The sequence below is a fragment of the Lissotriton vulgaris genome, chromosome 6, assembly GCF_964263255.1.
Source record: "Lissotriton vulgaris chromosome 6, aLisVul1.2, whole genome shotgun sequence".
Classification (NCBI taxonomy): Eukaryota; Metazoa; Chordata; class Amphibia; order Caudata; family Salamandridae; genus Lissotriton; species Lissotriton vulgaris.
The window spans coordinates 1,672,689,114-1,672,833,292 of record NC_141694.1 but is presented as its reverse complement, the minus strand read 5'-3'; positions in this window follow the sequence as shown (position 1 = coordinate 1,672,833,292).

The window sequence follows — 144,179 nt, the reverse complement described above, 5'->3', positions numbered from 1 at the left end:
AAACACTATAACTACCATTTTTGCCGAATTCAATTTAAGGCAATTTCCGGCCATCCAGTTTCCCACTGCCAACATACAGTCCTGAAATGTATTTGCTACACCTTTCTCTTTGCCCAGTAACAGTGACACCACTATCTGTGTGTCATCGGCGTAAGAGGTAAGTTCAAAGCTGAATGCTCGAATTACTGGGGCTAGTGAGGTAACGTAAACATTGAACAGGGTGGGGCTCAGAGACGAGCCCTGAGGCACCCCACAAGGTAAAACAAAAGGTTTAGAATCGTAGTCACCAAGTGCCACCCTCTGAACTCTGTTGGAAAGGAAAGCTTGCAAGATGTTAAGTGCTTTCCCTTGTACCCCACATGCCTTCAAACGGTCCAACAATATCGCATGGTGGATCGTATCGAAGGCCGCAAAGAGGTCCAAAAGGACCAACGCTGCTCTCCCACCAGCATCTGTTACTGCTCTGATTTCCTCAGTAGCTTTAATTAGTGCTGATTCAGTGCTATGGCTGGGTCTGAAGCCTTGTTGCAATGGATCTAACGCCGGAGTGGCCATTAAGAACGCACTCAGTTGGACATTCATCACCTTTTCTATAATTTTTGCTGGGAGGGGGGAGTCTTGTGATACCCAACCAATGAGGACATTAACCCTAATCCAATAGAAACACCAGATACAACCACCAATCAGTGTACACATGTACCAACCACTAGCAGACCATATAATGTCCCAGACACGGTTTGCTGGCCAGGGAGTTGGAAGCTGCTTTTCCTGTTCAGAATATCCTAGGAGACAGATATGCTCAATCCAAACTTTGGACTACTGCAGGTTATTCAAACAGTATTGGTAGATTTCAAGTTGAAATCTAACTTGAAATCTACCAATACTGTTTGAATAACACTGTACTCCCTCTGCTGGCCAAAAAACGAAGTGCACAGGCCCTAGTAAAAACAGTTTAAACAGCTCACAGAGGCACCCTCTGATGTAGAATATCCCTGTTGCTGGGGGCGGGGGGAGGGGTGGCTGGGAGTGGGAGGCAGGGGGGCTGGTTTTACTGGCTTGTGAACACAAAATGGTGGCTGGGGGTGCACTGTTTTAACATACAGCTCTTAGCACAGAGCAAAGGAGTAAACCAACCACTAGCAGACCATATAATGTCCCAGACACCTCAGACCAGGTTTGCTGGCCAGGGAGTTGGAAGCTGCTTTTCCTGTTCAGAATCTCCTAGGAGTCAGACAGGCTCAATCCACACTTTGGACTACTGCATGTAAAGGCCTCACTAACTTGAAATCTAACAATACTGTTTGAATAACACTTTACTTCCTCTGCTGGCCAAAAAAACTAAGTGCACAGGCCCTAGTAAACACAGTTTAAACAGCTCACAGAAGCACCCTCTGATGTAGAGATGTAGAATATCCCTGTTGCTGTGGGAGGGGAGGCAGGTGGGCTGGTTTCACTGGCTTTTGAACATAAAATGGTGGATGGAGGTGCACTGTTTTAACATACAGGTCTTAGCACAGAGCAAAGCCCTTGTCCTCTCAGCCCTTAGCTGAGATGCCCTAAGCCAGGCCTCTTATAGCCATAGTAATCAGGTGACCCCGTCAGCCAATGGGAACCCTAGCCCTAACACTATCCAATCACAACATTTGCCCTTAAATCTAGAACCAATAGGAGACCTGGACCTTACAGCCAATCTTAGCCCTAGTCCAAGCACCCAATCAGTTCAAAAACCCTGATCTCTACATCCAATAAAGGTACTAGCCCTACCAGTAGTCCCAACCCAAGTCCAAACAACCAATGGCACAGGTAGCCCTAGTCCCTATTTCCAATAGAAAGCCTAACCCTACTCTTAGTCCCAAAAGTAGCAGAGCAACCAATCACACCAGAAGCTATAGTCGCAACTTCCAATTAAAGGTCTAACCCTAGCCCTAGTCCCACCCTACTCCCAACAACCAATAACATAGGAAGCGCTAGTCCCTACTTCCAATAGAAATCCTAACCCTAGCCATAGTCCCAACCCTACAATGATTGAATCACAGACCCAGAAACCAATAGGAACCCTCAAATACCCAACCAATGAGGACATTAACCCTAATCCAATAGAAACACCAGATACAACCACCAATCAGTGTACACATGTACCAACCACTAGCAGACCATATAATGTCCCAGACACGGTTTGCTGGCCAGGGAGTTGGAAGCTGCTTTTCCTGTTCAGAATATCCTAGGAGACAGATATGCTCAATCCAAACTTTGGACTACTGCAGGTTATTCAAACAGTATTGGTAGATTTCAAGTTGAAATCTAACTTGAAATCTACCAATACTGTTTGAATAACACTTTAAAAACAGTTTAAACAGCTCACAGAGGCACCCTCTGATTTAGAATATCCTTGTTGCTGGGGGCGGGGGGAGGGGAGGCTGGGAGTGGGAGGCAGGGGGGCTGGTTTTACTGGCTTGTGAACACAAAATGGTGGCTGGGGGTGCACTGTTTTAACATACAGCTCTTAGCACAGAGAAAAGGAGTAATTTGGAGGGAAAACAGATTTGTCACCAAGGATTGAGAAGGATAAACTACAGAGGTTGGACTTCACATCCCACAATTCAACACGTTAAAATGGAGCAATCATGGGCAGGGAAAAACCACAAGTTTAAAACACAAAACAGGTGATAAAATAGGCAATCACAGGCAGGTCAAACCTACAATTTTAAACTGTAACAACCACAGGTAATCACAGAAATGGAAAATCGTTTTTTAAACAACTTTTGTTTTGGGAAGAGACAGCACTAGTCTGTCGCCTTACCACTTCATGGACTCTGCTCACTGCAGTCTGGGGCACAGGTAGGCTGCAACTCACAAGATGGATAAGAATGATTTGGGGTGCACCCAGCAAGGCCTTAAGGGGCCTGGGCAGGTGTGAGAGGAGGGCTCAGACTTGCCTGGTAGCTGAATAGCCAATGGTCTGCTGGCCTGGGAGTGGGGGCTGGGGAGCTGATTTTCTTGTTCAGAATCTCCTAGGAGACAGACAGGCTCAATCCACAGTTTGGAGTACTGCAGGTAAAGGCCTCGCTAACTTGAAATCTTACAATACTGTTTGAATAACACTTTACTCCCTCTGCTGGCCATAAAATGAAGTGCACAGGCCCTAGTAAACACCGTTTAAACAGCTCACAGAATCACCCTCTGATGTAGAATATCCCTGTTGATTGAGTCCAAGAGCCGCCGAGGCGGGAATTGACCCTGGTCCCAGGCCAGACCTCAGCATCAGGGTCTGCCACTCTAACCATTGAGCCACACTTCTCCACTTAGGTACGTTCTTACGCTGGGTCTGCCTTTTGTCTGTCCCTGATTGCCACTTCAAGAAGCCAGTTGCACAGTCATCACATCTCATTTTTCGCCATGTGTAGGATACTCCTGCTTGGAGCCAGCATCATCATTGCAGACTGTGAGAGGCATCACCCTGTAAAAGGCTCTGCAGCCAGACAATGACATTTGAAAGTGAACCACCTCAAACTGGTTCAAGGACTTTGAGCTGTGGATCCACATCTACTCTCTGGAAAGGAGTATAAAAGTGGGACCCAAACCACCACACTTTGTTACAAGTTCTTCTTTACCAAGGAAGGAAGTGTACCATAGAGTATTCGAAGAACCGCTGGGAGACCAGGGCTATGACTGCTAGTCTCACAGAAGCGAGGGACCATTATCTGAAGTCTTGAACTTGCTGAAGATGCTGTGGATCTGCCTAGTGCCTTGGCGTGTGCCTGTTCAGAGAAGAAAGCAAAGTGCTTAGCACTGCAGGAAGAGAAGCACAATTTTACCCACATTGTGTGGGACACCCAGAAGAAGAGGTCTATCCAGTGAGAATGTCATTGGGATTAACCTGGGCTGCAAGAGGTCATCTGGATTCCCCTAACGTGGCTGTAGATGTGAACAGGGTGAAGAAGCGTAACTGCAGAGCCCCGTGCCAACCCGCACTCAGACAGATTGTCAGCATGCAATGCAATCATAAGGGATCAATTGCCACCAAAATATAAAGTCTGACCCGGCTTGGAAGACACACCTGCCCCAGATGGCCGATACTGAGGCCACATCTGTGACAAATGCTCACCCAAAAGGTGGAGCATCGTCCAAAGGCCAGCCCTCACCAGACCCACCTGCGAAACTGAAGCCTCAAACAGTTCACGAGAGAGAGAAAGAGAAGCGGGTCTGCGCTGTTGGTGAAGAGACGCCACTGGAGACGCCAACCCGTGTAAGCTGATGTGCATACCAGCTAGCATCCACCAGGCCGAATGCATTGCAGAACAGTTAACAGCCAAGCATGGCATCCGAGAGACTGAGAGACTGTAAAGGCGAGTATCAGTAAAGACTATGTCTCTCTGTGGCTAAAGAACTATGTGAACTGATCCACCTGTTGCCCAAGGGGAACTACTTAGTCAAACTTTCACTTCTGCTTAATTTTTCTTAACCTCAAATTGCAGGTGGGGGCAACCCTAGGCCTGGCGAGACAGCATAGAGCAAGAAGGAGGGCATTGGGGCCGGCAAAGCATTTAAATATAAGGAGTGAGATCCTTTAACCTCCAATCTTATACCTGATTGTGTAGTATTTCATACTGCTGTGATATTAAGAGTAATTTATTTTCTAAAAAGATATGCAAAGGGCCGGACAGTCATTTATTGGGTTGGTTGATTGATTTGTGAGTTCTGGATTTTGCTCCCCATGCTACTTCCCTGAGAAGCCTTTGATTGCTCACCCTCTCTACCCTGAGAGTCAAGTATGTAAAGGCTGCTCTCAGCCCAGTTTGTACAGCAATAGTAGGAAGGACCCCAAGACACCAGTGCAAACAACCTCAACCAACATGGCTGGGGCCCAGTAGATTCGCTCTGCCCTGTGGCTCCCATGAATGGGGTCTGACATTTCTACTCACCATTTCTCCATGGGTTATATCCCCTCAACAGCCTGTCAGTAACATCTTGCCTCTTCTCTAAATTGACCAGGGCTTCTTGCTGCTGAATGTTATATTCCTGGCTGAGTTCGTGAGTCCCAGTTGATCTGCCTTCTCAAACTGGGGCATGGATAGGTCACTCCTCTGAATTAATGAGGCCTGGATTCTCCCTTTTGTTATGGCATACTTCACTGCGTTTCTGGCATCTCCCCTTTTTCAACTATGTACTTCTGCTTGGCTGGGCAGTTCTCAGACTTGGGAGGTGGTGACTTGCTGATTGAGGCCTTGCCTCTTGTGACATTCTTGCTTTTGGAGCTCTGTAAAGCTGTGATTCCCTCACCTGACATATGTCAAAGAGAGGCATGCTTTATCTGCATAGAGGAAAACACTGAGGCAAATGTGAGAGCGGCCTCCTGCCACGTTCATATACGTATGACGTATGACGCAGTTCGAACAGGATTTTAGAAAGGCCTTAAAGACCTGCTCTTTAGTCGCAATGACTAGATATGTGCTTTCCACCCACTCAGGTGCTGTCGGTCCCAGCCCCGGGACACCCCATCTGGGGTAGCTGTGCACTTTATAAAAGCCTTATATTATTATTATTATTATTACACAAAGGTGACTGCAATTTTGTTAAACCTAGATCATGTGTTAAAATAACCATGAACGAGGCGTGGTCTAACACGCAATGGATTAAGTGATGTCTGAGTCACTCCTCGGATCCCCGCTTGCCACCTAAACAACTTACTGGCACTGGGGTCAAGCCAAACCGACACTTGTTGGAGGCCAGAGTATCCTGGGACAAAACATCTGAATCTGTCCAGGAGGGCTGATCCAGCCCCGCCCGCCATCTTGAAGCTCGTAGCCTAGTGGGAGTGACACAGGGCGGACATCTACATCCCCTTTTGAGGGAGCTGGGGCGGGCCGTTTGCCTGGGTCTGCTCCTTGCACGGCCCCTGCGTGAGCCTTCCTTCGCACCCCGATCTGTTGCCTGCATGCTCGTTTCCGGCCTGACTTGGGCGGAGGCTTCCTGCATTGTTGAAACTCGGGTGTGGCCTGAAAGCTGTGCTGTGGGCTAATAGAGGTGGCGAACCCCAGTAATGCTCACAGGGTCTGCACTTTCACTTTAGACTCTGCCAGAGAGTCCAGGACCAGACCTGGACTCCCTGCCAGGCCATTGCACGGCCCGCCCACCATCTTACAGCCAGCGGCCTTGGACCAGAGGCGCCACCTACTTCCATCTTGTGCACCCCAGTAAAAAGGAAGCCATCGGACCCGGCCCCATCGGAGCCTCTGGGCCTAGCTGGTATCCTTGTCTGGGTCTGCTTGATGCTGCGGCTGTGGTGCCACATCTGCGGTGTTGGCACTAGCCACCCCCTGTCTGGGTGGACTGAGTGGTCACACCCTGCTTGCCCTGGGGTGTGCTGCTGTGATCTTCTGCCACCCTGAATGACTTACCTGGACCCCCAACCTTGACTTTGGAAATACCTGGGCTGGTGCCTGCTCCACGTAATCCTTGCAGCCTGAAAACTCCCCTAAAGCTGGTGCATACACTCTAACGCAGTCTCGGGCCGTGTTCACCTCTGCGGGCAACACACCTTGTTCATGGCCTGGGAGTTATTGCTGAGCTCACTCGCAGGGCCCTATATAATGTGGGCAGGTGGCAGAGGACATTTGTGCCTGCTCTGGGCTTCTGCAAGCTCGCTGAGTGGTCTATCCCACTGTATATTCAACCTTGGATGAGTCTGTGGCCCCTATCCTCTATGGAGTTGCCTCCCGGCCTGTAATAGAGACTTTGCGGGCCCGCTCCCCTGGGGCAGAAACAGCAACCTTGTGACTCTGGGCTTGAACTTCCCCAGGTGCCCAGGATTGCCCCTCCACAGGGGAGACACCCTGTCTACCCTGCGGCCTGCTGAGCACCCGCCACCAGACCTTCAACCAACTTGGAAAGGGGCCTCTGTCCACTGTGTTGCACGTCTCTTAGGGGGAAAGTGTGAGTGGAGCTCTGCCACCGTAACCTCCATCCGAACCCAGAACCCCCACCAGCACTCATGTTCCTACGCTCTGGCACAACCTGGGACGCCACTCATCGTATTGTCATGATATGCGGGTGAGCAGCCAAAGCGAACCCTAGAAGCCAAGCGGAGGATGCCTTCTGGCACATTGAAGTGACTGTCTTATTTCTATACCAGGGTCACTTCAATGTGGCAAAAGGCCTCCTCCAATAATATGGATTCCTCTGGTCTCCCCCTCCCGCCAACACCCCCTCCCCGAGTCGGGCTCTGACAATACCCCCACTGTGCCCATCACACAGGCTTACATGGACTCATTGTTACAGGAAATCAAATCCGAAATAGGGTCACTCAAATTAGATGTCATGTCCTGCATCCACAAGCTCAAACGTGAGGTCACTGAAATAAGCAATCGCATAGATGATCTGAAACCATCCGTTATGGCGGAGGAGCATCGCATCGCTGAAAAATAAAATGATAAAACCACTTTTTTATCATTTTATTTTTCATAACTGCCAGACGAGATTAGTGCAGACCATCCTACCAAGCATCATGCTACAGGGAGGAGTGCGCACTTGTAAGTGCGCATGTCAATTTGGCCAGCCATCTTAGGCCGAGCAAACAGATATGCACACTGATGTTTCTCCAATCCAGCTGTGTTGCAACAGCCGGGTTGGAGAAAAGCCCCATTATCCCTGGGCCTGAGCAAGTCAGCCCGCTCATGCCAATCACCGTGCTGCCCTCATGCTGGTATTACCAGCATAAGAGCAGCGCCGGATTGCCCCCTGAGAGCCTGTGCATTGGGTAGGTTAGTAGTTTAAAAACATTTAAAAAAATTCCCCTCACCCTGCCCCGACATTGGCTCACCACCCCAAAACTGGAGCCGTCGCCACTGTCTGGAACACACGGTGGATACTCGCTAGGAGTAACAGAAAATGCTGTGGTGCCGAGTATCGACCCTGGAGGAACAGCAAATGAAAGTGCAATTAAAACAGGAGGGCCCGGAGAACAGAAGCAGGAGGAACAACATCTGCATCAGGAGCCTTCCACGGCGGCGCACAGGACACGGATATTGTGGCCTTCATGGCGGGCCTCCAAACCGCGATCAGGGACGATGACGATGCCTCCCTTCTGATGCTGGATAGAGCCCATCGGGGGGCCTCGGCTCCAGGTTGCCTTAATGTTGCCATGGACGTCCTGAAAAGGGTGCATTTCTTCACTGAAATGGAGCCCATCCTCAAGACAGAAGGCAGACATTTTCTTTCGAGGGCACACAGTCCAACTCTTCTAGGACATCGTGCCGATCATTCTGCGGAGGAACAGAGACTTTAAGCCCATCACAGATAAACTACGGGAGCTTAACATCTGCTATCAATATGGTCAACCCTCTGCTATAATTTTCACTTGGGAGGGCAGGTGCAAGAACGTCCGATCCTTATGAGTGGCTCAACAATTCCTGGGCTTGACATCTGATTTGGAGGGAGATGATCAGCACCCCACTTGCTCTCCTGGCCAGCCCCCTCTGAAGCCACGATGGGCTACAATACAGTCCTCACGCTCTCACAAACACAAAAAGCCAGGCCTTCCAGGACACTAAACAGTATATCATCCAGCACATCCACAACCTGGAGAGAGGACCTTCACCTGGCCAATTGACTTCCGGGTCCGTGTAGACCGGGCTACCTATTGGGGCCTGCCTGACGACATACAGCTGGATGCCCTTCCCAGAGACCTGCTCAACCAAGTAACTATAACCGTGAAGCGGCCCGAGCTTCAACACCCACTGTTGCCCCTTGAGGCCAGGCCGGCACCTCCTTGATCTATAGCAGGGCCCTACGGGCTGTCCTTGGCAAAGCTGGACCCAGGAGAAGACAACATATTCTGGCACCCCAGAGCTGCTGCTGCCCCTCGTTGGCTTCTTCCATCCCTGGCTGTCACAGGCAGTGGGACCGGGAGCCCTTGAAACTCCATTCCCTTTCACACCCCCACTGATTCAAGCCGTAGGAGAGTGACTTCTCATTAATGGCCTTCCTGAAGGACTACTGACCATTCCTGGACTTAAATAGATCAGTTCTGCCTGCTCTGTTGGCCAGGTCTTCTGTTTTTGTTTAACTTCCTTTCTCTCACACACAGGTCATTGAGCGCACTGGAGAGCACCTCTTCGCAGCACCTCTCCCCCTATACCAACCCCTTCGATCTCCACTGCATGATGGCCCGACTGCTGTTCCTCAGACCTCATCCGTTGGGTCAACATGGGCATTCACACTTATTTTCCCATCAAGACAGGGCCCATCACCCCTCTGCCCCTTTGGTCCCTGAGGAAATCTACACCTTTGTGTGAGACACCTCTTCTATCCTTGCACATGCTCCATAGGTGCACAGTATCCCTTCCTCCCATGGCTGCCCACCCACATATAAAACTCTTATTTTGTAACGCACGGGAACTGAATGGGCCTAACAAACGGCATCAGGTATGGTGCTACCTTTTTATGCAAGACCACAACGTCATACTCCTGCAGGAGACCTACCTAATCTGAAGAGACGCCTCCCACATGTCTCAGCCAAAATACCACATTAGCTATTGGGCATACGCCACGGCTAAGACCAATGGAGGTGCTATCCTGTGTAAGGCCTCTTTTTTTGCTCTAAGATACTAAAACTCCTTCGTGACGACAAAGGCCGCTTCCTGAAGCTCACCGTTCAACGAGTTTTCCGACACACTCCCGATCATTTACATCCCTAACCAAGCCCAATATGCATACTTCAGAGCACCTTACGGCAACAATGTGGCACAGGTTAGCGGAGACATGGTGATGTGGGGCGACTTTAATTAAGTTTGGGGCTCTGAACTGGACTGTCATGCTGCTGTGCCGCTACCTTTCGGGGGTGGGAGCGATGTCCACTCCTCTTAAGCGCGACCTCTTGGGCCCGGGCCTAGTGGATACCTGGAGATATAGTAATCCAGGGGGCCGAGACTATTCCTTCAATTCGTACGTACACTCCTCCTTCTCGCACATTGATTATTTTTTCCTCACCCCCACAAGGCTGCAAGACCTAGAGTCTGCTTGCTTCTCTGACATTTCCATCTCCTGATTATTCCCACTTAGAGAAGGCCTTGGTCAGGGTGGGACCTGCTACATTTGCATGCCCCCGCTGGTGCCTCTTTCTCCATTTGCTCAGGGACCCTATTGATGTTGCCAAAATTCAAAAAGAAATTGTTGCTTACTTCGATGCCAGCGCCCTTACTGAGATCTCACGACGCACTCTTTGGGATGGTTTCAAAGCCACATTATGTGTGGGGGGGGCCTCTCCTCTATGAACATCACCCTTGCACGAGAAGCCAGATTGGTCGGGATCGGCCTCATGGCGGTCATTAAAACCCTGGAAAGCCTCTACCACTCTGCCCCATTTAGATACACCAAGAGGCAACTGTCCACACTTAGAGACTAACTAAGAGTGCTCTGGACAAATGAGGCTGAGAGATCATACCTGGCCTGAAAGCAGAAATACTATGAGGGTGAGACAAGTTAGGTGTCTTACCTGTATGAAGACTGTGCCAACAAGCAGCAAGAGCACACATCTCTAAAATTAAATTGGGCGATGGTGATAGAGCGCGCAGTTCACCCGGGTCACTAGTTTACCAATTTCCACGCACTGGGCCCTGGCGTGTATAAGACGACTGCGTTTTGCGTGAACCGGGTGATTTCTTACACGCTACTATGAGTAATTCAGGGGGTGACTCTCTCACCACTTACTATACATGTACCTGACTTACCACAGGCACATTACTCCTGATGGATCAGGAGCTAGCAGTGGACAGGTGACAAGTTTCCTATTGGAGTAGAAATACCTTACACATTCAATGCATTTAATAATACCTCGTGAAGTATAATGACCACAGACACCTGACGGGTTTTCAAAGTTTTATGTAGAGTAATTTTAGAATGAATATGCCAAGATTATAAGGCAGATACAAATCAGAACATCAATAATCAAGATTAAAGCCAAAATGTAACTATGGATTAGGGCAAGCACCATAGAGTACTAAGGAACACTACAGGGTATGAGCATTAGGGAACATGCTATTTCATTACGAATTTAACTAAGGCAGGGACATAAAAGAACCTTCTATGAGTACAAATATTTAAACTAAGTCCTAAACCTTATGCTATCCTTACTAAATTCACAGCAACCATACTAAAGGGAAAGGGGGAAAATGGAACAAGCTAACATAAACAATCAGTTTAATAAAATCCTAAAGGTAGGGGAAAAAGTGGAACATTACTAATAAACAATTGCATAAAAGTCACTTTTAATGGTGATAGGAAAATACCACAGGCGAGAGTGCTTTATTAAGAAGAGGAAAGGTAGGAGTAAAGTTTAGACAGACACCCGCACTGTATAATTACCTAGGACGGGAATAAGGACCAACCCTGGCCACGGGTCAGCTTGGGACAGGCGAGGACAAGGACCCTCAAGGAATCAGAATGCCAGTAGGCGAGCAGGTACAGCTCAGGACAGTCAGGACAGGATACCCCTCAGGTTTGGGTCAGGACTGAGCTCATCAAAGGGCACGACCAACACCTGCAGCTTCGGATGCAACGCCTGCGTTACCCCCTCTCTGCACGGAATCCGCCAATAACCCTGATTGGGTTTTCGAATCTCCCCAGTAAAGTGCTCCGCCAGCACTTAGGACTAATATCCACCCCTTGGAGTTTGTGGAAAGAACGGACAGAGTGCTCCGCAGCGCTCTGTATCAATCACCTATAGAGTTCGTAGGGTCAGTGACAGGTCAGCTACTCGGACAAGTCGGACAATTTTCTCCAACTAAACTAGGCTAGTTATACTCTATCTGGACCCCCAGACCACCCACAATTGTTGCAAGTGACAAGGTCCCATCTTTCGATTGGTCAAGGGAGGTGGTTAGGTCATTGTCGCCTCCTAAATTTTGTGTTCCCATATTTAATATTTATTTTTCAGTACCCACCCCTTACATTCCAGTTCCCAGGGTGTGAGAAAGGTGTAAAACAATAGCGCACACATAAGTCTATACATTTGTAGCAATTTAGGTACAGCCGAGTTTTCTTCCCAGTGCATGGAAGACGTTCTCAGGCGCATTTCAGCTTCAGGAGCCAGCTGGCTTGGGTTTGCTTCTGCGTGGTTCGGCTTTTCCCTCATCATGTGACAGGGTTGTGGGAGGATTCAGAGATGGCGTCGCTCCCCACTCCCAGGCCCCAACTATTCGGTACATGAAAAGTAAGCGAAAACAAATTAGAATCACACGAAAAAATGAATACACTGTATACCAGGAAAAGCTTCACTGCACCCCTTACTTTGTAATATCTATAGCATTGAGGGTTAATGCGGGAAAGACAGATATGCAGAAGCAGCATGAGCTAGCAGAGAGCATGGTTAAAGACAAGCGGCCATATTTAGCAACAATGCGCATGAGCGAAAACATCCCTCCAAATTGCGAGTGCGTCACAACACGTGGGTATGACCGACGCATGCGCAGACTGGATTTCTGCAAAGCGGCCATTCAGTAGTGCAAGCATCATTACAATTAATAAACATAGATGCGAGCTTCTCTCGGGCACCCGCGTGTATTGGGAAAAGTTAAAATTAAGACGGACAGGATTGGTTAATGCTTATTAAAGGTTAGACGAGGTTCATGAATGAGAGCAAGTCGCTTTACGTGCGAATCCTTGCTCCATCAATCCCCTCTTTGATGATATTTACTATCATCACTAAAAATGGAAACAGATGCCAACTTTACTCTTGCATTTCATTCATCTCAATTTCAACAAACTTGTTGTTGAGCTTTCTTCCTGCATCCTTATTAGGGTGAAAGCTTTTAGCTCTCTTGTAAATTTCGTTTTTCAATTCTTCTAATTCTAGCTCATCAACATTTCACTCCTCTTTTGTTCACTGTATACTTCTTTTTGCATTTTTGAAATATGCAGCAGATAAATATAATCAGTACAACCACACCTATTCCAGCTATTGGCATCAGTATTTTCCATAAAAGACTTTTACCCAGGTTAGAAAACCAACTACCTACAGAGGAGAGACCATCAGTCAGTCTCGTCCAGGCACTATCAACCTCCAATGGTTTGAGTTCTTTTTCCAAATTAGTTATGTTTCTTACATATTTCTTTATTTCAATGCTTTTATCAGGAATGTAAGTGCAACAATGTTGCGCCTTCAACATTCGGCAGACTCCGCCCTCTTTTGCCAATAAGGTGTCAAGAGCAAGGCGATTCTGTAAAACCATTGATCTGATCGCAACCATTTCAGTATTGACCAGCAGGAATCCAGCAGCAGTGTCAGTTGATAACCGATCCACTACTGTAGACAATTTGCAGATACGGTGAGTATTCAGAACTACCCCCATTCCAGGTATCAGTGCACTAAAAATATCACCTATAATTTCTCCTACACTTTCACGTTTACTACGCACTAAGCCATTAGTATCTTCATTGCTTCCAGCAGCATTGTTCACATGGTATATTTTCGGGAAAACGATGCCAAAGTAGCAGCTTCCATACCAGTGATCGGGCAGTTTGAAATAAGCCTTGTTTCCACATATATAATAAATTCCGGGAAACACAGGTTCCGACCCATTTTTGAAACCCCAACCTCCAATTACCTGGTAATTATGTTCACACTCGCTGGAACCGATGAATACATTGTTATAATAACTAGTCTTTTCTCTATGAAGACAGAGTTTCCCTTTCCGTTCAAAATCCAGCAACAACGCAGGACTAGCTTCGCCTTCTGAGGTGCTTTCCATATTCTCTGCCCATCTAGGGATTCTATCTTTTTCATCATTGGCCTTTTTCTGAACTTTCTCCCTCCTTCTTTCTGCCATCTTCAGAAACATCTTTTCCTGCTCTTGTAAGGAACAGGTCAGATTATTTTCTCTAGCTTCATTTAAGTCTATGCCACCTATGGTCAGGAAATATTCTCCCATATAACGGGTTACCTCGCTTCTAATATGTACAATGTTCAGGTTTCCTCGAACAGGAAGTTCTGAAAAGATTACGTCAGTGTTTGAGTAGTAGTACTGTAAAGTGCTTCTATAGAATAAGCTTGCTAATATACTACAGGAAATTCCGTAGGTCAGGGGTAAATGGTGATATGTCACGCTCTCAGCTACAGAAGTAGGTAGCTTCATACATACGTAACAATCTTCTATTTCCATAGCTTCTACATAGTGCACTAAAAGATTTGCGAAGACATTTAACAGAGTTCTGTTTTTCATCTTGTGAAAATGTAGTCCACCCTCATCTGATGCTTCTAAGTCAGGTCGTGTTTGTCTCAGTACAGCAGCATTGTCACGTCTTTCTACACTTTGTGGTGTTTCTTCAGTCTGTACAGTTTCTGTGTCTAGAGTCTCTTGGTTAGTGGGGTACAAGTTAGGGTCTTTACTTATCATAAAAGGTATAAAAACTGTTAGTCCTATCCATATTATTATCAGTACGGCTATACTACAAATACATACTTTACAGCAGGTTTTACAACAGCTAAATTTGGATCTTCCATTTACACTTGAATCAGACATTGTGGCTTACAGGTGGGTTTCCAACCCCTCTTGGTTTCTCTATACCAGAGGCTTACTCAGGCTTGCCTCACGGAGGGTCTTCGTCAGAGCTCCGATCAGTAATCGACTCTTCGTCACTTTTGCCACTGTTGTTGGGTTCGTCAATTTCTTCCAACACCAAGTAAGTCCATTCAGGGCTTCGATACAATTTTTTTTGTTTCTTTACTCGTGAGCTTCGTCGGTTGGACTGGACTCGTGCTTCTTTTCTTTCAATGGAAGCCCTTTTTCGATCTGCTAGTTTTTCTTCAACTGTCTTGACTCTTAGTCTCAGTCTTTTTATGTATCGGGGTTCACTCTTTTTCTTGTGACTTTTAGTGGTCGAGGAAACTTGACCCTCCTCGTGAACTCTTTTGTTTTCGCTTCGTTGTGGTACTCTTGTTTCGGCAGTGTCTATTTCCCTTCCTGTCTGACTAGTTCCAGGTCTTTCATAAGTTTCTTCTGCCTGGTCTCTAAACTGGCCTTGTTCAGGTCTACTTTATATTTGAGTTTTATTCTCAGGTGATCTGGACTCTGCTTCCTGAACACGTTCGTCTATTTCTATCTGTTCCTGTTCATGCACTTCGATCCCTTGATTTTCTTCCGCATGAACTTCAGCTTTAACCACTATCTGTCCCTTTCCAGTTTCTGAAGTTTCAGGAGGAGTGTCCATAACTTGGTCTGTCCCTACTTGGCCTATTTCCTGATCAGGTTTGTTGTGAGTTTCGCTGACCTGACCTTCGTCCTCTAATTCTGTCTCACCTTCACTATCCCACTCACTATCTAGGTAAGAATATTTTCGGGTTCTTATTGGATCAAGAACTTGGTCGTCGGCAGAGAACCACTCAACGTCTTGACTTGAGCTCGGTAGTTCGATGTCAGCGGGATCTGGACTCTCTTCTGGAGTTTCCTCAGCTGTGCTACCTTCAGCTTCAGTCGCGTTTTCTCCTGTCACTGGCTTCGTATGGCTGGCATGGATCCACTTCGGTACGCCCGCACACTTTACAGCAGTTGTGGTTACAAGGATCACCTGCCTCGGCTTTCCCCACTTTGGCTTGAGGCAACTCTTCCGGGTGTGTTTCTTTAACACCACCCAATCACCAGGTCTCAAGTTATGTGCTGGAGATGTAGGCCATTCGACAGCAGTCTCTCCAATCTGGTGAGAGATAGAACGCACTTGGTCACCCAGCTGCCTGCAGTATTCTAGCACTAAATCATCAGAAATACTTAGCAGTTTGTGTCCAGGTACCCATGCCTGTCGCATTACTCTTCCCATTAGTACTTCATGGGGACTTAGGCCTGTTTTTTGGTTCGGAACACTTCTCAAACTCATCAGCACAATGGGTAAAGCTTCTATCCAGTTCATTTTGGTGGAATCACACACTTTCGCCAGTCTGGACTTGATGGTGCCATTCACTTGTTCAACTATTCCAGAAGCCTCTGGATGATATGCACAGTGCAACCTTTGCTCCATTTTAAATGCTTTACAGAGTTCCTTGAGGATTTCGTTAGAAAAATGCCCACCTTGGTCTGTTTCAATAGTCCCTGGAATTCCAAATCTAGGTATCAACTCTCTAAGTAGTAACTTGGCTACCGTTATAGCATCATTTTTCTTTGCTGGGTAGGCCTCCACCCATCTAGAAAATAGGCAAACTATGACCAGGACATACCTGTATCCTTTGCACATGGGCAACTGGATAAAGTCCGCCTGCATCCTGACAAAGGGACCTTCTGCCCTCCCAATCGTACTTTGTTCCACTACTGTCCTCTTTCCTGCGTTGAATTGTTGACACACTAAGCACCTCTGGCAAAGTTTTTCTGCTGTGTTCCTGAATTTTGTGTTACGGAACACCTTGTTAAACATGCGGCACATGGCATCTCTCCCAATATGTGTGTCCTCATGTATGATCCTAGCCATTGGGGCTACTAGACTGTCTGGTAATACAGGCACACCAGTTTTGTAAACCATGACACCATCCTCATCTCTCGGTGTACATTCATCCCTTTCCCACCTGTCTTTCTCTTCTTGTTCTGTTGCCTGTTGTAACTCTCTCAATTCCTCCCAGGTAGACACACTTTCAAACATCATAAGTTGGCAGCTGCTTCCACCTCCCCATAATTTGATTTTGAGGGACATTTTGTATCGGGAGCAGTATTGGGCAATTTGGTCAGCGTATCGGTTTCCGGCTGTCACATCATCATTTCCAGATCTGTGAGCAGCACACTTGACCACAGCCAATTCTTGGGGTAATTGGATTGCTTCCAGTAAGTTCTGTACCACCTTTCCATTTCTGATAGGGGTACCTGAGGAAGTCATGAATTCTCTTTGTAACCATAGTTGGCCGAAGTCATGAACAACCCCATAACAGTACTGGCTGTCAGTAAAAACAGTTACCCTTTTGCTTTTCCCCAGTTTACAAGCTCTTGTCAATGCGATTAATTCAGCTACTTGTGCAGATTTTACATCGCACAGGTAAGATGCTTCCAAGATTGTCTCCAATGTGACTACAGCATAGGCTGCACTCAGACCTCCATCCTCATGTCTTAAACATGAGCCATCTACGAACATCATAAGATCCTCATCCAGTAAAGCTATTTCTTTGATATCAGGACGTGGCTTGGTGCTAAATTCAGTTAGGTCCATGCTGTTATGCTCAACCTCATCTTCTTCGACATCTATGGGAATTGGCAACAGTGTTGCGGGATTCAATATGTTACACCTGGAGATGATTACATTCTCAGCACCTATAAGAATTCTCTCATACTTAGTCAGTCGACTAGGGGTGAGATACTGGGTCTTGGTTCGGGTCAGTAAGATCACAACAGAATGTGGAACATATACAGTGACAGGATGTCCCATTACAATGTTTTCACTCTGTTCTAAACTTGCACAAGTAGCAGCTACTGCTTTCAGGCATCCGGGTAATCCAGCAGCCACTGGATCCAGAGTGGCCGAAAAGTAGGCCACTGGACGCCTAGTCAGTCCATGTTCCTGTGTTAGGACTGAAAGTGCACAATTGTCTCTTGTATCACAGAACAGTTCGAAGTTCTTGGAATAGTCAGGCATTCCTAAGGCAGGGGCTGAGCACAGGCAATTTCGCAATTTCACCCATGCGTTCATGCTTTCATCATCCCAACTAACTGGATCTTCCACTCCCTTCTTGGTCATCTTTATCAAGGGTTTGGCTAGAGCTGCGAATCCTACAATCCATTGTCTGCAGTACCCTACAACTCCTAGGAACATTCTTACTTCTTTCTGGGTTCTGGGTAGTTCCATTGCTCGAATTATTTTGATCCTTTCTGTAGTAACTTTCCTGATCCCTTTCTCTATCTGGTGCCCCAGATACTTCACTGAGTTTTTACAGAACTGTAATTTGTCTGGCGACACTTTATGTCCTCCCTTGCCTAGGTGATTCAACAAGGCAATGGTGTCAATGACACAGTCGGTTTGACTTTTGGACGCCACCAGAAGGTCATCTATGTACTGTACCAAAACAGACTCCTTTGGCAGCACTAACGATTCAAGGCATTTCTTTAGGATCTGGTTGAAAATCGATGGACTTTCAGTGTACCCCTGGGGGACACGATTCCAGACATAGACGTGGCTGTCAAATTCAAAACTAAAAAGGAATTTGCTTTCAGGATGCAATGGGATGGAAAAGAATGCATGGCACAAGTCAATGACAGTGAACCATTCTGCATTCCAAGAAATCTGATACAGTATCACTGCGGGGTTGGGCACAATGGGACAGCAAGGTACAACAATTTGGTTTACCTTGCGCAGGTCCTGCACTACCCGGTATTTTCCGCTAGGCTTTTTAATTCCAATTATGGGCAAATTACAGGGACTGCTCATTACTTCTTGTATGATATCTGCTTCAAGCAACCTGTTTATTTCAATTGCGACTCCCGCTTTTACTTCTGCACTCATTTTGTACTGTCTTGTTCTGGGGTACACAGCATTTGTTTTTATTGCTATTTTAACTGGGTCTACATTTGCCATTAAGCCTACATCTTTCCCAGTGAAATCCCACACTTCAGGAACCACTTTTAGCTGTAGTTCTTCGGGCAAGTCTTTAATGGACAGGAGTTTAATTTCTGTGTCTGGTTTTAGTAACATCAATTTGTACAGGCTATCTTCATCTGGGGTCTGAATCTCGACGCCATTTGGTGTGCAAAAGATGGTACAATTCATTTTGCACAACAAATCTCGTCCTAGCAGGTTTACAGGACTGGAGTCACAGACCACAAATCTGTGCATTTCCTTGAAATTTCCAATGGAAATCTCCATGGGTTCAGTTACTGGAGTACTGATTATTTTATTTGAAACACCCACTACTTGGATGGCTTCTCCCGAGAGGGGTAGGTTAGGAACATCCACAGTTCTCACAGTGGAACGGGTAGCACCAGTGTCCAATAGAAAGGTGACGTCTTTTCCCTCAACCTTTCCTTCGATGTATGGTCCTGTCTGGTCTACCGGTAAGGAGGCGCCAAGTACGCACTCCTTGTCCTCCCCCCTCAGGCCCCGTCAGTATTGGTCATCACAAAGGAAAGATTCGTTTAACAAAAACTGTGAAGCTGCTGCATTTCTTTCATTCTCTCCTTCCCACACCTCGGCCCTTTCATTCTGCTGAGCCTGATTTTTATAATTTTGTCTAGGAGCGCGAGGCAATGGAGGCTGCTTTACCTGAGGTTGGTTCTTCCGTATCCCCTCTTTCTGCACCTGTGGATTTAAACCATTTACGGGGGCATTACCAGCCAGCAAATGTGGACACTCGTCTCTCCAATGCCCTATCTGACCGCACCCGTGACAGGGGAATTTTTTCATAGCCTCTTCCCGACTCATTTTTACCCGGGGTTTCCCTCCTCCCCCAGCAATGGGATTTTGTGCATTATTATTATTATTCATCTTACTTAACTGTTTCTCTTGTTCCGCCAATTTTACTTGTGCCCACATAACCTTCTCCTTAAGGGCTTTCTTCTTGTTTTCTATCTCATCCTCACAGTACTTGGCATACTTGAGGACATCATCCATGGGCTTACCTTGCCAGCTGATTTTATTATCTCGGATCCACTGGGATATTTCAGGTCTTAATCCTAATACGAATCGGTAACTGAAATGGGTCATATCCTTCATGTCCACATTATCGATTCCACTGTAAGTTTTGAACACCTGCAGTAACCTTTCATAAAAGGAATGGACAGTTTCATCGCGCTCTTGGGTAGTTCTATCTATCCGGGTCCAATCAGTTTCCTTTGCGGGCACCTTTTTCTTCAGGTATTGTATGACTTGGTCATACTTCCTCATTACCTCAGGTGAGGGAGCTCCGGTTTTGGAGTCTCTCTCATAATCATCGCTGGGCCAATTAATTTCAATTTTGCATTCGGTCCACAAATCTACGGGCACCACAATGTCGAAAAACCCATCCAGGTCTTTCAGGAGACATTTCTGAACCTTTATGAAGCGTTCGACTTGTCTGTACCAGTCGACTGGCTTCTCCCGCAGTTTTGGAAAGTCATTAGTAAATGACACAATATCTTGTCGGGACCAAGGGACATGGACATATTTTCCCCCAGGGACCTCTCTCATGGGACACAATTTTTCTGCGGGACCTACTTCTTTGAGCACGTATTCTGAAGTTTGGGGTTTAGCCCTACTGTCTTCCTTTTTCTTTGCCCACCGGGTTTTCCATTTTTCTACATCCCCCCATTTCTGTAGGATTTTCAGTAATTCTTTTATTTGGGTTTGTTTCCCTGACACATTCATGTTTTCTAAGTCTTTGTCGGAGAAATCTGCTCTGTAAGGTTCTGAAGGACTTTGGAGCGACTAACATCAATTCCCATGTCAGCAGCAGTGTCCATTAATCTCTCATGGAGCAATCTAGTGTTTCGGGTAAGGTTTTTACTGATAAATAGTAACTCTTCTTCACTAAAGGAGTTTAATCGGTCCAATCCTATATTACCAGCCATTAGCTCCTCTATCTCTATCCTGAGCCTATAGATCTCTAAAGGTTTGGGTGGAGGTGTGTCTTTTGGGGTGTCCTTTTCTAATTCTTTGGTCCATCTATCCAATTCTTCTGGAGAAACTACAGTGGCACTCCTGACCCCTGAAGTGGTTCCGATCAGGACCTCTTTTGTCCTAGCCTGATGTCTTGCCCTAGGTACACTGGTTCCAGGTTCCCTGATAGGCAGATCCATTAAGGAGATCACAGACTCGCATTCACTTTCTTGATCATCGACTATGAGCGGCTCTTTTCTTGGGGGAGGAATGATGGGGGTTGGTAAAATTGGAGTTATAATAGGGGTTCTGGGACTAGTCAGTCTATCCCCATAAAGAGGTATAGCAGGACCAATAGTTACTGGGATAGTCAGTGAATCCGGACTGGGATTTATCTGGGCTATAGTCTGAATCAAATCCATTCCTGTTTGTTCAGGGCTTCCTTTTCTCGCTCACGCAAAACCCTTTCTGAAGAATTGTCATGCATCACTTGGGGTACCAATGTAGGGTAAATATTTGGGGCAGTCGGAAGAACCAAACTTGGTCGGTCTTCCCCAAAAGGTCGATAATTAGGGACCGCGGAACTAGGTCTGCAGAACCCATCACTATCACTGGCTTTACTTTCCGTACCCGTTTCATCTGTTTCACTGGCCCTCCTACATCTGGGATATTTAGAAAACGGGTTTTGGGAACCCAAAGATTCTGCCTCCGCAGCATAGGGAGGTGGGTTTTTCATCAATAAATCTTCTAGGTGCTCATCTTCGGAGTCCCCCATAGCCATTAAGTGGCGTATTTTCTCCGTACATTTTCCCTTCCCCTCTTCGAGTACCCCAAACATTGGAAACAGTCCTTCAACCATCATATTCTGTCTCCACTGTTGCATCTTTTTCTCTTTAGTTTCTTTTTGGACCTTTGGGTACCACTTACTCACTCCCTTATCCATTCGGGGTCTGTCTCGTTCTAGAGCTTCAATTTCCCATTCCTCTAATGCTTCATATTGAGTTAATCTAGGTCGGGATGCAATTCATTCATTCGGGTTCTTAAGTTAAACAGGATCCTACCATTAAAGGTACCATTAAGGGGAAATGCTAAGACTCCATCGTCTGCCGTATACCTCACCCAATTCTCCAACCATACACAGGTATGATACCCTTTGTCAAACATCATGAAGTAGGCGGGAGTATTTGGATGTGGAATGATCACACCCTCCCTGGTTCGTATGGGCTTGTCTTTCTTGAAATAGTTTTTAATCTTTTCGGTAAATGACAACTTTCTCTTTCCTCCGTACATATTGTAAGGTCTACCTCTTAGCATCTGCTCTTTATAAAAACCTAGATTCTGAGGATTTGGCAAGAATTCAGGATACCACATATACCTTTCCAAACTAGCTTCTAACTCGGCTTGATTAATTTTGTTTACTTTTGTGCTTCCAATGCTAGCGCGACTTTTATTTCGCGACAACCAATCAACACAGTGATTACAAAAGCTATTGTCCAATGGGTGCGCGACCTTTCGCGAGACGCGGTCTCACGCTCCGGCACTCACCCCTCCCTTACAATTTCAGCTTCACTACACGCCCGCTGTCTTGACCAATACCAGCGCGGCACGGAGTGACGTCAGAGCAGCCTTCCGACTGACTCCCTCTTTTACAAGGTAACGGAAACTTTGAATTTTTCTTAAAGTACGAGTACTAATTTTAGTCAACAATATGAAACGTTCGCCGCTGTGTCGGAGTGTCCTAAAAAGACAGAAAGTTTTCCTCTCACTACAAGTAAACCACTTCCGTCTACTTTTCATTCACTTCGGATAGACTTCTCTGCCTAACCTTTCACTCGAGCAATATAGAACCTGCTACTCCTCTGACTTATCCACTTATTTCCGGGATATGTACTAAGTCAGGCTTTCACCAGCGGACTGCCTTGCTTACCATTCAAGCTCCAAAGACCCTATTACTCCTTCCGTATGTGACCCTTACTAGGTGATATCACAATGGAAGTTTTATACCAAAGGACTCGTAGCTATCATTTATTCAAAACACAAAAGATCCTAATTAGCGCTTCCAGTTTTACCTAACCATGCACTAATTCTTTTCCTCCTGACAAGCGACCTCTGTGCGAGATGGATTCTACTCACCATCCGCTATACAATTCCCCGGGGATTTCAGACAACATAAAACTCTTTACTGACAATTCTGTTAATATCACATATAGCAGCAATTCAAAAGCAATCAAAAACATATAAAAACTTTCTTGCAATATTTGAAGCAATGTAATCAATATAGCAGCATTTGAGATCTCAACAATACATTTTTATTTTCACGATTTATTTATTAACTATCTTGTCTACCTATCTTAACTAGTCCTAACCATAACTCTGCTACCAGAAAATTACTGATAGAGCGCGCAGTTCACCCGGGTCACTAGTTTACCAATTTCCACGCACTGGGCCCTGGCGTGTATAAGACGACTGCGTTTTGCGTGAACCGGGTGATTTCTTACACGCTACTATGAGTAATTCAGGGGGTGACTCTCTCACCACTTACTATACATGTACCTGATTTACCACAGGCACATTACTCCTGATGGATCAGGAGCTAGCAGTGGACAGGTGACAAGTTTCCTATTGGAGTAGAAATACCTTACACATTCAATGCATTTAATAATACCTCGTGAAGTATAATGACCACAGACACCTGATGGGTTTTCAAAGTTTTATGTAGAGTAATTTTAGAATGAATATATGCCAAGATTATAAGGCAGATACAAATCAGAACATCAATAATCAAGATTAAAGCCAAAATGTAACTATGGCTTAGGGCAAGCACCATAGAGTACTAAGGAACACTACAGGGTATGAGCATTAGGGAACATGCTATTTCATTACGAATTTAACTAAGACAGGGACATAAAAGGACCTTCTATGAGTACAAATATTTAAACTAAGTCCTAAACCTTATGCTATCCTTACTAAATTCACAGCAACCATACTAAAGGGAAAGGGGAAAAATGGAACAAGCTAACACAAACAATCAGTTTAATAAAATCCTAAAGGTAGGGGAAAAAGTGGAACATTACTAATAAACAATTGCATAAAAGTCACTTTTAATGGTGATAGGAAAATACCACAGGCGAGAGTGCTTTATTAAGAAGAGGAAAGGTAGGAGTAAAGTTTAGACAGACACCCGCACTGTATAATTACCTAGGACGGGAATAAGGACCAACCCTGGCCACGGGTCAGCTTGGGACAGGCGAGGACAAGGACCCTCAAGGAATCAGAATGCCAGTAGGCGAGCAGGTACAGCCTAGGACAGTCAGGACAGGATACCCCTCAGGTTTGGGTCAGGACTGGGCTCATCAAAGGGCACGACCAACACCTGCAGCTTCGGATGCAACGCCTGCGTTACCCCCTCTCTGCACGGAATCCGCCAATAACCCCGATTGGGTTTTCGAATCTCCCCAGTAAAGTGCTCTGCCAGCACTTAGGACTAATTTCCACCCCTTGGAGTTTGTGGAAAGAACGGACAGAGTGCTCCGCAGCGCTCTGTATCAATCACCTATAGAGTTCGTAGGGTCAGTGACAGGTCAGCTACTCGGACAAGTCGGACAATTTTCTCCAACTAAACTAGGCTAGTTATACTCTATCTGGACCCCCAGGCCACCCACAATTGTTGCAAGTGACAAGGTCCCATCTTTCGATTGGTCAAGAGAGGTGGTTAGGTCATTGTCGCCTCCTAAATTTTGTGTTCCCATAATTAATATTTATTTTTCAGTACCCACCCCTTACATTCCAGTTCCCAGGGTGTGAGAAAGGTGTAAAACAATAGCGCACACATAAGTCTATACATTTGTAGCAATTTAGGTACAGCCGAGTTTTCTTCCCAGTGCATGGAAGACGTTCTCAGGCGCATTTCAGCTTCAGGAGCCAGCTGGCTAGGTTTGCTTCTGCGCGGTTCGGCTTTTCCCTCATCATGTGACAGGGTTGTGGGAGGATTCAGAGATGGCGTCGCTCCCCACTCCCAGGCCCCAACTATTCGGTACATGAAAAGTAAGCGAAAACAAATTAGAATCACACGAAAAAATGAATACATTGTATACCAGGAAAAGCTTCACTGCACCCCTTACTTTGTAATATCTATAGCATTGAGGGTTAATGCGGGAAAGACAGATATGCAGAAGCAGCATGAGCTAGCAGAGAGCATGGTTAAAGACAAGCGGCCATATTTAGCAACAATGCGCATGAGCGAAAACATCCCTCCAAATTGCGAGTGCGTCACATCACGTGGGTATGACCGACGCATGCGCAGACTGGATTTCTGCAAAGCGGCCATTCAGTAGTGCAAGCATCATTACAATTAATAAACATAGATGCGAGCTTCTCTCGGGCACCCGCGTGTATTGGGAAAAGTGAAAATTAAGACGGACAGGATTGGTTAATGCTTATTAAAGGTTAGACGAAGTTCATGAATGAGAGCAAGTCGCTTTACGTGCGAATCCTTGCTCCATCAATCCCCTCTTTGATGATATTTACCATCATCACTAAAAATGGAAACAGATGCCAACTTTACTCTTGCATTTCATTCATCTCAATTTCAACAAACTTGTTGTTGAGCTTTCTTCCTGCATCCTTATTAGGGTGAAAGCTTTTAGCTCTCTTGTAAATTTCGTTTTTCAATTCTTCTAATTCTAGCTCATCAACATTTCTCTTCACTCCTCTTGTGTTCACTGTATACTTCTTTTTGCATTTTTGACATTTGCAGCAGATAAATATAATCAGTACAACTACACCTATTCCAGCTATTGGCATCAGTATTTTCCATAAAAGACTTTTACCCAGGTTAGAAAACCAACTACCTACAGAGGAGAGACCATCAGTCAGTCTCGTCCAGGCACTATCAACCTCCAATGGTTTGAGTTCTTTTTCCAAATTAGTTATGTTTCTTACATATTTCTTTATTTCAATGCTTTTATCAGGAATGTAAGTGCAACAATGTTGCGCCTTCAACATTCGGCAGACTCCGCCCTCTTTTGCCAATAAGGTGTCAAGAGCAAGGCGATTCTGTAAAACCATTGATCTGATCGCAACCATTTCAGTATTGACCAGCAGGAATCCAGCAGCAGTGTCAGTTGATAACCGATCCACTACTGTAGACAATTTGCAGATACGGTGAGTATTCAGAACTACCCCCATTCCAGGTATCAGTGCACTAAAAATATCACCTATAATTTCTCCTACACTTTCACGTTTACTACGCACTAAGCCATTAGTATCTTCATTGCTTCCAGCAGCATTGTTCACATGGTATATTTTCGGGAAAACGATGCCAAAGTAGCAGCTTCCATACCAGTGATCGGGCAATTTGAAATAAGCCTTGTTTCCACATATATAATAAATTCCGGGAAACACAGGTTCCGACCCATTTTTGAAACCCCAACCTCCAATTACCTGGTAATTATGTTCACACTCGCTGGAAACGATGAATACATTGTTATAATAACTAGTCTTTTCTCTATGAAGACAGAGTTTCCCTTTCCGTTCAAAATCCAGCAACAACGCAGGACTAGCTTCGCCTTCTGAGGTGCTTTCCATATTCTCTGCCCAACTAGGGATTCTATCTTTTTCATCATAGGTCTTTTTCTGAACTTTCTCCCTCCTTCTTTCTGCCATCTTCAGAAACATCTTTTCCTGCTCTTGTAAGGAACAGGTCAGATTATTTTCTCTAGCTTCATTTAAGTCTATGTCACCTATGGTCAGGAAATATTCTCCCATATAACGGGTTACCTCGCTTCTAATATGTACAATGTTCAGGTTTCCTCGAACAGGAAGTTCTGAAAAGATTACGTCAGTGTTTGAGTAGTAGTACTGTAAAGTGCTTCTATAGAATAAGCTTGCTAATATACTACAGGAAATTCCGTAGGTCAGGGGTAAATGGTGATATGTCACGCTCTCAGCTACAGAAGTAGGTAGCTTCATACATACGTAACAATCTTCTATTTCCATAGCTTCTACATAGTGCACTAAAAGATTTGCGAAGACATTTAACTGAGTTCTGTTTTTCATCTTGTGAAAATGTAGTCCACCCTCATCTGATGCTTCTAAGTCAGGTCGTGTTTGTCTCAGTACAGCAGCATTGTCACGTCTTTCTACACTTTGTGGTGTTTCTTCAGTCTGTACAGTTTCTGTGTCTAGAGTCTCTGGGTTAGTGGGGTACAAGTTAGGGTCTTTACTTATCATAAAAGGTATAAAAACTGTTAGTCCTATCCATATTATTATCAGTACGGCTATACTACAAATACATACTTTACAGCAGGTTTTACAACAGCTAAATTTGGATCTTCCATTTACACTTGAATCAGACATTGTGGCTTACAGGTGGGTTTCCAACCCCTCTTGGTTTCTCTATACCAGAGGCTTACTCAGGCTTGCCTCACGGAGGATCTTCGTCAGAGCTCCGATCAGTAATCGACTCTTCGTCACTTTTGCCACTGTTGTTGGGTTCGTCAATTTCTTCCAACACCAAGTAAGTCAATTCAGGGCTTCGATACAATTTGTTTTGTTTCTTTACTCGTGAGCTTCGTCGGTTGGACTGGACTCGTGCTTCTTTTCTTTCAATGGCAGCCCTTTTTCGATCTGCTAGTTTTTCTTCAACTGTCTTGATTCTTAGTCTCAGTCTTTTTATGTATCGGGGTTCACTCTTTTTCTTGTGACTTTTAGTGGTCGAGGAAACTTGACCTTCCTCGTGAACTCTTTTGTTTTCGCTTCGTTGTGGTACTCTTGTTTCGGCAGTGTCTATTTCCCTTCCTGTCTGACTAGTTCCAGGTCTTTCATAAGTTTCTTCTGCCTGGTCTCTAAACTGGCCTTGTTCAGGTCTACTTTGTATTTCATCTTTATTCTCAGGTGATCTGGACTCTGCTTCCTGAACACGTTCGTCTATTTCTATCTGTTCCTGTTCATGCACTTCGATCCCTTGATTTTCTTCTGCATGAACTTCAGCTTTAACCACTATCTGTCCCTTTCCAGTTTCTGAAGTTTCAGGAGGAGTGTCGATAACTTGATCTGTCCCTACTTGGCCTATTTCCTGATCAGGTTTGTTGTGAGTTTCGCTGACCTGACCTTCGTCCTCTAATTCTGTCTCACCTTCACTATCCCACTCACTATCTAGGTAAGAATATTTTCGGGTTCTTATTGGATCAAGAACTTGGTCGACAGCAGAGAACCACTCAGCGTCTTGACTTGAGCTCGGTAGTTCGATGTCAGCGGGATCTGGACTCTCTTCTGGAGTTTCCTCAGCTGTGCTACCTTCAGCTTCAGTCACGTTTTCTCCTGTCACTGGCTTCGTATGGCTGGCATGGATCCACTTCGGTACGCCCGCACACTTTACAGCAGTTGTGGTTACAAGGATCACCTGCCTCGGCTTTCCCCACTTTGGCTTGAGGCAACTCTTCCGGGTGTGTTTCTTTAACACCACCCAATCACCAGGTCTCAAGTTATGTGCTGGAGATGTAGGCCATTCGACAGCAGTCTCTCCAATCTGGTGAGAGATAGAACGCACTTGGTCACCCAGCTGCCTGCAGTATTCTAGCACTAAATCATCAGAAATACTTAGCAGTTTGTGTCCAGGTACCCATGCCTGTCGCATTACTCTTCCCATTAGTACTTCATGGGGACTTAGGCCTGTTTTTCGGTTCGGAACACTTCTCAAACTCATCAGCACAATGGGTAAAGCTTCTATCCAGTTCATTTTGGTGGAATCACACACTTTCGCCAGTCTGGACTTGATGGTGCCATTCACTTGTTCAACTATTCCAGAAGCCTCTGGATGATATGCACAGTGCAACCTTTGCTCCATTTTAAATGCTTTACAGAGTTCCTTGAGGATTTCGTTAGAAAAATGCCCACCTTGGTCTGTTTCAATAGTCTCTGGAATTCCAAATCTAGGTATCAACTCTCTAAGTAGTAACTTGGCTACCGTTATAGCATCATTTTTCTTTGCTGGGTAGGCCTCGACCCATCTAGAAAATAGGCAAACTATGACCAGGACATACCTGTATCCTTTGCACATGGGCAACTGGATAAAGTCCGCCTGCATCCTGACAAAGGGACCTTCTGCCCTCCCAATCGTACTTTGTTCCACTACTGTCCTCTTTCCTGCGTTGAATTGTTGACACACTAAGCACCTCTGGCAAAGTTTTTCTGCTGTGTTCCTGAATTTTGTGTTACGGAACACCTTGTTAAACATGCGGCACATGGCATCTCTCCCAATATGTGTGTCCTCATGTATGATCCTAGCCATTGGGGCTACTAGACTGTCTGGTAATACAGGCACACCAGTTTTGTAAACCATGACACCATCCTCATCTCTCGGTGTACATTCATCCCTTTCCCACCTGTCTTTCTCTTCTTGTTCTGTTGCCTGTTGTAACTCTCTCAATTCCTCCCAGGTAGACACACTTTCAAACATCATAAGTTGGCAGCTGCTTCCACCTCCTCATAATTTGATTTTGAGGGACATTTTGTATCGGGAGCAGTATTGGGCAATTTGGTCAGCGTATCGGTTTCCGGCTGTCACATCATCATTTCCAGATCTGTGAGCAGCACACTTGACCACAGCCAATTCTTGGGGTAATTGGATTGCTTCCAGTAAGTTCTGTACCACCTTTCCATTTCTGATAGGGGTACCTGAGGAAGTCATGAATTCTCTTTGTAACCATAGTTGGCCGAAGTCATGAACAACCCCATAACAGTACTGCCTGTCAGTAAAAACAGTTACCCTTTTGCTTTTCCCCAGTTTACAAGCTCTTGTCAATGCGATTAATTCAGCTACTTGTGCAGATTTTACATCGCACAGGTAAGATGCTTCCAAGATTGTCTCCAATGTGACTACAGCATAGGCTGCACTCAGACCTCCATCCTCATGTCTTAAACATGAGCCATCTACGAACATCATAAGATCCTCATCCAGTAAAGCTATTTCTTTGATATCAGGACGTGGCTTGGTGCTAAATTCAGTTAGGTCCATGCAGTTATGCTCAACCTCATCTTCTTCGACATCTATGGGAATTGACAACAGTGTTGCGGGATTCAATATGTTACACCTGGAGATGATTACATTCTCAACACCTATAAGAATTCTCTCATACTTAGTCAGCCGACTAGGGGTGAGATACTGGGTCTTGGTTCGGGTCAGTAAGATCACAACAGAATGTGGAACATATACAGTGACAGGATGTCCCATTACAATGTTTTCACTCTGTTCTAAACTTGCACAAGTAGCAGCTACTGCTTTCAGGCATCCGGGTAATCCAGCAGCCACTGGATCCAGAGTGGCCGAAAAGTAGGCCACTGGACGCCTAGTCAGTCCATGTTCCTGTGTTAGGACTGAGAGTGCACAATTGTCTCTTGTATCACAGAACAGTTCAAAGTTCTTGGAATAGTCAGGCATTCCTAAGGCAGGGGCTGAGCACAGGCAATTTCGCAATTTCACCCATGCGTTCATGCTTTCATCATCCCAACTAACTGGATCTTCCACTCCCTTCTTGGTCATCTTTATCAAGGGTTTGGCTAGAGCTGCGAATCCTACAATCCATTGTCTGCAGTACCCTACAACTCCTAGGAACATTCTTACTTCTTTCTGGGTTCTGGGTAGTTCCATTGCTCGAATTATTTTGATCCTTTCTGTAGTAACTTTCCTGATCCCTTTCTCTATCTGGTGCCCCAGATACTTCACTGAGTTTTTACAGAACTGTAATTTGTCTGGCGACACTTTATGTCCTCCCTTGCCTAGGTGATTCAACAAGGCAATGGTGTCAATGACACAGTCGGTTTGACTTTTGTACGCCACCAGAAGGTCATCTATGTACTGTACCAAAACAGATTCCTTTGGCAGCACTAACGATTCAAGGCATTTCTTTAGGATCTGGTTGAAAATCGATGGACTTTCAGTGTACCCCTGGGGGACACGATTCCAGACATAGACGTGGCTGTCAAATTCAAAACTAAAAAGGAATTTGCTTTCAGGATGCAATGGGATGGAAAAGAATGCATGGCACAAGTCAATGACAGTGAACCATTCTGCATTCCAAGGAATCTGATACAGTATCACTGTGGGGTTGGGCACAATGGGACAGCAAGGTACAGCAATTTGGTTTACCTTGCGCAGGTCCTGCACTACCCGGTATTTTCCGCTAGGCTTTTTAATTCCAATTATGGGCAAATTACAGGGACTGCTCATTACTTCTTGTATGATGTCTGCTTCAAGCAACCTGTTTATTTCAATTGCGACTCCCGCTTTTACTTCTGCACTCATTTTGTACTGTCTTGTTCTGGGGTACACAGCATTTGTTTTTATTGCTATTTTAACTGGGTCTACATTTGCCATTAAGCCTACATCTTTCCCAGTGAAATCCCACACTTCAGGAACCACTTTTAGCTGTAGTTCTTCGGGCAAGTCTTTAATGGACAGGAGTTTAATTTCTGTGTCTGGTTTTAGAAAAACATCAATTTGTACAGGCTATCTTCATCTGGGGTCTGAATCTCGACGCCATTTGGTGTGCAAAAGATGGTACAATTCATTTTGCACAACAAATCTCGTCCTAGCAGGTTTACAGGACTGGAGTCACAGACCACAAATCTGTGCTTTTCCTTGAAATTTCCAATGGAAATCTCCATGGGTTCAGTTACTGGAGTACTGATTATTTGATTTGAAACACCCACTACTTGGATGGCTTCTCCCGAGAGGGGTAGGTTAGGAACATCCACAGTTCTCACAGTGGAACGGGTAGCACCAGTGTCCAATAGAAAGGTGACGTCTTTTCCCTCAACCTTTCCTTCGATGTATGGTCCTGTCTGGTCTACCGGTAAGGAGGCGCCAAGTACGCACTCCTTGTCCTCCCCCCTCAGGCCCCGTCAGTATTGGTCATCACAAAGGAAAGATTCGTTTAACAAAAACTGTGAAGCTGCTGCATTTCTTTCATTCTCTCCTTCCCACACCTCGGCCCTTTCATTCTGCTGAGCCTGATTTTTATAATTTTGTCTAGGAGCGCGAGGCAATGGAGGCTGCTTTACCTGAGGTTGGTTCTTCCGTATCCCCTCTTTCTGCACCTGTGGATTTAAACCATTTACGGGGGCATTACCAGCCAGCAAATGTGGACACTCGTCTCTCCAATGCCCTATCTGACCGCACCCGTGACAGGGGAATTTTTTCATAGCCTCTTCCCGACTAATTTTTACCCGGGGTTTCCCTCCTCCCCCAGCAATGGGATTTTGTGCATTATTATTATTATTCATCTTACTTAACTGTTTCTCTTGTTGTTCCGCCAATTTTACTTGTGCCCACATAACCTTCTCCTTAAGGGCTTTCTTCTTGTTTTCTATCTCATCCTCACAGTACTTGGCATACTTGAGGACATCATCTATGGGCTTACCTTGCCAGCTGATTTTATTATCTCGGATCCACTGGAATATTTCAGGTCTTAATCCTAATACGAATCGGTAACTGAAATGGGTCATATCCTTCATGTCCACATTTTCGATTCCACTGTAAGTTTTGAACACCTGCAGTAACCTTTCATAAAAGGAATGGACAGTTTCATCGCGCTCTTGGGTAGTTCTATCTATCCGGGTCCAATCAGTTTCCTTTGCGGGCACCTTTTTCTTCAGGTATTGTATGACTTGGTCATACTTCCTCATTACCTCAGGTGAGGAGCTCCGGTTTTGGAGTCTCTCTCATATTCATCGCTGGGCCAATCAATTTCAATTTTGCATTCGGTCCACAAATCTACGGGCCCCACAATGTCGAAAAACCCATCCAGGTCTTTCAGGAGACATTTCTGAACCTTTATGAAGCGTTCGACTTGTCTGTACCAGTCGACTGGCTTCTCCCGCAGTTTTGGAAAGTCATTAGTAAATGACACAATATCTTGTCGGGACCAAGGGACATGGACATATTTTCCCCCAGGGACCTCTCTCATGGGACACAATTTTTCTGCGGGACCTACTTCTTTGAGCACGTATTCTGAAGTTTGGGGTTTAGCCCTACTGTCTTCCTTTTTCTTTGCCCACCGGGTTTTCCATTTTTCTACATCCCCCCATTTCTGTAGGATTTTCAGTAATTCTTTTATTTGGGTTTGTTTCCCTGACACATTCATGTTTTCTAAGTCTTTGTCGGAGAAATCTGCTCTGTAAGGTTTCTGAAGGACTTTGGAGCGACTAACATCAATTCCCATGTCAGCAGCAGTGTCCATTAATCTCTCATGGAGCAATCTAGTGTTTCGGGTAAGGTTTTTACTGATAAATAGTAACTCTTCTTCACTAAAGGAGTTTAATCGGTCCAATCCTATATTACCAGCCATTAGCTCCTCTATCTCTATCCTGAGCCTATAGATCTCTAAAGGTTTGGGTGAAGGTGTGTCTTTTGGGGTGTCCTTTTCTAATTCTTTGGTCTATCTATCCAATTCTTCTGGAGAAACTACAGTGGCACTCCTGACCCCTGAAGTGGTTCCGATCAGGACCTCTTTTGTCCTAGCCTGATGTCTTGCCCTAGGTACACTGGTTCCAGGTTCCCTGATAGGCAGATCCATTAAGGAGATCACAGACTCGCATTCACTTTCTTGATCATCGACTATGAGCGGCTCTTTTCTTGGGGGAGGAATGATGGGGGTTGGTAAAATTGGAGTTATAATAGGGGTTCTGGGACTAGTCAGTCTATCCCCATAAAGAGGTATAGCAGGACCAATAGTTACTGGGATAGTCAGTGAATCCGGACTGGGATTTATCTGGGCTATAGTCTGAATCAAATCCATTCGTTGTTTGTTCAGGGCTTCCTTTTCTCGCTCACGCAAAACCCTTTCTGAAGAATTGTCATGCATCACTTGGGGTACCAATGTAGGGTAAATATTTGGGGCAGTCGGAAGGACCAAACTTGGTCGGTCTTCCCCAAAAGGTCGATAATTAGGGACCGCGGAACTAGGTCTGCAGAACCCATCACTATCACTGGCTTTACTTTCCGTACCCGTTTCATCTGTTTCACTGGCCCTCCTACATCTGGGATATTTAGAAAACGGGTTTTGGGAACCCAAAGATTCTGCCTCCGCAACATAGGGAGGTGGGTTTTTCATCAATAAATCTTCTAGGTGCTCATCTTCGGAGTCCCCCATAGCCATTAAGTGGCGTGTTTTCTCCGTACATTTTCCCTTCCCCTCTTCGAGTACCCCAAACATTGGAAACAGTCCTTCAACCATCATATTCTGTCTCCACTGTTGCATCTTTTTCTCTTTAGTTTCTTTTTGGACCTTTGGGTACCACTTACTCACTCCCTTATCCATTCGCGGTCTGTCTCGTTCTAGAGCTTCAATTTCCCATTCCTCTAATGCTTCATATTGAGTTAATCTAGGTCGGGGATGCAATTCATTCATTCGGGTTCTTAAGTTAAACAGGATCCTACCATTAAAGGTACCATTAAGGGGAAATGCTAAGACTCCATCATCTTCCGTATACCTCACCCGATTCTCCAACCATACACAGGTATGATGCCCTTTCTCAAACATCATGAAGGAGGCGGGAGTATTTGGATGTGGAATGATCACACTCTCCCTGGTTCGTATGGGCTTGTCTTTCTTGAAATAGTTTTTAATTTTTTCGGTAAATGACAACTTTCTCTTTCCTCCGTACATATTGTAAGGTCTACCTCTTAGCATCTGCTCTTTATAAAAACCTAGATTCTGAGGATTTGGCAAGAATTCAGGATACCACATATACCTTTCCAAACTAGCTTCTAACTCGGCTTGATTAATTTCGTTTACTTTTGTGCTTCCAATGCTAGCGCGACTTTTATTTCGCGACAACCAATCAACACAGTGATTACAAAAGCTATTGTCCAATGGGTGCGCGACCTTTCGCGAGACGTGTTCTCACGATCCGGCACTCACCCCTCCCTTACAATTTCAGCTTCACTACACGCCCGCTGTCTTGACCAATACCAGCGCGGCACAGAGTGACGTCAGAGCAGCCTTCTGACTGACTCCCTCCTTTACAAGGTAACGGAAACTTTGAATTTTTCTTAAAGTATGAGTACTAATTTTAGTCAACAATATGAAACGTTCGCCGCTGTGTCGGAGTGTCCTAAAAAGACAGAAAGTTTTCCTCTCACTACAAGTAAACCACTTCCGTCTACTTTTCATTCACTTCGGATAGACTTCTCTGCCTAACCTTTCACTCGAGCAATATAGAACCTGCTACTCCTCTGACTTATCCACTTCTTTCCGGGATATGTACTAAGTCAGGCTTTCACCAGCGGACTACCTTGCTTACCATTCAAGCTCCAAAGACCCTATTACTCCTTCCGTATGTGACCCTTACTAGGTGATATCACAATGGAAGTTTTATACCAAAGGACTCGTAGCTATCATTTATTCAAAACACAAAAGATCCTAATTAGCGCTTCCAGTTTTACCTAACCATGCACTAATTCTTTTCCTCCTGACAAGCGACCTCTGTGCGAGATGGATTCTACTCACCATCCGCTATACAATTCCCTGGGGATTTCAGACAACATAAAACTCTTTACTGACAATTCTGTTAATATCACATATAGCAGCAATGCAAAAGCAATCAAAAACATATAAAAACTATCTTGCAATATTTGAAGCAATGTAATCAATATAGCAGCATTTGAGATCTCAACAATACATTTTTATTTTCACGATTTATTTATTAACTATCTTGTCTACCTATCTTAACTAGTCCTAACCATAACTCTGCTACCAGAAAATTACTGATAGAGCGCGCAGTTCACCCGGGTCACTAGTTTACCAATATCCGCGCACTGGGCCCTGGCGTGTATAAGACGACTGCGTTTTGCGTGAACCGGGTGATTTCTTACACGCTACTATGAGTAATTCAGGGGGTGACTCTCTCACCACTTACTATACATGTACCTGACTTACCACAGGCACATTACTCCTGATGGATCAGGAGCTAGCAGTGGACAGGTGACAAGTTTCCTATTGGAGTAGAAATACCTTACACATTCAATGCATTTAATAATACCTCGTGAAGTATAATGACCACAGACACCTGATGGGTTTTCAAAGTTTTATGTAGAGTAATTTTAGAATGAATATGCCAAGATTATAAGGCAGATACAAATCAGAACATCAATAATCAAGATTAAAGCCAAAATGTAACTATGGATTAGGGCAAGCACCATAGAGTACTAAGGAACACTACAGGGTATGAGCATTAGGGAACATGCTATTTCATTACGAATTTAACTAAGGCAGGGACATAAAAGGACCTTCTATGAGTACAAATATTTAAACTAAGTCCTAAACCTTATGCTATCCTTACTAAATTCACAGCAACCATACTAAAGGGAAAGGGGAAAAATGGAACAAGCTAACATAAACAATCAGTTTAATAAAATCCTAAAGGTAGGGGAAAAAGTGGAACATTACTAATAAACAATTGCATAAAAGTCACTTTTAATGGTGATAGGAAAATACCACAGGCGAGAGTGCTTTATTAAGAAGAGGAAAGGTAGGAGTAAAGTTTAGACAGACACCCGCACTGTATAATTACCTAGGACGGGAATAAGGACCAACCCTGGCCACGGGTCAGATTGGGACAGGCGAGGACAAGGACCCTCAAGGAATCAGAATGCCAGTAGGCGAGCAGGTACAGCTCAGGACAGTCAGGACAGGATACCCCTCAGGTTTGGGTCAGGACTGGGCTCATCAAAGGGCACGACCAACACCTGCAGCTTCGGATGCAACGCCTGCGTTACCCCCTCTCTGCACGGAATCCGCCAATAACCCCGATTGGGTTTTCGAATCTCCCCAGTAAAGTGCTCCGCCAGCACTTAGGACTCATTTCCACCCCTTGGAGTTTGTGGAAAGAACGGACAGAGTACTCCGCAGCGCTCTGTATCAATCACCTATAGAGTTCGTAGGGTCAGTAACAGGTCAGCTGCTCGGACAAGTCGGACAATTTTCTCCAACTAAACTAGGCTAGTTATACTCTATCTGGACCCCCAGACCACCCACAATTGTTGCAAGTGACAAGGTCCCATCTTTCGATTGGTCAAGAGAGGTGGTTAGGTCATTGTCGCCTCCTAAATTTTGTGTTCCCATAATTAATATTTATTTTTCAGTACCCACCCCTTACATTCCAGTTCCCAGGGTGTGAGAAAGGTGTAAAACCATAGCGCACACATAAGTCTATACATTTGTAGCAATTTAGGTACAGCCGAGTTTTCTTCCCAGTGCATGGAAGACGTTCTCAGGCGCATTTCAGCTTCAGGAGCCAGCTGGCTTGGGTTGGCTTTTCCCTCATCATGTGACAGGGTTGTGGGAGGATTCAGAGATGGCGTCGCTCCCCACTCCCAGGCCCCAAATATTCGGTACATGAAAGTAAGCGAAAACAAATTAGAATCACACGAAAAAATGAATACACTGTATACCAGGAAAAGCTTCACTGCACCCCTTACTTTGTAATATCTATAGCATTGAGGGTTAATGCGGGAAAGACAGATATGCAGAAGCAGCATGAGCTAGCAGAGAGCATGGTTAAAGACAAGCGGCCATATTTAGCAACAATGCGCATGAGCGAATACATCCCTCCAAATTGCGAGTGCGTCACATCACGTGGGTATGACCGACGCATGCGCAGACTGGATTTCTGCAAAGCGGCCATTCAGTAGTGCAAGCATCATTACAATTAATAAACATAGATGCGAGCTTCTCTCGGGCACCCGCGTGTATTGGGAAAAGTGAAAATTAAGACGGACAGGATTGGTTAATGCTTATTAAAGGTTAGACGAGGTTCATGAATGAGAGCAAGTCGCTTTACGTGCGAATCCTTGCTCCATCAATGGAACATGGGTCACCAAAGAACAGGCAAAAAAGCGGTGTTCCACGACTTCTACCGAACTCTCTAAGCAGGGAGCATCATGCCCCACGAAACCTAGATGCTTACCTCAAGGACTACCCCTGGGAATACCTAGACCCCCTTGACTCGGAGCTCCTGGACACTCTCATCACTTACCTGACTTACATAGAGCCCTCAGGGAATTACTTGTGGATAAAACTCCGGACACTGATGGCCTCACTGTGACGTTCTACCGTAAATTTCTTCCCCAACTCTTGGAATACTTCCTTCCTGGCCTTATTCAACTCTTTTAGGCAGACACAGGTCTAACCCCCTACCATGAGGCTGACGGAGATCGTGCTTATACCCAAGCTGGGTAATTATACCACCCTATGCACCTCTTACTGCCTGATTATCCATCCTGAACACAGACTCTAAGACTTATATCAAGATCCTTGCGAATAGACTGGAGCCCTACCTTCCAGGTCTCATTGACACAGATCAAGTGGGATTCATACAGCAGAGACAGGGAGCAGACAACATTCGCACCTTCCCATTTAGCAGAAAAGCCAGCCGTCACAACATTCCTGCTTGCCTTCTCTCGCTGGATGCTAAAGCCTTCGATCGAGTCGACTGGCTTTCCTCCGAACGACCCTTAGCAAGATTGGGTTGGGATCCTGACTGATATCCAAAATCATGGTGGCTAATGCTGAGCCCAAGGCTACCATCAGGCCCGGACTGGCCGTTGCGGGCACCGGGCAATCCCCCGGTCGGCTGCATGGGTGGGGGCCGGTTTTGGGCCCCAGGGGGCCGCTTTTGTTACAGGGCCGTTTTTTGCAGCATAGCTGCAAAAACGGCCCTGTAACAAAATCGGCCGAAAACCGGCCCTGGCAGTGAGTGCGGTCGCACCCCCAACACCCCCCTGGGGGGAGGAGGGGCCGGCCGAGCACTTTGCCAGGGCCGGTTTCGGTTCCCAGTCCGGCCCTGGCTACCATTTGCGTTAATGGGCAATCTTCATAGCCAACCCACCTAGTGAGAGGAACTAGACAGGGTTGCCCGCTCTCGCCCCTACTCTTCATCCTTGCTGTCGAACCCCTCGCCATCCGTATTCGGCAGGCGAAGGATATTACGGGTATTCCCTTTGGTGGCACGAACATCAGTTGTCCCTATTCGCAGATGACCTCTTGCTGGCCCTCACCCTCCCGAGTCTTCCCTTCCTGCTCTGGTGGCAGAACTGACTACCTTTGAACAGGTTTCTGGCTGCAGAATAAACATGGCCAAATCACTAACTCAGATGATGAGGTGAACCTATGCAATGTCGAGAGTTTAATGTTGAGTATTGCACTACCCTATTACATTGAAATAAACTCAAGAAATTGACCTATGAATTGGACTTAGGACCTTTTAAGAGACTGAAAGAGTTGTGCTAATGGTTATTGCCCTACTTAATCGCAAACTTCTGATGCTTTAATTACGAATAAACCATATAAGTCAGACAGGGGTGTGGAATTTCTATTGCCTGACCTCCAGGACCTATTGTTTAGGGTCAAGGACAAACAGTTTCCATGCCTATTTGCTCGAGTTGACAAGTAGGCCCAATCCCCTGCAGCACCAATGCTTTGACTTCCAGGTTAGAATACCACAGTCTAGATCTGTGAAAGAGTGTTTACTACCAATAAGGATAGGTTTGAGTTAAGATTTATAAGCAATTCAAACTTGTATATATGATTTAGTAATGCAAAGCGTTTACTATTAGAGAGAGAAATAAATACAGTGAGCTGTGGGGTTACCTTGCATTACTGACAATGGTCCCAGCATAAAACATATGCATGTTTGTAACATGTAACAATTTATAACGCTGACACAAAATCTATTTCCACGTAAGCAAATATATAGATGTGCATGTGAAAATCTGCTGAGTGATCGCAATTTTATTTTCTCTACATCCCCTGTTTCTCCACCCGGGAAATGTTTTATTCCTGCCCCTGTTAGGGGCCCATTTTCAACATTTTCCAGCGAGGAAAGAGATTGGAGAGGAATTGGTGAAGATCCTCAAGCACGTCACCCAGTGACCTATTTGACAGAAGCATATGTCTGCGTGGTGGCCACCTTCCAGCCCATTCTTATATTCAATCTCTCCAAAGAGATGGTGGACTTCAGGAGCTGGATGTAGGAGTAAAGAATAGTTTCAGATCTAGCAGTCTGGAGTGTGTCTTCCGTCAGTAAGGTTAGTACAGCACACCCGTGCTCATCTGCAGCTGGGCTTGCAGCAGCATCCCCGACCTCTCAAGTCTCCTGCTGGAAGAACTGTCTTCTTGATGTGGCACACGAAGTAGGAATACTGAAGGAAATAAGTACTGAACCATTTTAAAATTACAGTGCCGTAATGCATTGCAGCTAGAAAACACCCTAAAGTATGTTAAAAAAAGGTTTATGGGTACCTTATATTTACGATATTTAAAATAGCCACTTTGAAGAGCTTTAAATAGCCCTTCCTCACTTAGCTATTGTTAGTGCACGAGAACTGTTTTCCCTTTTCTATTGGCATTTTGTGCACTGGTGGCACTTTCCAAATACAGCAAGTTAAATCAACTAGAAAAGTTCACATACGGCGCACATTTTTTTTTATACTTTCGAGTTGAGTTTGGCATTGATTACATAAACATCTTCTGAGTATGCAAAACGAGCTTTCAGGAAGAAGTGATCATTGGACAAAAGGAGGGAACCCAGGAAAAATCTTGAAATGCTCTAAAAAAAAAAAAAGAAGTTTTTATACCGTTGTAAGTTTTACAATACTATGTTGCATTTCTCTTCTTGATGAGACCCAAAGCTCTTAGGGCGGTCGAAAATAGGCTGCTCTGTTTATTGTGGTGGGTCATGGGTTTATGGAGTGTTCTATGTGAGAAGAGTTTGGATGTCGTGTCTGGTTTAGAGGTGTTCACCAGTCCCGTTTTAGTGGGAAACATCATTACTACAAAGGCATTACCACGCATAACGTTTACAACGGTTCACTTACCACGCAAACGTCTTTTCAACGCGGGTGCCTTCCACGACCGTCTTTACCACGCAAGTGGTATTCCTTCCAGTCGTCCAGCGTGTACGTTCTGCGTGGGCTTGGGGGGGCCGGGGGGGCCGGGGGGACCCCCCCCCAAAAAAACTTCCAGTCGTCCAGTACGTTCTGCGTGGGCTTGGGGGGCCAGGGGGGTCTCCACTCCCCCCCCCCAAAAAAAGAGCAGGTTAATAACATAAAAAAACGCTCTTCAGTGCATCTGACGTTAAAGGAAAGAGCCTCCCAAAAGACGTGGCGTGTACGTCATAATAGAAGTCTTTTTTTAATTTTGGTAGATGTGTTTTGACGCTTGTTTCCGTGGTGGATGGAAGTAAGGGCTGCTGGTGAAAGGCGTGCAGGTGTCAGGTAAGAATATACTTTATTTTAAAAATATATATATATAAGCGCACATTAAAGTAAATGAATTTATAAATGTAAGGTAATTTGTAGTTTTTAAAATCGATCTATTGGGTTGTTATGCAGTTAGGAATATTTTATTTAGCCTATCACTATAAATATGTAGATTTCAATGACGGGACGTTGGATGTTTCGTAACGTTTTTTTTTTCGATGTAAAATCCTACGATCTAAAAAGCTGCGTGGTAAAGCCACTTGCGAAGTAAAATTCGCGTGGTAATGCCATGCGTGGGACTTGTTTGCGTAGTAAAATCATATAACCGTTTTAGTTAACTTATGACTGCACATACGCACTAATGGTGCAGAGTATGAGCGATAGTCGTGCTTGCATAGACATACTATCTTCGGGTGGGTGGCTACGCCTGCACATGTGGTGCAGCACAGTAGTCTAAGCGTAACGTTTCATCCTCATGTAAGAAGGACTGAACATGAACGGGTTGTGTATATGGGAACAGTATGTCTCACCTTGGGCCAAAAGAAATATCATCCATTAGCTCCTCTTGCTGGCCAACACCATCAACACTAGCAGACTCATTTACAGAGCCAGCACCCTCTCGTCTCATTTCTTGTGTTCCTATGTAACAGGCCTCTAGTGGCCCTCGACAGACTCCTTACAAGTATTACGTAATCTGGTATGTGTGGCTGGGTGTGGTTAATACAGTTTGTGACGCACCGCTTTCAGTTTAACGGTTGTATGCTGAAGAATAAAGAAGTGCAAACCAGAGCTCTGCGTGTTATGTGATCTGTTACCTGCTCCCGGAATGGGGAGGACGATACAACTGGCGACGAGGATGGGATACATGCCCGCACGGATACAAGACTGCTCTCCTTGAGAGATTGCTGTGGTCCAGCAACCTGCTCCTGTGTGCCACACGTGCCTCAGGAAGCAGCCTACAGTTGACGAATGGAGTTAAAGCGCAACTCCAGCTTTTGATAGGTCCTCGAAGAAGGTGAAGGACCTACGGAGGACCACAGTCAGTAAGCCTCCCAAGAATCTACTGATAAGGCCGAAAGAAGCGATTCTACGCCACAGTATAACACAGAGGCAGCACTGATACAAAGCAGAAACGTTAAAGACAGTGATAACCGGTAGCCAAAGAGCCAGAGGCAGCAACAGCCTGGTATAATGCATAAAGTCGAGAGCAGTGAAGAGCACGTGAAAGAAGCAAAACCATTACTTACGGGGAAGAAGTAAGATGGTGCCCGCCGACCTCAGCTGGGGCTCGACATTCCGAGGACCAGTGAGCAGGTTGCTGCTTGCAGCGGTGCTACTGGGCCAAGAGACCCTGAAGATCAAACGTTGCCTAAACAGCATACACTCTCAAGGTCAGTAGGAAATTTCACAAAATAGGATGACGCTGTGTTCCTGAAACCCCTGCCTCCTTTCAATACCGCCAAAAGCTCAATATTGGTGCCAAATGGACTGCCTGGATTGAAACATTTGATGGCTTTATACATGCTATAGATGAAGCAAATGACATAAAGATCATCAAATACTCAAAGAACCTTGCAGATGATGGAGAAAAATAAGTGATAAAGAAGATATCACAAGCTGATGAAGTATCCTACCATCAAATCAAGAAGACGTTGGAGGCCAAGCTTGGAGAAGGTGCTCTTGGCTGCAACAGCGGAGGAATGTGCAGATCCACAGGCTGCTGATATGGAGTCAGGAACAACCTAGACTGAATCAGCATTGAACATGAATAGCAAGCAGGAACACAATGCAGAGAGGCCCACAGCATGATGTCTACGTAGAAAAAGAAGTTGTGTTTCCGCTGTGGATTCTCCTGTCCACAAGAAGGTAAATGTCCTACCATCGGACAAATATGCAAAGGCTGCGGTAAGGTAATCCATTTCATAATGGTTTGCAAAGCAAAAGAGAAGCTAAGTGCTTCCCGGGGAGACAAGAAGATGGACGCCTGAAAGTTCCAGAAGCACACTAGATAATCCCACTCCTACAAGGCGAAACAGCAAAATCGACTAAGACTAATGGAGACGAAACAAAGTGGATCGTTATCAAGTTCATCTTCCAAAGGTTCAGTAAAATTATCATCGAGTGACAGTGAATGTGCAATGGTGATGTCAGTCACGGATCCATTTGCCCATGTAGGATTAGCTATTTGCAAAGAAAAACACAAATCTAAAAAGAATTGCCACACGAAGCAAGAACGGTCATTTGGATATTGTCCCAAACTCAGGCTATAGGTGAATGGTTGCCCTACAACATTTATTATAGACAGTTGTGCGTCGATAAACATCATGCCGTATAAAAAATACTAAGAACTATCTCCAATGCCATGTATCACACCGTTGGGAACAAAGATGTATACCTGGCCAGCTTCTACACCCTTGCAGAGTAAAGGGTCCTTTGTGGCGACGATGCAGTACTAGAAAACAACAGTGCAAGTGCAAATTCATGTCCTCCCAGGACCGTCGTCGAGTGCATGCTTAGTAAGCTTCGATACTGCTGCTGATAGTGGACTGATCTCTTTTTACTGCAACTTTAGTGTCCAATCTGAAATAGTGAGTAGATTCCTGACATTGTTTGGTGGACATGGGAAACTTAAGACAATGAAGGTGCAGCTTCACATAAATGAAGATATTCGCCCTGTTGCAGAGTGACACCATCACATTGCTTTTCACTTACAGGAAGCCATTGAGACGGAACTAGAAACACAGTTAAAGTATGACATCATCAAGCACTCTATTGGTCTGACCTATGATCGCAAAGCTGAATGGTGCCAAAGTTTCCTCCAGCCTTGATTTGAACAAAGTCTACCATTAACTTGAACTGGAATAAAACTCATATTGGTTTTTCAGATATAAAAGACTCTTGATGTGCCGTCAGCTGCAAAAATCTTTCTAGATGTCATTCATTGAATAATTTAGCATGTCACACATGCTTTTAACTACAGTTATATAAATACTGGTGTTTGGGGCTACACAAAAGGAACATGACAAAGCACTCACACTAGTATGTGGTCTGCTTGCTGATGCAGGTCTCACAGTAAATGCAGAGAAGTATGAATTGCGCCAAAACAGACTTATATTCTTTGGACATATTGTCTCTGAAAAGGGTATGAGTCCTGACCCCGGAAAAGTACCAGCAATATTGCCATGCTGCAATCCTTCCAAGACATGGCCAGCTACTGTTCTGGGAACATTCGTGATTTTGTCTTTGTGAGTGCCCTCTAAGAGAATTAACAAAGCCAGATGTTCTGTTTCAATGGTCATCTGAAAGTGACTGAGGTTTCAAGAAAATAAAAACATGCACTTGAAAAAGCAACTGAAATGGCTTACTTTGATCCAAAATTGCATCCTGAGATTGTGGTGGATGCAAGCCCGGTGGGTTTTGGTGCGATCCTTACTCAATACAATAGACAGCTCAATGTTCAGAGACACATTGTGGCCTATGCTAGCCAGAGCCTATCTCAGACTGAAAGGGCCTGTTCTCGCCCTGAGAAAGAGAGATTAGCTGTATTATAGGCTTGTGAACACTTCCATGTGTTTTTGTACAGAAAATACTTCACCATTGTCACAGATCATCAGGCATTAATCATAATTTTACAAAATCCTAACAGCAAGTTGCCCCCTCGCATTAAGAGGTGAGGGTTACGTCTGCAAGAATATGATTACACTACTGTGGTAAAACCCGGGAAGGATCAAGACCCGGCAGACTACTTTTCACGAGTATTACTACAGTGTCATAGTACAACATCCAAAGTAGCTTAGGCCTACATCAATTTAATAGTGCCTACAACTCTTTCTGTTAAATAGATTCTGACAGCTACTAATATTGACAAAGGCATGCTTAAGCTCAAAGAAATCATTACAATGCATTCATGCTGGAAACATACTCAACCTCTTACAGATGACGTTGAATACCAGAAATTCAAGAATATTCGAGAAGAACTTTGTTACACATGATGGTGTGATACTAAGTGGGGCAAGAATAGTCATCCCTGAAAGCCTGAGGCAACAAGTTATTGAACTGAAACACGAAGAACATTGTGGCATTGCCGCAATAAATGAGCCCTCAGGGATCAAATATATTACCCACTACTTGATGATCTAGTTGAAAGGGAACTTAAAGCTTTTCATGTGTGAAACTGTCAGACTCCCAACCCGACTCCCCACCTGCTGAGCATGTCTGATCTTCCTACGCAAGCTTGGGAGTTGACTTCTTCGGAACCCTCAAAAATGAATGAACCTCTACTCCGCTTAACGCCCAGCCCTCCATGCCTATCGTTCCACTCCTCATTCCACAATAGAAAAAAGTCCTGCCATCTTGCTGTTCGAGAGAGCTCTTGGAAAGAAGATACTCCAAAAGAACCCCAACGAGATTTTTATCACTGACATCTCTCGCAAATGCAAAATGAAGGTTTACGCTAATAAGCGCCGAAGCGCTGGAGACGGGGTCTTCAAGAAAAGAAACCGAGTTCTTATCAAGTAAAAATGGACATCAAGACTGACACTCCGGTTAATGCTGACCCACTAAGAGTTGTGGTGAGCAAAAGACATGTGGTAACTGCCTAATGACCTGGAAAATGCATAATCAGAGACTCATTACACGTTAAGCCTTTGCCTCGATGTTTTTCAGCTACAGACATCATGAGTGAGGCCGGTCCATCTGAATGCCCAAGTCAAGCATCCAACACTGCTCCAAAGATGCCAGCTGAAGGCTCCCTTCATCTATCTTGTACAACTAGATTTGGAAGACTGGTGCGAGTTCCTCGATGACTCACAAAGGAGTTGTAATGTGTATATGTACATATATATTTGTTCATACTTTTTATTTAACAAAGGGGGGGGCTGTTGTATCTTGTGTATATATGTATGAGGCCTTTAGTGGCCCTCAACAGACTACTCACAAGGGTTACATAATTTAATAGGTGTGGCTGGGTGTGGTTAATAAAGTTTGTGACGCAGTGCATTCAGTTTAATGGTTACATGCTGAAGAATAAAGACGTAAAACCCAGAGCGCTGTGTGTGGTGTGGTCTGTTACCTGCTCCCGGGCAGGGGAGAATGTTACACTGCTTAACTTGCAGACAAGCTCACCTTGTCGTGTACCTCTAATCACACCAATGTTCAGAACACAATAAGACTGGAAGCTAAGACATCTTAAACAAGACAAAACAAGTAAGCAGGCCTTTTCCAACTATGCACCCAGGATCTGGAATAACACCCCTATAGCCAAAAGGACCACCCCAATGCTGCTGTAGTTTAGGAAAGCGCTGAAGACACACCTCTTTAAGGAACACCACATCCCAATGCAGTAGCATCCAATATCCAGCTACCTTTCCTATCTCGTTCACTGTGTACTAGCTTTGTCTTTTCCACCACTGTGAATCCTGGGTGGTAGTGAATGATCAGAAAGTATCAACAATGTGTGTTTTTCAAAAGGGAGGAATGTTTTGAAGTAGTACAGCAGGTACTGGGCACACGTTTGGTAGAAACAAATTAAGTAGTATAGTAGTCCGAGACAAAAACAATGGCACCGGTTGTATGGTGAAGTCAATAAATTATGCTTTATATAGGTCTTCTTTTTTCTTTCTGTTATTACAAACGCCAGCCGTCACGTGTTTCATCAACAGGACAATGCCTGTGACTCATCAGGGCTGTAAGTGGCGCGCGTTCTGATCGGTGATCCGGTGATTTTGAAATAAAACTATTTAGTGGTAGTCAGCAAGGGTAATGATGGATGATGGACGACTAGTGCGGGACAGTCGGGTACGACTGAGGCGCAGTCTCCTTCTCAAAAGTAAATTCATAAAAATCCTCAGGCATCCCCTTGGATAGCTGTACAAATAATGCATTTTTAGGTGTACTTTTGATGGCCTCAACTTGCTATCTTACACTGCTATAGGAAGGTTTTTTAAGATTCCCCTTTTAAACCCCTTTTGTCTAAGGACCTTAAGTTTTCCTCATCCAAGATTATTTTCCGTATCACCATATGTTAGGCAGGTGTCTGGGGCATCTAGTAACCTTAATGTGTGCTGAACCTTTTTATGTTTCTTTCCAGGTAAGGTGGTTCGCCGACCTTCTCTGAATGTTCTGCTTAAAATCCCTTCACCCTTTTACTGCTCTCTGGACATTGTTCTTCTGCTATTTCTTCTTTCTCCATTCTGAAGAAGGATTGCATACTCTAGACATTCATAGGGCCCTCTCTATTTACCTGGTTAGACAGCTTCTTTTCATAATCTTATCATTGACTGTTACCTTTGGATTTTCAGTCTAAGGTCAACATCCTACTTCTTCAACCTTAAGGCACTGGACCAATGTGCTATTTTTAATGCTTATGATGAAGTAGGTGCCTCTGTGCAAGGTCTTATTCAGGGATGGTTAATTGGGGAGTTTCCATCACTTGGGCAGCATTCAGGGCGCTACAATGAAAGACATTTGTAACACAGATACTTGCCCATCCTGTCACCTTTATGGCACATTATCAGTGGCAAGTGGGGAGGGCCTTTTCAGCAGATTTTGCTGGTCACATGACACACAATGTTAAGTAAAGAGATTGACAGGTATACATTGCCACTGAAAAAGCACCTTCTGCCAGACCCTATTGACAACACTCCATGATATAATAAAATATACTACACTCATTTCTGAGATGGACACAAAGGCATGCAACCTTAGAGCCAGGCTTGGAACACCAGTTACATTCTACATTATTCGATAACGTTCAATGTTTTAAAATACTCAGTGAAGTTCTGGAAATTAACAGCTACACCATATAATCATCCTCGCTATGTAGAATTTTTCTACAGCACTGTATTACAACTACTTAGCATGGTCAACTGCCCAGACATCCTCAGGTGGGTAATCTATTGACAACAGAAACTTTGGCCTTTCTCACAGATTTGTTTGGGAACTGGCAATGACTTTATGCCACCACCTACTTTCAAATATATCTCTGCAACCAACCAATCAACACTCAGGCTTGGAATGGAATGGAATAATGGAATGGAATAAGACTTATATTGCGCAAACTTAGCCCGGGTGGGCATCAAGGCGCCTAGCTACACAGAAATATAGGCAGATAAATAGAGGGCAGATAAGGCAGGAGGTAGGTTTAGTAAGCCTGAGAAAAGAGCCAAGTCTTCAAGTGCTTCCGGAAAATCGACAGAGAGGGTTGGCTGGACAGTTCAGGAGGAAGACTATTCCATAGTTTCGGGGCAATGGTAGAGAAGGCTCGGCCACCCGATCTATATTTTTTAAATCTGGGGACAGTCAGAAGATTTTTCGAAGAAGACTGAAGTGTTCTATTAGGGATGTAGGGGCTGATGAGTGTTTTTATGCCTTCCGAACCAGCACCAAACAAAGCTTTATGAGTAAGACAGATGATCTTAAAGGAGATTCTGGCTTGTATAGGAAGCCAGTGAAGGTCCTTCCTGGCTTGGGTTACCGATGAAAGCCTAGGTAAGTTTAGGAGCTTCCTGGCTGCGGCATTTTGCACAGTTTGAAGGCGATGGATGGATTTCTTATTGATGCCTCCATACAGCGCATTGCAGTAGTCTAACCTGGAGGACACCAGGGCCACAGTTGACTGCTTGTGTGCCTCGGATGATAAGTATGGAGCCATTTTTTTAAGCATCCGGATGATGTTGCAGCAGGTGGAAACTGTTCTATTGACTTGAAGATCAAAAGAAAGAGTTGGATCCATAAGAACCCCAAGGTTCCTGGCCGAATTGGTGTGCTGGGGGCAATTTCCCAGGGCTGGTGGCCACCAGTCTCCTGACCAGATGTCATCGCTTCCCCCAAACCTGAGAACCTCTGTCTTCTCCCCATTCAGTTGAAGGTAGTTTCGCACCATCCAATTTGAAACAGCCTCCATACAAGTTCTAAATTTGGCGGCCGATTCTGTTTTGGGTAGAGTGGAAGATACGATAATCTGGGTGTTATCTGCATATGACAGGATTTGATATCCAAAAGATCGTACTACCTCGGCAAGTGGGGTTACGTAGATGTTGAATAAGATAGGGCTCAAAGAAGATCCCTGCGGAACCCCACATTGCACGGTCTTAGAAGGGGACAGAAAACTGCCAAGCTTTACCCTTTGCTGTCTCTGGTGGAGAAAAGAGGACAGGAGGCTTAAAGCACTTCCCCTCACTCCTATTCCCTTCAACCGTTCGACCAAGATTGTGGGGGACAGGGTGTCAAATGCTGCTGTAAGATCTAAAAGTACCAGCAGCGTAGTCTGTCCCCTATCAACCTCCAGGCGGATGTTATTTGCCACGACCGTAAGTGCTGACTCAGTGCTGTGCGCAGCCCAAAACCCATGTTGAGAAATATCGAGAAGTCCATTTTCCTCTAGATATGTAGTCAGATGATGATTTAAATGGGTCTCCAGCATCTTGGCCGGGGCAGGTAGCAGAGAAATGGGTTGGAAGTTCTTCAAAACTTCTGGGTTCAGAGATGGTTTCTTCAGGAGCGGCCTAACAACTGCCTGTTTCCATGTAGATGGAAAGGATCCATCACAGATGGCCTGATTCATAACCCCTAGGAGAGGAGGAAGGACTACCTCTCTACATGCCTTCAGTATTTTTAGTGGGCAGGGGTCTAGAGGTGAACTAGATTTAATAGTGTCCAAAAGGACACTTACTTCGTTCTGAGTCAGGGGGGGAAAACTAGAAAGACTGACAGAATGAATTTGCTCCAGGGGTTCATTATTTAAGGGGGGTGCAAATGGGGGCGACAAGCTTCACCTTGTTTAACATAGTGTAATACTTGCACCCCACCAATAGTAATTTGTAAACTGTGCATCATATATCTTTCAACCTGTACAATCAGACTTGCGTCCAGGGTTTATGCTATTTCCAACCTATGGACCCACACTTGTGCACTCAGCAACCTTAGTCTGTATCTGACAATGGTGTTATCTGTGATGTCATCTACGATGTTATTCATGATGTCATCAATGATGTCATTTAACGTGTCATGGTGATTTAATGTGTAAGGTCATAAACAGTGCATGGCGTGGGCGTAAGTTATAGTTAGCTTAGTAAACTATGACTGATAATTTTCAGTTGCTTTTTGGTTTTTAAACATTCTTTTTTATCTTATTTCAACAACTAACTGTAATGTCACTTTAGCCTTTGCATTTTCTGTGAATTTCCAGCTTAGATGTAAGCTAAGATCTTTTTTTATAACCTCACTATAAGCTTTGTTTTTGTCAGTGAATTACTGTTTCTTTAACCCTTTGCGTGTGCATGACGGAACCACGCCGTCAGGAGCCACAGGCAGCTTGTACTCATGATGGCGTGGTTCTGTCATGCTGCGGCCGCTCCGCCCACGCGGCACTGCTTCCCCGCCTGTGCGGGCGAATTAGTGAGCGGGCGGGGCCGTGACGGAACCACGTTGTCATGAGAATGCCGACACTCGAACAAGAGGGATGTTTTCGCCGTGATTTAGAAGAAGAAACCATTCAACACTTGGTTAATAGAAGACCCGCGAGTGAAGCAGTGGACCCTGTGGTCAAGTCTACATACCCGAACACTGCATCACTGGAAGTGGAGGACATTTATCGAGTCTGCATGGGCACCAGACCGGAATACAGCACAGTGAAAACAGACACTAGGAGTGATACAATTGACAGGATTAATCGTACACCACACGTGATTTTTTATATGTGACGTATGGATTATGGCATACAAGGATCTCGAATTTATGTGGATTACTGAAGAAAGTTTTTGGTCCTGAGGAGAACCAGTAAAACAATAGTGGTTCGAAACGCGTCGACCGACCATGTGCTTTGCCAACTAGAAGCCAACATTGGACATAAGAAAACAACTTATCTTTCATTTATTGAATCTTTAAAGAATCGTGTTGCTTCAAATGTTAAAACATACATTTTAAATGTGGTAAGGAACCCCCCCTTTTTTTTCTTTTTTTCTTGTAAGATGGATGTGGCGTGAATGTGATATGAATGTCAGATTGGCCAAGTGTATGGAATTTATGTCGTAAAAAAGTATTGTAATTGTAAATATTTTTGCCCTATTGTAGTGTTTTTGTTCATTTTTTATTGAAATGCAAAACAATTAACGCTGTTTGATAAAATAAATGAATATTGAAAAGTTTGCGTATGAATAAATAGCAATCTTTAAAGCTGAATTTCATGTTTTGTTTCATGAAATCATTTGGCAAACTAAGGAGGAGATAGTCTCAGCATTGGCAACTGTTTTGTTCTATAATCTCAATGGCTCATCCTTGCTGAGTTAGAGCCAGGACCCATCATTGTTGTTAGATCCTTCACGAGCATGGCGGTGCTGCGCTCACCCCCGCCAGTACCGCGGCGGAATTCGCGCTGCGGCCAAGGGGTTAATGTAAGGTAAGATCTTATTACCATGCTTAACTATAATGTCACTTTAACCATTGTATTTTTCAGTGAATACCAGACCAATCCCTCTGCAACGTGCCAACCCCCCCGCTGTATAGGGGTGTTGGCTAAGCTGTGGAGCACCTACTCCGCAATGCTTAGGGTCTTTGACCATGCAGCAGATGGTTGGCTGCAGGACCTACAGTCAACCTCGCTCTGGTTGGCCAACCCCTTGCTGTTACAACCTTTGGTTATGCACAGGAAGGCTTTTGCCCGTGTGTAGCAGGGGGACGGCTGCAGGGCCTAGTTTCCAGCCAGGCCCTGCATCGGACACTGCCACAGGCGGCCAACAGCTCCCACAGTACACGGCTCAAGATGTGTGCAGCGTTGGCGGTTGGTTCCAGGCCTGGCCCCTGGGCCCATGTCCCTAGCTGTCATCTCCAAGGACATTGGCAACCAGAACCTGACCAGGGTGGACAGCAGGCCTGAACCTGGGCCAGTAGAAGCACCACTGTAGTCCCTTCCCACTAGTGCAGCTCAATGATCTGGATGCCAAGAAGCTACATATATTGAGTGCTGTCTGATGCATCTAATACAGTGTTTGCTTCAGAGGACGTTCCAGACCAAGACTGTGGGGATCTGTGTAATCCACATGTTATAGGATGTAATCCAAGCAGAGTGAGTTACCCTTTCATCTTTCTGAGGCTGATATGCAAGCTGCGTGATGATATTGGCGTCTGATATTATAGTATCTGACTACTTCAGTGTTTTATCCCTATTCAAAACAGTTCTCACCTTTCACTGTACTATTTTTAAAGTTTCATTTGTGCCTTACCTGCAGCACATGAAGTACATGACAATTCATGGAATATATGAACAAGAAATGTCCCATGCAATTGAAAAAAGGCGCCATTTTAGGCAGTGTTTAGTAGATTTATCAATAATTTAGTTTTCAGGTCGTAGCCTCCAGTCCTGTTTGCTTTAGTTTCTCTGGTAGAGATAAGGTGGCCACCTCCCTTAAGGTCATTATGGACACTGGTTCGAAGGCAGGGCTTATGTGGGCTAGTCAAATGCATTCTAAGCCTTTTAGTCGTGTTACATTGAACTAACTAATTAGACTAACATGTCTGAAATGGATGATTTTCAGGTGAAAAGATGGAGATATTTATTTGATGAAAAGTTTCAGTTGCTCAAAGAGAGTAGACAGAAAATCAAGAAAGGGGTAACCTAAGGTTCTTTATCCTCATAGTGCTTGCTCCAGGAGATTTTTCTTTGTGTACTTTGTTCATTCTGTCTCTTTATTTCCACTATCAGATCAACCATAAAGTGTTCTCTGGACCTAATTTTAGGTCTCATCCTAAAGGAATCTCTGAGCCTAATTTTGGGGAGTGATTGACGTGTCACAGTTTGCATTCTGGGTCTTTCCTGAGAGGGTCACCCTCCTTAAACCTCTTGTTCACCCTTCGGTGCTTCAGCCTTGTTTAGTATTCGCCCCATTTCTAGAATCCTCCAGTCGACAGAGCATGTATAAGCCTGACATTCCAAGAACTCAAGGGGAGATGTGTTTTGGTTTGGTCAACTGTTAAATTAGTATTGTTACAAAGTACACTATGATCTGTGGCATCTGTCAGTCCTGTGATGTGCTGAAATATGCAATTTACACAACATCTATGATACGTGCGATAGTTAATGAGTCAGTTCATATCCTGTATTAGAATCCGCTTCAGCACATAAATCGATATATCTTGCTTAGGAATGTGCAAATCAATTAAAGCAATAAACAGATTAAAAAAACAAGGACTCAGGGTGGAGGGAGAAGGGGTGTCTGCAGTGCTGTGCATGTAACACATACTCATGCGTGTGACAGTATCAGATGGAGAGTCGAAAGACCCCAGTACCAGATAGTGATGCAGATTTCAAAGTAGCTCAGGTAGAGTAGGTAGGAATACCTGAACTGCGGGGTGATTTAGGATTCCAAAGTTTCTGTTTCTGATGGATACTTCTAACTGCAGATTCTTTACCTGTAGAATATTCCCCTGGCATCAGACTGGATCTGGAGACTGATAGGTCTCGTGCAGCTCCGTGATGACTCTCCACTGCCCTAGAATAGACAAAGCAGAGTGGAATGTCAGTGCCACTCCTGCACACTCACTGTATTTCCTTTCCTCACTCGTGAAAACAGTCTGTTAGGGAACTATGTCCCCTCAAAAAATGAGAGGCTTCAACCCGTGCTAAAAGTAAAACTGCAAGAAGCAGGTGCCGGTCACGGACTCACACAAGGTGTGTTTCTGGTGCTTGGGCTCTGAGCACAACTCAAAGATATGTGAAAAATGTGGCTTTTGCAGCCAAGGGTTATCTGAGTCCAGGGATCACAGTCTCACGCTTCAACTCGCATACCTGAAGGTGAACTGAGAGCCGGAGGTGAAGTTCTGCATCCCGAACGCAATAAGTTGTTGCGGTAAAGCACAGGTCCCGATCCTGCTCCAGTCTTGGTCACAAGGCTATTCCCATATAAGGTCTTATTCACACTTCCAGTTTTCCAGTATGTCAATATTGAAGAGCAAGAACCAGCATAAGAAGAAGGGCTCATCACCATCCTGTTTAACAAAAATGGCCACTCCCAGATAAGAGACCAAGGTGCTACAGTGCTGGCATCTTACCAAAAGTGAAAGACTGGGCTCACACACCACCTGGTGTCATGTTTCATCGCTGACCAGTCCTCGCCCTCTAAAAACTTGGGTTGTTAGAGGGCGGGCAGACACCTGACGACAGGTATGCACTTCTAAACTAAGTGGGGGCCCTTAAAAAAGGAAATGTGAGATTAAAAGGCCATTATAGATGTCAAATCAATTTTAATTCAGCTGGCATCTATATGGTAATTAAAATAGTGATCGGTGTGCTGGGGATTCTATTGTCCCCCCACCGGGATGAATGTGGTCGACATGTTTCTGCCAGTTGGCCCAGAAGGGTCAATGGCATTCATCAGGACCTAGAAGGAAAAATGGCGGACTCCATTCTTACCAGACTATGGTGAGAGGGTTCCACTGCGTGGGGTGACCTATGTCACACTCCACTGTTGTGCGGCTTGTATGTTTCAAGACCATAAAACAACATTTTTTTTTTTTATAAAGAAGCACCAAGGTTGCAAATTACATCAAACTTCATTCAGCCACATCCACGAGCTAATAATGTGAGTGGCTATATGTGCAACAAACATGGCAGTCATCTGTGCTGTCGAAAAAATTGTTGTGACAATAGTCCACATTTCTTACCCTGACAAGGGTGCTGATTTGACCCATAGGAGGGTGAGGGAGGAAGCCCCCTGTAGTCAAAATCTGGATATTATGGGAAAACAAAAACAGACAAGCAAAGGTAAACGTTATTGAAGAAAAATGTTACTCTAGATTAAAGATTAGGCGTGAGACTCTATGAACTTTGTAGAGTGGTAGCGCCGGGAGCTACCACTGCAACATGCAGGCCCTGAGCCTGTACTCGGGAGAGCGCTCCCTGACTTCGATTTCTGAACTATGTACCCCCCGGACTTCTCCTGGCACTCTAATCCATACTCACTGGGTCACTCTCATGGACTTCTTTACGTTTTTGTTTTTTTCTTTTGTCCTGCCCGCCATTTTGCTGCTGTTCACTGCCTCTTTTCTCTGGACCCTGACCTGCCATCTTGTCCTTTCCCCTTTTCCCTCTTGTCCCCCTTGACGATCCAACACACACACAGAGCCCAACACACACACACACAGAGCCCAACACACACACACAGAGCCATACACACACACACACACAGAGCCATACACACACACACACACACGCACACACACACAGACACACACACACACATCCCTCAGTCTAGGTCAGCCACATGCCCATCTCTGCCCAGTAACGCCCCAGGGAACAGAGGCAAGAAAAAACACTCACAAGCAGGGAACAGACGCAAGAAAAAATGCTCACAAGCAGGGAACAGAGGCCAGAAAAAACGATCACAAGCAGGGAACAGAGGCACTAAAAAAACGATCACAAGCAGTAACAGAGGCACTGGAAAAACAATCACAAGCAGGGAACAGAGACACTAAAAAACGATCACAAGCAGGGAACAGAGACACTAAAAAACGATTACAAGCAGGGAACAGAGGCACTAAAACACACACAGAGCCCAACACACACACACACACATAGAGCCCAACACACACACACAGAGCCACACACACACACAGAGCCACACACGCACACACACACACACACAGAGCCACACACACAGAGCCACACACACACAAGCACAGAGCCACACACACACACACACACAGCCATACACAAACACAGAGCCATACACACACACACACAGAGCCATACACACACACCCAGAGCCATACACACACACACCCAGAGCCATACACACACACACACACACACACACACACACACACACACACATCTCTCAGTCTAGGTCAGTCACACGCCCATCTCTGCCAGTAACGCCCCAGGGAACAGAGGCAAGAAAAAACGCTCACAAGCAGGGAACAGAGGCAAGAAAAAACGCTCACAAGCAGGCAACAGAGGCACTAAAAAATGAAGGGCATTTACTGGTGGTGTAGGAGGGAATACATTGGACGCGCAAATCGTTCTGTCGACCAGGCTGCACGTCCTTTACCAGCGGCGGTCTCCTCAGCAGTTTGGGAGACGGGGCTGCAACTTATTTCGGCGCTCTGCAGGGGTGCGCTTGGCATTTGATGCAGTGGCCTCAGGACTTTTAGAGCTGATGCAGGCTTAGTCCTACGGGGGTGCCGCGCTTAACAGTCAGCAGAGTGTATGTCCATTGGAGCGCCACTCACCAGTTGCACGCCGCTGCCTGCGGGGCATCTGCTTGCGGGTGCCCTCGTCTTCGCTAGGTAATCTCATCGTGGGAGGCACTGTGCCAGTTCTCCCAGGTGCTGTGTTAAATCACTGAGCTATAAATTAAATCTATGCCGCTCCCCGCTGCCTGGACCTGCACCAGGTGCCTGAGCCCCTCAACTTCAGCTGTGCTTGCATCCTAGAATTCTGCAGCTCCCAGAAGGCGTTTCCATGGATGCCAAGCACTTCTTTCCGCTGAATGGAAAGTTTCTCAGAAAATCGGGGAACTTTTCGCTGCCGTTTTATACTTTCTGTTAGGCCGTTTACACTTTCTTTGAAGTAAGTTTTACTTCTTTGAAGTCTCTTGACTTTCTTTGAAGTTCCCAGACTTTCTGCAAAGTTTTCTGGGCGTTGCCTTCGGGGCTCTTTGAGATGTAGCTGGACAGAGAGAAAGCCGGTGATGGCGGGGGAGGAACAAAGGTGGTAGGGGAGCTCTTCTGCCTGCAAGTCCCCAGCCCCGAGGTCCTTTGTCCCTAGCTGTGTGCAGAGGAGCTAGTGAAAGTTAGCCGGCTGGAAAGGAGGGGCGCTGGGAAAGCCCTGGACAGAGGGGGCCGTCCCTGCCCGCTGGTCACACAACGCCCACTGGGGAGGCAGACCTGCAGCCTGGAGTCCCCACTGGCTGTACTCTAGCACACAAGCAGCAGCACTGGCTGTGCACCACCCCCATCTACCCCCTACACACGCACACACCGCTGCACGCAGAGCTTCCCCCGCTGCTCACTCCCTCCCCAGGGCTCACTGTTCCTAACCGCCCCATGCAAGGCACTAAGTGGCAGTTCAGTTCAGTGCTGCCCCCTGTAATGATGTTGAGCAGTCTAGTAGCTGGGTGTGGGTGGAGCTAGGGGTGGAAGGAAGAGGAGGAGCAAGGACAGGAAAAGGGCAGTTAGAGTAGGGACAGGGACGAGGCAGGAGTGTGAGAATAAAGCTCCTTAAACATAAAGTAAGTGTCTGTCATCTCTATGCCCACGACACTACAGCTGGCGACGAGGGTGGGATGCAGTGATTTCACTATCCCCACGTTACCAAGAAAAGCGTCCTGTCCCTGGGCAGCACGAAACTGTGGTCACCGTCGCGACACGTGTGCCCCCGAAGAGATCGCCGCCTGAGGACTCAGGCCAGCGACAATAGAACTAGCTCCGCGATTCGCTGATCGCGTGGAGCCCTGCCTGGCAAGCGCGGTCGAGCGCTGGAAAAGAATTGCCCCGAGTGTTGCTTCGCACCAAAACTGCGAACTCACCCCCGATGCGTGCAAGGCGGCACGGCGGTGGAGGTGACCAGTGAGCGAAGCGGCAGAGTCTGGGAGCCCACCCCGACCCGTTCTGGAGGGTCCAGCAAGTGAGGGTGTGAGGAGAGCCGTCATCGTAGTACCGCCTGCAAGATTGGCGATTCGGTGAGTCCCAGTGATTGCACCGGCGTGAGGGGAATGAATGAATGAAGCTAAAATCTCGCGGGAGCCGAGATCTCCCTAGCGGCGGCCATCTTTGAACCAGTTAGCTAGCCGGACAAACCCTTGTGCAGTGTGGAAGCGGCCATTTTGAAGTCAGGCAGCACAAGGCCTAAGCAGAACAAACACTGGCAAATGCAAAACAAGCATTGGCAAATGCAAGACAAGCAGTGGTAAATGCCAAACAAACACTGTTAAAAGCAAACAAGCACTAACAATTGTAAAACAAGCATTGGCAAAAGCAAGAAGCAAACAAACAAACATTGGTACCTGCAAAACAAACCTTGGCAAAAACATTAAACGAACTAACGCCATCAGCATTGGCGAGAAACAAGCGCCCAGGCAGTGACAAAAAGCAGCAAGTGAGTGTCAGTAGCACACCTGCCCAGACATGTCAAATCCTCCGACAAACAGAGATGCGCCATCTGCGACTGGAACGTCACATCTGCACCCCCTGGAACCCCTGGCTTTGGTAGCGGGAGGAAGCATGGGCCCCAGATGGCAGGAATGGCTCGAGGACTTTGAGGATTACATCGAAGGGTCGAAAGTCACGGGGGACAGAGACAAACGGATTGCGCTGCGCAACCTGGTGGGAAAAGAAGTCGGCAAGGTGATTAAAGAGCTGCCAACGGATGATAAAGGAACATATGACAGAGTGCAAGATGCACTAAACAGAAAATTCGTGCACAAGAGGAATGTGGACTATGAGAGATATGTATTTCACCAAGCACGTCAAGACAAAGAAGAATGATGAGCACATTCATATCTAGACTACGTCGATTATCTCAATATTGCAACTTTGACGCATTCTCAACGGAGGATGCCATCAGACTGAGAGTTATTGAGGGCTGCCATTCAAAGACACTGCGAAGGCGGCTGTTAAGAAAAAGTCTCAATCTCGATGAAATAGAGGAAATGACTAGAGTGCATGATCAAGCGGAGGAGCATGCAAAAAATATGGAGACGGGGCATAGCGAAAGGAGGGAACAGGCACATAGGGTGCAAGCCCACAACACTCGCAGAAGATCAAGAGAAAGGCAGAGAAAGTCAAGACCAGCATCACGACATCAGTACACAAGACACAGGCGATATGAGTCCGGCAGGAGGGAGAAGAAACCCGAACGCTCAAGAAAATGCTATTGATGTGGCTATGATTTCCCGCATATAGATGCGTGCCCAGCGATGGGTCAACAATGCCGAAAGTGTGGACGGAAGAACCACTTTGAGGTGATGTGTGGAGTGTATAGCAAAGAGCGAATGAAAGGAACCGCAAGATTGTCTCGCCCTGACACGAGGCGACATCATGCACAAGCCGTGCAAGATCGAGTCAAGTCATCCTCTGGATCGTCTCACTCCAGCAGGGAGTCTCACAAATCCCAGTGGACGAGAAGGTCACCGAGAAGGTCGCCGTCGAGAGAGTCGAGATCAGCATCTCTGGAGTCAGAATACACAGACGAGTATGTCTGCATGGTAGCAGACCTAGATCAACTAAAGAAGTACCCCCCTTTGGACATAAGTGTGGAGACACATGCAACCAAGTTCGTGTTGGACAGTGGAGAGTCATTAAACTACATACCCGTAACTGAGTATAAGAAAATGAAACCGTCACCTCCTTTGAGCCCGGCACATGTCCGAGTATTTACCTGGATGTCCATGTTTTGGCAAATTTGCAACGACACTCCGACACAAGTCCACCTCCGTGTCGGCATATATCCACGTCATTGAAGGCCCGGAAGCGGACTGCCTCCTCAGCTTGCCTACGGCAGAACGCCTGCGACTGGTTGAGATACTATACAGAGTCAGTGCGGGGAATGAGATTTTGATATCAATTTATGATTATGATAAATTTAATAAAGAATCCCATTCATCTGTTTTGGACCGCTTATATCTGTCATTGAGGAAAGGACCACCCCTGCATTAGTTAGACAAACCCCATTAACTGACGCCACTCTGAAGAACCACTTACAACTGATGAAGTTTCAAAAAGTTTATATAAAGATTAATTTGAATACGATACACTCCACTCAGGATAAAATCTCAAAAGAATACAAAATACAAAATCGGTTACAACATCAGCTGCTTAAGCTTCGATGTGAAGTGGTTCCTTCTGCGTCATCTACAGTAAGATAAAAAAATATCATCAAGTTAAAACTGTCCCTACTCTATGCTATGTGACAACCCTACTTCGCACGTTTCTTCCCTAAAAAGGTGTCAGCCGTTTGACTCCCAAAGAAGTTCAAACTTTCTTTAGCCTCTAAAGGAAATCTTAAGTTCCAGAAGCAGTACCCTATCTGCCTACCCATCCGCTCTCTAAGGGTCCTCGGCCTACTGCTCCTATGCGCTTCTGATGTCTCAGCGCATCTGCTCAAGGCATCTACCTTTCCCCCTTGCTCTGAGCAATTCGTCTCGCTGTTCCTAATCTCCCAATTGCTACCTCCTCCCCGGGGTGCTGTCCCTAAAATACACAATCACAGTGTGGGTGGAACGCCCCTTGACGCCCACCACGGACTTTCCCCGATGATGTCAACTTCCTGCTTCTTCCATTGGTCCACTCCTTGCGTCGTCCGTTAAGTTGACCCTTCTTCTTCAGATGTCATCTCCATCATCTCATCGTCGACTTTTATTGATTCTTTCAGATCGTGTAACATATGAATTTAGACAAGGCCTTAACTCTATGTCTCTTAACTTGACCCTGCTAGGTCCTGTGAATGGTCTTGTCAAAACATAGTCTACATTCAAAGTGTCGCTCCTCACGTTCGAGCAATAAGCTCCGTCCGGCATTGTCACCTTAAATCTAACAAGTGCTAGACTTTTTGGCTCTCACGTCCACATCAAGCTATTTACGACTTTCACGAGCCCACTAAATTACATTCATGTGACTATGCTCCTTCGAACTCTTGACCAGTTAGGTTACAAACACAAATGACCTAAACTCTTCCAGCATTCCTACAAAAACCTTCTACACAGTATAACCTTTGGCATACATTTATATTCGTACTTCAGCAAAAGCCCTAGTTATACTTAAATACATTCTACATCAAATATATGAAATACATAGAATACGACTGCATAGAATATAACTTATGCATTTTCCTTGGTTACATCTTTATGTGAATTCTCTTATACATTTATCCACGTTTCTCCGTTTAAAGTTACACATGTTTAAAGTTACACACGTACACGAATTCTACTGTGCACGTTCGATATTTCCTAAGCATTTCTACATTACCCATCATATATACGGGTCTTCTAAATCTGATGCATTTTAACGTGTGCATACATTTACATTTCCTATACCATGTTATCACATTCATTGGCTTTTATGCTATAGTCGCCAACTTTACATTACGATATGCGTTTCATTCCTACGTTTATAACATATACGTATCTAGATATGGCTACTACATACTTTGCATTCAAATTGCGCTCTCTCAGTTCCCCCCTTTGATGACTTTTAGGAGTCATCACTAAAAGCAATTTGAATACATCCATTATATAGAACTAGTTACATCAGTTCCCCTTTTTATCGACTCAAGTGTTCTCAAACTTTTATACTGTTGATCTTGTAGAACAGCTAGTCTCCTTTCTTGGTCTCTCATCGATCTTTGTAACTGGTTCGACCTATACCACTTATACAATTTTACTAATCCTAACAATGTAATTATACAAGTTAATACTATTAATACAGGCTTTAAAATATACCAAACTATACTTTTGCCTAGATTGGCAAACCAACTTCCAACCTTTCCCACTCCATTTCCTACTTTTTCCCAAACATTTATTTTTGATAAATCTTCAATTTCCTGATGAATCTGTGTAATGTTCTGTATGACTTTCTCAAGTGGTTTTGAATTATCAGGAATATAAGTACAACATTCCTGAACTTTCAAAGCTTTACAAACTCCGCCTTCTTTTGCTAATATTACATCTAAAGCAAGTCTGTTCTGTAAAACCATTGCTCTAATCGACTGCATCTCACCTTCTATCAACATCAATGATCTCGCAGTGCTAGCAGACAATCTATCTACGACTGTCGCTAACCTTCTAATCTTAACATCGTTAAGAATCAAACCTAACAATGGAAACATCGCTCCAAATACATCTCCTACTACTTCTGCATCTCCTACTTCCCTTTTCGTTCTCCTCGAAGCCTTTCCTTCTATGATTGCTAAATCCTTTGCATGGTATATTTTGGGGAAGACAATTGCCAAGTAACACGAACCATACCAATTGTCTGGAAGTTTTACATAGGCATTTCTCCCACATACAAAATATACATTCGGAATAGCTTGCATCCCTTTCATAAAATCTTTTGTGTAGTACTCTAGTCTAAAAGAGTGCTCACAACTAACTTCACCTACAAATTCACTCTCATAATGCGTCTTGCTTCGAGTTAAACATAACTTTCCTTTCTGTGTTCTATCCAATGCTATTGGACCATTACTACCTTTCTTTTTATGTGCCTTCTCTTCTTCGGTCCAATCTGTTTTCCATTGCCCTGACATTTTTAGAATCTTCTGCCGTCTGCATCGATCATCTACTTGTGCTATAAACCTCTTCTCTACCTCTGATACTTTGCAAGTCAGATTATTTCTACGTGCATATGATGTATCTAATGTGTCCCAAGGAAGAAAGAATTTAGCCAGTCTATCTTCCTTTTTGTAGTAGTCCCACTTATTCATCTGCTTATAATTCGGAACTTCGGGCAGTACCGAATCATAATTTGAAAAGTAGTACTCAAATCCTTCTCTACCATAGAATATACTAAGCAGTAAACTACATGTTATCCCATAAGTCAATGGGAGATGGTGATATCTGATGCCTTCGTCTACAGAAGCCGGCAATTGCATACAAACGTAGCAATCTTTGGCCTCCATGGCATCGATATATTCGTACAATAATTTAGCATATGCATTTGACCTAAAGTTTCCCTGTGACTCGTCTATATGTAATCTACGAGCTTCATCTGTAAGTAACGCCTTTTCACGTATAACATTGCTCTCCTCCTTCTTTCCCACAAGAGCAGGTTTCAAGGTCGTTACAATTTTTACATTTGCTATTCTTTTATCATTCTCATGTCCTGTCATGTAAGATATCGTTACTACTATGATTATGAGAAATATCACTATTGCTATAAGTGTACCTACTATACATCTAGCTTTTCGGTTTGGGTTGCCGTTCTCCATGTTATCAAAACAGCGTACCTCGTTCTCTAGCAAAAGTTCTCTTTCCAGTCTTTGGTTGCTTGTTTGCTTTCACAGTCTTTAAAGTGCTTTTTATCAACAGATATCTTTTTCACCACAATGTCTTTTTCTCTTTTTAGCAGCAGACAACCCTAGCCCTTCTCCGTCCTCTAAATGTAATCCCTAATTTTATTCTTCTTTCCACTCGGCGCTAGGTTATCTTCTTCTTTATAACATAAGTAAAAAGTCTTTTATGCATCAACAATTATTTTCGGACCTGCAGCTTTCACAACAATAATTAACAGTTCAAAGCGAATAACTTTTTCTTCTTCTTCTGTCATTTGCTGACCAACTGTTGGAAATTGTAATCTTTTTAGCACTAGATCTTGAATTTTACTCAAACGCGGGGGTATGGGAAGTGTGAAAGTCAGTAACCCCTCAGTCTCGAGTCCAGGCGCCAACATCCATATCTCCACTGCCACAAATGGATCGAGATTGATTACTTTCACACTCTTCACTCTCCCAGATTTCTGTCCCCAATACATCTGCTAGATAAGTCCACTCTGGGGTGGCGTACCTTCTGCAGGGCACACGTACCCTTCTCGATCTTCGTGGACTCTCAGTTCCTGAATCTGTTGTTTCTTCTTCCTGGTCCGATTCTTCAGCGATCGGGGCAAGAGTTCTTTCCTTTTTCCTTTCCGAACTTGGCCTTTTCCTTCTCTCCGGCCAACTGGCTTCGTTGCTTTCCGTCTTTCCGCTCCTTGTTCCAGGACCTGTCTCTTGGTCACTCTCAATTTGTTCGATATCTGTGTCGGACTCCCAGTTACTTTCTTCTCCTGAGGCGACTTCGGTCCCACTAGTGTCCTGACCTTCGTCGTCCTGTTCCAACACAGTTTCAGCTTCTTCGATCACCTCCACAGCTTGGCTTTCCCCCTCTATGGCTTCTCCACTTCCTGCCGGATTCTCATCCGAGAGAGGAACTGTGTCTTCTGGAGGTGTTGGCACTCTTCGGGTGTGTGAGGCATGTATCCAGTTTGGCAGACCTCCACACTTCACTGCGGTATTCGTTACAAGTATGACTTGAAACGGTCCTCTCCAACGCACGTCTAAGCAGTTCTTCCTGACATGTTTCTTCACCAGGACCCAGTCTCCTGGACTCAGGTCATGGCACAAGTCTTGTACTGATGGAACCTCTGCAGCTTGGACCTGGAGGGACACAGAATTAACGGCATCAGATAGTCCCTTGCAGTAGTCCAAGATCAAATCGTCTGTGATGTTCACTAGCGCTGCAGTCGGAACCGATGGCAATCTCATAGCTCTCCCCATTAGCACTTCATGTGGAGAGAGGCCTGTTCTTCTATCAGGTGTGCTACGCATGCTCATAAGAACTACTGGAAGTGCGTCTGGCCAACTCAGGGATGTCGATGAACAAACTTTAGCCAGTCTGGACTTGATAGTACTGTTAATTTGTTCTACGATCCCTGAAGCTTCTGGTCGATAGCTGCAGTGTAACTTCTGATCGATATTTAAAGCTGAACACAGCATCTTCACCACTTCGCTATTGAAATGAGTTCCTCTGTCCGATTCCAAAGAGGATGGCACCCCAAATCTCGGTATCAACTCTCTAAGTAACAATTTTGCTACTGTAAGTGTATCGCATCTACGTGTAGGGTAAGCCTCAACCCATCTAGAAAATATGCAAACAATCACTAGCACGTATCTGAGTCTGTTGCATGGAGGCATTTCTATGAAGTCAATCTGCATCCTATTGAAAGGCCCCCCAGACCTTCCTATGTGACTCAAGGTAACTGGTGTTCTCTTTCCCACATTTAGTTGCTGACAGATCGTACATCGCTGACACACTGCTTCTGCCGCTACTCTAAATTTAGGGTTAAACCACGTTTGTCTGAATACTCTCACCATAGCATCTCTTCCTATGTGTGCTGATCCATGCAATTTCCTTGCCATTGGACTAATGAGTTCATTTGGTAACACTGCCCTTCCATCGGCGGAAACCCAGAAATTCATTTCACTTTTTCCACACCCTGCTGTTTCCCAGCTCTTTTTCTCATCATTTGGTGCATTTTCCTGTACAGCCCTCAATTCATCCCACGTATCCACAGTGTCTAACAACATGGTCAATTCAGTTCTTTCCTGGACTCCCCCCACTTTGGCATCAGTGTGAGAATATCCCTGCTCTGCGCAGTAACGCGCTACCTCATCTGCGTATTTGTTTCCCAGTGATACAAAGTCCGTATTTTTTGTATGTGCTACACATTTGACCACAGCTATGGCCATAGGTTTTTGCAAAGCCTCTAACAGTAGTTTCACGAATTCTCCATTCCTAATAGGAGAACCCGAGGAGGTCATATAACCTCTTTGAGACCATAACTGCCCGTAATCATGAACTACGCCGAAACCATACTGGCTATCGGTGTATATGGTGACTCGAAGTCTGTCGCCTGCTAGGCAAGCACGAGTCAAAGCCACGATTTCAGCTACATGTGCGGAATGTACTCCTTCCAGGCAAGCGGCTTCTATAACTCTGGTAATCGTGCATACTGCATAAGCTGCTCTCAGCTGACCGACATCGTTTCTTACGCATGAACCATCAACGAAGAAAATTTCGTCTGGGTCTGTCAATGGCTCATCTACGATATCAGGTCTCGGTTTGGTACATAGTTCAGTCACATCAAGGCAGTCATGTTCTGTACAATTTTCGTCCTCCACTTCATTCGGAAGTGGCATCAAGGTTGCAGGATTCAAGACAGAGCATCTCTTTAGGGTCACATTCTCGGCAGCCAGTATGACCTGCTCGTAGCGTGTGAGCCTGCTATTTGTCAGATGCTGAGTCTTAGTCCTGGTCATTAACAGTTCTACAGAATGTGGTACATACACTTCTAACTGATGACCCATAACTACGCTTTCAGATCGTTCAATGCTGACACCCGTTGCAGCTACGGATTTGAGACATCCGGGCAACGCTGCGGCTACTGGATCTAATGTAGCCGAAAAGTACGCCACTGGCCTGCGCGCATCTCCATGGACCTGTGCTAATACCGCTAAAGCGCATCCCTCTCTCTCGCAGCAGTAAAGCAAAAAAGGTTTCTTATAATCTGGCATTCCTAAAGCCGGGGCACGACATAAGTCCTCCCTCAGCTGCAAAAATGCCATCAAACAATCTTTGTCCCATGGTACCGGGTCACTTACTCCCTTGTGCGTCAGTTGTAATAACGGTTTTGCCTTCAGTGAAAAGTTGGCTATCCACTGTCGACAGTAACCGACCATGCCTAGAAACATCCTGACTTCTCTTTGTGTTGTAGGCGCGTTCATTTTCATAATCGCCTCTATTCTGTCTGGAGACACCTTCCGCTTTCCCTTTTCAATCCTGTGGCCCAAGTATTGCACCTCAGTCTTACAATATTGCAACTTACTGGGAGACACCTTGTGTCCGTTCTCAGCCAAGTGATTTAACAAGGTGATGGTGTCTTCTTTGCAAGCTTCCTCAGTCTCTGACGCAACCAGGAGGTCGTCTATGTACTGGACCAGAACTGAATTCTTGGGCAGTACTAGACTCTCGAGATTTCGTTTCAATAACTGGTTAAAGATCGATGGGCTTTCTGTATACCCCTGAGGGATACGACACCATGTTAAGACGCGATCTTCCAGCTTGAAAGCGAAAAGATACTGGCTCTCTTCGTCTAACGGTATCGAAAAGAAAGCCTGGCACAAATCTATCACGGTAAACCATTCAGCTCGGAACGGTATCTGAAACAATATGACTGATGGATTCGGTACCACTGGACAACATGAGACAACAATGTTATTAATCTTTCGAAGATCCTGCACTATTCTGTATTTTCCACTAGGTTTCTGCAAACCCATGATCGGGGAGTTACATGGACTACCCACGATCTCCTTCAGTATTCCCTGCTTAATCATGGATTCGATCACAGGCTTGATCCCTGCAATCGTCTCTGGCGTTAGCTTATACTGTGGTGTTCTTGGATACTCAGCATGGGGTCTTACCAAGATTTTTACCGGTTCTACTCCTTTGATCAATCCTATTTCTTCCCCAGTAAAATCCCATACCTCAGCTGAGACTTTCTCTCTCAAGTCTTGCGGAAGCTCCTCCACTGTTAAGGTAGGATAAAGTTCCACACATTCCCTTGAGTTTACAACTTTAAAATCAGCGTCCTCATCATTGGTCTGCACTTCTACTCCCTCAGGTGTGCAATGTATCGTGCAATTCAGTTTGCACAGCAAATCTCTCCCCAATAAGCACACAGGACTAGAATCGCAGATCACAAACTGATGTTCGTCACTGTAATTCCCTTTCCTTACTGACACTGGTTCGGTCAAGGGATTTGTCATCCTTTTGTTCGCGACTCCTACCACCTGAACCGTTTCTCCTGATATTGGCAGGCCCGGGACCACCGCAGATCTTAACGTGGATCTTGTGGCCCCTGTATCCACCAAAAAGGTTGTAGGACATCCCGCTATTTCAGCCTCTACGTATGGTCCTCTCTGGTCTACCTCCAAGGCGGCTCTTAGAGTACAATCTTCCTCCCTATTCGCCCGCTGCCCTGTAAGAGGATCAACGTAGTAACATTCCTCTCCTCCTACAAACAATGGCATCTGTCTGTAGGTTTTCCCTCCGTTTGAGATGCGAGGTGGTTGAGGAAACGGGGCTCGAGGAGTCTGAGTCCCCCCTTCGACAAACTTGCCCTTCGGGACTGTGGCTCCTTTAACCACGTTGTTCTGAACCTCTTCCTCCTCCTGCTCTAATTCTCCTGACTCAACATTGTAAGGACACTCGCGTCGCCAGTGTCCCACTTCGTTACACTGATGGCACCTCGTCGTCTTTTTCAGTGTCGCGATATCCATTCTCGGTCTTGGTCTTTCTTCCTCGTCTCTGCTCTGATTATTCTGTTTCTTTGCTTGCGTTCCTGTTCCCTGCTGTCGCTGTTTATCCTTTCCAGCAGCTTGCATTTGCACTAGCATTAACTTTTCTTTAAGCTTCTTTGCCTTAGAGTCTATCTCGTCACTACAGTACCTTGCATACCTCGGAATCTCATCTAAAGGCTTATTCTGCCAACAGATCAGATGCTGCTGGATCATTAGGCATATTTCTGGTCTTAATCCGAGGACAAACTTCGAAACAAACTGTCCTATGTCCTTGGGATCCATCACATCTAATCCGCTGTATTGCTTGAATGCTTTCAGCAATCTCTCGTAGAACTCATGCACTGTCTCTTTCGGCTCCTGAGTAGTTCGATCTATCTTTACCCAGTCTATGTCTTGCACCGGCACTTTCTCTTTTAGCCACGTTATTACTCTCTCGTATTTTTCCATGACTCTATCAGATGGACCATTCGTCCTGGCGTCTCTTGATGGCTCACAAGTGGGCCATTCAACACTAAGCTTGCACGCCGTCCACAAGTCTCCGGGTACTACGATATCGAACAGTGTGTTCAAATCGATCCACAGTACCTTTGAGATCTTCACAAATCTTTCTACCTGCTTATACCACTCGACAGGATTATCCCTAAGCTTGGGGAAGGAATTGGTGAATGCCGCCAAATCCCCCCTACTCCAGGGCACATGAACGTAGCTTCCATTCGCGATTTCTCGCAAAGGGAAGGCTTCCATTCGCATCAAGCCTGTGTCCTGGGAGCCCTCAAGTACACTCCGTCTAACAGAGCCCTTTCTGGACCATCTTTCCTCCCATCTATCTAGATCTCTCCATATTCTGATACTTACGATCAATTCCCTTATGTGTACTTTCAGCGCGATCGTTCTGCGATCATCCAAATCCTGATCCGTGCAAGTTAGCCTATGGTTACTCTGTAAAGCCTTAGTTCGTGACAGGTCTACCATGTACCTGTTTGCTAAATTAGATAAGTTCTCATGAGCTGACCTCGCTCTTCGAGTAATATCTTTGGATAGGAACAGTATCTCATCTGGTGTATACAAGTCTAATCTCTCTAGTGCCACTGTGCCATCAACCAATTCATCCAGATCTGCCTTCAAACTCATCACATCTAGCCGTTTCGCTTTTATTTCAGCTTTCAGCATTTCAGTTCTATGTTCTTCTCTCATATCCCTCTCACCTCCACTATGCGCCCTACGCCTGAGCACAGGTGAGTTATGAGGAGTCTTCCTTCCATCTCTTCGTTCCCACCCTTCTAGATCCCAAGCCTTTCCATCTCCACGTGGGGTATGGTGGAATAATGCTCCGTCCCCCAACCCTGTGTTCCGATTTTTAGGCTCGGTTTCTCCAGATGTGAGATAGGATCCACCGTTCGGTTCTAACCCATTATAACTTGCTTGTTGTCTGGTGTCGCTTAATAAAATGAAAGGCCCTCGCCGGTCTTCCGTGTTCCCGTGATCTCTTTCGTGATCACCGGATGCATGGCGAGACGTTTCGCGACTCCCTAAATTCTCATGACTCCTTCCACTATCTCCGGATGCATGTCGAGACGCTTCGCGACTCTCCATGTTTCCGTGACTCCAATGTCTCGCATTCTCACCTGGGGCATGGTGTGTACACCTAAAGGTATTCTGGTACTCCTGTGTCCTACGTTCCCCTTCACTGAAGGTGACACGAGGCACTTCACCACACCCTGCACTTCTGTCTTCGCACATTAGCCTATTGCTGTTATCAGTAGGATAAGTGTCTCTTCTGCTCTCTTGGCTTCCTCCCTCCCACTCGGGGCTGCTTTCGCCGGCTCCACAATGAGAGAGAATCCTGTTATCCTGCTCTCTCCACTCGGATCCCGTTTCTAAACTTTTATTCCGAGCCTCTTCGGCAGCGTCCCATTCTCTCAGGTATTCCCTTAATTCCTTATGGGTTTTGGGCTTAGGACCCCTCAAATCCATTGGTCCTCTTCGACCTCCCGGTTCTACCCTGGGACCCGTTGCGGACTCTAATGGGGTACTCCGACTTATTGGTGCTCGTATTTGCCTGTGGGAATTCATTGTGGCATTCCTATTCTCCTCTTCTGCTCTTTCATTGTCCCATCGTGCCTGTTCCTCCTGCTGGACCCCTTCCGGGTTGTAGATTGACACAATAGGGCCTATGGTGACCGGAACCTGCAAAGCGTCTGGCATTTGGTACGCCCTAGCTCATTGCGTCTCTGGCACCTTCTGGACCACAAATCTTCCCACTACTCTCTGTTCAGGACTAGTTTGGGGTATCTCTACGGTCTTAGTAGCGTCCCACTCTGTTACTGGGATCGACTTATACTCCCCCCACCTAGTTCCGTCTACTTGCGGTAATATGGGACTCGCAAGTTCTCCGCTGTATGGAGGTGGTCTGTCTGTCAATAGCCTCTCTATCAGATCCTCCTCCGTCTCACTTTCCTCATCTTCCTGTTCTAGAGGTTTCCTTTCTCCCGTAGCCTCTATCATGGTGAACAGTTTGTCCGCTTCTATCTTCTGCACTCTCCATTTCTTAGCTTCCTCGTCCCATTTAGCATCCTGCACTGCCTTTACTGATCGTCTCACTCTTTCTTGGCGCCTCTTTACGCCCCTTTCGTGTGCTGTTCTAAACCACACACCAAGAGCTTCAAATTGTGTTGGCCTCGGTAGAGGTCTCATTGAAAGCATCGTCGCCTTCAGTTGATTCAACACTTCTAATTTAAACGTTCCAAATCTTGGAAACGCTAGTTCTTTTTGCCCTTCAGTTAGCCTGTGCCACTCGGAAATCCATAATATCGAGTGTAGGCCTACATTTACTGCCATATGATATGCAGGTGTGCCTTCTGGTGGAGCTTCTTCTCCGGCATATACATTTCTCCTTTTCTTTTTAAAGATTTTTCCTAAACCCTTAAAGCACTTCATTTTGATAACGTACGATATTTCTTACTTATTTGCGTCTTGATAACAACCACCAATCCCTGTACGACTCTCGCTAATCAGCCTATCCCAGCACGGTTCTACACTGACGTCACTTGTCTCTTCTTCAGCAGCTTCCCTCGTTTCTCAACTCGTCTCACGATTTCATATGCGTTTTCATTCATACATTGAAAAATGACTACTTCCGTCCAAGCGATCACTTTTCCCTGACTGTACGGCCACAGTCTAACTGTAATTGCTACCTCAACTGGCACAGCGTCTTTCCTCTTACGGTCGGACACTTGCCTTAACTGATAGGTTACTTACACGCAGTAAACGTACGACCAGCGTCCGCTACTCATTCACTCACACATACGCTCCCCCTATCATCGGTCTGTCGGGAAATCAATGGTACCTCATGACCCCCTTTCAATGGTAGACAAACTACTCTGGGTGTTCGATACACCCGAACCACTTAAGTCCTCTGGACATAAGATTTCATCCGGTTGCGCGCGCTCACAACCTTCCCCCAATCACACTACAGGCATTCAACTCCGCTTGACATTACAACACAAGTACAACATAAAATACCGCAATCTTACAACGCATGACCCTTATACTCACTCTCGACCGACTCTGCTGCTTTTCTCTCGACGCACCATCAGCACCGTCTTCGGCTGCAATTCTTCTTCTGGTCGACGATGACTAGGGACCTTGGGGTAAACTAACCTGGCCTAGGTCGTCTTCCTCAAGAAGATAACCATCATACTCTGCTACCAACTGCGGGGAATGAGATTTTGATATCAATTTATGATTATGATAAATTTAATAAAGAATCCCATTCATCTGTTTTGGACCGCTTATATCTGTCATTGAGGAAAGGACCACCCCCGCATTAGTTAGACAAACCCCATTAACTGACGCCACTCTGAAGAACCACTTACAACTGATGAAGTTTCAAAAAGTTTATATAAAGATTAATTTGAATACGATACACTCCACTCAGGATAAAATCTCAAAAGAATACAAAATACAAAATCGGTTACAACATCAGCTGCTTAAGCTTCGATGTGAAGTGGTTCCTTCTGCGTCATCTACAGTAAGATAAAAAAATATCATCAAGTTAAAACTGTCCCTACTCTATGCTATGTGACAACCCTACTTCGCACGTTTCTTCCCTAAAAAGGTGTCAGCCGTTTGACTCCCAAAGAAGTTCAAACTTTCTTTAGCCTCTAAAGGAAATCTTAAGTTCCAGAAGCAGTACCCTATCTGCCTACCCATCCGCTCTCTAAGGGTCCTCGGCCTACTGCTCCTATGCGCTTCTGATGTCTCAGCGCATCTGCTCAAGGCATCTACCTTTCCCCCTTGCTCTGAGCAATTCGTCTCGCTGTTCCTAATCTCCCAATTGCTACCTCCTCCCCGGGGTGCTGTCCCTAAAATACACAATCACAGTGTGGGTGGAACGCCCCTTGACGCCCACTACGGACTTTCCCCGATGATGTCAACTTCCTGCTTCTTCCATTGGTCCACTCCTTGCGTCGTCCGTTAAGTTGACCCTTCTTCTTCAGATGTCATCTCCATCATCTCATCGTCGACTTTTATTGATTCTTTCAGATCGTGTAACATATGAATTTAGACAAGGCCTTAACTCTATGTCTCTTAACTTGACCCTGCTAGGTCCTGTGAATGGTCTTGTCAAAACATAGTCTACATTCAAAGTGTCGCTCCTCACGTTCGAGCAATAAGCTCCGTCCGGCATTGTCACCTTAAATCTAACAAGTGCTAGACTTTTTGGCTCTCACGTCCACATCAAGCTATTTACGACTTTCACGAGCCCACTAAATTACATTCATGTGACTATGCTCCTTCGAACTCTTGACCAGTTAGGTTACAAACACAAATGACCTAAACTCTTCCAGCATTCCTACAAAAACCTTCTACACAGTATAACCTTTGGCATACATTTATATTCGTACTTCAGCAAAAGCCCTAGTTATACTTAAATACATTCTACATCAAATATATGAAATACATAGAATACGACTGCATAGAATATAACTTATGCATTTTCCTTGGTTACATCTTTATGTGAATTCTCTTATACATTTATCCACGTTTCTCCGTTTAAAGTTACACATGTTTAAAGTTACACACGTACACGAATTCTACTGTGCACGTTCGATATTTCCTAAGCATTTCTACATTACCCATCATATATACGGGTCTTCTAAATCTGATGCATTTTAACGTGTGCATACATTTACATTTCCTATACCATGTTATCACATTCATTGGCTTTTATGCTATAGTCGCCAACTTTACATTACGATATGCGTTTCATTCCTACGTTTATAACATATACGTATCTAGATATGGCTACTACATACTTTGCATTCAAATTGCGCTCTCTCATCAGTGATGATCCGGACATCATCCACAAGTTCCCCAAGCTGTTCACCGGGCTTGGAAAAATAAACAATTGCTTGATTCGGTTACACATCAATGAACAGGTACGTCCTGTGGGGCAACATCCCAGGCGAGTGCCTTTTCATCTGCAACAGGCGGTAGAGGATGAAATCCAGGAGTTGCTAAAGGCAGACATCATTGAAAGAACTGACGGCCCCACACCCTGGGTATCACCGGTCGTCATTGTGCCGAAGAAGGGCACTCCTGAGAAGGTGCGTCTATGTGTCTTCATGAGACTCCCCAACACAGCTATAGAGAGAGAGCGTCACCCAGGACTACACTTGAGTGACATGATATCGGCACTGAATGGAGCCAGAGTCTTTTCCAAACTCGACTTGAACAAGGGATACCACCAGCTGGAACTACACGAAGTCGCGGCCCATAACAACGTTTGCCACTCATTTGGGTTTGTTTCGGTACAAACGGCTGAGTTTTGGTGTCTCTTCGGCAGCAGAAATATTTCAGGAAACCATTCGCCAGACCATCAGGCACATACCCAACACACTGAATTACAGTGATGACATTTTGGTGTATGGATCAAACATCCAGCAACATGACAAAGCACTGGATTGGGTATGCCATGCACTCTTGGAAGCCAATCTTACCCTAAATAAGGACAAGTGTGAGTTCCACCAATCCACACTCAAGTTCTTTGGACATGTGTTCTCTGGAGCCGGAATGAAACCTGACCCAGAGAAAATGACAGCGCTCAACGGCACCAAGAGCCCTAAGGATGTGAGCGACATCCGATCATTTCTGGGCATGGCCACCTACTGTGCCCGATATATAAAAGAAAAAAACACTATCAGCCACCCACTAAGAGCCCTCACCAAGCAAGGGCAACCTTTTGTGTGGACCCCACTGTGTGAGCGAGCATTTCAGGAGATTAAACAAGCTGTGTAATCAGCGGACAATCTAGCTTATTTCAGTCCCAAGAGAAAGACAGAGATAACAGTGGATGCCAGTCCAGTGGGACTGGGTGCAATACTGGCTCAATATGACAATGACTCTGACCAGCGTCACATTGTGGCCTATGCCAGTCGCAGCCTATCAGACACCGAGAAGGCTTATTCTCAACCCGAAAAAGAAAGTCTTGCGGTTGTCTGGGCCTGTGAACATTTTCACGTATTCATCTACGGCAACCATTTTACGATGGTGGCTGATCATCAGGCGCTTGTCACCATCTTTGGGAACCCCAGAGCCAAGATGCCACCCCGCATTGAACGGTGGGGTTTGCGCCTACAGGAATATACTTACACCATAATACACAAACCGGGGAAGTCGGCAAATCCAGCGGACTACATGTCCCGACATCCTCTGGCTTCCCAGGCCTCGCCTTCCTCAATTGCGGAAGAGTATATACACTTTGTCGTGGGAGTGGCTCGGCGACCGGCGGTTCCTCTGGAAGCGATAAGGGAGGCCACAGCACAAGATATAATAGTTTCTTAAAGAGAAGTTAGCAATGCAATGCATAATATTTTTGACATAAAAACGAAGCCGGCGTGATTTGTAGCCATAGCTCATTCGAACCGGCAATCTCAAAACTATCTATCTCGCTAACAGAATCATGGCTATGAAAGCTATTACAAGTTGGCACACAGGCTTGTATACCTATATCCTGATTCCTACACTCTTGCCGTATTCTTATCCTAATATAAAAGAGATAGAAAGATGAAGATATGCACCACTGGGAGGAATTATACGAGAAAAAAGAAGGAGAGTAAGGAGTCTGATAGATAAAGTAAAGAGCTTACACCTTATTATACTTATCGTGACAGTATAACTTCATAACATTTGCAGAGTTTATCTTTATATCTTGGTAATATCAAAAGACTTCATAATCCATATTCAACATCATATGTGAATTACAATCTTTGATAAAAGCGGGAGCCTTATATAGCTCATAATGACATTGACAAAAGCATCTATATACATTATAAATATTAACAGACACCATAGTTCGTATACAGTAACTGATTTACATCCATTGGTCTGAACAAGAGTAGCACATATATTCGCATATTGCTGTAATAACATTACCTATAAATATGAGACATTTCATACAGCAGGCTACATTCTACTTAGTAATCTGTTCATTCACCTAAGAAGTACTGTAACTCAGAATCCAAGTTAAGACCATCCTCAACCGCTCTAAGTTTCATTATCCATCTTGCCTCAGTACGTCTCAGTTTGAGTACTTTATTGCTGCCCCGAATGTCCATTGTAACATGTTCTATCCCATGATACATAAATTTATGCTTGTCTCGTTCCTGACAATTTTGTACAATATGGGCAGCAATAGGATACCTTGTATCTCCGTTCTTTAATGCACGAAAGTGCTCAATCATTCTGTCTTTCAATTTTCTCACAGTACTACCTATATAAATCTTTTTACATGTGCCTACAATAGTATAAACTACAAATGTAGTATCACATGTGATAAATGACTTAATGGTATATTTGCCTGTATTGTTATATTCAAAGTGTTGGATCTTTTTAAATGCCCATCTACATGAGCTACATCTACAACAGTAATAAAAACCTATTGGTCTGTCTGTTAACCAATTGTCTCTAGATGTTGGTCGCGGATAACTTGGACTTACAATATTCGCCAGAGTTATTCCTTTTCTAAATGTTAACGATGGTCTGTCAGTAAGAAATGGAGAAATATCTTTAGCATGTTTCAGAAGATGCCAATATTTGTCAATTATAGAATATAGTTTATGGCTACCTTACCAAAATTTGTGACCAATCTAATCTTCTGTGAGTTACCCTCTTGACTATTAACTTGTTTTGATTTCAATGTATCTCTACGTTTGGTTCGCTTTACTTTATTCATGGCTTGAGTAACTATTTTCTTGTTGTAACCTCTGTTTGTAAATCTATTAGCCATATCTGACAAATTGTATTCAAAATCTGAGTCCTGTGAGCAATTCCTGCGTGCTCTAAGCATCTCCCCGTATGGAATTGCATTAATTTGGCTTCTCGGGTGACAACTTTCTGCATGTAAAAGTGCATTACAACTTGTTTCTTTGCGGTACATACGACTACAAAGTCTGTCCCCTTCCACAAACAACTCAATATCCAAGAAGGTGAGTCTACATTCACTATAACAGGTAGTAAAAGACATGTTAACATCATTAGTGTTTAGATAGTCAAAGAAACTTTGAAGTTCCGTAGTGGTACCCCTCCAGATCAAAAGACAATCATCAATATATCGTCCCCAATAGCATATATGGTCAATCCATTGTACGCCTCTGGTGCCCCAGATCCACTCCGCCTCAAACCATCCCATAAAGAGATTGGCAAAAGACGGAGCAAATCTGGAGTCCATCGCCGTACCAAGCTTCCGTTTATACCACTTATTCTCAAAGAGAAAAATGTTGTTCTCCAAAACAATCTTTGTCATTTCCATAATCATTTGTGTGTGATCATAATATTCTGCCGATCTTTTGTTCAGAAAACTTTCCATAGCCTTCATCCCCAGTACATGGTCAATATTAGAATATAATGAGACTACATCCAATGTAGCAAGGATCATATCTGGTTCCCAGACTACATCACTCATCAAATTGAGGACGTGCTTAGTGTCCTCAATATGTGACGGGAGTTTCTCAACAAAGGGTCTAATAAACACATCTATAAATTGAGAGAGTCTCTCTGTAGGACCACCAATGCCTGAAATAATCGGCCTACCTGGTGGTTTTTCTCGATTTTTATGTATTTTAGGTAGACAGTATAGTCAAGGGGCCCTAGGGAACTCCACTCGTAAGTAGACATATTCATCATATTCAAGTGTGCTTGCATCCTACCATTCTTTAAGTTTCATGTTAATCATCTCAGTTACACACAAAAGGGGACTGACTGGCTCCTGTGCATAATATTTCTCATTGTTAAGTTGTGATAAAATTTCATCATTGTAGTCATTTCGGTTCATTATAACAATGTTGCCACCCTTATCCACCCTACGTATAATCAATTCTGGATTAGATGACAGAGAATTTAAAGCCAACCTTTCTTCTTTCGTAAGGTTCCCAGGTAATGGAAAAAAAGAACATCTTTTCTCTTTAGCAATTAAGCAATCTATATCTAAATTAACGGCTTTATAGAATGCATCAATCATATTCCCTGCAGATAATTGGGGTATCCATTTTGATTTAGTTTTGAGTCCACTACTAGTAGAGGCACTTTGTTTAATTTCCAAATCTTGCAGTAAGGTACTCATGGTAATAGGATCCTCCTCGCTCTCTGTAATAGAGAGAAGGAGTTTAGTATCATAAACCTCCTGTATGGTAATGTTACTAGGTAGTGTTGCAACCGGAGAAACATGTCTTCGCTCACTGACTTGATTTGAGAAATATTTCTTAAGTTTGAGTAACCTCGCAAATTTATATACATCAATCTTAGCAGTGTACCAATCAATACTCGTAGTCGGACAAAATCCCAAACCTTTTTTTAATAGTGAGTTCATATTATCGGACAGTACTTCAGAAGAAAGGTTGATAATCTCTATCTCGTTCATTTCAGTGTGGTTCACTTCCAGGACCGTGTCCTCATCCCTACTCTTGTTTTCTCGCCTCCTTTTTCCTCATGTACCTCGCCTTGTCTTTTCCCACCTGTATCTCTTGTTCTCCCTATTGGTTCTCGATTCCCCATCCTGAACCAACGTACCTCTTGGAAAAAAGTATTATCTAAGATCTGACCTGTAGTTTGTTCATCCTCATTTTCGCTGGTAGATACACTACTAGAGGAAGAGGGGGCTTCTGAGCTGGAAGGAGTAGTGGTTTTTCTAGAGGCCCTCTCTTTATCCACTAGATAATCAAATATACGTGCAAATGTAAAAATACGACCAGTTTTATAGTCGTGCTCATCTCGCTTGATTTTCCTTGCTTTCCTACGTTTAATGTCTGCTTGTAAGTTAGTAAGTATCTCATCTAATATAGTATTGTTCTTTATAGTGGACTTCGTTTTTGTGTCAAAAATATTATGCATTGCATTGCTAACTTCTCTTTAAGAAACTATTATAAATTGGCAGTTATTCGAAGAAATACATACTAGAATTACAGCTATAACTTAACCTTTACAAATAATAATTTTACATAGACAGTCGCCGTGTATTCACCGTTGCGGAGATAGAGGAAGGACTAATCTAAAAAACCGGACTAACATAGGTTTCAAATAAATTGTTTTTTAGAGAGAGATATATAGAGAAGAGAATTATTTAGACTATCTGGGAAATTGCAGCCATTTGGGGAATAATATAAACCCAATTGGGCAACTACACTAGAATAGAATATATATCGTAAATCGCTGATATAATATAACCTATTTATCCAAAAACTCTTTATCTAATATTATAAATATTTTTTGGAATATATATATAATATTAACACAAAGAAATATGATAAAAATAAGAATCTACCCCATTCCAACATGGCGCTTACACTTAAGTCCGTGAACTATTCATATATGGCGCCAGCACACAACGCGAAAGCCAAAAATCTTACGAGGATACATAGCGGTGATCATACAGGTAAGCGGCGAAACTGAAGGGAACAGGGGCACCTTACTTATTAATCGTTACTGAATCGATTTTTTCGTTAAATTTCACAGGTACACGTACACGTGTATCCTGTCAAAGGATTTATAACCAAATCGGTGGAAATTTGCGGCGTTACATGAATGAGAACTTGACATACATGAAGAGAGGTGAGGAAACATTGTTTAATAATCGTCTTTAGTAGACTGAAGACAGCATATTTCTGATAACACAGTAGAATGATCGTATATGGAAATTGTTGAATTTTTATACAGCTTTTCAACGATACTTAGGAAGATGTTCTATGTACAGTTGGATTTAAATTAATCAAACTAATTGCATCATGGCTAAATATTTACCATATCTCTATCAACTAATTTAGACTGATTAAGACAGTATACCTTTATTCCAGATAACCTCTTACTTGTCTCGAACTCAAAATACCATAACTTACTGATGGCAGGACTAGATAATGTCTAAGGTAATATAATTTTCCTTATACTGAACTATTTTACATGGCACGTTTGGGACTATATCTCTTATACTAAAGTATACACTTATCAACTAAGGTATACACTTATTTCTACCTGGGTGATTTATAGATTCACACTGGCAACTTAGCAGCCTCTCGAAAAGACCACAATATATAACAAACACCCTCTCAGTGACTTCGGTGAAGGGTAACGAAGTAACCAGTGTCTGAACTGGTGGATTAAAATAGTGTTTTAATTTTTGGGTTGCAGCCCTGATGAAGTCTAATGATGCAAAGACTAGCATCTGACGAAACACGTGTTGGCTGTAACTGTGTGGTAATTAAAAGACCTGCTTGAAGAAAAAACCATTAAAGAGATTGGAATATCGTGAAAATTGGATTTGTGGATTACTTCCTACAACGGATATACTTTGTTGCAAGAAAGACATTACTCCTGAACTTGATTGGAACTGTTCCTTCTAACTGTTTTGGCAAATTATTGCTGTGTTCTATACATTTGTGGAGCTCAGGGAGATATCTTCGTTTATAATTTAACAACTCTGTAATTAACAGGAGTTCTCTAGGGACTGCATGGTAACCTGTCCCTTTCTCCCTTAGAGTTCACCATATATACGAACTTTCTAATACATTTTTTGTACCATTTGCAGTGCGCTTGACCTCTGGCCTGGTTGCCAATATTTTGAGTGTGTATACTTATACACTTCTTACCAAAGATTCCAAAGTTCCTCTGCCCCCTTTTCTCCCTTCCTCCGTCCAGGGTGTCTAATAGTATCTTTCTGCAGTTTTCAGAAAATTATATTATATATATATAAATTACATATATATTGACCACTATGGTGCATTCCTTTTAACAGCACTCCCATCCTGTAGTAGTGATGTAACTAATGTTGTAGTAAGACTGAATCATATATATATTGGTATCCCATATGCACATTTGTCATTCCTGAAGTGACATCCAGATACATCAGCAGTTCTTCCCCAAATTTCTGAATATGGGTACCACTGGAGATTCTCAGCACCCCCCAATAATTGACCGTCTATTAGAGCTTGCGGTCCTTGCACCAAGGTACCGCAGGAAAACACAGCAGTTGCAGGAAGAGGAAGTTGAGGGTCCCATGCCAGAAACAGTTGAAAAATCCTAAATGTAGGACTTCAAGCTATGAAGATGTGAACTATCTCCAAGAGCTGAGGGAAAGGACTCCAGGATGGGAGCTGGAATGCATTTAAAAGAGCAGAGCTGTGTGTGCGTGACACAGCCAGTTCCCAAAACATTGATGCTTGCACAGCAAGCTATGCTCGTGTGTTTTGAGGCATCCACTAAGTCTGGAGGTAGGGGAGTGGGACTGACCATCACCAGCACACTGACCATTTCCAGCAGACCAAATCAGTGTTCCAGTCACAACAGCTACCAGGCAATCTCTGCTTAGATAATGGACTGGTTAGAAGATTTAGAGAACCTAACTTTCTAGGCGCAATATGTACTTTGTATAATTCCATTTCATTTAGGTTGCTTTTGATAATCTGAGCCAGTGATGTATTAACAGCTCTGAGATTGTTTGCCAACCCTGGATTTTTTTTTTTAAACACATGAGGCCCTATCATTTAAGGGGTGCACTTTCCCTGTTTGCGCCTGGCGTACCTTAAAACAAGTGTGCCGGGCGCAAACAGGTAAAGTGTGCTTATTACATAGAATTTGCTGCCCACAGGGCAGCCGCGAATCAGGTGAAAAACAGAGCTGCTGCTTCGAAGTGCCCTGTGTTTCACTGTGCAGGCGGTAACCCACCTGTACTTTTAAACGGGATTAGATATCCCCTTGCAGGCGGGTGCAGTAAGTGACTGCACCCGCCTGCAAGGGCGGCATACATGGCATACATGCCAACATTTTGGAGTAGGCAAGTGGGATATTCGGAAGAATGTATTTTCCCTATTGATACAAAGAAGCAAAGGCAAACTGCCTGAATGGGGTGTATTGACTTGTATGGTGACGGACAATCAGCATTTCATTTTTGGCAATTTAATAACATAGCGTAAACAAAAACAGAATTTTTGTATGCGCTATGTAAAACTGGCAAACATAAAATGTTGAGGTCTGTCGCACCCCCTGTAATCTCCCCTTCCAAGAATTAAGGGCAAAACGTTCTGGCTCACAATATATATTTCCGAGCTCAAGCTGCCTTGTTTCCAACAGATCATGATGCGACAATCCGAATCGGGGGCCTCATTTATGAGGCTGTGCTTCACTATTACGACGCCGGTGCGTCACTTTTTGTGACGCACCAGTGGCGTAAAAAATGCGCCTTGTTGCGCCATATTTAGAAAGTGACGCATCTAAGTAGATGCGTCACTTTGTAAACCCCTGCGCCACATTATACCTGCGCCAGGTATAATGTATGCAAGGGGGGCGTATTGACACAAGAAAGGGTCGTAGAAGTGACGCAGTGAAATCTATGAGATTTCACTGCGTCAGTTCTAGGACGCTGTTGCGTCAAAATCTTGCGCCTGCCTCACAGCAGGCTTAAGACTGACACAGGCCCTTTCACATGGGGCTTGGCCCATGTGAAAGGACGCATTGCTGGAGTTGTGTCACTTTTGTGACACACTCCAGCAATGCGTCACTTTTGCACTTACAGATACGTCAGAAATACTGACGTATCTGTAACTACTTGCGACATGATGCGTCATACATTAAATATGACGCTTCAGGAATGTCGCAAGGAGTGCGTACTGAGAAGTGACGCATTGCTGCTTTTACGCAGCGATGCGTCATTTCTCATAAATGAAGCCCCTGGTTTCTGCATGCAGGACTCGGGAGGCGGGAGACAAGCCTTGAAATCAGGAGCGCTGGCATGTATGCTGGGGGGGACTCCCTTTACCCTCTCCAGAGGGCTGCAATCAGGGGGCACACTGACAGTGCGCCTCCTGACAGCTTCTTTGCCTCTGGGCCTGCGTCTATAATACAGGGCTGGTGCAGAAGCAAACGGATTCTCTCAATTACATGGGGCAATGCCCCATGCAAATGTGGGGAACGCTCTCTGAAGATAGCCCTGGCGCTTTATGTGCGCCCGGGCTATCGGTATTGCAGAAGGGGTCACACAAGCACAATATCGACGTGCCCGAGGGGCCCACATAGCGGGTGCAAACGCCCATTGCGCCCCGGGGCACTTACATAATACAGCCTCTGATCTGTTTTTCATGAATAGTGACTAACATGGGATATCATATTTTAAATTTGCCATTACTAGATTGCAAGTTCAAGTTGAGATGACAGGTATTGTTTAAACGGTGGGGGAGGCGTGCCTTATGCCAACTGAAAGAAATACAGGCACCGTTAAATGAGAACAGATTTGTCAAGTATGTTTCTGCCAAACGATTATAGGGATAAAGTGGAGTGACGTGAGTTTGAAAAAGCCTTCTCCGCTGCGCTCTGGCGTTGCAAAACCTCAGGTGTTATGGCCTTATTTGAGTAAATGAATGAGGGCGGGTGTTAATGCCTGCAGGCCGGCCTCAGCCTCGGGCATTATATCTGCCCTTGGATGCTTGTTGTTCGAGATGGGACCTGTTCTAATGTGCCTTATCTAGAGCACTGTGCGGGATTTACGTTGTTAGCCGTAAAAAGACTCAGCTGGCCAAAGGTCTGTCTGTGTGCTTACCTGCGAGTCAAAGGCCGAATCCCAGCAAGGGCGCGAGGCCTGGATCCTTCGAGGGACGCCGACGAGGCCGCCATTTGCTGTGTAACCGCTGCGTCATCACTCCATGGCCGCCCTGAAAGTGGCCCTAGTATTGCCAACAGCACGGTTCCCAGAGATTCATTTGCATCCACGTTCTTATATTTGACAAAAATACTGCATATTCAGCTCGTGCACTTCGCTGAGCACAAAATGATGTCAGGCCCTGGGCAAGGTCTGTGATTTCATGCAAAGAAATGTGCCGCGCACCCTCCTTTAGCGGCGGGGTCACTGTCTCAGGCAGAGTCTAATTCACCTTTCTTGAGCCCCCCAGATACTTTTGTAAGAAGAGAAATTCATGTTAAAGCGGTAGCCATGCTTGACTTGCTGCAGTCTGTCCCCTTAGATATCAGGAGTCTGAACCCTCAGGCCCACACTTACTAACACAATGCAAAATGCTAGTCGAGATTTACAAAGCCATGCAAGAGCCGATTTGTTTTTTTTTTAAACTATCTGTGTTGTCTCTGCCTTGCGTGAAATCTGTGTCAGTTCGGTGCTACATGGATGGATCATGGGCAGCACATGCTAATGTATTCTGATGCAAACCCAGGTATACTAAAGGCAGTACACCTGCCAACATGGTGCTCCTTCTAGTGAGAGGCGTAACAAGGAGAAATATCTTCCTTTCTCCTTGTAGTGTTACTTCCTTTTTCATGTGTGCTGCGTTCCACGACTGAGTATATGGGAACGTGAATAAGTGCAGATGTGGAGAGATGAATCAGTGATTTTTACAAACGTTGTCTCCCCAGGAATTGTTATAAAGCATGCAAGAATTCTAGAAACCAGTCTGTGATTTGGGGAGGTGGTGAGGGAGATTTTTGGAATGGCACTAAGCAGTACAATGTAGTGGTTTTCATGATATACATTGAAAAGATGAGACACAGGGATAAGTCGTTTGTCCAAAATTGCACACAATTTTGTTTGTGTACCTAAACTGGAATATATACATATCAGATCTCTGGATTGCAAAACAAGTGAGGCATCATCAGACCCCCTAGGAACTACTGTAGTCAATGTATGTAGGTTAAAAAATAAATATCCAGAATGTCATAATTTGTAGTGGAAAACTAATGCGGAGCAATCTTGCGCCAACATTTGCACCATCTAACTGGAAAATTGCTCTTCTTTTAATAGTTAGTCCGTCCAGAGGTCAGTGAAAATGCTGGTGTTTCACATTCGCAACACCAGTTACGCTCTTTGCAATCTGTCCGATTTTAATGTTTCCATATTTGCTTCATGAAAGAAACTGCTACTTTGCTCACATCTCATTTACGATTTTATTTTGCCAAGTCTAGCTCACACCGAGAAAAAGAGGATTCTATGAACACTTTTTCCAAGTGAACTGGCCCCAGTTGCAGTGTCAGACTAGAGCAGGAGGAGGCTGTCACGTGCACATGTAATTGTGTCCGGTGTTTTAGTTTGAAAAATGGTTCATTTTAGGTCATCTGTTCCTGCAGAAGATTGGTGGCAGGAGTTTCTAGTAATCTCATCTGTATTGGGTATGTAGTAGAACAAAGTTGGGGGGGGGAGTTAATAATTATGTCACTCAGTAGCCAAATGCAGTTGTAGGTGTCAAGCCAGAGGAATGGGCAATGCAAACAAATTTAGAGATTTAGTAATAACTGGAAAAATATAGGAGACGTCACGGGACATTGACAAAAGACCTAAACAGTCCTAGGAATCCTGTATTGACACTCTTCAAAGAAGGCAGGGTAAAATCAAGAAAGCAAAAACATATAAAGAGGTGCATGACCTCTTAGCATATAGCGTGTAAATTGCGAGGCTGACATGGGATACCAAGCTTACAGCTACTAGGAGGCTTGAAAAGGTAAGCATCAGAGCCAGAGAGAAACCAGAACACATTGCAAAAACTAGAGTACTGTTTGTGCTGACACATTCCTTTTCCAGTAACCACCATCGCAGTTAACGCACACCAGTTTTATAACGATCAGGCCTATGTTCTACCACACCCTTTTGTGTGTTAGCCCAAGAAAGATGGGTAATTGATCTTTGGCGAAAAATAATATCTTCTATAACTGGGTTTGTGCACACAGCTGAGCAGAGCTTGTCTATGCTTGGCTATCAATATGTGCTATAGAGCTTTTCCATAATGCATTATGATCTTGGAGGAGTGATCACTTCGGGAAAGTGTTAGAAGAATGCCGGGCAGGCCACCGTTAAAAAGAAGTGAGCCTCTGCTGGAGATAAGGCCACACTCATCCAGGCTTTCACAAACCCAAGAGTGGCTGCATTTGTTCTAAACCTGTGCACAGTAGGAAGCCTCTGATTATCGGTGCATGTCCACAGAGGTCACTGCTTCCAGAGGGCATCATGTCTGCCACCTTGCAAATGCGGATGGACTCTTAGCTTCCTCTGTCTTGAGAGAGAAGTCACTCCAGATATCATATCTCCAAGGCTTCCATGACTTCATTGAGTGTCAGGTTTCCCTATAACCCCAGACTTTATGCTTTTTAGGGCCTCGTATTTGACCTCAGCGAGGCGACTCTGCTAGTGCAGCATTAGTTATCTAATTCCCTTGTTCATTACTTTCTTCACGTTATATATTGTGTTTGTAATGTCTGGGCACAACAGGTTCTACCTTTAGTTGCTCAATCTTGTGGGAGCCAGATGTAAATGGCAGACGCTGATTCCCCACGCCGCTGGGAGCCCTGCAACCACCTGGGAATGATATACTCAAGGCGATAACAGCACCCAGAGGGGAAAGGGGAAGTGGAGGAAAAAAGGAAAATATGGTGTCCTAAGATCCCTTCAAGGTAAGTGCAATGATTCTCCATACTGCAGGTTTCTTTAGGGTTCTGGTGATGTCGTGCATCTACAGGAGTATATTAAGTGTTTAGGACTTTTGCTTCTGAGGCTTGAACAAACCACAAAATCAAACAGAAAGTGTTTATTCTTACCTAGCACCTCGCACTTTCCCTCTAGAACCTAGCAGCTGTAACCCTGTAAATGATGTGAAATTACTAAACAAATGAAACAAATAACAAATAAGCAATAGAGAGTAAAGAAGGACCCACACTAGTATTACTATGTAAACAGCATTATAGCATCCGATGTTTACATTAACAATAGAGAAATGGTCTAACGTGACCTAACAGAATTCCACCATTCCATCACTGATTCTAAAAGAAAGAAGAATTCAAACAAAAATCCAAATGAGAAAAGATGGAGCAATGTCCTATGGAATGCCCACAATATTAGGTTTTTAGAAACTATCCCCTAGATTCATCAAACTCATGTTTTGCGAGTCCTTAATAGCGAATTTTAAGAATTCGCTATTAAAGACTCGCAAAACGGGATGCATGTAGAAATCGCAATATTTTTAGCGATTTCTACTGCTTCCTTATTTGCGATTCGCTAATTGCTTATCGCAAATAAGGAATGGCTTTCCCATTCATTCCTATGGGCCTAAAGGCCCATAGGAATGAATGGGGAGTCATTCCTTATTTGCGATTAGCAATTAGCGAATCGCAAATAAGGAAGCAATTTCAAGGGTGCCAGGGTGTCCAAAGGACACCCTGTTGCACCCCTGCAATGGTAATGTACACTGGTGTTGCGCACACACATGTCCTAAGGACATGTGTGTGTGTAACATACAACTTAGAAATATGCACTACAGTGCATTTTTCTAAGTTTTTGCTATTTACCACGTAGTTAGACTTCGCGGTAAATAGCGGCCCAGATTGCGAATTCGAAATTTTGATAAGGTTCATGCATTGCATTTAAGGAATCTCAATTTGAGATTCCTTAAATGCAAAGAATCGCAATTTAGCGAATTCTTAATTTCCGATTTTTGCATTTGGGATGATGCATCCCAAATGCAAAAATCCCGGTCGCAAAGGGGCAGATTCTGAGAATCTGCTCCTTTGCGAGCGGATTTAAGCTTGATGAATGTAGCTGTGGCCCACATGCATCAATATCGGCTTTTGCGATATCTAAATTGCGAAAAATAGCGATTCGCAATTTAGAAATCGCAAAAGCCTATGCGTGATTATTTTTTTATTTTTTATGCAATTCGGTAAAAATCGCTATTTTTACCGAATCGCATAAAAAATGCGAATTTCAAATTGCGAATTCGCAATTCCCATTCATTCCTATGGGCCAAAATGCCCATAGGAATGAATGGGAATTGCGAATTCGCAATTTGAAATCGCAATTCATCAATCCATTTCAAGGGTGGAGAGGGGGGTCTAAATGACCCCCCCTGCACCCATGAAATGTACTTTTCAGTAGAAGTTACATACACACATGTCCTAAGGACATGTGTGTCTGTAACTTAACAGTTTAAAAAATGCATTTTTGTGCATTTTTAAACAATTTCGCAAATTACCACGAGGTTGAACTTCGTGGTAATTTGCACTTCCAATTTGAAAAATCGCACATTTTTTGGAAATGATGCATAGCATTTAAGAAATCGCAAAATTGCGATTTCTTATATGCTATCGCAATTTTAGAAATCGCAAAAAAGTTGCGATATCTAAAATAGCATGATGCATCCCAAACAGCACTTTTGGAATCGCAAACGGCCGATTTTAAGGAATCGCACCGTTTGCGACTCCAAAAATGCTTGATGCATGTGGGCCGGTAAGTCTTAAACTTTCAATCAATCAATCAATTGACTTTCATTCAATTTACAAGGAAAATCAAACACGTGTACATTAAAAAATGTGTCCATTTAAAACAAGCAATCTAAAAATATTAACTATCAAGTCTACGCCTAAAATATATACAAAAAGCAATCAAATTCGCACATTAGCCTTATACAAGCACTTAAATCCGGCACAGGAACCTGAAACAAAATAAAGTACTTATAAAATGCACATATTTACCCTGGATTAGAAATGGGGAACAAAAAAGCACAGTTTAGGAGTGGCTAAGAGTTGCAGATATAAATAGGCCGGTCTAATTTGCCTAAATCTCTGCACTACTATAATGGGTCTTAAAGATTTGTGTCGCAGGGAAGAGAACTTTGGACAGAGCAAAATTATTTGCAAAGAAGTGCAAATAGAGGCGTGGTCACTGATACAAGGGGGTAAGGTGGAATGTGAGAACCAAACACCTTTTGGGAATAACAACTGATAAAACATATTCAGTCTCAGGAATGTTAAGAGGCGCAGATGGTAGCTGGACATATCCAGGGAAAAGTAGGGCTCCATTCCTGAAACTGATTTAACCAGGACTTAGCTCCAGAATGATGGTTTTGCTAAAGCAGAGTTTTCCCTCTCTGCCACCACTTTCTGGGTAAAGCCCGGCTTCACTCAGGTTAGGCCCTTTTTAAAAAAACCAGATCTGGGCGGCCCAGTTCGAAGAAAGATTTCTTAATGTATGAGATCCATGGGATCTGATTGGCCTTATCCAGGGTCAGATAATTCTAGAGGATGAGTCTGTTCAGATGAAGGTCATGTTTATACCAGACAGAGCACCAAAGGAGCAATGGAAGAATGCGGATCACATCTAAGATAAAGACCAAACCCAGTTCCTCATGGACAATTTCAGCTGGAGTACTGTACGTGACAGCCAGAAGATTTCCCAGAAACCTGTTTTAGATTGCCTGGATGGGATCGATGTTAGTGTGGCCCCTGATTTCACACCTAAAAGTGGCCATCGGAATACATTTAGCTGTGTAAACTTCTAGGATAAGTTTAAGGGGCTTTTGGTTGATTCGCCTGGCAAAATCGTGCACATCAAAGATGGCTCTTTGCAAAGTATTCCCATTTTTCCTTATCAAAAGTTCCATGTAAGGCCAGAATTCAAAAGAAGACTTAGGTAAAGAAAATTGTCCACCCTGGTTAAAACTTGACCCTGTGCATTAAGGTTATGGGATTTAGTATTTTTTTTGGGCCTCTACCATAAAAACCATTATTTTAAATTGGTAGAAAGCTCAGGATTATTACTAAAAATTCTAAATAAATCTAAAAAATTTTGCAGGTACTTAGCTGTGCGGCCAAAAACTGCATCGTCTGCATAGAGAAGGACCGCATTTGACCTTCGGTCCACCCTGAGAAGATCTGCCTCAATATTATTTAAAATCTCTTCAGGTCAGTTAATATACATTATAAATAAGAAAGGAGCGAGGATACACCCATGCCAAACTACCCTTTAGATTTCAAATGTCTGGGTGCATTCACCATTTGGTCCGAACCTGACCACCCCATTAAGTTAGTTGTGGAGATCTCTCATGAAGGCCACCAGGGGTAGGCCCACCCCTATGGACCCCAGCTCCGATCATAGTTTTTCCCAGTTGACTTTATCAAAGGCTGAGCTGAGGTCCACAAATGCCAAGTGAATGGTCCCGCCTTCGCCTGAATATATTTAGAGATCAGTAGATGGAGGTTGAGGTTCTGTTGAACAGTACCCCTGCCAGGCCTAAACCCGTATTGGACATCAGAGATAACAGACCTCTCGTCTGCCCACAAGGTGAGTCTCTCAAGAATAACCCTCCCAATAATCTTGACCTCCACATCAGTAAAAGAAATGGGTCTATAGCAGGCCGGGTCAGCCCTGTCCCCTTTTTGGAATATTGGAATAATGACAGAGCGCTTCCATGCAGCATGTAGGGAGCCTCCAATTGCAGCATTGATATGGAAGTTGATAACCGGGGCCCACAGGTTGTTCAATGATTTCTGGAGGTCTTCTGGGACCCAATAAGCACCCGGGGCCTTATCCAAAGACAGGGACCGGATAGTGTTGGTTACCTCCACCCACTCAACCGTGAACAGAATAGTCGGCAAGAGTGCGGGCTCAGGGCCTGCTTTAGATATCGGCTGACAACAGTGATGAATATCGCGTCCGCCAAAATGTAAATTCCATATTATCCTATGGGACTTATATTTTGGCGGACGGGATATCTGTCACCGTTGTGACGGAGTAACCTGTCTGCCAAAATCGAAATCCGGCCCTGCATCTCCTCCAGGTTGTAAAGACCTGTGAAGTGATTCACCCAGGCCTGAGCAGGAACCGTAGAATCCTGGTCCGACAGCTGGGCATCTTTGAAGAGGGGGTGATTCACAATGGCCTAAAATTTGGCACTATCATTCAGGGAACTCGCTGCCACCAGGTGGTCCAATAACTCCTCCTTCAACTCCAGCTTCTGCTTTTTAAGGGCATTTTTTTTAAACTGCTCTAGCATGACAGCAGAAATGTATTAAACTTTCAATAAGTAGGGGGCGTGGCTTCCAGGGCGACGATGGCGGACGTGGCTCTGTAGAGCTCCCGCCGGCCCGCAACTTATCCGCTTGATTTATCCTTGCCCCGAACCCTTCATTCTCCGTACAGCGACAGCGGGGACTGCTGGAGGCGGGGGGCATCCTCCGGTGCGGTTTCTGAGGCCCCCGATCGCGGGTTGGAGCAGCTGTTAGTGGCGGCGCCCGCCGGGCCTGTTCGCCGCGTGGTGAGCCGGGGCCTCAATTTCTGCCTGGCCCGCCTGCTGGCTCTAGGCGCCGGGCGGCCTGCTTGCTGGTGGGCCCCTCAGGTCCTGGACGGCTGGTTCCAGGCCGCCGGAGGAGGGGTGAAGGAGTACGCCTGTTGTATGCCTCTGTGATCGCCTCAATCGTACCACCATCCCTGGGAGCACTTGAGGGACGTCAAGTTCCGGGGTGAGAAGGGTACGCCTGCCACGCGCTTCTTTGCCCGCCTCAAGTGTACTAATCCTGGGAGCGCCCGAGGGACGTCGCGCTCCAGGGTGCTAGGAGTACGCCTGTTGTACGCCTCTGTGATCGCCTCAATCGTACCATCCCTGGGAGCGCTTGAGGGACGTCGCGCTCCAGGGTGCGAAGGGTACGCCTGCCACACGCTTCTTTGCCGCCTCAAGCGTACTAATCCTGGGAGAGCTCGAGGGACATCGTGCTCCAGGGTGCGAGGAGGATGCCGGTTGTGCGCCTCGTGGCCATCGCCTCCTTTGTACCCCCCCTGGGAGCGCTTGAGGGACGTCGCGCTCCAGGGTGCGAAGGTACGCCTGTTGTACGCCTCTTTTGCCAGCCAAATTGCACCCCCCCTGGTAGCGTCGAGGGACGTCGCGCTCCAGGGTACGAAGGGTACGCATGCTACACGTCCCTTCGACAGCCCAGATTGCACCACCCCTGAGAGCGCTTGAGGGACGCCGCGCTCCAGGGTATCCACCGCAGCCTGATTGTGTACGCCGACCTGGACCCTTGCTCCAGGGAGAGACCCACGCACGCGCAGCTCGAGGATTGAGAGCCTTACGCGTGGAGTCTTGCGCCGTGGCCTACCCCCTGGGAGCCCATCCCCCCGTGCCACAAAAGTTGAAGTAGAGACTAGAGACTGTGCGGGCGAGCCTATGAGTATCGCAAGAGAACCCCCCCCCCCAAGAAACTAGCCCCCGATCCTCGTTTTGCAACCTACCTGTCCTGAAGTACAATTTTATAAATAAAGTATTCCCCTGGCTATACCCTTCTAGTGTGGTGTCCCTGTGTAGTGTGCTGGTGTTGCTGTGTATGTGACCACAAATGTGTAATCCTCCTCTCACGGAGGCCTGACTCTAGTACTCAGTAACGTTCGCCTTCTAACACTGGAAGCAAGCGAAAGGATTCGAATCAGCATTTGTGGTCACTATACAGGGAACAGCTGACGCACTGCATAACAGGGACGTAGCGGAATAGAACTCCAAGGTTACAGGACTGAACCTCCTTGCACACCTACCAACCACCATGAATAATACCGCCCCTAACGGGAACCCAGTATTTCAAATGGAACAAGTAGATGCATACACCCACAAGGAACTGAAACAGTTCTGTAAAGACGTCCAAATCCCTACCACTGGCCTGAGCACCAAAGAGGACCTCCAGACAGCCCTGAGGGCCTGGGTAGAGTCCAGAGCTCCCCCTTCCCCCGTAGTAGAGAACAGCATGGAGGGTGCGCCACAGGACGAACCCAGGGCCCCTGAGACAGGGAGAACAGCCCCCCCTGTGCATAGTAACCCGTCAGATAGAGGACTGACCCCAGAGGAGCTAGCTGACCGAGAGAGGAGCAGAGCCCACGAACTAGAGCTAGCGAAGCTAAAAATTGAAGGGGAGCTAAAGTTAGCAGAATGGAAGTTAGCCATAGAGGAGTTGAGGTTACAAGGGGAGTTAGAAGAAAAGAAGTTGCAGCGAGAGCATGAGGGCAGGAAACTGCAGTTGGAGCACGAACGGGGCCTGAAGGAGCTCAAGCTGAAAGCTAGGAGTGAGGAGACCGGGCCCCCAGGAGGCAGGGGAGCCCCGCTCCCAGTAGAAACCAAGGTCCACATCCCTAAGGACGTAGTCAAGGAGTATTATAGGAATGATGACATCCAACAGTGGTTTAAAGCCTATAAGGTCGCGATGACCTCACACCGGGTCCCCAAGAAGGATTTGGGGCCGGATTGTGGGGGCAGTTCCTAAGCGAAGGGAGGGATACCTTGCTAAAGCTACCCTCCACAGTACAGCATTCCTACAGCCATATGAAGGAGGCCCTATTAGAAAGGTACGGGCTCACCCCAGAGATGTACCGACAGCGGTTCCGGGATTGCAAGAAGCTCCCGGGTACCACCTGGGTAGATTACGTCAACTTTCACAGCAGAGCCTTAGAAGACTGGATCAAGGTCATCACTTACGAAGAGTTATTTGATCTGATCGCATGGGAACACCTTTCCTTAAATTGCTTCATAGAACTATGTCAGCACCTTCTTGACAGCAAGCTCACCAATCCGAGGAAGCTAGCCGTAGAGGCCGACCGCTGGGTGAACACCTGGGTTCCCCCGTGGGAGATTATGCTAGGAACGAGAAGGGCCCCCGGAAACGAGGAGGGGGAGGGCCAGGTCGGCCGCGGGAGTTCCCGCCAGGCCCCCAACGTGGTCCCCCAGGAAACCAGCAGCTTGTCTCACCATTCTCTGCCCTACCTAGCCCCGGGCCCCCCCCGGCAGACCCAGGCTAAGGACCCCCACAGCCTGCTACAAATGCCAACAACCCCGTCACTATGCTAGTGACCCCCAGTGTCCCCTCTTCAAAAAACCCACCATCTCTGGTAACCCCCCCGTCACCTGACGGCGGTCACCCTAGAAGAGGAGTTCGAAGCTCCTGAGGAGGGGGAACCCGCGGCCATGTCCTTGGTCTCCCTCGGAGATGGAGGGATGGTCCCCAGCACCTCCCTCTCACCCAACACTACGAAGTACACGCAGTGGGTTACCATCAACGGACACCGGGTAGAGGCCCTCCGCGACACCGGTGCCAGTGTCACCTCTGTTCGCTGTCACCTATTATCCCCGGAACAGATTGTTCCTCACGTCCTCTGTCCAGTCATTGCGGCCGACCACTCTGAGAGCCTGTGCAAAATGGCCCGAATTCCCTTTTAATGGGAAGGAGTAACTGGCACCCTACAGGTAGCGGTCCGAACCTCCATGCCAGTCGACTGTTTACTGGGCAACGACCCGGAAACCTCCCTGTGGGCCCCAGTAGAAAGGCAGACCCATCTGAGGATGATGGGTCTTCCCGAGTGGGTGTGCGCCACCACCCGGGCCATGGCCGCCCAGATAATTACTCCAGAGGGAAGGGGGCCAGAACCCCACCTTGGAGGGAGGAGAGGGGGAGGACAGCCGACCTGACCCCTCCGGTTCAGACCCCGACCCCCCCGGGGAAGCCGACCCAGAAGGAGGTGCCCAGGGCCCCACCGGAGAGCAGATCGCAGAGCTTGGAGACCTCCCCGGGCTGGACCAATGGCGGCAGGAGGGCGGACTTTCCCGGGAAGAGTTCTGCCAAGAACAGACCACCTGCCCCACTCTCCTGGGCGTCCGGCAGCAGGCCACCGCCCAGGCAGCCGGAGACCAGTCAGGGTCCCACTGGATCTACTGGGAGAATGGTCTCCTCTATAGCGAACCCAAGGTTGCTGAGCTGGGATCCGCCCGGGTACTGGTGGTGCCCCTGTGCTTCCGGGATTTCCTACTGGGCCTAGCCCACGATGTTCCTCTTGCCGGACACTTGGGACAGGATAAGACCTTCCACCGGCTAGTCACCCATTTTTATTGGCCCAGGATGCGCCAAAATGTAGCGACCACTGCCAGTCCTGCCAGACCTGCCAGGCTAGCGGGAAGAGTGGGGGAATTCGAAAGGCCCCACTCCAGCCCTTTCCGGTGGTCAGTACCCCATTTGACCGAGTGAGAATCGACATTGTCGGACCTCTTGACCCCCGTACCGCCATGGGCCACAGATTCATCCTCGTCCTGGTGGACCATACCAACAGGTACCCGGAGGCCACCCCCCTCCGAACAGTGACGGCCCCCGTAGTGGGGCGGGCCCTGATGGGGATAGTCTCTCGAGTAGGATTCCCACAGGAGGTAGTAAGCGACAGGGGGACAAACTTCATCTCCAAATATATGAAGTCCCTGTGGCAGGAGTGTGGGGTGACGTACAAATTCACCACCCCGTACCACCCCCAAGGCAATGGTCTGGTCGAGCAATTTAACCGGACCCTCAAAGGAATGATCATGGGGCTGGAAGAGCCCCTGAGGCGCAAGTGGGACGTCCTCCTACCCTGCCTCTTGTTCGCATACCGAGAAGTCCCCCAGAAGTCCCTGGGGTTCAGCCCATTTGAACTACTCTACGGTCACCCCGTCCGAGGGCCACTAAGTCTAGTGAAAGAGGGCTGGGAGACAGCCCCTCAGAACCCTCCCCAGGAAGTATTCCGGTACATCCTGACCCTGAGGAATCAGACTCGGAAGTTCCGGGAACTGGCGGAGGCCAACCTCGAGGCTAGCCAGGCCGAAATGAAACGCTGGTATGACCAAAACGCTACGTTGGTGGAGTTTCAGCCTGGTCAGCAGGTGTGGGTGATGGCACCGGTGGAGCCCTGCGCCCTCCAGGACAAATGGACCGGCCCCCTCAAATTCGTGGAGCGCAAGAGCCAGGTCACCTACCTGGTCGATGTCCAGTCCCCAAGGAATACTTTAAGGGTCCTCCAAGTGAACCACCTCATACCCCACTTCAAGCGGTCTGAGGTGAGCATGCTCCTCGCAACCGATGACGGAGCGGAAGAAGAGACCGAACCCCTGCCTGACCTTCTGCGGGCTACAGAACAGGATGGCTCCGTAGAGGGATTGATTCTCTCCCCCTCTCTGACCCCTGAACAACGAGAAGACTGTCGCCAGCTGTGTGGACAGTTCGCAGACTTATTCTCCCTGGTCCCCAGCATCACCGATTGGTGTGTTCACGACGTGGACACTGGAGACAGTTCCCCTGTGCGGCACAAGGCCTACCGTGTCCCCGACCGAGTCCGGACATGCATTAAGGAGGAGGTCTCCAAGATGCTGGCCCTAGGAGTCGTAGAGTCCTCTGACAGTCCGTTGGCCAGTCCCGTAGTCCTAGTCCCAAAAGCGGCCGCCCCAGGGGCACGGCCCGAACTGAGGTTCTGCGTGGACTGCCGCGGGCTCAATGCCGTCACCCGCACAGATGCTCACCCCATTCCTGGGGCTGACGAACTCATTGACCGGTTGGGGGCGGCACACTATCTCAGTACTTTCGACCTGACCTCGGGATACTGGCAGATTGCCCTTACTGAAGGAGCCAAGTAGAGATCGGCCTTCTCCACTCCCGATGGGCACTACCAATTCCGGGTGATGCCCTTCGGTATGAAGAACGCCCCGGCCACCTTCCAGAGGCTGGTCAACCAGGTGCTGGCGGGGCTGGAAGAGTTCAGTGCTGCCTACATGGATGATATTGCCGTGTTCAGCACCGACTGGGGGGGAACACTTGCGACACCTCTGGGAGGTACTGCTGGCCATTCACAAGGCCAGCCTCACCATCAAAGCCAGTAAATTTCAGATTGGCCAGGGTTCAGTGGTCTACCTCGGGCACCAGGTAGGAAGCTGCCAGGTGACGCCCCTCAAACCCAAGATCGATGCCATCCGGGCTTGGGAACCCCCAACGAACCAGACCGGAGTGAGGGCCTTTCTCGGCCTCACCGGCTACTACCGGAGGTTCATCAAAGGGTATGGCAGCATAGTGGGACCCCTAACTGAATTAACCTCTAAGAGACAGCCGAAGAAGGTACACTGGACTCCCACCTGTCAGACGGCGTTTGACACCTTGAAGACTGCCATTTGCACTGCCCCAGTACTCCAGGCCCCCGATTATTCTCGGGAGTTTGTCATCCAGACCAACGCTTCCGAACATTGCATAGGGGCCGTGCTATCCCAGCTAGATGAGGAGGGCCAAGACAGACCCGTCGCCTTCCTCAGTAGGAGATTACTACCCAGAGAGCGAAGATGGAGCACCATTGAGCGAAAGGCATTTGCGGTGGTTTGGGCCCTGAAGAAACTGAGGCCATACCTATTCGGAATCCACTTCCGGGTCTAAACCGACCACCGGCCTCTCCGGTGGCTCATGCAGATGAGAGGAGAAAACCCCAAGCTGTTGCGGTGGTCCATTTCCCTCCAGGGGATGGACTTCACCGTCGAACACCGCCCAGGCGCGGATCACGACAATGCAGACAGTCTATCCTGGTTCTTCCGCCTCAGTGAGGAGAACCCCCAAGGAAATGAGTAGTTCTCCCTGCCTTTCAGCTGGGGGGGATGTGTGTTAGACCTGACCGCCTCGGCGTAACCCTGCACCCACAATAGCGACACTCCTCACCCACATAACCCTGTCCCTCTTCCCCCAGTAATAGCAGCCGCCCCAGCGCAGCCCCCACCCTTCTCCCTGAGAACGGCGACCCCCCGGCCCAGGACCATCAACCAGAGTTAGGGCAGCCAGCGTCCTGCCCCAGAGCCCGACCACAGTGAAACTAGAGCCCCAGCACCCCCTGGACAGCTGGGGGGATGAGCCTCTGACCAGCAGGATGGGGCGGAGGAGTTTCGATAACACCTCCTGCCAGGCCAGACCGATCCCTGCCGGGCTGCCAAGAAAAGCTCCCACCTCCAGACATTAAAGGAGAAATGACCAAATGGTGAGGGAGGCCGCTCTGCCCCCCTCCGGGACTCCAAGAAGGCATCTGGAAGGGGGCGGGAGCCAGGAAGAAAGGACGAACTGAGAAAGTTGTAAGACAACAGCCAATGCAGGGGGGAAGGCAGTTGGATCAGAGAAGGAAAGCCCTGCAGATTGAATCGCGGCTCACCTGAATGCCCAATCACCGTGAGGAGGACGCCTAGCACCCCCGACTCGAGCCCTGCAGACCTGGTCGCGGCTTGAGTCTCGTGCTGTACCAAGTGTTGCGAGCCTCACTACCATCACAGAGGGTACCATCCCCGGGAGCGCTCAACTGACGTCGCGCTCCAGGGTGCTAGGAGTACACCTGTTGTAAGCCTCTGTGATCGCCTCAATCATACCATCATCCCTAGGAGCGCTTGAGGGATGTCGCGCTCCAGGGTGCGAAGGGTACGCCTGCCACACGCTTCTTTGCCCGCCTCAAGCGTACTAATGCTGGGAGCGCTCGAGGGACGTCGCGCTCCAGGGTGCTAGGAGTACGCCTGTTGTACGCCTCTGTGATCGCCTCAATTGTACTATCCCTGGGAACGCTTGAGGGACGTCGCGTTCCTGGGTGCGAAGGGTACGCCTGCAACACGCTTCTTTGCCGCCTCAAGTGTACTAATCCTGGGAGCGCTCGAGGGATGTTGCGCTCCACTGTGCGAGGAGTACGCCGGTTGTGCGCCTCGTGGCCATCGCCTCCATCGTACACCCCCCGGGAGGGCTTGAGGGGTGTCGCTCTCCTGCCGCTTGCGGACCCGAGGACATTGCTGGGGGCCGCAGGGATGTGGCTCTGCGGGAGGAATCCGCGAACCCTGAGGCGGTCGGGTCCCCCGGGACTGGCGGGGACAGTGTGGTGGCGGAGCCGGCGCTGGGTTACCGGCGCGAGGAGGAGAGCGCCCCATCCGATCTGTGGACAGAAATGAGCCTTGTGGTGTGGCCCTAAGGGGAACCGGTCCGGTGGACTGGCTGTGCCTTCTGTTCCCGCCGAGCCGGCGAAGCGGACTGTGGCGCATCGGCGCCTTTCTCGCCCCCCTGCCTCTGGGGCCAGAGTTGGTGGCTGGTGCAGCCCGGAGGGGCGGCTTTGCCTAGTTGCCGCGGCCTCGGGGTCCAGTTGTGCCTGCCGTTTTACGGCGGTGAAGTGCCCGGTGGACTGTGGATGGCGACGGTGGCTGGCGCGGACCGGCAGGGCCCCGTGACGGTAGGGTGCTGAGCTAGCCGCTACATTTGCTGCTGGGGCCCGGTGTACCATCCGGTGCACTTGATTGCTGGTGTTTGGCGTGGTGGTGGAGAGTGGGTGCGTCGCAGTGCCTGGCAGGACTCCGATACCCCAGTCTTACCCCGAGTGGCGGCTACTCTTGGAGTACAGTGTCAAGAAGCCTATTACAGACGTGAGTCGGCCCGCCACAACTGTTAGGACCATGACCAGAGGCCGGGGTGGCACGGGTGCCACCAAGCAGGGACCCATCGATAAGTTCACTGGACCAGGTGGAGGCTCGGGGACGGCCAGGGGTGGCCAGAATGCCGGACCGGACAACGCGGCTCTGATGGCGGCCATCACGCAGTCCAGAGACATGTTGGATGCAAAGATTGGCGCGGTGGGTGCCGATGTAATGCTACTGCGCCAAGATCTCCGCAACGCAGTCACCCGCATCACGGAGACCGAGACCAGAGTCGCAGAGGTGGAGGGAGACGTCGGCACCCTTAAAAAGAAAGTGGCGGAAATGGAGAGGATCCAGAAGGGACTGGCTCTTCGTGTGGAGGACGCAGAAGGGCGAGCGCGACGGAATAACCTGCGCTTCGTTGGCTTTCCGGAAGATTGCGAGAAGGGACCCATGGATGCCTTTCTGACGCAGTGGTTGGAGAGCTGGCTTCCCCGGACACCTTGTCGCGCTGCTTCGTAGTGGAGCGCGCACATAGAGCCCTGACGCAGAAACCACCGATGGGGGAACGGCCTCGGCCGATCATCGCCAAAATCCTGAACTTTCATGACAGGGATGTCATACTCCGGGAAGCAAGGATCAAAGAGACATTGCTATTTGACAATCACAGGATCATGATCTTCCCGGACTACACCAAGCAGGTCCAGCAGCAGCGACACTCCTTCCTGGCGGCAAAGGCCAAAGTGCGCGGCTTAAAAATCCAATATTCACTGCTGTATCCGGCCCGTCTCCAGGTTATTTTCAACTCCAAAACCCACTTCTTCGACTCTCCAGAGGACGTCTTCAAGTGGACAGATGAGACTATCAGGATCCGACCGAACGCCCAACCGGGGCTGAGCTCTGGACCTTCGCGTGGTTCATCCCAGGAGAGGTGCGACCCCGCCGGTAAAGGGAAAAGACATCGGAAGTCACCCTCACGACGGAGGTCCCTGTCCCGAGACCCCCTTTTGGGTGACACACAGCCCGACACTGATCAATCTGGCAAAGAAAACTGATCACCATATAACTCTGGCTCTTGTCGATTAACCCTGGTCTATTGATGGACTCTATGGAGGACCCAGCTCTGGTGGTGGAGCGGACGATGACTGGTGCAGTATGACCTGGGTCTTGGTGGGGATTGGGGGCCCTCGGTGGTCTGGCGCCTATCTGCTGCGCCCTCCTTGTGAACCAGATACTTGATATAATGGGGTTCGGGGTACTGTTTGTGGGCCGCCTGGTCCTCCCTGGGTTGGGGGGTGGTCCTGAGGGTGTGCCCTGTTGGTTGGGGGGGAGTAGTTGGGATCCATTGGTATGGTCGGTTTTAGGCGCTCTGTTCTGGGCCTGAAGCTCCCCATGCCGCGACAGGTACTTCAGTGTTTCATGAGGTATAGGGGTGGGGGGTGGGACTTGGGAGTTTGGCTGTTTGGGGATCAGGGCTGGTTGCTGGGGGCAAGGGGGGACGTGGGTGTTCTGAAAGGGGTGCACGTGATTCTTGCTATTTTTGCTTGTGAGGTGTTAGAGACCTGGGCCGGGCCCTGGAGGTCGCAGAGACTCGTTCATCGAGACCATGGTTGACACCCCGGGACCAGTACTTGCTAGTGACTCTTTGCGAATTTTGAGCTGGAATGTCCGGGGGATGTTGGACAAGATTAAGCGCGGGGCCGTGCTGCGCTGGGGTAAAAGGGAATTGGCTGATGTGATGCTCCTCCAGGAAACGCATATGTTGGGTACTAAGGCATTGAGTCTGCAGCGATTTGGCTTCCACCAGGTATTCCATGCAGGGTTTTCCAGGGGCTCGAGGGGGGTGGCCATTCTTGTCCACAGACGGCTGTCATATACTCACGAGCGTCAATGGCTTGATCCTCAGGGTCGGTTTGTGTTTGTGAAGCGGAGGATTGGAGCAGAACCGGTAGTGTTTGGCAGTGTGTATGCCCCCCCCGCTGCAATGGTCCCTGGCGGAGAAACTGTTTGACTTATGGACCGAGATCCCCCACTCCCTGGCGGTGATTGGGGGTGACTGGAATGATGTAGTGGATGTGAGTCTGGCCAGGCAGAGATTGCAGGGGGTTGCGGCTGCGGCCTCTCCTACGCGGCTGAAGGCGAGGATTGATGGGCTGGGATGGGAGGATGCATGGAGACATCTGCATGCCAGGGCGCGGGAATATACGTATGTGTCAGCGGTTCATGGTTCCTTCTCACGATTGGATTGTGTGTTAGTACCGGGGGCCTTCCTTGACAGGGTGAAATGGGCTGCAATCCGGCCTCGGGGGCTGTCTGATCACTCCCCAGTAGCGGTACAGATTGACCTGCGTAAGGCACGCCAACCATTTCAGTGGCGGATGTCTTCATGGCACTTACAGCAACCGGCCTACACCCAGCATATGCGCAGTGCGATTGCCCACTATTGGCAGGACAACTTGGCGGGAGGGGTTGACGCGGTGACGGTGTGGGAAGCCATGAAGCCCACAATAAGAAACATTGACATTGCATGGTGCGCTGCTGTCCGTCATACTCGACAGGAGAGCATTGTTACAGCTGCAGAGCGGGTGGAGGTGCTAGAGATGCCTGGGAGAGGGTGATGACATGGCGCTGCGACTGCTTCTACAGGCGCAGCAATCCTACGCCTCGGTGTTGATGGACGAGGCTCGCCAAGCATGGCTGGCTACGCGGATCCAATGGGGGGATAAGTCCTGCACCATGCTTCATAGGCTCTGTCAGCAAACGCTGCAACCGATCACCCTACCAGGTCTCACTGACGGGGAGGGGGCCGTGATAACGGACCCTGCGACTCTTGCGGCGAGCTTTGCACGCTATTATGCGGAGCAGTACGCCTCTCGGGAATGCCTTCCACCCGAAGCGATCGATGGGTTCCTGGCGGATGTTCCCCCTCGCGCAGTCTCGGACGAGGTGCAGGAGGCCTTGGACCTCCCCTTGACAGCGGAGGAACTGGGTGATGCACTGGGTCAGCTTAACGTAGGCAAAGCGCCGGGACCGAGCGGGTTCCCCAGCGAGTTCTACAAGAAATTCTACTTGCAGCTTGGGCCGCACTATAGGCGGGCGTTGGAATTGGCGCGGGAACGCGGTAGCCTGCCATCAGACTGGCGTCAGGCCGAAATTGTGGTCTTCCAAAAACCGGGCAGGCCTCCCGACCGCCATGAGTCCTATCGCCCAATTTCCTTGATCAACTTCGAGGCCAAACTCCTGGCTCAGGCACTGGCGAACCGCCTGCTCCCGCATATTGCAGACCTGGTCCACCCGGATCAGGCGGGCTTTATGCCGCACCGGGCGACGAGACACAACATTCAGCGTGCACAGGCTGCGGTGGACGCTGTGGGGGCGACCGGAGATCGGGCAGCGTTGTTGCTCGCAGATATCGACAGGGCGTTTGACTCGGTCAGCTGGACCTATCTCTTTGCCCTCCTGCCGCTCCTCAACTTGGGGCCGGTGTTCATCTCCTATGTGAGGCTGCTGTATACAGACATCACCGCTTCGGTGCGTGTCTCTGGAGCGATCTCTGAGAAGTTCCCAATTGCCAGGGGTACCCGTCAGGGGTGCCCCCTTTCCCCCTACCTCTTCGCACTGGCCATGGAGCCGTTTGCCGTACGAGTGCGCCTAGATGCACGGTATCGGGGCTTTGTGTGGGGGGCAGAACTTTCAGACCGCATTGCCTTGTATGCGGACGATGTCCTTTTCTTTATGACTGACCTTCCCCGCTCTGGCCCTCGCATACTGGACATGATGCAAGGGTTTGGCGAGGTTTCAGGGCTCTTCCTCAATCCACGAAAATCGACCCTGTGGGTGCTGGGTGACGAGCCGGAGACATACCCATGGGCCTTGGCTCTACAAGTGGCAGTCGGTGGTCTAAAATACCTAGGCGTCTTCCTGTCAGACTCTGCTACGGTGGCGTGGGAACGTAACGTGCTGCCGGTATGGGACAAGGTCCAATTGGACGTTAAGACCTGGTCACGCATGCCCCTTTATATTTATGGCAGATCTTCCATCTTTAAGATGGTTGCCCTGCCACGGCTCCTCTACCAACTACAGAACCACCCACACAGGATCGACCCGCAGTGGTTCCGTTGTGTAAATTCAGTACTTGGCCGCTTTCTGTGGGCCGGGGGTGCCTCTAGGGTGGCACTGCGGACATGCTTTCTATCTACATACTGTGGAGGTCTGGCTACCTCTGACCTTCTGTCCTATTACCAGGCCTCTCATCTCCTGGTGCTCAATGAGTGGTGGTATGGTGACCGCAGTGACCCGGCATATGCATTAGAACACTTTCTGATGGGGGATGCCACGCTACATACGCTACTGTACTCGGCCAGGCGGCGGAGGGTGCTGCCGCGGGTCACCCAGGTGGTCTTCGCGATATGGAGACAGGCACTGCGCCGCATGGGTTGGTGGGGCAGGCTGACAGCCGAGACTCCGCTGTGGAATAACGGACAGCTTCCAGCACTGGCCTCCCTGTCGGGCTTTGGAGGTTGGGATGCCATCGGGATCTCTTCACTCGGCCATGTCCTCACGGGGACTACACTCCAATCCTTCCAGGACCTCAGCTCCGAATTTAATATGCCCAAGACCCAATTTTTCAGATACCTCCAGTCCTGCCATGCACTCGCCCCGAGCCTAGTGGGGATGGACCAGCTTCCCGAATTCAGCCCAGCTGAGGCCAAACTTTTCATGGGTGACCTGGGTGATAAGAAAGTTTCCCAAATATATCGAACGCTGGTTACGCACTGCTCTTCTTCTCTCCTGTCACTGAAGGCCTCCTGGGAGACTGATGTTGGCCCCTTGGATGAGGATGATTGGAGGGAGGCCCTTGAGTCCCCCCGTGGGGCTGCCATAGATGTACGCCTCAGATTTATACAGTTTAAATACCTGCATAGGGCATATTACACTAGGGAGAGGTTGTGGAGGGCGGGTCTCATTGCCGCCCCGGAGTGCTTGCGTTGTGGAGCTGAAAGAGGAACGCTACTACATACAGTGTGGTCTTGTGGGGGTCTGACCCGATTTTGGAATGGTGTGTGGAACTGTCTGTCGGAGGTGCTGGGGTGGGACCTCCCTCGTACGCCTAGGCTGGGCCTCCTCCATGTCCTGGAGAATGTGGGAGGCAACATCTACAAACGCCACCTCCTGTTACTGGGGTTGGTTGTAGCTAAACGGGATCTGGTGAGAGCCTGGAAGAGTGACCGTGCCCCCCCACTCAGCGCCTGGAAGGCGGGATTAGATTTTCTTATGGGGCTGGAATTACCTGTGTTTGAGGCCAGGGGGTGCCCCCGGAAACACTATAAGATCTGGAAGCGGTGGGCAGACTACAGGGGGCTGAATCTGGATCCCCCAGTTGACATAGATGATGTGCTACCTCCAGATGGGGACCTTGGGACCTAGGTCGATGTCTGATGCCTGCATTGCCGTACCCATGTATTTGGTACACTGTGAACACGTGCACAGGGTTAGGGTGGGATAAGGGGTGGGTAGCCGGGGAAGGGAGTTGGGTATGCTTATTGGGGGTTGGTGGGACGGGGGATGGGGAGGGGGGTGATTCAAAGTTTAGGGCTTCTGGTCATTCTATTATTTGTCTATTGTGGACAGTGTCCTCCTGATTGTGGAGAACTGTATCTATGCTTGCCTGAACTTTCAATAAAAACGGTTGTGGAAAAAAAAAACTTTCAATGAGTATGCTTCAGCAGAGTAAAAATCACATTATCGTCTTTTCCTTCTTTTGCAGCAGGGCCAAGACACCTCCGGGTAATCACGTGCTTTAAAAGTTACATTAACATAACATAAGAATATTACCATCCATCAGCACTACAATCGTTTGGGCAGGGAAAACACTTTGACACTACAGTCAGCACTGAGGGGAGCGCAAATTGTGGACTGCATGTACCATGATGCACGGGAGCAAACTTATCTGGGATATGATGTAGTGTCCAGCCACACCCTTTTCCCTGCCCAAACAACTGGTTTTCAAAGTAAATCACTACACTAAGCTATAAATAAGAGGGTTACAATGGAGACTCTGCTGGCCCTTATTTATGAGGCCTTGCGTCAGTTTTGCGCGGCCGGTGCATCACTTTTTGTGACGCACCAGCGGCGTACAAAATGCGCCTTGTTGCGCCATATTTAAAAAGTGACGCATCTAGGTAGATGCATCACTTTTTAAACCTCTGCGCCACATTATACATGCGTCAGGTATAATGTATGCAGAGGGGGCGTTCCCCCGCAAAAAGCCTCGTAATAGTGACGCAGTGAAATCTATGAGATTTCACTGCGTCACTTTTAGGACGCTGTTGCGTCAAAATCTTGCGCCTGCCTCACAGCAGGCGTAAGACTGACGCAAGCCCTTTCACATGGGGCTTTCCCCATGAGAAAGGACGCATTGCTGGAGTTGCGTCACTTTTGTGACACACTCCAGCAATGCGTCACTTTTGCGCTTACAGATGCGTCAGAAATACTGACGTATCTGTAAGTCCTTGCGACATGATGCGTCATGCATTAAATATGACGCATCATTGGTGTCGCAAGGAGTGCACAGTGAAAAGTGACGCATCACTGTTTTCACGCAGCGATGCGTCACTTTTCATAAATGAGGCCCTGCTGTGGGGTTTTTTCAGTGAGGTGTTTAAAAGAGATCTGAAAAACCTTTTATGCTATGAGAATATCACGACTTGCTTACATTTGTGGATTGCATTTATATGTAAATGTGTGCAATGTGAAAATGGTTTACCTTGGAATACAATAACAACGAAAATGGCCACTCCAGTAATGGCAGCTGTATTCAAATAATATCAGGGATATGCTTGGCTGTCTATTTAAAAAGATAGATATGTGATGATACATCTCTTCTTTTACATCAACTGTGTAAATATTTAAAATGCTTGACCTATGGGGCAGAAAGTCTTCAATCAACTGAGATTCAAACAAAAAAGTGTTGGCATGGAACTAGTGAGCGGAATACTGCACGCTTCGCATGGGCCGCGACATGGAGAGTGCACAAAGCTGTGATGCATTAGGACAGGGTTCCTCAACATTTTCTGTAATGATAGCTGCTTCTGATCAATAAAAATGATCCTATACTCCTTATTCTATCACTGTTAAAGTAGTCACCACTTCCGAATTACATTATTGGAAATCTAATCCAGTATTACTAGTGGGTTGTTGTATGATGTTACAACGCTAACTTTTAGATCGCGGTACATCACAACGCAGGTTTTACAACTCAAGTCGTTACCACGACTTACGCTGTAGGGGGCTGGACTTAGGAATAGTTACAGTTACTATTCCAGCACCAGCCTACTTACAGTAGGGAAGGTGTTTGAATAGTAAATCTACTATTCCTTAGTCTAGAGCGCCCTCCAGCGCAAGTCGTGGTAACGACTTGCGTTGTAAAAGACCCGTGGTAATGACCCGTGGTAATGGCAGCGTGGTGTTTCGACCGCGTTGTCATGGATGTTCCCCCTAGTGGGTTCACAGGTTTACTAACATTAACGTTCCACTCTATTGCGAGAAAGGGGGGAAAATTATAGAGGTGCCCACGCCTCTTCTTGTGAATCTTTTTTTCTTCCAAGTAAAATAGATCTTTATTGCGTGAATATTAAAAAGTATTGCAATGTAATGCATAATAAAACACCTATGCAAAATACATAAAAACGAACCATCATCATGAATTCATTACAATAAAATCCCAATTAAAATTGTCGGTGTCGGTACTTATGTTGAATCAGAGCAAGTAAAACCTAAGGTGCAGTGCGACCATTAAGATTCATTTTTAGTTGAAAGCGCAAATACTCATTTGTAAATGTAAATGTAAATGTGTTTCGATTTATATAGCGCAACACTTTAACCCAGGGGTCTCAAGGCGCTTGCTTAGGGAACCCGTCCTGGTATTCCCCTGTGAGATACCCCGGCCGGGTATCCACAAGGTGAAAGCCAGGCATCCCGCCGCGAGGGGCCGTAGTGGAGATTAAGCAAGCTATTGCCCAGAGTCGCAGAGTGTGACCCCGTGAATCGAGTAGGCACCGGAGCGAGAATTGTCGACTCCGTGGAATTTTGAGCCCGAGACCCTCCGAGGCGGGGAATCGAACCCTGGTCCACGGCCGATCTCAGCTTACGGGTCTGCCGCCTCTAACCACTGAGCCACGCTTCTCCACTCATTTGAGTGTTCAAACACAGCGCAATGAGAAACATTAAAGTGCAAGAGTAAATTTATAAAATCTGTTTTTATAAAAGGTAATGCAGGGCCGGCTCTAGGCTCATGGTGGCCCTGTGCAGGGAGCGTAGGTGGGGGCCCCGGAAGTGAACTTGTGTAATTTAACGTTCTCATGTAAAGCACCCCAAATCTTTCGGGTAGTTCGGATTATATAAAACTGTGCAAACATTACACGTTCCAAACCTGATACTCAGAGGGGTGGGTCTTTCAGTAACCACCCGGCACCCCTCTTTCTGTACGGGTTTCGCCTTACCTGGAACCAACCGAACCGGCCGTCTTTCCTTGCTTAGCAAAACATTTGTTCCAATTCAGACGTGATAAATATGGCAGCGTATGTGTAAGTACTTTAAACACATACTGGAGCGTGACCACGTGACGCGTCAGAGTTGCGCACTGCGCACAGCGCGTGGGGGCTGACTGTCCCAGGGCAGTCACGACACGTCATTAGTAGTAGGACTAAGATTGACGGCCCTGGGACCCAAACTGCTGGCTGGCTGCCAGGCTGGGAAAGTAAGTGAAACTGAAATTAAAACAACAACGCGTCGCTGCAGTCCCATTGCTTGGTGGGTATGCATAATAACTGGGTCGGGCCGCCGGCGTCGGGAATTCAACCTGGCTGAGTGGTGTGTGACCCATCCCTTGCAGAAATTTGCGGACCGGGGTCGGAGCCGGAGCGGAGGCCGCCTAATCCTGCCAATCACTCTCCTTGCTGGGCGTGCCTGTCCTATGTCAGGTCGAACACGTCACTGACTCGGCCCAGCCCTGCCGGCTTTGCCGAGGCATACAGCCCGTCCGCCCTCCTCTTGGTGGCTTTCCTCCCAGCGCCCCTCCGAAACCTGCCCGGCCTCTCTGCCCTTGTAAACTCGCGCTTTGACAGGAGGATCCACCACCCTGTGGTACGGGGGTGTATGGCTGTGTAGGGCCCGGAGGACACATTCAATATACCTGCATATCCTGGGGCTCGAAACAGTATCGTACAGTGCACATATGACTCAGACCCCGGCTGGGACTGGCTCCAATTAAATAGAATATATCTCGCGCCCCTCCAGGCCGTAAGGACTGGTTCAGACCCAATTTGTACACTGAACTGGCCAATATGAGTAACGATTAAACAGCAAAGTCTCAATCGAATAAGATACTGAACTACGTCCAGCCCATATTGCAAGGCGCGGAGGATAGAATCGATGAGACGGCACCCAAAAAAGGAGCATCGGAGTGGGCGGGTGACGATTCACCGACCCTAATTGACGTGATCAGGGACGACATGATCCGAAATATCGTCTTGGTCTGCGCAGAGGCCCACAGAGAAAATATGGCTTTTGGTTACATTTCTCTTAGGCAAACGCATGATGGGTGTTCACAGAGCGTCCGTTTATAGCTCGGGGGCTCCTGCGTAACTATTTAAGAGACGGAAATAAATGAAGATATTTTTGGGAGGCGGGACATCTTTCAGTATATATGGCACAAAGCACTGCGTAGGATTCCAAGGCGTCCGTCTTTGTTGGGAACTGTTTCCACCTGCTGTTTTTTGCAGCGATTTCATTTGAACCGTTTTTGTGCACATGTTAACCAACCAGGCTACAGCTTTTCTTCCCAAGAGGCCTTCTAGGTATATTTTCAATTTTGCCCATTTTAGATTCCCGGTTTTCGATGTCTCTTGAAATGTGTGTGCCAGGGGGCCGCCAGTGCCAGTGATCCTGATCCGATCCTCGTCGTGGCGGCCCCTGGGGTTTGGCGGCCCTGTGCAGGTGCACACTTTGCACATGCCTAGGGCCGGCCCTGAGTTAATGGGCGAACACTTGTAATAATGTCGAGGGCGAGCGCTGGGCTTAGGAAGAGTGACCATTATGGAAAAGTCCGGAGTGAAGTCAACAAATACAACATAACGTATATAACCCTCACTTTTTATGACTGATAATGGCCTGCTTACCCATGACAGAGAATGTATTATGTTCCACAACAACAGAGGACGACCCTGACCTTGTAATGAAGCATGTCACATGTTTTGTGTGAGGGTGTATCATTATTAAAGAATTAATTTCACACTACAATGCTAGAAATATACATCGCCACACTATTGTAACAAAAATCGTTGATAATATAGAGGCCTATTAATGAGTAATGAAATAACAGACATTAATTAATTGGCCACAGTCACTAAGGAAACGGTATCTATAATAGATATTTCCAACTCAGCATGTATATCAAATAAATATTAGATTTAAAAATATTTTGGGGTGCAATCCTTTTGTCCCAAACATTAGCTGATCAATATCTGAACACAGTGGCATTTTCCTGTGAAACACCAGTTTTCTACTTTCGGGTAACCTCAGTTTCCCAAGGCGTGGCTTGCCGATATGGCCGCATAGATATGCTCCGAGAGAGCTCCGACAGGCAGCCCATGTTGATGGTAATATCCTGCGGAATCCTGGCTCGAAAGGGCTGAGAAACGTGCCTTTGACTGGTGGGAGACCTTCGCTCGCAACCTAGAGGGAGGTTAAGCTGCCGATATCGTGTACTCTAGCCCGGGGCCCTGATAGATCGGAGAAGCGGCCGCCATTTTGCGGCAGCTCTGGTGGAACCGAGACGATCCGTCGGAGCTGCGTGCAAATTAGACTCCTGTGGACTTTGGAATTCCGTCTTCTGCTCCGCTCCAAGTAAGGAGCCGTGGATGGGTGCGGCGGCTTGGAGAACGATACTGGCTGGTCGCGCTGAGGGGCTACTGTGTTGGAGGGGCCAGACGCCGGCGATCAGAGCCCTTAGCGAAGGCTAAAGTTCTCTGAGCAGGGACTTGCTGGCTCGTCAAAGTCAGTGAGTGGAGCTGCCCTGCAGGTCCCCTGTGGTAAGTGGAAGCAAACGGTGAGGCTGGCAGCTGTGGGGCTAAGCTGGGCGGTTATGTGCGTAGACTGCAGTCGTCCCAATCCTGTAGAGAGCAGTATCCCCGTATGGAGACCCCCCACCCTGACTACCATTGATTACACGGCCTTTACAGAGCACAGATGGCGTGTGAGGAGGTGGTAACGTGCCGCAACAGAGTCTCACTCCCCGGGACCTGCTTTGCAGGGTATGGGCCAGTGAAGGCAGAAGAACCTGGCTGAGGGGGACCGAGATCCACTGACAATCCTTGCGGATCTGCTGGGGGTGAGAGCCGGACAACTTGAGGAGATTTCAGGGGCCGCGCTTTGACAGGAGGATCCACCACCCTGTGGTACGGGGGTGTATGGCTGTGTAGGGCCCGGAGGACACATTCAATATACCTGCATATCCTGGGGCTCGAAACAGTATCGTACAGTGCACATATGACTCAGACCCCGGCTGGGACTGGCTCCAATTAAATAGAATATATCTCGCGCCCCTCCAGGCCGTAAGGACTGGTTCAGACCCAATTTGTACACTGAACTGGCCAATATGAGTAACGATTAAACAGCAAAGTCTCAATCGAATAAGATACTGAACTACGTCCAGCCCATATTGCAAGGCGCGGAGGATAGAATCGATGAGACGGCACCCAAAAAAGGAGCATCGGAGTGGGCGGGTGACGATTCACCGACCCTAATTGACGTGATCAGGGACGACATGATCCGAAATATCGACGCCATGGCTATCGATGTCAGTCTACTGAGGTGCGACCTCAGAAAGGTCTCAGACAGGGTGGCGTCACGGAGAAGGACACAGAGGCCCTGAAGGTGGAGGTTAAGCTCAGTTTCCCAAAACAAACGTTTGCAATCTTTTGACGGGTGACCACAGAATGCCACCATTATGGCAACAATGGACACCGTATTTTCAAGAATGCCTGCTGTTGTATACTCATCTTGGTACTTCCTTCCCTGTTCTTCCCCCTTTCTCCTCTGCCTTGCGCTCTCCATTACAATTAGAATGTTGGAGTGGAGTTGATCTTAGAACGTTGCTGTGGCACCGGAGCGGCTGCTCCGCCAGAGGACTCTGACTGTGAATAAAACCACTCACCTCCAATCTGTGGTATTTTCTTTCTTCCCATGCATTATACCAAGGATTGTCACCATTGTGCCAGGGTTTGATAAAATAAGACAGATGAACCTCACAATATATCAAGATTAACCATAAGTATGTAAAGCCTGACAATGATTATTCTGAGGTTCTCACACTTTGCCAATAATGATATCCATTTTGCCAGGACCACCATAAATCCAGTGCTGGGCACTAGAATGCCTATGATACCCACCATATGTCCAAGATGGTCACCATAATATTAGGAATGACTGCTATTATTCATAAGAATGACCAAAATAAGTCAGGAATCACTACTGCCATGCAAGTTACCATTATGTTAGAAATGGACACTATTTTGCCTCGGATTATGTACGTGTGTCACTGTTGTTTCAGATGCCGCTTCACAGCAGGACCATTCACTTGTCTACACCGTCGCGTCACCTCTACTCCAGGACCGATCACCCCTGCAAGAACCAGCAGGACACCGTCTACCCCGGCCAAGACCCAGCCGGATCAACTCAGATGGTAAATGACCTTTAGTGCGCGGCTGCTAGTGCGCATATCTTTACTTTGCAAGCGTTGTGATGTTACAACGCGTACTATTAGTACGCAAGTTGTTACATCGCAAGTGTTGTTACAACGCTGGCGTAGTAATGGTATGTGCTATCCACATCTTTGTTTGAAAGGCGCTTCCGTTTCCAAACAACGGCATGCAGATTTGACGTGGCTGGAATTCGCTGGAACCCGGAGAAGAGAGGAACCAAGGAGGAGAGAGAGGTAAGTGTAATTTTTTTGGGTCGTGCAGGGGTTGTCTTTTACGTTGTGGGGTTGTGTTTGAGTAGTGTAGAGTAGTGTATTTGAGTTTAGGGTAGTGTCGGGGTTGTGAAGGGTATTGTTGGGGAGTAGTGATGTGCTGTTTGTGTAGTGTAGGGTAGTGTTTTAGGGATTGGGGTAGTGTCGGGGGTCATGCAGGGTAGTGTTTTAGTGTAGGGACCGGACTGGGGTAGGGGCAGGGTCATGCTGGGGGTAGTGTTTCAGGGTTTAGGGTAGTGTTATGGTGTTAGTGTAGTTTAGGGTAGTGTTATAGGGTTTAGGATAGTGTTGGGGTGTGTGCAGGGTAGTGTTTGGGTGTAGGAACAGGACAGGGGGTTGGGGGAGGGTTGTGCAGGGGGTAGTGTTTTAGGGTTTAGGGTAATGTTGTGGCGTTTGTGTAGTGTAGGGTAGTGTTTTAGGATTTAGGGTAGTGTTGGGGTGTCGTGCAGGGTAGTGTTGTAATGTAGGGAGCGGACTGGGAGAACAGTGAGGGTCATACAGGGTGTAGTGTTTTAGGGTTTAGGGTAGTGGTGTGGTGTTTGTGTAGTGTAGGGTAGTGTTTTAGGGTTTAAGGTAGTGTCGGGGGAGTCATGAATTGTAGTATTTAAATCTATGGTCCAGGAAGGGGGAAGGTCATGTAGCGGGTAGTGTATTAGGGTTTAGGGTAGTGTAGTGGTGTTTAAGTAGCGTAGTGTAAGCATGATTTTAGTGCGTTGTTTTAAATCAGCATAAACCATAGTACATTTATAACCATTTGCGTTAATAAATGCAAGCGCAGTTAAAACTGGTGAAGTAATGGTTTATGCTAAGTAAAAACATTGCACTAAAATCAGGCGTAGAAATGGTGTGCGAAGTGTCGACATGCATTTACTCAGATGCCTCCCTTTCCAGATCTCTCTACAAACACAACACCAAAATCTGGGACAACATCTCCACCCTCTACCCCGACATAACCTTCATCACAGAAGCCTGGCTTACCCCAGCATTGACCCTGAAAATCGCCATGGCAACACCCATTGGCTACAAGATGAAACACTGCGACTGTACCATCAGACACGGAGGCGGAATAACCATCATACACAAGGAATCAATCACCTACACCATCACAAGTGAGCAAACCATGCCATTCATGGTGCACATAAATTTCAAACTCCGCACCGACGATAACACTACCATAAAAAGCACCCATGTGTACAGGCCGCCAGGACCATGGACTGGACTTAGCAACTGGATCATCAGCACTGCAGACAAAGTCGCTCCCACGAAATCAGCTAAAACGCACAGACCCTCCAAAGAAGCCAGCTAGTACACCCTGGAATGCAACACGTCAAAACGCAGGTGCAAACAACTTGAAAGAAGATGGCTCACCAGCAGGAACCACACCAACAGAGTCACCTTCAAAGTAGCCCAAGACTGCCATCGACAGATAAAAGTGGCTAAGAGAGAGGCCTGACCCACCGGATCAACACCAGCACCTACCAAACTAAGGAACTCTTCACCATCATCGGAAAGTTTGCCTGCCCATCAGCCACAGAAAACTTGAGCCCCTCATCATAGAAACTCTGCAACACCCTCTCCGACCTCTTCCACAACAAAATAGTAACCATCCAAAACAACTTCGATCTCCAAACCTCCAACCTCCTCAGCCTCCAATCAGCCACCACCACGACCACCCCCTCAGTGCATACCAACAACTCAGCACACCAAACACAGCCACCCTTATGAACTCTATCCACTCAGGAGCACCCACCGACCCCTGCCCCCACCGATTCTTCGACCTCAGAAGAGATCAGCTGCCAATTCACCACCATCAATAACACTCTAAGCACAGGCAATATTCCCTATTCCTTGAAACACGTTGAGGTCAGACCCCACCTCAAGAGACCCTAGGCAGGCTCCAATCGATCTCCAGAACTACTGTTCCATCTCGCGTTCCCAACCAAAGTCCTGGAGAAGGCCATCAACCTCCAAATCACCAACCATCTGGAAAGAAACAACCTACTAGAACCCTCGCAATGAGAATTCAGACCAACCACAGCACAGAGACAGCTCTTATCACTGCAACAGACGACGTGCGCACCCTACTCCACAGAGGAGAATCACACTGGCGGTTCTCCCATGGGGGCATTTGGGCGCCGCCCCCCCTGCTTTCTCGCCGTGCGAGAAGAAGGCAGAAATAAATGGTAGTTCTTTATTTATAACTACCATTTGTTTCTGCCTGCCCTTCTCGCACCGCGAGAAAGCAGTCAGCAGAACTTCCTGGTTACTCGAGCTTCAGGGCAGGGGGGAGTGGCTTGGGGGAGTGGCTTGCCCACTGTTATTAATACTGACTGTTTGGACAGCCTGAGAGGCTGTCCAAACAGACTGTATTAGCAACAGTGGGAAATCCGCTCCCCCAAGCCACCTCACACTCTCCGTTCTGCAGGATGCACACTAGGAGAAATGATGCGGTTAGGGCAGCCGGCCGAACCAATCAGCGCCGGCTGCCATGGAGGGGAGGGAGGCTGCCTGCAGCCTTCAGAGACGAGAGCCCACACCACGTCAGACGCAGTGGTGGCATTCAAAATCCAGGACGGCGGGAGTCTGCAGTCTCGGGACTCGAGTCGGGAGTCAGCGCGGGAAGCCAAGGTAAGTTTAATTCTGGGGCCTCAACTGCAGATGGTTATGTTTCGAGATGACGTGACGTCGTTCCAAATCATGTGGCGTTGGTAAAATTCTGTATATGAGGTCATGGATATATTGAGGAGGCAAACGCTTGTTGGTGGTGGTGTCGAACTATGTCGAACTGTGAGGTGAGCACAACAGTGCTGAGAGTTGTGCCTAATGTGTTGTTCTGTACGTTGCTTCGGGGAAACAGTCTCTACTTTGTCAGCCGGGGTGCAGGTAAGAAGAGGGCGGCATGGGTTATACCTATTTTAGGAGGGAATGATCCCAGTCCAAATATTCATATTGTAGCCCACCAGAAGGTATACAGCTAAGCATACCCTTCACGCTTGCTTGCACATTCATTTGTGGGAATATTATGTTAAGTGTTTTGGTTCACTGTCTATGGGTACGGGCTAACCCCCGGACTCGGTTTGTACATTCTTCTTAGAGCAATGTAGGTATGGTCCTTTGGCACACAACCTGTAAGTCTCTTTTGGGGCATGCAGAGTTTGTACTGTACTTTTCGAAAGTGCTCGATTTTCCCACTTGTTTAAGGTCCCGTCCGTTCCTCCTTTGGATGGGTATGGCATGCTGGGTTCTTTTGGGCGAAGGGGTCCGCATTTTTCTTTGAGGGGCAAATATTTCACTTTCCACGCGCGAGCTCAATCTTTGGGTCCCTTCGTGGAATACGGCCTGTAGTGTACTATTATTTGAGAGGCACGGCCTGTACTTTCCTTTGGGATGGGTGACCTCTGCATTCCTTGGCAGCCTCTGTCCTTCCTTGTCGGCGTGGCAGGTCCGAACTGCCAAGGTGAAAGCTTAATTCTGCCAGAGTCGAGCCAGCGTGACTAAAGTGGGTAGTTCTGTTGCATTGTCTCTGGACCCAAATTAAATGACACTTTTTTCTGAAGGGAAATATGAAGAAGGGTTTAACACAAATGCCAATTGCGGCTTGGGGTTACGTTTACTGGGAGTTTTCATCTTGATTTCAATAAACTATTCATAGGAGTGCCCTGCCCTTAGACTAGAAATTCAGGAGTGTCCGTGTCCCAGTGGGTTGCACTAAGCAGGGTTTGTCAGGAGAAAGGACAGGAATGAAAGCTTTATCTCGGGAACTTGCGTGACCCGTATTTGGGTAGGAGTACTATTGCTGCAGATGCACGTGAAAGCTAGTTATCCCTCTTCTAGTCACATAGTAAATCATTCAATAATCGATTTCCATTTTAATGCTAAATGCAAGTTAGTGTTTTTAAATCCTCTCAAACCCTAAAAAAGTGAGCTGCGAGTCCGTATATTTTGTGCTAATTGGATGGGTGGTTTTAGGAATTCCAATTAGCTGATTGTACGTGTGATTCAACGAATCAGCACATTTTAAAGTGTTGCCTCGTTCTCTGCTCCAGTTTTCCTCTAACTTTCTGTACATTTAGGGCCCGATGTAGGTAGGGCTTTACCGATCGGTATCGGCCGAAAATACCGATTTTTGGCCCTTACCGATCGGTAAACAGCCATCGAGATGTAGGGAACCAAAAACAGAACGAATCGGATAGAAAACCGATTCGGAATGTGTACCGAATGTGAAAGAATCCGATACGTACATACCGAAAATCGGATATGTAACGATTCGGAAAAACACCGATTCGGTTACAAAGACCGAATCGGTCCATGTACCGAATCGTTAGTGACACCGAATCGGAAAATCACCGATTCGGTCCCACTACCGATTCGTTAGTGACACCGAATCGGAAAATCACCGATTCGGTCCCACTACCGATTCGTTAGTGACACCGAATCGGAAAATCACCGAATCGGTCCTACTACCGATTCGTTAGTGACACCGATTCGGAAAATCACCGATTCGGTCCATGTACCGAATCGGAAAAAATACCGATTCGGACATGATCCGAATCGGAAAACATGCCGATTCGTATGAATCTCCGATCGGGAAATTCCCCGATTCCGACAGTTGGGGAGATGTAGGGAGGCACAGAAACACCGAAATCGGCTCAAAATCGGTAGAATTCACTCGGTATTTACCATGGATTGCAATCAGGTGGTAACCAACTCCAACCCATATAAACAGTCCCAAAATGCATTGCAACTTGCAGGATGGCAGCTTTCTATGTCATTGCGAGGCGGCTACGGCTACAGCAGGAAGGACTGAGGGAATGGCTAAGAAATGAACAGGTCTACAGACAGAGGATAACCCTGTTCATGCTCACTGAGGCTGAGATCCTACAGAGATACAGGCTGGACTCTGACACCATACTTGAGCTCATCAGGGACCTTAAGCCATACTTGGACCACCACACCCCAAGGGCACACGCCATCCCTGCGCACGTCCAGGTGCTATGCAGCCTACACCTGGTAGCGTCTGGCAGCTATCAAAGTGGAGTAGCAGCAGCAGGAGGGGTGAGCCAGAGCAGCCTGTCAAGGTTCTTCCACATATTCCTTGACGCCATGATAGACAGGATGGACCAATACATCTCATTCCCTGCAACCCACGCAGAACTGCTACAAACCAAAGCGGACTTCTACCAGATGGCACACTTTCCCCAAGTCATCGGTTGCATAGATGGCACGCATATTCCGATTTGCCCACCAGCGGACACCGAATACATATACCGCAATCGGAAATCGACACACACCATCAACGTGCAGGTGATCTGCAATGCCAAGTGCACCATCACAGACCTGGTAGCAAAATTTCCAGGGAGTACCCATGACTCCTATATATTCCAACAGAGCGGCATATATGCACGGCTGATGGCTGGCGATTTTGGAGAAGGATACCTCCTAGGTGAGCCACATCATCAGACCCCCATAACACATAGTAGGTAGGTGTAATACATGTATGCATGTGTCTAATGTGACCCCTTTCTCTTCCAGGCGACAGTGCATATGCCCTCCGCTCATTCATACTCACCCCCTACCTCAACCCCTCCACACCCAGCCAAAGGAGGTATAACCGTGCCCACATACGCACCAGGAATGTTGTTGAACGGACCTTTGGCATCTGGAAAAGTAGATTCAGATGCCTGCACAAGAGTGGAGGTGCAAGGCAGTATACCCCCATCACCTGCTGCAAGATCATAGCTGTATGTGCAATGTTACACAACCTTGCGGTCAAGAAGGGCACTGAGGTGGAGTTGTCTGACTACGAGGACTATGACGACGACGAAGCTGTGCCACTGACACAGCCAGCTGGGGTGTGTACGCCATGTGATGGCAGATACAGACGTGAGGAGATCACTGAGAACTATTTCTGACTGAGTACAGATGCAAAGACAGCTAAATGTTGCTTGGAAAATAAAAATTTTAATAGTGATGCACCACAGTTACATCACTGAAGTGCATCAAAAAATGGAGTCTGTCAAAACAAATAAAGTCCAGGGTTCTGGTTTGATCATCCCCCCTTGCCAGCCTATTTTTTGGCCCGCTTTCCAGACCCACTGGGGTGTCCCTCGGCCCCCTCCGAATGGCCTGCAGCATCAGCGGATCGCCTGGTGCTCCTCCTTGGCTCTGATGCAGCGCTGGCCGGGCTGCTGCGGCTGCTGCTGTCACCAGCATCACCCAGGTCCAGGGCAGGATTGGAGGCGGCGTTTGATATTAACATGGCCTCCATGGCCGTGGTGATCCTGGCCATCCCCCTGGTCAGCTCAGCAGTATGCTGACTCTGCACCGACTCCTGATTTGAGCTACGATGGCACAGCTGTGCCGTCGCCGCTGCAAGGCGGGCCATGGCCCGGTTGAGCACCCGGGCATCCCTCCTGCGCGCAACCTCATGCTCCTCCTGCCTGGCAGAGGAGTGGGTGATGGCAGTGGTCAGCCTGCCCAACCCTGCTGCCACCTCCTTGTTGCTGTCCACAACAGCCTGGAACCCCTTCACCAACTCCCCCATCTGCAGGTTGTGCTGCAGGAGCTGGCGTTGGCAGGCCATGGTGGATCTGGCCTGTTGGCGCTGGATTTTGACCATCTGGCCCTCCAGGCCCAGGAACACACTGCCCTCCCGTGCTGGTGCAGCAGTGGTGGTGGTGGTGGTGGTGGTGGTGGCACGGCGTCTGGCACTGCTGCCTCCGGCCTGCTGAGTGGGCTGGGGTGCCACTGGTGGTGGTGTGGTGCTGGCCGGTCCCGGAGCCCCTGCTCCCAGGACAGGTAGGACGGGTGGCAAGGCCACGGTTGTGGCAGGAGCTGTTGTCGGCGGAATGGTCTGCCTTGTTGGGGAGTTGTATGGTGAAAATTGCAAGGGGGGTGAGCTGGGCAGTACTGGGGAGTGCACTGCCTGGAAATCAATCACCAGGACTCCCTCCATTCCAAGCCCTGGGGTGTCTCCTTCCTCATCCTCTTCCTCCTCCTCCTGGCCAGGCTGGCTGGTGCTCGGCCCTGCCACTGCAGTATGTGATGTCGAAGCTCCCTCTGCTGCCACAGTGGTGCCGCCTGATGGTGCCCCTAGGTACAAAGAAGCATTTGTAAACTGAGTGCCGATGTATTACAGTCAGTACAATTATGGCATTCCACATGTCCTTGCATCTCCTTACACCGTGTCACACTGTTTCCTGTCTTGTGATTCTGCACTGACATATTTGGCTAACTTCTGCTGACTACATGTACCATGATGCTTGTCTCTTGTATGTTGGTGACAGTACAGTGCTGGTGTTTGCCTATGCATTGTGTCTAATGGGGAGGTGTCTGGTAGGGTGTGTCATGATGCGCATGCTTCTTACCTGTAGCTGTGGCCATCGCAGTGCTGTCCAGGGTCCCGATCCCTACGATGCTCTCCCTCTCGATGGTGCTGGAGACAATTTCCTCCAGCTCGGTGAGGGGTGGCGCCGGGTTCTTGCCTCCTCCGGTGAGTCCAGCCTGCCTTTGGAGGTCGGCCAGCTTCCTCTTGGTGAGGCTGCGGAGGTCATAGAACCTTTTCTTAAGTTCCTCAATGGACCTGGGGGTGACTCCAGCAGCATTGACCTTCTGGGCGATGTCTGCCCACAATCTCCTCTTGGTGCTGTCTGGCACGTTGAGGGACAGCTTGCCAAAGAGCTGGCGGTGCACCCTCACCACCTCCTCAACCAGCACCTGTAGTTCTGTGGTGGTGAATTTGGGCTTCCTCTTTTGGGAGGACTTCTGGCTTCCTGCCTGATCTGCCATATTCTCTTGCTCCTGCTCAGTCTGCAACCTCCTTCTCCCACTGCTGCTAACTGTGTGTTGGGCTCAGGCAGGCTTTCCAGAAACTTCTAGAAACTTCTTAATTGGCTGCACCTGCCAGGGTTGCCACTCCCTGTTTGGGTGGGGGAGGGGGAGCCACCTCATTGGCTGAATCGCCTATTGCCGAGTCTGCTTTTACCGATTCGGTAAAATCCGAATCGGTAAAATCCGATTCGGTATTGTCCGATTCGGTAAAAGCCGAATCGGGTCATGCAATGCTTTCCTATGGGCTTTTTCGCCATGGGTCTATGATTGCCGATTCGGTTTTTACCGAATCGGCTTTTACCGATTCGGTATTCGCCGAATCGGAAATATCCGATTCGGTGGTAGCCGATTCGGTATTTTCCGATTCGTTGTTGGCCGATTCGGTAATTTCCGATTCGGACCGAGCTGAATCGGAACGTACCGAATCTCATTACCGATGCCGACCGAATCGGTTTTCATTCGGTATTTTTTTCCTACATCTCGTTTTCCGATTTCAGAATACCGATTCGGCCCGCCTCGGTATTTTGAAATCGGAAAATCCCGTTTACCTACATCGGGCCCTTAGTGAGGACAGAGACGCTAATCGAAAATATGATCCTTATCAACTTTTAAAATGATGTCTGTTTTCTCGGTTCTTGAGTACTATTTTAATTTGTTTGCAGGCTAATCAGGGAAGGGGTGGCTCGCAGGGTGTGGTGTGTCTCCTTTCACTGTGTGATTCAGTGGCGTTGTGTCATCGTAGTGACATAGGATATATCATTAGAGGGGAAAAAGCAAGAGATTTCAGTGACGCTGTGAGGGAGTAACCTAACCAAACAGTAGTTTAATTTGAGAGATGTTAAGTTCTCCTCTGGAAGGGGTTAGACTCATGTGTCACTCTATGCTGTCCTTAAATGTGCACTTTCTCCAATGAAAGTGGTTGTCAGTCTGGCTGGCATATGATCAAGTTTGTTTAACAAGGGGTGGTGAGGGACAGAGTCTCTGAATTAAACAGAATACTCTCACCCAGTCAAGAGATCAGGGCTAGATCCAACACCGTTTTTTAGCTCACTGCACCATCCCAGTTTCAGAACCTGGCTGTATGCAAATTAGTCTGTTCCTGTCCCAGTGCATGATGGGAACAGGGCAAACCAAACTACAAAAGCCAATTCTTACACTGGGAAGGAAACAAGCTACCGGGGACCGGTTTCTGGCATTTCAGCCTCTTCGGCCCGGCTTGCTTGAATCCTGATGGTGCAATGAGCAAGGGACTCACATCTGAGCATACCCTTCCACGCTTAGGGTGGACAAAAATATTTACAAGGGGTGGTGAGGGACAGAGTCTCTGAATTAAACAGAATACTCTCACCCAGTCAAGAGATCAGGGCTAGATCCAACACCGTTTTTTAGCTCACTGCACCATCCCAGTTTCAGAACCTGGCTGTATGCAAATTAGTCTGTTCCTGTCCCAGTGCATGATGGGAACAGGGCAAACCAAACTACAAAAGCCAATTCTTACACTGGGAAGGAAACAAGCTACCGGGGGCCGGTTTCTGGCATTTCAGCCTCTTCGGCCCGGCTTGCTTGAATCCTGATGGTGCAATGAGCAAGGGACTCACATCTGAGCATACCCTTCCACGCTTAGGGTGGACAAAAATATTTACAAGGGGTGGTGAGGGACAGAGTCTCTGAATTAAACAGAATACTCTCACCCAGTCAAGAGATCAGGGCTAGATCCAACACCGTTTTTTAGCTCACTGCACCATCCCAGTTTCAGAACCTGGCTGTATGCAAATTAGTCTGTTCCTGTCCCAGTGCATGATGGGAACAGGGCAAACCAAACTACAAAAGCCAATTCTTACACTGGGAAGGAAACAAGCTACCGGGGTTCTGAGCTGGGATGGGGCAGTGAGATAAATAACGGTGATGGATCAAGCCCTGATCTTTGGACTGGGTAAGAGTGGTCTGCTCAATTCAGACACTCTGTTCATCACCACCCCCTTTTGTAAATCGATTTTGGCCACTATAGGTGTGGCAGGGTATACTCAGACATGAGTCCCTTTCTCACTGCTCCATCAGGATTCAAGCAAGCCGGGCCGAAGAGGCTGAAATGCCAGAAACCGGTCCCCGGTAGCTTGTCTCCTTTCTGGTAAAGAATTGGCTTGGTAGTTTAGTCTGCCCTGTTCCCATGATGCACTGGGCCAGGGACAGACTGATTTGCATATAGCCAGGTTCTGAGCTGGGATGGGGCAGTGAGATAAATAACGGTGATGGATCAAGCCCTGATCTTTGGACTGGGTAAGAGTGGTCTGCTCAATTCAGACACTCTGTTCATCACCACCCCCTTTTGTAAATCGATTTTGGCCACTATAGGTGTGGCAGGGTATACTCAGACATGAGTCCCTTTCTCACTGCTCCATCAGGATTCAAGCAAGCCGGGCCGAAGAGGCTGAAATGCCAGAAACCGGTCCCCGGTAGCTTGTCTCCTTTCTGGTAAAGAATTGGCTTGGTAGTTTAGTCTGCCCTGTTCCCATGATGCACTGGGCCAGGGACAGACTGATTTGCATATAGCCAGGTTCTGAGCTGGGATGGGGCAGTGAGATAAATAACGGTGATGGATCAAGCCCTGATCTTTGGACTGGGTAAGAGTGGTCTGCTCAATTCAGACACTCTGTTCATCACCACCCCCTTTTGTAAATCGATTTTGGCCACTATAGGTGTGGCAGGGTATACTCAGACATGAGTCCCTTTCTCACTGCTCCATCAGGATTCAAGCAAGCCGGGCCGAAGAGGCTGAAATGCCAGAAACCGGTCCCCGGTAGCTTGTCTCCTTTCTGGTAAAGAATTGGCTTGGTAGTTTAGTCTGCCCTGTTCCCATGATGCACTGGGCCAGGGACAGACTGATTTGCATATAGCCAGGTTCTGAGCTGGGATGGGGCAGTGAGATAAATAACGGTGATGGATCAAGCCCTGATCTTTGGACTGGGTAAGAGTGGTCTGCTCAATTCAGACACTCTGTTCATCACCACCCCCTTTTGTAAATCGATTTTGGCCACTATAGGTGTGGCAGGGTATACTCAGACATGAGTCCCTTTCTCACTGCTCCATCAGGATTCAAGCAAGCCGGGCCGAAGAGGCTGAAATGCCAGAAACCGGTCCCCGGTAGCTTGTCTCCTTTCTGGTAAAGAATTGGCTTGGTAGTTTAGTCTGCCCTGTTCCCATGATGCACTGGGCCAGGGACAGACTGATTTGCATATAGCCAGGTTCTGAGCTGGGATGGGGCAGTGAGATAAATAACGGTGATGGATCAAGCCCTGATCTTTGGACTGGGTAAGAGTGGTCTGCTCAATTCAGACACTCTGTTCATCACCACCCCCTTTTGTAAATCAAGTTTGTTTAACAGCATATGTAAAATAGTCTATATCACTCTTGATTTCCCTGCTGTTCATGTTCTGTGTACGAAAGATGACAAAAGGATGCTCCACCACTAATTTTACGCCTCACCACTGTCAAATGTCACCAGCCGCCACTGGAGAATCAGCTGCCCTGATCCTGCTTGACCTCTCTGCCACCTTCGTTATGGTCTCCCACCACACTCTCACCGATTGCCTGTGCCAGATTGGTATAACAGACGATGCGCTCAGATGGGTGGCATCCTTTCTCACAGGATGCACCCAGAATGTCTGCTTCCCTCTCTTCACATTGCAAACCAAGCACAGCATCTGCAGTGTTCCCCAATGCTCATCCCTCAGCCCAGCACTCTTTTACGTCTACATGACACCACTCGCAGACATCGTCAGATCACATGACATCAACATCATCTCCTATGCAGATGACACGCAGCTCGTCTTATCGCTCTCTGCCGACCCCACCTCAACGAAGTTTAACTTCCACAACTGAACGTTTCAGCATGGATAAAGGACAATTGCCTAAAGCTCAACACGGAGATGACCGTAGTTCTTATCTTCGGCAAACACACCGCCCTCAGGAACTACTCCTGGTGGCCCTCGGAAATGAGACACATCCCCATACTGAAAGACCATGCCTGCAACCTCGCCATCTTCCTAGACAGCGAACTCTCCATGAAACGTCAGGTCAACGCCAGCTCCTCAGCATTCTCCCACACGCTCCACAAAATCTTCAAGTGGCTCCCCATCACCACCAGGAAGACAGTAACGCCAACCCTCATCATCAGCCAAATGGACTATGGCAATGCACTCTATGCAGGCACCACCACCAAAGTCATGCAAAGACTTCAGAGGATCGAGAACGCAGCCGCCAGCCTACCCAAGAGAACCCACATCACCCAGCACCTGAAAGACCTCCACTGGCTCCAGGTCCAGAAGAGATGCCATTTCAAGCACCTGACCAACGCCTACAAAGTCCTCAATGACCAGGTACCCACCTACTTGAACCACCATCTGCACTTCGACAGCTGCCATGCCGTAGGATGCCCAATGTGGAAAAAAAGTTCCCAGGCCATCAGCAAGGTTAGTGAGCAATTTGTCTAGGTTCAGCGGTGGAAAGAACAATCGAATGTGAATTTATATTAAAATTATATGTTTAATTAGCATAGATAAAAATCATATAGAGACTCCACAAAAGTCAAACTATATGATAAGATAAAAATATAATTCAAAAAACAACATAAACAGGTTATATCAACAATAGATATATAACATATTAATCATAGACATTACAATTAAAACAGTTCATACAGGGTTGTCATAATAAAGTGCTGAAAAAATATATTTAAAACTCGACGCGCGTTTCGGCTGAAAGAACGCCTTCCTCAGGATAACTCTGGAAATACATTCACAAGAAAGACATATATCAGATCACTAGTAAATATTCCATCACATACATTTTCTTAAAAGACCAAAATTGTGCATAAAAGAATACAAAAGAGAAATCATAATAATGAGACAGGTCAACAATACATATATCAGATTCGAAAGTCTTCACAACCTGACAAGTCTAGACTATGAATTTGATCACTAATGTCAGATAATAGACAAATGTTTGCTAGAAAATTGTGCAGTACTTAGCTAGCTAGCATTCAGATCATTATTTATATGTAAGAAACAATATACTTTCTTCTTTGATGCTACGATGTTAAACACACGTTTAAATAGCAGACAATCTCAGCCTCGATATGGCGTTCATGAGTACACAGAAAACAACTTACATTTATGGTACTGTATTCCTGCTTGGTACATCAAAAATACATTGCATCTTCTCTTATCCAATAATAAGAGCCACTTGATAAAGGCTAATTCCTAGTCAATAGAAACATCCAGTTATATAATATAGCTATGATGAAATCACATTGAACACAAAGGGTCATATGGGTTACTGGGCAAACTAATCTAGCTAGTCACCATAGTTATACCATGTGACCGGAAGCAAGCAGATAGATGGATGAGGGTTTATATTGCTTCTCAACTAGATATAAAAAAATTACATAAAAGAATAAGGTTGTTCTGTCAAAAATACCCTTGTGATAGAAATATATATGGATATCATGATAATGTGAAATCATAATATGACTTCTGGTGGTAGGGCCGGCTATTTTTGCAAGATTCTTTGATATAAGGGGGCAAAAGATTGGAGCTTGATGCAAGGCACCCTGGTATAAATCATTTTATTTCACAGTTATCATCATTGGGACATCATAAGCGGTATTTATACTAATGTCGCAACCCTTTTTGTGTTAGTTAAAAGCGACCTCACATCGAAGATATCGTGTGAACAGATAGATCGTGGGTTTACCATCAGCCACTAATAACTACTACCTAACTCAAAAAGTGTGGAGTCATTCTGGTTGTCGAGTTACCTGATACACTCTGTCGTAATCCTATCCAAGGTACAGTTATATTCAGAACATACACAAGAATTGTGTAGAACCGCGAGATAAATCTTCAACGGAGTGAATTATGTGAATAGGCGCCACTGATGTTGATGTGGAGATAAAAACTAAGGGATGAACAAGAAAAAGAATAATGGGAATAGTTAAACGGAAAAAAAATATATTAGACGGTGGCTCTAAATAACTGATTATACTAGATAAGAAGAGCTGAGTAACAGACTGACTGACTAGGTATATGCTAAAGCATAAACAAAATACCTTTAGTGTTTAGATGGACGTGTTGATTTCATATGGTACGGGTCGCATCACAAAATAGAGACATCTGATTGTGATCGATAACTTGTAACTGCAATAATAAAGAAATAAAAGGTGTCTTCAAAAAAGAGAACCTGCTACTAGTTGTAAGCTGGTTGTAAAGAAAACACCAGCAACTCGATAGTTTGAAGAGCGGGAGTATATAGACAATGTAGATATACAAAACAATACCTTATATATTACGCAGCAACTTCTAAAGTTGAACAATATGTTCTATATTAAAATGGCGCCGTCTTTTCTTGCCGGATATCACAGGGCTGCAGTTAGAAAAAATAGAAGAAAGCATTCTACTTGATTAGCGTAGAAGCTATAGTTGGCTAGTTATGGTAGAACTAAAATATGTGGTGACAGCTCAAGTAACAGGGCGCTCGCTGACTCTTACCTGAAAATGATGTAAATCGTGCGAACAGCAAGATGGTGCTGTTCCGGGAAACGGAATTACCTCGCCGATAGAAAGGGTGAACGCTATGACGGAGGCAGGCATTTAAAGCCCCAGAAACGGCGCGAAAACCTCTGGATCGGATACTTAGGTAGAAAGGGATGACGGACTGGAACTACTTAGTTAATGGGAAACGAGCCCGTTCCAAGATGGTGCTCAATGATAGATTTAGTGCGTCATGGGTGGAGAAGCTACAATAGTAGCGGAGAGGTGTTAATATTACTGATGTTATATTTTATTAACCGACATACAGCCCATTCCAAGATGGCGCTCATAGGTAAAAACAGAACGTGATAGGAAATGGATTGAACAGAAATAAATATGATTACTATGTAACTGGGTAGATGTAAAACTGTAAGCAGAGGTATACAATCTGAACAGAAGTCCATAAAAAACATACGGATAACATTGTAAAAATGTGAAAATATAAAAAAAAGTGGTAATGAAAACGAGCATAAGGAAAAGACATCGAAAACAAATCTGCGTTCTGTTGGATATTAGAGAGGGGGATAAGTGATTGCAACATAGAGTTGGGAGGGGGGTCAAAAAGTTAAATACAGCCCAAGGATATGGTTGATTGGTACTCAAGCTGTAATGAAAAAATTACTGACTAAAAAATTACCATATGCTGCTGAACTAAATCAATCATAGGGATATTGCAGGACTTCAAAAAGTGATACCAGAACGGCATCAGCTTTTTTACGAAGTATAATAATGAAACAAAGCCTAATTCCGTGAGTCTCAATCGCAGGTAAATTTGTTTGGAATAGAACTATAACAGAAGTCCAAAAGGTTTATATTATGGCGTTTTCCCAAGGGATCTCGGCATTCAAACCTTTCTGAAAGGTACCCAAAGAAAAGATCCAAAAGACTTCCCTCTTTCTCCTGACTTTATCACCACCTTTGCTGTTTGGGAGTCTTATCTTTTCTAGAATGCGCCATTTGAAATCATCTGGGCCATGTTGGTTTTCTACAAAATGTTTGACTAGAGGTGCTAAATTCTTGTTAGTACGGATAGCTGACCGATGCTCCGTGAGTCTAGTTTGTATGGGTCTGGAGGTTTCACCGACATAGTCAAGTTGGCAAGGACATAGGATGAAATAGATACAGTTGGCCGTTTTGCAGTTCCACATATCATTGGCAGTGGTGTGACAACCATTGCGTTCAAAGAATTCACCTGTTATGATCTTGTTACAGGATTTACAGGATGAGCATTTAACAGTGCCTCTGACCGGAAAATTATCATCAATAGACCGTTGAACAAATTCTGAACGCACATTGTTAGCAGTAAAGCGAGAGTGTACAATCAGATCTTTAAGGTTTTTATTCCTTCTATGTGCGAACATAGGTTTGTCTAATTTACAGATAGTTGGATTCGAATTCAAAATATGCCAATTAGAATTTACAATGTGTCGAACTGTGTTGTCTAGAGTGGAGTGTTTTGTGATGCAGACTAATTGATTGTTTATTGTAGGTGGCTTTGATTTAAGTAACGAATCTCGGTCATAAAATCTTGCTCGTTTGTATGAGTCTCTGACTAACCTATGCAGGTATCCTCTACTGAGAAATTTTTGTCGCATTACAATCACTTGTCTATCATAGTCAGCTAAATTGGAACAGTTCCTTCTAACTCGAAGGAACTGGGAGAAAGGTATACTTTCTCGTTGGCACCGGGGGTGAAAGCTTTTAAAGTGAAGGAGGGTATTCCTCGCAGTAGGCTTGATAAAAAGATCAACAGCAAGTTTGTTGTTTTGATGTTTAATGACTATATCCAAGAAATCAACTTGGTTGTTGTTATATTGGGCAGTAAATTTAAGATTCACATCCGCCAAGTTGATCCATTCCAGAAATTCACAAAGGGAGTCCCTCCCATTGGTCCAGATAAAGAAGATGTCGTCAATATATCTGGACCAATGGGAGATGGACTCAAAAAAGGGCGCTATTTCATTATAGATGACCCTGGATGCCGTAGGATGCTCCATCTCCTTTCTCACTCGCCAAAGCCTGGAAAACCCTCCCCCTCCACACCTCGCCCTAGCTGACTAGTTCAGGAAGGGGCTCAAGACCTGGTTCTTCGAATGAGACCTGGCTCTTCGAATGAGAACTACAGCAAGCGCCTGGATACCCTCTCAGGTACAAGCCGTACTTTAGAAATAATGATTGATTGATGCTAGGGTTTGCCTACATGGACTAACACTGCCTGTCAGACAGATGACCACACCAGCACAATCACATACACACCACACAGACATAGGCCTGGACAAATGAATGTGAACACAAGCACATGGGCGCTCACTTTGGCACATGGATATGTGTATGTATGTATGTGGTATTTGCATAGTGCATGCCTAGCCAAATGGCAGCAAAACACTGCACAGGGTCAAAGGCGGGCATATAGTCAATGAAAGACACCTGGATTCTGGAAGCAGAAGTGTACTGTTAGTGCACTGTGATGTAGGGTTCTTTAAAAAGGTGAGTCTCCAACTCTTCCTAAACTGTAGCACCGTTGGGGCGGTCCTGATGGATACAGACCCTGGGTCCATAGATGGAAAAATCCTGCACCTTGTTTTTTCTTTTTTTACTCTTCTTTGTCTACAGTTTGATGCTGTCCTGGCTGCAGGTGTGTTGAGAATCGCCAGAGAGAATGCATGCACCCAACACCCAGCCCCCACCATCAAGGGTAGCACTTGCTTCACACCTGTTGCAACCTCCCTCTCCATGGTGCACACATAATCCTCTTGCATACTCCCTCAGTTATTCCTGCAGTCCCACACTTATGCCGCTCTACTCTGGCTAGCATTGAATTATATTTTCTACGCTGTATACCAGCTGTTCTGGTTGCAGTTCCTGAGCTCTATAGCCTGTTGTAGTTGCAGTCCCTGTGCCTTCAGTCAATGTGAGTGTGTTTGTAAGCCTAACATTCTGCAATTGGTTTGTGTTTCTGTCAATTGAGGGTCTGGAGCCCAGCGGTGCAGTCTCCTGCATGTGCAGGAGATGGCACTACTCTGTTTTCTACCCTCTGAATGACAAACCTGACTGTGCTCACAATGGCAGCCTCCTCACGGCTACTGTTTATGTAGCCGGCAAACTTTGGGGCATATTTACAATAACTGGCACATCCCTGCAAATCAGCAGGGATGCGCCAGTTATTGTGCGCCACAGCTCCGCCATCATGGATGCACCGCATTTACAATGCAGCGCACCATGGGGCAAAAACGGCAGAGATGCATGACGCATATGTGCCGTAAAAGTGACACATTGCTGGAGTTGCGTCGCAAGCGCGACGCAGCTCCAGCAATGCTCTGGGGCCCTATCTAGTTAATGCTGCGTCAATCCTTACGCCTGCTTCAGGCAAGCGCAGGGTTTTGACGCAGCAAGGGCCTAAAAGTGACTGAGTGAAATCTTGTAGATTTCACTCAGCCACTTTTAGGAGGCGTTCCTGTGCCGGAACGCCCCCCCCCCCCCTGCACAGGAACGCCTACATGTTACGCATGGCATTACAACGTGACGCATCTCCCAGATGCGTCACGTTGTAAGTACCCCCGCACCATGGAGCAGGATTTGCGCCGCCGCTGCGTCACAAAAGTGACGCAACGGCGGCATAAATGAGGTGCAAGGGGCTTGTAAATCTGCCCCTTTGTGTTTATCGCTAATCTAGATGGTGCCCGCTCGACTCCTAACAGAAGTTCCAACTGTTAGCAGTGCTGTTTGAATGCAAGGAGAAGAGATCAAACAGGGCAGTTTGGAAATCTTGTGTTTTTGTCAAGAGTCGTTGCTTTTCATAGCCAATAAGTTGGCAGTCCTTTTCATTGAGCCCATGTGTAGACTGTGGCATGATTAACCGAACTGGCTCAAAACTCTGACTGTATGGTAGTTTAAATTAGATACCTAACCCGCATCCCAATGCATCCTCCTCATATCCTGTGGTATCAATGTAGGGCTCCACAGTTCCAAACAACCCCCTGCAGGTTTTTGTCCTTTCCAACCTTTGCTCATCCATCAGAGGGCCCTGTCTCCACAGCAAGTGTTCAAGAGCTTTGGTTGACATGGGGGCATAGAAACCTTTTCAATATAGTTTGCTTGCTTATACAAAAATCCTTGCCAAACAAATATGCTAGTAAACGTTACACGTGGAAAACACTCTCAGCAAATGCAGCGTTTGCTCACATTTGCACACACGCATCCACTAAACCAAGTACAGCCTTGTGTGACCATGTGTTCCACCAAGTACGACCACCATTTACCCAGGCTCAACAAAGTGAGGTTTGGAATGTGTATGATAGGCTTCACATGGGGAACATGCAGTGATTGGTATAGGGGTTCATCTGGCAGGGACTGTAGAAGGTGACTTTAGGGGCCCTTATTCATGTATAGCAGTGCTTGCATTGGAAAAATAGAAGTGCAGGTAATCTGTGCCAAAGTACCTTCTCGTGTCTAAGAAGTGCTGGCACTCTCCAATTAAAGGTATTAGGTTTCACTTGAGAAGTGCAGTTTCTCTCCCTCTAGAAATAAAGTGCCGGTGCTCAGTATCAGACAGTGCTGGCCCATTTAAATCACTGATGTATAAGGGTTCGGTCCCAATTCAACATTTTCTGGAAGTAAATGCATAATGTGATCATCAAGACATTGACATACCGCATTGTCAACACATTGGATGTAATGGCGTTGGATCTGCAAGAAAGGGCGGTTCCTGCTATGGTCAACCATGACAGGGCGCGGTTGAGGACTCACTGACAACAACGAAAATAGCCTTGCAGCTAGTAGGAAGACACAGATACACTAAAGGTCACACAATGGTAACAAACGCTGTCAATCTCTGTTGTGATGGAGACATTGACCTATTCAACCATTCATCAGCATGATTGCTTTGGAGCTGAATGGCAGCCATTTATTGATTATATTGCTAAAAAAGACAGACCGGTGCATGTCCACTGAGACTCGGATGATCTCACAGCTCTTTCCTCTAACCACAGAGGAAACGGGTTGTTAGGGTGAGTGTTCTCCAATGTCATTACTAGCACTACAAATCGCCTTCACAAATCCTAAACGAACTACAGTCTGCGCTCTGGAGGAGAGAGAATCAGGGATGTTATTATTCTCTTGTATGGTGTGACCAATGCAGGTTTATGTGTCCACAGGTATGGTAAGGTATTGCTGTGAATGTCATAGGGGCCGATTCACAGAACTAACTTAAGACAAAATCCTAAACTTACTACTTTTGGTATTCACAGAAGTTAGGATTTTGTCTTAAGTTTGGCTTAAGACAAACTTAAAACAGACTTAAGACAAAATCCTAACTTAAGTCTGTCTTAAGTCTGTCTTAAGACAAACTTAAGACAAAATCCTAACTTCTGTGAATACCAAAAGTAGTAAGTTTAGGATTTTGTCTTAAGTTAGTTCTGTGAATCGGGCCCCTAGATAGGTTCCTAAAAATAATTATTAACAAAATGTTAAAGATTTTTTTAATGAAAATGCACTGCATTTTTGCCTAGATCATTAAAAATACCATTCACTAATTCCCTCTTTAGTCAGGGAGAATTTGAATGTGCACAGTCCACAATGAATATGCATGGAATTGAACAATCTCCCTCGCGGCATGAACATGGGAGTGTGGAGACAAGAGTCTATTTCAGTCCGGTGCATAGCTATTAAAGGTGCAGCAGATGCAGTGGCACCAGGGCCGGGGGCTTAGAGGGGCCTGCTGGATCCCAATTACACTGTCTTTTACTACCTAACCGGGTGGGTAAGGGGCCTATTTTCCTTGCATGCATTATGGCCCTTTGCAGCCATGCTATGCTGGTGGTGACAGTGAGGCTGTGTAAGTGATAAAACTGAAACTAAAGTTCAATCAATCAATCAATCAATGCATTTATATAGCGCACTACTCACCCGGAGGGTCTCAAGGCGCTTGGGGAGGGGGGGTCCGCTACTGCTCGAACAGCCAGGTCTTGAGCTGTTTTCTGAAGGCGAGGTGGTCTTGGGTCTGGCGGAGGTGGTTCGGGAGGGAGTTCCAAGTCTTGGCGGCCAGGTAGGAGAAGGACCTTCCTCCTGTGGTGGCTCTACGGATGCGGGGGACGGCGGCGAGGGAGTGGCCGGTCGATCGAAGCTGGCATGTGGGATTGTAGAAGTTGAGGTGGCTGTTGAGGTATCCTGGGCCTTGGTTGTGAAAGGCTTTGTGTGCGTGGGTGAGGAGCCGGAAGGTGATTCTCTTGTTGACCGGGAGCCAGTGCAGGTCTCTCAGGTGTCCGGAGATGTGGCTGTGTCGGGGGATGTCGAGTATGAGTCTTGCTGAGGCGTTCTGGATCCGCTGGAGTCTCTTCTGGAGTTTGGCAGTGGTTCCGGCGTAGAGGGAGTTGCCGTAGTCCAGTCGGCTGGTGACGAGGGCCTGGGTGACCGTCTTCCTGGTCTCGGTGGGGATCCACCGGAAGATCTTACGTAGCATGCGCAGGATGTTGAAGCACGACGAGGAGACGGCGTTGACTTGTCTGGTCATGGAGAGGGAGGAGTCCAGGATGAAGCCCAGGTTGCGTGCGTGGTCTGTTGGTTTGGGTGCGCTGCCCAGGGCGGGGGGCCACCAGGAGTTGTCCCAGGCAGAGGGTGAGGAGCCCAGGATGAGGACTTCCGTCTTGTCTGAGTTCAGTTTCAGGCGGCTGTTCATCATCCACTGGCTACGTCTTTCATCCCCTCGTGCAGGTTGGCTCTGGCGGTGGCGGGGTCGTTGGTGAGGGAGAGGATCAGTTGGGTGTCCTCGGCGTAGGAGATGATGTTGAGGTTGTGTTGGCGTGCGATGGCCGCGAGGGGGCTCATGTAGATATTGAAGAGGGTGGGGCTGAGCGAGGAGCCTTGAGGAACGCCGCAGATGACTTCGGTGGCTTCTGATCTGAACGGGGGGAGGCGGACTCTCTGTGTCCTTCCGGAGAGGAAGGAGATGATCCATTCTAGTGCCTTCTCCTAGATTCCGACATTGCAGAGGCGCTGTACTAGGGTGCGGTGGCAGACAGTGTCGAAAGCCGCGGAGAGGTCCAGAAGGATGAGGGCCGCTGTTTCTCCGTTGTCGAGCAAGGCTCGGATGTCATCGGTGGCTGCGATGAGGGCGGTCTCGGTGCTGTGGTTGGCCCGGAAGCCAGACTGCGAGAGGTCGAGGGATCCGTTCGTCTCGAGGAAGGTGACCAGCTGCTTGTTGACGGTCTTCTCGATGACTTTGGCCGGAAACGGGAGGAGCGAGATGGGGCGGTAGTTTTTTAGTTTGATGGGGTCCGCTGAAGGTTTCTTCAATAGAGCGCTGAGTTCGGCGTGCTTCCAGCTCTCCGAGAAGGTCGCGGTGTCGAAGGGGGTGTTGATGATGTCCCGTAGATGGGGTGCGATGACAGAGCCGGCCTTGTTGAAGACGTGGTGAGGGCAGGGGTCGGTTGGAGATCCGGAGTGGATGGAGTTCATCGTGCGGATGGTGTCTTCGGTGCTGATCGGGGTCCAGGCGAGGAGGGTGGTGGTGGGGGGCGTAGGTGCGGTCGTGGAGTGCGTTGGTTGTGCGCTGAAGCTGTTGTGTATGTCTGCGATCTTGTTGTGGAAGTAGGAGGCAAGGGAGTTGCAGAGGTCTTGTGATGGGGTGATGTTGTTGTTTCCGGCGTTAGGGTTGGAGAGCTCTTTAACGATGTTGAAGAGTTCCTTGCTGTTGTGTGCGTTGTTGTCCAGTCGATCCTTGAATGCAGTTTTCTTGGTGGCGTGGATCAGTTGGTGGTGTTTTCGGGTGGCGAGCTTGAGGGTGGTCATGTTGTCTGGTGTTGGGTCTCTGCGCCAGGCTTTCTCGAGGGCTCGGCAGTTCTTCTTAGAGCTCTTGAGTTCGTCGGTGAACCATGGGGCTTTCTTGCTGCCGGGTCTACTAGGCGGGGTCCTCAGAGGGGCGAGGTCGTCTGCGCAGTTGCTGATCCACTTCGTGAGGTTGTTGGCGGCCTGGCTGGGGTCCGCTGCGATGGTGGGAGGGTTCTGTCTCAGGGAGGCGGCGAGCTGGTCGGCTGTGATCTTGTTCCAGCTTCTGCGTGCAACCTGTTGCTGGTGATGGTGGATCGTGGTCCTTCTGAAGCTGAAGTGTACGCAGCTGTGGTCCGTCCAGTGGAGTCCGGTGGCATGGCTGAAGGCAATGTCCTTGCTGGATGAGAAGACGGGGTCGAGTGTGTGTCCGGCGTAGTGGGTGGGGGTGGTCACCAGTTGCTTGAGACCGAGGTTGGCGAGGTTGTCCAGCAGGGTGGCGGTGTTGCGGTCGTTGTTGTTCTCCAGGTGGAAGTTCAGGTCCCCGAGGAGGATGTAGTCAGCGGAGGGGAGGGCGTGCGGGCTGATGAAGTCGGCGATGTCTTCGCTGAATTGGGTGCGCGGTCCCGGGGATCTGTAGATGAGGGTGCCTCTGAGGGTGGTCTTGGGGTCGGTGTGGATCTGGAAGTGCAGGTGTTCGGCGGTTTTGAGGGTGTCGTCGGTGTTGGTTGTGATGCGGATGGTGTTCCTGTGGATGATGGCGATGCCTCCTCCCGTCTGGTTGCTGCGGTCCCTCCGGGTGATCTTGTATCCGTCCGGGATGGCGATGGCGATGTCGGGCGCTGAGGAGGCGTTCATCCAGGTTTCCGTGAGGAAGGCGACGTCTGGAGATGTGGCGTCGAGGAGGTTCCAGAGTTCGATGGCGTGTCTGTGGACGGAGCGGGTGTTGAGCAGGATGCACTTCAGGTGGTTGCTGCTGGTGCTCGACTTGGTGGGTGCGGGTGCCGTGCAGGTCCGGATGCAGGAGAATTTGCAGGCGTGGCAGCTGAAGGGTCCGTGGGTGCGTCCCGGGGTGGCTCGGTAGCATCCCGGGCTTCGGCCGGTGTTGAGTGCGTTGAGGTCGGAGGCGTTGTAGGTCCGGCGGGTGGGCTGGGGTCTGCGGGGGCCAGGGGTCCGGGCGATGGGCGCAGTCCAGGCGCGGACGGGCGGAGACGGGGTTACCTTTGGCGCGCCTTCGGCACGCCCGCTGCGCGTTCGCACGGTCGCCATTTATGGCGAAGTGCGAGGGAGGGAGGAGCAGCTGGGAGGCGGGAGCGGGGAGGGCACAGAAAGAAAAGGGGGCGTGTCCAACCTCACAGAGGTGGGAAGCGGGGAGCGGGGCGGGAGGGCACAGGGGTCAACAATGGGGAGAACAGCACAGGGGGGCAGGCGAAATCTAATGTATACAGCACATGGGAGCACACAGATGGCAAAATAAAGGGCCAAAAATACCTAAAAAGGCAACAGGCAACAGATCACTACGTACACACAGACCGTAGGAGACCACGCCGAGCGACGGCAGGGGGTGTGGTCAGCAGGCAGGAACAGCGAGGCAGGCGGGGAGCACATGCTACAGCTGGTGGCCGTGCAGCGAGGGTGTGTCCTAGGAATAGGTTGTGACCCTGGCTCCATCCATTGAGTGTTCAAGTGGCAACTCAGAGCAGGCTGAGGATAGCCATGAAGGCGTTTGCACTGAGGCCAAGTTGGGAACAGCGGATCCTGCTGTTAAGCCCGATGCTGCCGCAGACTATAGGAAAAGACTTCTACCCTTTTTGTATGGGTTCAGGAGAAGGCTCTTTAGGCCAATACGTGGAGTTTCAACATCAGAGTAATCTGAGCGTGAAGGGGGCCTACAGTCGGATGCTGCTCTTTTCGTCAGACAATAGTCTAATTTGGTCAGGACTAGGATGCTAATGAGGTGCGCAACGCCCATAGGGCCAAAAGGGCTCAAGCCTCCCTCGTCGCATGTCTCAGCCTGGGCTCCTGCAGTTTGAGCTGCTGTGGCTTCGACTGGGCAGTGTCTGGAGTTTATCACAGCCACACACGAGTTCTTCACAGGTCTTTAAAAGACCCTTTAGACACCTTTATGAACTGGTTAACTAGGTGTTGTGCTTTTTTCACTTTTGTATCGCTTTGTTTGCCCTAAGTGTGGCAGGGTATGCTCAGACTTGAGTCCCTTGCTCACTTGGCCACTGGTTTCAAGATAGCCTGGCTGATGAGGATTATGAATCCGAAACCGGTCCCAGTATGCTCGTTTCCGGTCCAGGGAAGACATGGCTTGGCAGTTTGGGCTGGACTGTTCCCATGAGGCACAGGGTCAGACTGATTTGTATATGGCCATGTCTGAACTGGGGTGGCTGACTGAGCTAAAGAATGGTGATGGATTAAACCCAGATCTGTTGACTGGGGGTGAGTGTTTGATTTGCTCAAACGCTCCGTCCATCATCCCCTTTTGTATCGCTTTCTTCACTGGTTCAGCACCCCCTGGGCCCCCACTCTGCCTATTCCTTACATTTGTATTTTACATTTACTGCCACAGTGGGAGATTACCGCCTTTCCAAAAGAAACAACCGGCCATTTGTTGTTGTTCAGAAATACTGCAAAGGCCTACCCTTGGCACCTTTGCGCCGCCGGAAGGTCACTTTTTTGACGTTCCTGTGTGGTGGCATATTCACAAGGCCATGTGAAGCCACTTTACCATAGGTAGGTGTAGTACATGCTAGAAATGTGTGATTTAAGTTACTGCAAAGTAACGAGAATTCAGAAGCCTTCAGACTTTTTTTTCCTGAATTATTAGAGACCATTCCAGAACCTTTTGAGATATCTTAGAGCAGAGTAGGTCACTATCTCTATAGGAGAACTGATCTACTTAACCTTTTCCTTTTGAGACAACTTTATACTAACTTGTTCTCTCATTTATATGACCTTGATTAATTTGAACTTCTTAAATACTAAATGCATTCATCTATTGGTTATTGGCACTCATTTGATGATGTGATGAATCTGTAAACCTTTAACCCCTTCCGTGTTGGGTTAATTCCCCTGCTGTGCTGGGGGGGGCGCGCACAGCGCCCCGGTGCTCATGACGAGCTGAGCTCGTCATGAGCACAGAAGAGGCTATACTTTATTACAACATTGGAATGTTGGGAGCTCCATTGTAGACAATGGAGTGCTCCCTGCTTTAACCGGCTGGTAAAGGCCCGGCCGCAGAGCAACATTCCAATGTTTGACAAAGGCCTCTTGGAGCTCGAGGGGATTTAATTTCCCTCGAGCTTCGACAAGCCTTTGTTTTATTTGTTTGAACATTCTGCCCTCTAGTGACAGAATGTTCTAATAGCCTTATAGCCCTTAGTTGCAGGGCTATACCGGCTATTAAAGTCCCGTCCCTTGTTAAAGTCCCTCAACTTCGGCATTTGAAACCTTGACCACTTTCTACCTTCTTTTTGAAGCCTCATGTTCTTCACATTATTTATATATGTTGATGTGATGACTAGCCTCAGTTGGAGATTCTAAATCCTCGCATTGCTCCTTGCAGACCCCGAATCTACCCGAAGAAAAGTGCTAACAGTTGTATCATGATAAAGTTGCTGTTAAAAAAATGCTTGAATTGCTTCTTTTACCAGGATTTGACACTTAAACGTGTCTAGTTGTCAGGCCTCTTATTCTATTGCTTAGAGCTAAAATCAAGCCAGGCTACTTCTCTGTGGCCTTTTCTAGCCTTATAGTCATCTTTATAAGAAGGCAGAGCGTACCTTTCATCGCGCAGCCGCGGATTTTAATTATTTATTTATTTTTGAGTTTTATATAGCACTAGCCTGACCCAAAGGTATCAGAGCGCTTTATATCTTATGTGAAGAAGTTTGCTCCTACTACAGGCGAGGATTTGATCTCTCTTGCCTTCATGTACTATTGATGCTCACTATTTCTATACATTTACAGTTTCCCTGTGATCTGTTATGCGTCACAAAACTGAATCCGATGTAAGAGGACAAAGTCTTCTATTTATCTATATGATGGCATCTATTAGCCAAAGGTAGAAGTTCACCTTCACCTGCTGGGGCCCACCTTGGACTCTGTTCCCTCCATTTTTTCAAAGTCTGCAAAGTCCTCTTGCTGAGTTGGCTGAGCTCTTGAAAAGTGATAGGAAGCGCACTCTGTCCTTGATAAGGGACAGATAGGGTTTCTGCCTCTGTACAGGTGAGTGAGGCTGGATAGCAGTACAGAGTTCCGGCTGTGCCAGGAACTGAAAACCGCACTTTGGACGCTAAGAAGGACACACTGTGGTCTGACTTTAACGTGCGTCCAAAGGGACACATTACTTTAGCCTAGAATATATCTCTGAAAATGAAATATGCGAAAAGGTTATCAAGCTACCAACTCAAAACGCAGAGAGAAACGCTACTGAAACAGGATTTATTTTTAATATCCAAATATCAATTTACTGGCTTCTGAGGCACAAAGCGCTGCAAACCCGACCCTTTGAGACGACTATAGGCCCTCTTTAGCAGACTGTTTTGGCAACCAGGGGCCTAGCTTCCATTGGTGCAGCTGGTGCAGTGGCACCGGGGTGCAGAGGCTTGAGGGGCCTACTGATCCCTGGTTATTGCATTATTTCACAGTTTAAACAGCGGGCAAAGGGTCAATTTTCTTCTTTACACTAGGGTCAATGACACACCGACTACACCACTGTGTGCGACCCTTGTACATTTAACAATGCGCCTGCTTATCCTTAGTGTTTGGTTGCTGGCGGCAGCTTTGTATCATTGTTTACGAAAATGCCGGGGTCTGATTTTTTAATGACATCTTTTTAGAAAAGAAACGTACATTGCCCCCAACCCCCTAACCTCCATATCAAAGTTATGGTAATGTTACTTCCTGGAATGTCTGCTGGGGGGAGTGGCATGGGGGATGTCAAAGGGTGGATTCTTCCCTATTTTTTTGATTTTGCGAAAAAAATTATGAAATAAATCTGAAATACAAGTGATGGAAAGGTGTGTAAAAACCCAGGGGCAGATGTACAAGAACTGGCGCATCTCTGCATATTAGCAGAGACGCGTCAGTTCATTTGTGTTACGTAAAAAAAAACGTGCGCCACCATGGATGCATCGCATTTACAATGCGGCACATCATGGCGCAACGATAGACAGATGTGTGACGCATCTTTCGGAATAAAGGCAGCGCATTGCTGGAGTCGTGTCGGAAGCACAACGCAACTCCAGCAATGGTCAGGAATGCCAATTTCTTTTGTTTTTCTTTTTTTTCTTTCAAAGTATTTTATTAGATTAGTTTTACACATACAGTTAACATCGCTTTACACTTACAGGGTAACAGCCCAAACTGGCAGTTGTTATCACTGATAGAGGTAAGTGGTGTTTATGTTTGGCTGTCCCTTTTTCCACTGTCTTGTTAGAAGAATAAGAGTGGTGAGCAGGGAAAATATAGAGAATAGAAGAGAGAGAGGAGGAGATAGTATACAAGAAGCATTACTACAGTAGTAGGTCTTGTTCTGAGGCTGTGGGGGCATGCTTATGGGCAAGCGCCCTTCTCCAGCATGGTTCACGGGGGTTCGTAGGGGTCCAGGTATTCGTCACGTGAAACCCACATTCCTCTGGATGGTTATGGTGCTTCACTCCTTACACCTGCTTCAAGCAGGCGTAAGGTTTTGGAGCAGTGGTATCATAAAAGTGACTCAGTGAAATCTTATAGTTTTCACTGTGTCTATTTTACGAGGCTTTCTCATGTCGGAACGCCCACCCTGCATAGATTATACCTGACACAGCTATAATGCAGCGCAGGGCTTTACAACGTGACCCATCTCCCTAGACTCGCCTCATTGTGAATATGTCACAAGGTGGCACAATATTTGCGATGCCGCTGCGTCACAGAAGTGACGCAATGGCAGCGTAAAGTCATCGCAAGGGGCTTGTAAATCTCCCCCCAACCATAACACAATTTCCTTTACCTCAGAAAAGGAAATGCCTCCTTTTCATACAGTCCACACACCTGTTGGCAAGAGACGTTTTTCTTTTATTTCTAACTTAAGCATTAGTGAATGAGGTAGGACTAAGCATTTGGCTATTTCGATGGCACTACAGTGTGAATTAATGGGAATGATCAACAAACCAGACGTTTTCTTTTCACCCCAGATTTTTGCTTTTTTGCTTCACTGGTTTACGACTTTCCCTAGCTGTGGGCCTTCTAATCAGAACAACAGCCTAGCTGTTCTCTCTCTTAATTGACATCCATGTACTTTAGGTGCATTTACCAATTGGTATTGGGTCACTCTTGTAAGTCCTTGTACAATGTTGTGGAAAATTAATACAGCTTGGTGAACATTATCTACGCCATCTTGCCTTTTTCCCGATGCCACACTTTTTCGTCATGCACATCTGCCATATTTTAGCTGTTACGATCAAGAACCACTCTCTGTACGTCCCTGACCCCCAACCCGGTTCTTTACCCTCGCCAGCGCCCCCATGTACTAGTCACCCCCCCCCCCGCCCTCACATGCCTTGCGCGTAATCAGCAGCCATTTCAAAGCACCATGGCCCCTCTGCCCCTCGCTGATAGCCAGCGCGTTTCTCATTCTCTTTCTTAGCCTCGCAAGCATCCCCCCCCGCACGCTGACAACCCCCGCTCTCTCATGCCTTGGGTCATAAACCCCTCTTCAGCGCAGCTTCACCACAGAATCCCATCCTGTTCCCAACGCGACACCTCCCCTCATCCCTTTCATGGTCTCAGATCCTTTTGATGCAAACCCCCTTTCCCTGTGTCCCCGTTTGTCTTCCTTGTTCCCAGGCCGCCACCTGGCCCTGCGGATACTGTTTATTACCCCGTACAGTAGGAAGCTTCCCCTCCCCATCAAAAGACCCTAGAGCCGATCAAAGCCCCCACCCTATGAGATCCGATCAACTCCACGCATTCCGTGAATCGGCGGAATGCCCTGCTGCGCGACAATCATCACCTGTTGTGACCGGGGTGGGGAATTCAACTGTAAATGTATGTGGGAACGGGCCTGAAGGGGAGATTCCGAGGATGTTCTTTCAAATATCAAAGTGTTGCGAGAATGTGTTACGTGCAATAAAGGTCATAAACCCTAGTATAAGAGGCCAGGCCTCAGAGATGTGGTTAGAGCACCTCGTGACGATACTTGCTGTCTGAATTGATGTGTTCTCCTCCGGAGAGAATAAAATCCTCGTTTCCTGCCTTCCGGTCTCCAGCGCCTGCTTCTTCATTGATTAATATTTGTGGGTCATAGAGGCGACACCGCCGGGCAACATAAAGGGGTCTTTGGTTACTGGTTGTCTTTGAACCCCTTTTAACAATTGGCGTCCCAAGCGTGGGGCCCATCAGCGACTCGTGGATCCAGTGGGAGAGGTCCTGACGACAGAGTGAACGACTGCAACGATCGGAAGGTACCCTGTCCGATAGACCCTCGTCTGACAGCCGATCATCCGAACTTCACTGGTTCCGAACAGACCTCTCTCGAGTGATCTGCGGTCCTGACTGGGAACCATCAGGAGTGCCACAAGGAGTACGAAGAGAAGAGGACGATCGGGCGCTGGATTCGGAAGACAAGAAACTGTCCATGCGGTCCGGGTAAGGTCGTGTAAACACGACGAATTGCGAAAGTGATTGATAATTGATGAGAAAATACTAGTATTACTTTTTGTTAATTTATTTGGAGATTCACTGTCTGCAAATGGAGAAACAACAGGCTCTCCCTTTATAAACAGTGAAGGATAGGTACGCATCCGTCGGACCTATCTTTCTCCCCCACTGAACAATTGCCCCTCCCCCCATTGATTAACTGTTATAGATTGTTTTCTGGAGATTCTCTGTCTGCAAACAGGGAAGAATAGGTCCCCTCTTTGCAGATAGTGAAAGGGTAGGTGACGCGGACCTTTGCGAGCCTACTTATTCTCCCCATTGACCATATTGATTTTTTATTTTTGACCTAACATTGCCATTGATTAACTGTTATAGATTGTTTTCTGGAGATTCTCTGTCTGCAAACAGGGAAGAATAGGTCCCCTCTTTGCAGATAGTGAAAGGGTAGGTGACGCGGACCTTTGCGAGCCTACTTATTCTCCCCATTGACCATATTGATTTTTTATTTTTGACCTAACATTGATTGCTCGAGATTGGTTCATGAGGTATTCACTGCCTGCAAACAACGTAGAATAGAAATATTCTGTCTAGTCTTTGCACGCAGTGATAAGATAGGTAGTGCTGACTATTATCCCCATTGTGATCCGTCATGCCTGTCTTCTCCCCACTGGTTAGTAGCCTGTTTTGCCCGGACCGCTTATTAGAGATGAACCATCCGGCTCCGCTGGAAGGCACCCCTAATAAGGACATGTTCATGAAGCATGGATTAATCGCTATAGCCTATAGCCAGCTGTGGCATAAATATACGAAAAAGGACCGAGAAAGCCAGTGGCCACTGATAGGATCCTTCGATCTTGACAAAATAGAAACGGTAGAAATAGCCCTTCGTAGGAATGAAACAACACCTATTATGCTCGATAGTCTCGGTATGTGGCGCAAAGAAGCCACACGACGAAGGGAAAGCGACAAATTCAGAAAAGGTGAAGGGACACGACGGACAACCCTCCAAACGTCTAGTAGGCAAAGGGAAGGGCCAGTGATGGCACAGTTCCGAGGAGTAGACATGAAAAGGGAACGGTGTAAAGGGATGTGCCGACAGGACAACCCCGGGACACAACGACCCGAAAGTAATCCCCCGACACTATGCACAGGACGAACAGATTTAAAACAAAACCAATGTGCTTTCTGTAGATGTCTCGGGCACTGGAAAGCCCAATGCCCGACTCTGCAGAGCATAGGTAAGAACGGAGGGTCGACCGAAAGAACAGGCCGACAGAAAGGGAAAAGGCGCGAGATAAAAACCAATCAGACTAGTGCAGACAGAACAGATAGAACCACCCCGTTTGATTATGCTCGATGGCACAGATTTCGTCAGACCAATTTTAACGACATGTTAGAGTTCTGGGACTGATTGCTCTCTGTTGCTCCCCCACTCTGAAAAACAAACACAATTACAGGCCAGTGTAAACAACCCCCGTTAGAAAAAAAGGACTCAAGGAAGCCAAGCATCTGTTATATAATTTAGGATTTAATTACGGTAAAGATAACACACAATCAACGGAAAATAGAATAACTAGTAAAACACTCTCTAAAGCAAACTGTACTAATAGGAGAAATACAAAACATATTACACTCACTCCGGAAGTCCTCGAAATGTAACAGTTCGACGGTCCCGCCCACCCGAAACACATAGCACGTGTGGGGCGGGGCCTGCCAGCAGCCATGGACCAAAAGAGATCGCCGGCGAGAAGGTACCGGAGGCTCCACAAAGCAGGCAATGAAATGGTCTTCCCACACTACCCTTCCAGGGATGGCGTCCCCCGGGCCACGAGTAGGGAGGGGGCGGATGCAAATGACCCCCTCCCTCATATCTCCTGGTCCGGCCATCACGAATTCCTCCATCGAACGGATGCAGGGTGGGCAGGGAGGGAGAGGCGACGCGGACGAGCCTCTCCCGCCTCCGCAGGTAGGAAGCTTCCCTGCCCTGGCCCGGCGCCGATGTCCTCCAGCCGGGCGACGGCCATATACCTGCGCAGCACAGAACTTACAATGTCCGACGCACATATATTTCCGCAGCACAGGACATACAATGTCCGACGCACATATATTTACGTAGCACAGGACATACAATGTCCGACGGGCATACTTGCGGAGCACCGGACGTACAATGGTCCCCCAAGAGTCGGAATCAGGGGTGTAGGGTGGTCATCATGTGCACCCCTGATTCAAAGGGACGGCGTGGGATGCGCCGGGAGAGGGAGACGGCACGGACGAGCCTCCCTCACCTCCCCAGATGAAGGCTCCACAGCTGCACCCTGGCGCCCCGAACCAAAATGTCCTGCTCCAACAGCATGATGTTCTGTCTTTCATCACCACAAGAAGTTTCTTCCACTCCTGATAGATACGACGAAGGGCGGCTGCCGCAGGGTCTCAAAATGGCGTCTGGGCCCTCGGAAGGCGGGTCTAGGCCGCTGGAGTAACTTTGTCCGAAATTGCAACTCGGGCACTTGCCCACCTGGGCGCAAGCCCCCACCATCGACAAACATCCCCTCGACTTTGAAGATTCTACCAAAGTCCCAAGAGCCCTCGGCCCCTTCAGGCTTCCGGTGGGGAACAGCTGCATTGATCACTAATGAAATAACCATGGCACAGCAACAAGATGGCGGTGCTCTCGTGTCTGCATCAGCTTCCGTCTGAACCACCCAGGAACATTATGGGCTAACGAACTCGAGTAAGTTCCGGCTGAACATCAACATGACCCGGTAAGAAAGACTCTACCTCCCTCCCTCTCTTGATTGACGGTCCACACCACCAGCCCCTCTGTTAGCACAGTTTTTTTGAACTGCCGAAAGGGACCCTGGTCCAACCGCCAATCGTCGGAGACATTTTTGCCCCTGATGCTACTTCCGGACTAAACCGGCCTCGCCCAAAATGGCGCCGGTATCAATAGGAACTAACGGATGCCTCGTGGTGTTCCTTAGCTAATGAAACTAGATGCACTAAGATTTATATACGAACCTTTGCGCACTTGATGAAAAAGGGAGGAGGGTTCACTTGACGAACATTTGAAAGGGGTCCCGTAAAAATGTTGATTTCAATGAACGATTTATTTTGATATTTATTGTAACTGGTACATAACGTCGCTTATGATGCACACCCACGGTATACATCTAGGAAATGTGATTACAATGAGCCTGACTGTGTTTCCATTTATTAACTGAAATGCCCCTGA